At 41.1% G+C, this 144179-nt stretch overlaps 4 protein-coding genes across 8 annotated transcripts in view; 2 read left to right on the forward strand and 2 right to left on the reverse strand.

Annotated features, from left to right (window-relative positions):
• Positions 1 to 5434: 5434 nt before the first annotated feature.
• Positions 5435 to 14126, reverse strand: tmem167a (transmembrane protein 167A). The gene is made up of 4 exons (XM_049019279.1): positions 14040 to 14126; positions 11586 to 11695; positions 7897 to 7931; positions 5435 to 6763 (listed from the first exon to the last, which is right to left on the reverse strand). The coding sequence occupies exons 1-4, from the start codon at positions 14040 to 14042 to the stop codon at positions 6693 to 6695; spliced, it is 219 nt and encodes a 72-aa protein (XP_048875236.1). The 5' UTR covers positions 14043 to 14126; the 3' UTR covers positions 5435 to 6692.
• Positions 14127 to 14170: 44 nt separating this feature from the next.
• On the forward strand, positions 14171 to 82222 carry xrcc4 (X-ray repair complementing defective repair in Chinese hamster cells 4). 2 transcript variants are annotated; one of them, XM_049019273.1, is made up of 8 exons: positions 14182 to 14268; positions 21231 to 21390; positions 23393 to 23580; positions 52357 to 52523; positions 52796 to 52945; positions 56262 to 56407; positions 61505 to 61646; positions 79810 to 82222. In XM_049019273.1, exons 2-8 carry the CDS (start codon positions 21252 to 21254, stop codon positions 79910 to 79912), a joined length of 1035 nt encoding a protein of 344 aa, XP_048875230.1. In that variant the 5' UTR covers positions 14182 to 14268; positions 21231 to 21251; the 3' UTR covers positions 79913 to 82222. The 2 variants fall into 2 exon arrangements, with proteins under 2 accessions (XP_048875231.1, XP_048875230.1); XM_049019274.1 differs by lacking the exon at positions 21231 to 21390 and having other exon boundaries at positions 14171 to 14268.
• A 3083-nt stretch (positions 82223 to 85305) lies between these two features.
• LOC125745934 (versican core protein-like) lies at positions 85306 to 118409 on the forward strand. Its single transcript, XM_049019251.1, has 16 exons — positions 85306 to 85514; positions 87059 to 87254; positions 87779 to 87849; positions 89093 to 89512; positions 91823 to 91997; positions 92337 to 92464; positions 94160 to 94453; positions 98530 to 99603; positions 101892 to 104210; positions 104401 to 104514; positions 104691 to 104804; positions 110594 to 110752; positions 111562 to 111644; positions 114762 to 114906; positions 116117 to 116299; positions 116556 to 118409. The coding sequence occupies exons 3-16, from the start codon at positions 87786 to 87788 to the stop codon at positions 116687 to 116689; spliced, it is 5406 nt and encodes a 1801-aa protein (XP_048875208.1). The 5' UTR covers positions 85306 to 85514; positions 87059 to 87254; positions 87779 to 87785; the 3' UTR covers positions 116690 to 118409.
• A 2156-nt stretch (positions 118410 to 120565) lies between these two features.
• The window catches only part of LOC125745942 (hyaluronan and proteoglycan link protein 1-like), a 25154-nt gene continuing 1540 nt past the window's right edge, over positions 120566 to 144179 (reverse strand). Inside the window, exons 1-5 of one of the 4 annotated variants that reach the window (XM_049019268.1) lie at positions 143728 to 143868; positions 130808 to 130936; positions 125804 to 126166; positions 123928 to 124230; positions 120566 to 123370 (exon numbers count right to left, since the gene is read on the reverse strand). In XM_049019268.1, coding sequence (XP_048875225.1) covers positions 123081 to 123370; positions 123928 to 124230; positions 125804 to 126166; positions 130808 to 130936; positions 143728 to 143776 — 1134 coding nt within the window. In that variant the 5' untranslated portion in view covers positions 143777 to 143868 and the 3' untranslated portion in view covers positions 120566 to 123080. Of the gene's footprint in view, positions 123371 to 123927; positions 124231 to 125803; positions 126167 to 130807; positions 130937 to 131583; positions 131603 to 138882; positions 138908 to 143727; positions 143869 to 144179 lie in introns of those variants that run through there. The other 3 variants (XM_049019270.1, XM_049019272.1, XM_049019271.1) reach the window with 3 other exon arrangements.

A 144179-nucleotide genomic window follows, 5' to 3' on the forward strand; every position in this document is an offset into this window, starting at 1 on the left:
CCACAATTTACCTACTGTCTGTTGGCTACTTCCAGCTTGATAATGTCACAAACGCAAAAGTAATTTTAAACCAGTTTCATGATGGCTTTCAGTGGCCTTCCTAGTCGATCTAAATCCAACAGAATTCCTTTGCGACGTAGTAGAACTGGACATTCGCAGCATGTATTGGCGATCGACAAATCTGCAGAAATTATGTGATACAGTGGTACCTCGGAACATGAACTAAATTTGTTCCAGAAGGCTGATCGAGTTGAAAATTGGTTGGGTTCCAAGTCGAATTTTCCCATAAGAAATAATGTAAATTAATTTAATCCATTCCAGACCCCCAAATGATTGGCTGTTTAAACTAATCTTCCTACGTAATGATAAAAAAGCATTAATGATCAACATACATGATAAAGCACACATAAGAAAGTGATAAACATTAACTAAACGACAATCCCTTGCCCCGAAGTGAGAGTAGACACGCATGATCCACCTTCTTGCTATAATTTCCTTTTTAAGTTCCATAGTTACTCTCACTACTTACCCCTTTTTGGTTTTCTGCGATCACTGTTCATTCTCTTCGGGGCCATGATTACTGTGTCACGTAAAGTACTGTAGATAAACACAAAAAAATTCACACCGAACACAGGAACACAGCTTTCACACGTCAAACTTGGTCAAGAGGTACTGCGAGACTGACAGCAATTCATAGGCATAAACATCCCAGTAGGTCCATTTGCCTTTGTGTCAGACCATCAGAGACGCATCTCGATCCGTACAAGTTTTAGCAGGTCTTTGTTTTATCGTGTTGTGAGTTTTCGGTCGAGTTGCGGTTAGAGTTTTCTCGACCAACCCATTCAAGGTCCGTATTGGTAGAGTTGAATGCATCTCGACAGGTTTTAGCAGGAATGGCCGAGTTCCAAGGTTTAGATCAAGGTGCAAGTAAGAAAAAAAATAATTCAACAGACCCGTTCAATGTCCGAGTTGGTCAAGTTAACAGGCGTTCCAGGGTTCTACTGTATAGTCATGTCAGCATGGACCTGAACCTCAAAGGAATGTGTGCAACATTTTGTAGGATCCGTTCCACAAATTTGAGGCTGTTTTAAGAGCAAAGGGGAGCCCCTATCCAGTATTAGTATAGAGTTCCGAATAATATGCTCAGTGAGTGTATAATATTTTTCCGGTAATAAAAATGTTAAAAAAAATTAATTTGTAGCAATATACACTTACTTATTATATGTACATTATACAGTATTTCCTACTGGTCTGGTGGGCTTGATTAGTGAACAAGACCTTAAAATGCCTCATATTCAGATGAAACCTGCTTCATAATATTATTTGTTCCACAAGCATTCCATCCCAGGATGTATCCCAGCCTGGGATAAGCTCCAGCACCCACCCACCCCCCCCAATCCTGCGCCCCACCCCTGTGTCCCTGCCCAGAATAAGCAGTTAGAAGATGGATGGATGGATTTGTTCCAGAAGCTTAAAAATTCCTGTAACCATGGGAAATGGCACTTTTTTGAATTTTAACTGTGCAAATGCTTTTAACCTCCTGACAAGACGGATTTTCTTATTAGGAGCACAAAGGAAAGTATTAGCATAAAGATTTTACAGTGTATTAAGAAAACATCCACATGTCTCCCTCCGTGACCCCTACTAAGTGCTTACAATCAGATGATACTTAAATGACTGTGACCCTCAGCAGGGGACCTAAATTAGTTTTCGCTTAGCTGATAACTTAGATTTCCCTGTCTGCTGCTTCTTGCACAAACTGATCCCCAGAGAGGGAATGACCAAGAACATTAAAGCAGTTCAGTGACCCACATCTCATCTGAGGGAGAAGCACTTTGAAGTTTGTGGCCTGCAGTTTTATATCTCCCAGACCGTCCTGAGCCTGTCGGTGCTGACTGTAGGTGCTGAACTGAATGCTGCCTGATCTGATTAGCTGTGCCGTTCAGGGGAGTCCTTTACCGCCCATACATTAGTTAGCCATTACGAATTATCCGGGTGCTGAATAAGTACCTTCGGAACGCTCCAAGCAGGTAGTCCGTGAGGAGAATGTTTTATTGGATGGAGGAGAGTTTTCCTATGTCTTAGCACAAGTTATAAGTATGATGAAAAGTAATTACTTCACCTTTTGAGCGTCCAGAAACCTGAACATGTAACAAAACAATTTTTTTTGCATTCATTATACACTTAGAAATACATTTTACAATCTAAAATGCATGCAAATAATTACATAATTATATAAGAACTGCTGTAAATAACACAATAGCATATAGAAATATATGAGTATATACAAATATATTACCATTAGCTTATATTTAAGTGACTGGTCAATAAAAGAATAATTGTTTTAATTAAATTTTAATTAAAATGAGTGAAAAATAGATTCAAAGGAAGTCCTCTGTCCTTGCAAAACTAAGACATGGTGCATGTACATGACTAGGAGAGTGTGACAGACTGTGCCAATGCACTTCAAATGGCAGACAATGAATGCAGTGCATTTTTACAGGTGAATAGTGAAATGCTAATCTTTCTGTGTCAGCTCGGTTTTGAACCACTGTGCTGGACCGTAAAGCCCGGCAGAGGGTGGTAGGTTCAGCTGAATGCATCTGTACGGCTGAACTGCCCTCCCTGCGGGATATTTAACTCAGACGATGCAGGAGCAGAGTTGAGATAATAGTATAAAGGACATGAGGATTAATTAAAGTAGAGTAAGAAAATCCACGGAAGGTTTTACTGAGCATATCTGCAGCTTCTCTGTGGACAATCACACTCAGATCTTAAAATCAGGGGCAGACAGTCACTGACACACATCAATCTTCAAGCAAATGTTTAACAGCAACATAAAGGTTCTTCAAAATAAGTTATAGACATTTTGCTTTTTCTACTGTAGAATTTATTACTCTACGGCAATTCTCACATTTGGTACAATTCAGTGAACATGATCTCCACAGATATCTACATGAAGATCTGAGAATATGAGGAAAGCGACCAGAAAAGAACCCATCCATCCATCCATTTTCCAAACCGCTTATCCTATTGGGTCGCGGGGGGTCCGGAGCCTATCCCGGAATCAATGGGCACGAGGCAGGGAACAACCCAGGATGGGGGGCCAGCCCATCGCAGGGCACACTCACACACCATTCACTCACACATGCACACCTATGGGCAATTTAGCAACTCCAATTAGCCTCAGCATGTCTTTGGACTGTGGGGGGAAACCGGAGTACCCGGAGGAAACCCCACGACGACACGGGGAGAACATGCAAACTCCGCACACATGTGACCCAGGCGGAGACTCGAACCCGGGTCCCAGAGGTGTGGGGCGACAGTGCTAACCACTGCACCACCATGCCGCCCCCCAGAAAAGAACCAGATCTACAAAATGAAAGTCTTCAGCTGGGCCGATGTGACGTCACATGTCAGACAGACGGCATGGTGACAGCATGGCTCCGGCGGGTTTGTTTGTGGGCTAACATTGTGTAGGACTATTCAAACTCCTCCACTTTATGTTCTCCCTCCAAAAGAAACGGCGACCAGGAAAACGTCCACTTCTGGCCTCGACTAGAGAAATATGGCCGTACTTTTAGGCCTTTTGCATAATAAAATCTCACTCACGACCAAAGCCAAAGTACTTAAAAAACACTTGCTCTGTGAGCCCCAGCTGTGTAACTGTGTAAGAATCTGTGACTGCGGATATTTTATTGAATTATTTAAAATATATGCTTAAGAAAACAATTACTCACAGAATTAAAGATAGCTGATTCACTGTTTTATATTCCACAAAAGTGACCTGGATTGAGATATTTAGGACGACTGAAATTTTTGAGTGAGTACTGTGGTTAATGATGGAGAAAAGCTTTCAGAGGTTATGCAGTGTAAATACACCTTGGTTTAATAAGGTTTAAGACTGGTTAGCTGTGCCGTGGTGCCTACACACATCGTTAATTTATTTTCCTCTTATACAGCAATGGAAATTAGTGACAGTACTAAGGTCACACCCACAAAGCCATACTCAGTCTAATTTCAGCTCATTACACTTTGGCATGGTGACATGTAAATCACACCATGCCAGATTAAATATATTACCCAACTCTAGAAGTAACGTATAAGAACAATGGGTATGACTGTGACCTCAAATCTCCAGGGACGAGTTTAGTTCCTGGCCTGACTGTATACGCATACAGTCTCTTAATCACTCGGTGTGACTTTTGCTGCATGATGGACCCTCATCCAGCCCACGATGTCTTACAGAACCAGTCAGTTCTATAGGTGACTGTATCGGAGGGGCGCTGGCTTGCCAGCCAGTTTCACTCTACCTTGGTAGGAGGCGCCGGCAGTGATACTCGCCTAGGGCGTCCCATCGGCAAGGACTGGTATCGGTGTCTCGTGTCGTCTGCTACCTGGGATTGGCTCCAGGCTCATACTGGATAAGCGATACTGGATACCCAGACCGCATACTGGATAAGCGGCTATAAAAACTGAATGGATGGAAGGACGAATGAATAACGGAAACAAGCTTGTTCCAAAAATATATTATTCATTCAGTTTTGTATTGGATAGTGATAGGAGGCTTTTGATTTCATTAAGTCTATGTGGTTAATAAAACATACAGTCCATTAATCACATTTAAATAATACAGCAAAGATTAACTGCATTTCTGGACATTAGTATAAGCAGATTGTTACAAGACTTCCATAAGTGACAAATACAAAGTTTTATATGTTCTCTAGGGCTAGATGTCACCCTTTTCCATTCATGTAAAGAAAATTATATAAAAGGTTTTTACACTGTATGGCATATTGTGTTGTAAATATTCTATATAATATATATATATTTTACAAGTTCCTTTGCGATTTTACAACTTAGTTCAATCTAACAGCAGTAAATTAGACAGATGTGAACTCTGTGAGCTATTATCATTCGTATGTGACAATTCAGGCCCAAACCTCACTCAAAATTTCACACCCAACACTTTGTGGAGAGGGTCCAAGGTCAAGTGTCAAAATGGTTACATTTGTACATACAGATACTTAAACTTAACCTGCGATTGTGCTTGAGTGAAAATCATCCTGAGGCATAATGTATTTGTCCGCTTGATGGGGAAATGTCAGGTCTAGGAAAGGCATTCATTATCATATATAAAAATTACAGATTTGGCCTTGGTTTAAATGGATGGTACACAGTATATTATCGAACCAGTCGGTATGTCCCTAACAGTTCAATACGCACATAATCAGCCATGATCAGATTACTCAGCCATAAGATTTACTTTATTTTTAGATATTCCTTTGTAAAAAACCTATTTAAACTGCAGACCTTTAGGTTAACTACTTTCCTCTGTACCCTTAGTCACAACTGCCAGAATAACACCATGGTAAAATAGTATATTATACAGATTTATGTGAGCATAGCTCTAGCATTTAATAGCCAAGGTAACTGCCAAGGTAAGACTGTTCAGTTTATTAAATATTCAACTGCGCAAACATTCTGGCTATCAAAAACAATCTATCCGAGAAGGATTTCATAATTTACAGATTTATGAGATTGCATATATACATTTATGGCCAAGAGAATACAAAAATTCAATCAGTTAATAGGAGGTTCATGAATGAAACAGTTTAATAGCATCAAAACATTTATCACCCACTGTGCAAATAGCAATGTTATTTTTTTAATTCCACATTTTGGTTTCAAAATGGCTTTTGCACATTAAATACAAAAATCTATAAACAAGGAACTGCCGTTTCCAGCTGAAAAAGGTGAACATCATATAACTCAAAAACTGCCCACGAATTTAGCCAGCTGTACTTGTAAAATGAATTATTACAGCATGACTCTAATACAAATAGCCCAGAAGCACAAAGGACCAAATCCAGTCCAATTTTAATCATCTTGGTTAAGGAAACATCAGATTACACTTTTCAATAAAGCTCGGATCAAGATCAACGCATTGTCAATTGTGAGGTTTCCCAATATCACCTAATGACAACATTAATCAAGACAGTAACCCCATTATCAGCATCTGTTCAGATTCCACATAAATGGCCACATTCACACTGACATTCCTTGCTGAAGAGCGGGAATGAAGTTCTGAAATGTTTGCGCTTGGAAATAATTAAGGGAAACAACACGAACGAACGTTTTCCTTTATGCACAAATGCCATTTTCCAAAGATGGACAATAAACCTAAATGTAATCAAGCTCATGGCCAAACAATCCTTGTGTGGCACTTCTCATTTTTTTGGTGAAATTTGCTTGCCCAAGAACGCGACAGTGATGTCACACGACAGTATGAACGTGACACTTTCACCAGTTTTGCATTTAGTGGCCATATGTTCTTGACAGTCGAGAGGGAATCTGAGCAACGATTTTTGACTGAACGTGAACCTCAGGATCTTGTTATCCCAGGTCAGATGAAAACAAACGTATGAGGAAACTCTGCAGGGGGTAAAGGAATCTGACCCCCCCACAGCCTGAAAGGCTTAGAGGTACCGGAGTTGGATGACATGATGTTTGTGCCTCAGGCTTCTCGGGCCAAATCAGAGTGCGTCAAAGCCAGAGAGGGCTCTGTGTGCCGAGGAAGAGCAGCGGAGCAGCTCGGAAAGGGCGCCATCACTGGGAATCCGGGCCCCCCCTCCGTGGTGCTGCCTTGCCGCCGTTGTCGAGACCCTGGCTGACCCCCTCTGCTGAAGGAGCTACTCTGAGAACAGAATGGTGAAGGCCATAACGACGCAGCAGACTGCCACGTAGGGGCTCTTCCGCTCACCTGTAACACAGGATGGGTGACAACTGTGAGAGGGCGGGCCACTGGACCCCCCCGTCACAACATAGACACACAGAGAACCAAACCGGTCCAGTAAAGTGCCACCTGGATCTGAAAACCACTGCCCTGAAATAGGCACAGCCACTAGTTTATCTCCCATAAAAAAATACCTACTATTACTTTAAAAAGATTAAGTTCATCACAAAATATCCCACTATAACTATATGATTAGGGCTTCATGACATTATCACATGGATAAGATCTATAGGAGTAGGATGACCCTAGATACTGTGCCCCTACTACAGACATATCAGTACACTTCTAGCTGCAATAAGGACACAACATAGCTGATCGCAAAGAGTAAAAATGACGAGCAAAAGCATCCCTGGTCAGAACCTCAGGACAGGGTTACCTACCCACAGACAGGATCAGAAACTAAATTACTACTGCACAGCAAATTCCAGAATACCCTAAATCAAAAGAAAAGGTTTAGCTAATTATAGCGTCTGTATCTTTTGTTTCAGCCATACGGCATTTTCTTTACCCAACACACAAAGACTGTGCTCTTCTCTGAACTGGAGTTTTAACCATGTGATTAAAACATCTGACAATGCGATTATATTGCATGACCACTTGAGTAAGCAGCTAAGACTGGCAAGGAGACGCAATTCCCTGTGCCTCCAGACTGCTGTCTCAGCTGTGTCAGCGCGTGCAAAGCGATCAGCCAGCCCTGCAGGGCTACAACAGTGAAGCTGAACTCCTGTGGCCTGTACTACGAAGCGGGGTTACTGGCTTATCGGGGTACCTTGTCGAATTTAAGGTACCACAGCTTAAATCGGCTTCATATTCGTTCACTTACATTTTGCCCAGACTACCTTAAATCCGACAAGTTACCCCGATAAGCCAGTAACCCTGCTTCATAGTACAGGCCACTGGTTAGGAAGGTATACCAGTGATGGCAGACCAGCCAAGCACTAGGATACTTAACTGGAGCAGACAAGAATGGAGTTACACAGACTAAAAGATGCATTTTGTCTGTATTCCTACAAATCTTAAATACTCACAGATGTGACAATTCAGACTTACCAGGCAAAATGTAATAAAGAGCAGTTTATTATGACATTCATAAAGCTTACCTATCCTTGCACATTTCCAAAATATGCCCAGAATTCTGAAAAAGAGCAGAAGAAATGTTAACATCACGTCAGCAGCATATTCTCAAAGACACCTACCCAAAACACACAGGCACGCATTCACTGGCTGTAACAGCTGCAGCACATCACTCTAATTCTGATGTTAGGATTTCCTGCCTGAAATCTAGTCAAACTAGATTTGATTGTATCATTACAATGGAAGTGTCCTCTAATTAAGCACAATTCCCATAACTTTCACATTTCTAAACAAACATGCTAAAGGCATCTTTTCCTGCTCTATCTGGAGAATTTTTTGATTAAGACATAAAGGAACATTTATCCTCAAATTCTTTTAAAACACTTGTTGATTTCGTCCTCCATTAAGTCCAGGAGACCCTTCTTTATGTCACCTGTTACGTGGGATAGGCTTCTGGCTCATGAGGTTATGAAAAACAGATGAATGAATGGATAGATGGATGGGTAGTCTTCCTGATTTCATGGACATTTTGCCACCACAATAAAGTAGATTTGACTGTATAAGTTGTGTTTGTCTCACCACAAAACAGCAGATTGGTGTCCTTATTACTGCTTACTCCTAGTGACAGCCGTATGCTAATTTAACATTCCAAAAATGTAGCCGGGTCATTACTAGTATATTAAAAAGTAACCTCTCCCGGGAAAACACCCGAAAGAAACTTCTGCAGTGTCTAAGTACAAACATGTAAAAGGGCTTTTGGCTGTAGAGGCTGAATTAAAAAAATTCTACTAAGAAGGCATCAGTCCACAGAAATTCACAATTTAAGGTCTTAACCATGTATACGCCCTTATACTTCCGGAAGCTATTTGGTTCCCATGCCTCAAATTTTTCTTTTTTTTTTAACTTTTAAGATTTCAACAGTGGGCCAGAGAATGTGTGTGTGATAAAGCCAAATTTAACTGCCTCCACATAATGCAAAATCACCACATTATTAGTGCTCGTACATAAACGGTGAGCCTACTCTCTGGAAGACCATGAAGAATCATGGCCACTAGGGGGCAGTGTAGCAGGGCAGCTGATCCATTTTACAGAATTGACACTCTCCTTTCTACAGGCAGACAATGGACCAGCTGCAGCATCTGCCAGCACCGGGGCCTCACTAAGAAACGCCCCATTGATTAGCGCCCCAGCGAACATTAACTGGACACATCCGATAAAACACAAGAGCCTCTGTTCTCCAGCAGTGGGGAAACAATTCCTGATCCAGCAAGTTGGCAGTGAAGCGCAAGAACAGCCAAACGGCACTCTCCTCTAACTTATGGAGGCTCTGGGAGGAGGACCAGAGGGGATTAAAGGGAACCTGACATTAATGCCATAAGAGAAATGCCCTTAACTCACAGTATCCCTCTGAAACCCCCCCCATTTGCTTTTGGCTTTTAAGAGAGGAGATTTTAGCCAAAGAAAACCACAGCTAAAGACACTTCAATCTTAACTATGCACTCATACTACTATCCAAAACTCTAGCTGTGTTCTCAATAAAGCCATTACGGTCTCCATTGTTGCAGGAATAATAAGGTAGGGATATTTATTTGCAGAATCTGTTAATTATATTTGTGCGAGTCATCCGATTAGCAAGAGAAGAACAGCAATGCTTATCATTTCACAAACTGAACCCTGGAAACAGAGTCAAGCAGTAAAGTTTTACAAACTGACAGCTGGAATAGTGGCTGTTACCAATTAGGGACCATAAAAATGTCTGGATGATGTGCAGTACGTGATAAAGCCAGGGGGCAGGAGCTGCACATGCAAACAGACCAATGTATGGGAAGGGGGCGGGGCACCACACCAGGAAGGGGGCGGGGCACCACACCAGGAGCCTTAAATCATCTGAGCGCTGATATACCCCAAGACCAGAAGAAAATGAGGACAGGGCTATATAACAGAATACCAGAGGATGGTCTAGGAATCATTACAATGGAAGTGTCCTCAAATTAAGCCCATTTCCATAACTTTCACATTTCTAAACAAACATACTAAAAGCATCTTTTCCTATTTTAAACCCAACTTTTCCATGTAGTTGATTTACGAAAAAGAAAGAAAAAAAAACCCAAATAATTCTACCCCAGTCTGCTCAAAATAAAAAAACATAAACCACTAATAAATCTGTACTGCTTTACAACATCCATGCCCGCTGGGAACTGGAAAACATTTCTGAGGGTTTGTTACTGCAAGACTTTGGAAGCTATTAAAAACACAGCTTAGGATTTCCTCTATGATCTTTTCAGTCAGAGGGTGTTCGCACTCCATTTTACTAAACTAAACACAATTATATACACTAGCAATTAAGGCAACGGGTATTAGTACTGCCTAGTAATGATCATTTAAGTGGCGTACAGCAGATACATCCTGAACTTAATCAGCTGATTATTAAATAGCCTGGGTTTTTGATCTATTCCCATCTTCTATGGAATCTCCGAGTGACTGTAAATTGCCTTCAGAGAATGACGCAAGAATGAACGTGTCTACATGCAAATTCCTTAAGTACGGATGTTGCATTCAGTGTACGCCAGTCTTATTCTCTATGCTTCCCAAGAATGGCTGTAGACTGATGCAGCATAAACTAAAATTATGGCTGGGGAACAGGGATGGATAATAAAGATTTAATAGCAATGTATTTCTTAGAAACACAGCAGAATATTTGCACATGGCTGAAATCTGTTCTGATAATTTACTATTGGGCAATAAGCACTGTATGTGTGTAGCACATGTGCAAATCTATGTGATTAATTGGTGGATAATAGTGGGGAACTGCAAGTAGTGACATTTTTTGACCATCAGTGTTAATTAACTGCTTCTCTGTTGGTGCTCGTAAACAGTTATTAATGGTTCATTAGGTTTGTGATATGTTAGAGCATCACTGACAGTTCATATTGCTGATGTGTAGCAGAATATGGGAAGAGTTCTGCCCAGCAAAAAAAAAAAGCACTTAAACTAACAAAGACCTCACAGCTATGAGATGCCAAATGTGTTCAAATCTGTGTCTGTTTTCAGAAGGAGGATAACTGCTGGAGAACAAGTCATTTCTGTTCGTTTCCATGTTGTCCGGCTGGATGTCCAAACATGTGGCAACATCCTGTTACCTCAAAGGCCTTTAACAAAAGCTCTATTTTGAAATGGGGAAAAAACGTGATTACAACAGTGACTTGCCAATACGCAAAGCTCTGTAGGAGAATGTTGTTCTAAGCTTCAGAAAAGATGTCATCATCTGCTAATCGCTTAACATAGGTGCTTTACTAAGAAGTGGCAGGATCGTCTTGTGAGACGTCAGACACTAATAAACTGAGGCTGCTCTCAGGTAAATACCAGGAACAGGTGTGGCTCATCAGAAGCCGGGTAGGACAGTAGCTGAATAGTAGCTCTTCAGGGCCGAAGCTGGAGACCCCTGATTTAGAGAATGTATCTCATTATGTTCATTAGCTGATTAACAAGAAGTCCGGGTTCACCGGGTTTTTGATTTCCTCCTGCTACAGACACACTACTTAATTGAAAATGATGACATCAAACCTTGAAAAATGGAAGTGTTCGATAGTCAAAAATCACACAAGTCGCATTTAAATGTAAAGGAGTATTTTTGCATAAAAAGCCCTTGGCTGCAGTGGGGCCCTTAAACCCATGAGTTATAACCATACTTCGGCTCGCCGCTAAACACTCATACCCAGTTTTGTTTTTGTCCAGCAGGTTGGGAGCGAGGGAACGGATGTAAGCACACGTACAAATAAGGAGGAGGATGACTGTCAGCAGACTCTGGAAATTAAAGATGGCAGACTGGAAAAGAACAACAGCAAGAAATCAAGTCAGTACAGTTCGGTTTGTTTTAAACAAATATCACACATTTCCTTGCTAAAGAATGAAAACCAAGAGAGATGCATTTGCTCCACTTTTACGTTTAACGAGCACCTGACTGAACACATCTGCTGTTAACACAAAACAAAGTGGAATGATCCATTAAGCCAACCAGACACAGTTGTTTCCCATCTCCCTATTTAATGTAATACTACAAACAGCAGGAAAACCTGAAACAGTGGCTCATGTTCATAAGACACTACATCCATGTCATCAAAATGCAGTGGCACCTCAGCTCACGAACGTAATTCGTTCGTGACCTGAATCAATTTTTCCCATTTAAAATAATGTAAATACACATAATTCGTCCAAATCTCAGAAACACTGAATTTTTGCATTTTTTAAATGTTTTTCTGTGACCAAGAATATAGACTTAAGTTAAAGCAACCTTAATTATACACAAATAATGCTAAATTAAATAAAACATTACAACTGAGCATACGCTTGCTGGTGGGCTGGTCACTCAAAAGACGCCAAAACACGGAAAAGAACCACAAAACATCCCCCCAAAAAACTAAACAATTAACATTAAAAGACTGAGTAACAGTCAAAAACAATACAGTCATTTTTAAATTGTGATTTTTTAAAAATATTTCGTGATGCCACGCGTTGTATGGCAGTGGACGTCTTTGTTTGTACTGTAAACAAACAATACACAGTCGCCACTATGTGTGAATGGAGAATATAACATTTACCAATTTATGTTATTAATGAAGTACTGTAATTTTATGTAGACATGTGACTGTTAAAAACCATCACAAACATGTTTATCAAGCACTGAAAGGTACTGCTATAACAGAACTTCTCTCTATTTTTTTCACATATTCGACCTCTGAAGAGATATAATAAAGACATACATCTACAACAAGTTTTTCCATACATTTCATAACCATTCTTGGGCATAATGTACACTTCCTGTTTTGGGTAGTTCTTTGGGATGTTTTCAATGGACCCTTTTGGGGGATGTTTGTGTGTTCGCAGCCCGAAACGCGATTCGCGAACCGGCACAAAATTTTTTCGAACATCTGGTTCGTAACCAAATTTGTTTGTGAACAGGACTGTTCGTGGGTCGAGGTACCACTGTATTCAAGTTAGTATCACGCAGTGGTAAAGCTTTCTTCAACCCCAAGCCGAGGTTCTCCTAGTGTTGCAAGGTCACAGCACAAATCTGACAGTCTCTGTACACTGAGATATCAAATATGCATCAGATGCATATCAAAAATTAAACAATTTATGATTACGGATGCACAACATTTTTTAAATATTTAAAATCATTAAACAGCCAAACCACTATATGGTCATTTCTTCAACAGGCTACTGTGAACAGGGCTCTTCCCTGACAACTGGAGACAAATTCCCTGAGTGTGTATGTGCGTGGGTGAACTGATTTGACAAATATTTTTATTCTGATATAAACCTAGCCAGAAGTATATGAATAGTAATTGAATTCAAAGCAGGTACTGAAATAAATATAACAGTCAGCACTTTCGTGTTGCGCTCAGTGATCAGATGCACCAGTAATATAGAGTTCATGGTTTATAACTGTATAAAAAAAGACACGTGTAGGTAAAGAAACAAACCATGGTTACCCTGAGTACGATCAGACAGACTACGTATAACCTGCATTTAGAATGTAAAAAAATATTGAAGATACCAAAAAAATGTAAAGAGTTAAATCTGTAAAAACATATTTGATAAGCAGTCCGCGTAACTGCCAGATTTTGTAGTCTTTATAATATCGCCACTTAATGTCAATGCCACAAACGTTCTGCAACACATGTTTTAACTATAAACGAATACATTTATAGTCGAGACACTGGAAGTAAAATAACCGCCTAAAATGCAATAAAAAATAACTAACACTGCATCTGAAGAATTCGATTGAGATCTTAAATGGTGCTTCTGTGGTACTATGTGCAAAATTCCGTATCACAGTGGAAATGGAGCCATAACATTAATTTTGATCGATATAGGTGACCAGCTACCTATAATTATTAAAGGGTTTAAAAATAAAAGTGCAATATCGAGTAACACTGGTGTTTATTACACGATGAGTAGAATGACAGTCCTTTAGTACATTTTAGTACTGCATTTTAGCAAAGCACATACATTAGCCAAGTGACTGCATCTGCTAATATAGTCGAATATAATGGTAATATCTTGAACTTTACTGCAATGTTAAAGTAAGCTACAAATCAAGTGTTACGCGTTATTCCCGTGGCCATTACTGTCAGCTAATGAAGAGTTACGAACACCTTTCACTTACCATTTTCACAATTTTCTTATAGCCACATCACCCTTCCGTTACAAGAAAGGAAATGACGTATGGGATGAGGTTTACGGAGCGGGCGTGATTGGACCATTCGATTTAGTTGCTGATTAATTTGATAGGACACGGTCCAATCTCGTAGAGGACATTTGATTGGTTAATTTTTCTCCGACGGTCCGTTTGTCTTATGTACTTGTTGGAACAACGCGGAAGCTGAATAGCTGAGGTAGGTTCCCTGCCCATTTAAACCCCTGGTCTGGTGACTGGTAGCTTTTCGCTTATCCCATGTTCCCACACTCGCTTAAAGTCAAGTAGCGGTGTTTAACACATCGGCAGTTTGGTAACTATCTATTTTGGCAAGCGTAGTCCTGTCTAAAGTGAGTCAACGTTCATCTCCATCTGTTTATATAGTTATCGATATTAGTTTAAGTTCAACTAGTTTGCAGAATAAATACATCATTGGCGTTTTATAACAAAAGACAAAAGACTGAACTGTGTATCACTTAAAACCTAAGCTGGGATAGATTCTGCAGTCGTGCTGTGCGGCTTAAGCGTCTTTGTTCTGCAGTTGCAGTAGTTGTATGACATGACACCCGTGGCCTGTATCCACACACAGCTTTGTAATACATAGTAACAGGGTTGCCAACTCTGGTCCGCTGGCTGGAGTGAGATTTTCAACTGGAGACAAGTCTGCAAACACATGCACACTCATTTACACGTATGTAACACTCTTATTACCTTGTAAACAGCCTGTTGGGTTTGCAAACTACTCCAGTGCTTTTGATATAACTAATTTTAGGTTTCCAGTGGAATAATATAGATTTGTCCTTAATTCTTGTGTGAGACAGTGAAAGCATGAGGATCATACCAGAGGCGTGAGAGTTGGGAACCCTGTCCTAATTCAGCCTGTTACAGAGAAGTTACGTTAAATAAACTTAAAGTATATTACTCAGTAGTGAAAAGGTTGTATTTACTGGGTTTACATATGAGCTAATCACTGCACAAACACTAAGTTAGGGCATGCGAATATTACTACTACATTACTAATATTAATGCGCAATACCTCCACAAGGCTGTGTATTGTATTATTAATATTGAATTCTGGTGAATGGCCTAATTATTGCATCCTGAAGAATTGACATACTGTCTGTGTATCAGAAGAAATATGAGACATGGTATCTTGAGCAATGCATTTCCAAAAAGACCGTGGCTGCAAAAGACCATGAATGGTTAGGTTGACATGGACCCTTGCCAAGATTTATGATTATATTCTTTGCTTAACATTAGTTAGTAAAACAATTTTTTCTTTTTTTTTAAATCTAATTCTTTTGTAATTTAGTGTACACCAGGGGTCCCCTACAGGGAGAGTAAAATGTTTGCCACATGCAGCAGTGCGTTTAGGTAAGACAGCATCACCATCAGGCAAAATCCTTAATTTGTCCACTCAGGAAAATAATTGAGGAGTATTGGTTTAGCAAAGGTTAGAATTTTAGCCATTATTCTGTTTTTTTTTTTCAATTTCGAACAACCTTGACTGTTTCGTTATACGGTAGCATATTGACTCTCCAGTTTCCATTGTGGCCTCACAACTGCAAGGTTGGGGGGTTTGAATCTCACTTTGCTGTGTGTGTGGAATTTACGTGCCCCCCTTACGTGCTCCGCCCCCCCCCCCCCCCCCCCCCCCGACTCTGACCAGGATAACTGGGTAGAAGATGGCTGGCTGCTTGGTTCTAAATTGAACTGTCTCTCTGTCCCTGGAAACAAAGGATTAGGTGCACCTTAAAACCTTTTAGTGACATTTGTTCTCAGAACTGAAGATCATCATCCCAAGCCCATCACCCTCAAGAAATTGTTGGGAGTGCCATAAAAGAGATGAACTGTCCACTGTGCCTGACTCGCTTCCATCCTGGTTAGCGATGGGAGGAAGCCAGGAGATGTCTTGCCTAATGAGAATGTGGCGTCCTCTGGTAGATGTGAAAAGATAATTCTTTTTTTTTTGGATTACGGCTTAAATGGCCCTTTTTTTTGCCAATGATCCGTGCCATCATAGCAGCATGAGAGGGAGATGTGTGCCACATGGTTATATGAACAATGAGGAACTGGAAAGCCCTTCTTTAGATACAGAAGCCTGACAGAGGAGCAGTATGAGTGATGGATGTAGACAAACGGAGTGTCATATGGACAGAAGGAAATCACAGCATTTCTCTAGCCAAATGTATTCAGCAGAGCGGTTCATCTGCCAAGGAAAATATCAGACGAACTTTACTAGAAGATGGGGCTGCTTGTCTGTGATGTGTTTGGTGTGAAATGAAAATTATTTGGCATAGGTACTGTTTTCTTAGATAACTAAAATGAATTTGTCTTTGTGAAACAAATCATTCAGAAGTTTAATATACAATTGCATATTTAGCACGTAAACATTTATACTGTGATGGAGTTGACTTGGCATAGGAGCAGCCAGGCTGAGTTTCCAATGAATGCTCAGGTACAAATGTAAGCAGTATTGGAGCAGGAGCTACACGACAACATCTGACAAAGTTAGAACCTAATAAGACTATTCAGGGACCAGAAGGCTAGCTTAAAACATCCAGGGAACATCAAGAGGCATCAGGCATCAAGAACTTATGGGTCTACAGGCATTTCTGGCAGGTGGAGTCTGATGGTAGGATGCGGTTCTGCTGCTCGTTCCACCACCTGGGAACCACACAAGAGACCCTTCTGGAGTGACACTTCTCACGTGATGGACATAGGTCTTGATGAGCCTTTTGATGGACACAGGGGTCTATCCGTAGTGATATGATTTCAAATTTAAATGATCATTAAAACGGTGGCTGATTATCGTGTTCTCCAAAAACACATGAAATACTCGACCAATCAACCAAGTTAGCAACAGTCTTCCAGGTGTGCAGACACAGTATTTAATGTGGGCTTGTTTGGTGTTGGGGTAAACATGGTGGGAGGCAGTGACTGTGCTCTGGAGATTTTTAATGTTAATGCACATTTGATATGGTTTTTATATGTTATTATTTTAAGGTGTTCAACATAAAACCTGGTGAAATGATTTCAGTTTGTGTATCAATAATTTTTGAGCATTTTCAGCACGCGTTAATACTGTGATAATACTGATAACTGATCACTATAATCATAATAAACAATTTTCATACTGTTACATCTCTAGATGACATAAGGCAGTTTAGGTTGGATGAATATCAGATCTGCTGATATGTTTTTTTTTAATCATCCGGAGCGGTCTTGTAGCACCTTGTTGACCTGCTAGTTGAGAGTTGTACTAGTCTAGGTGTGAGGTAGGAAGTGCCTGGACTAGACGCTGAGCTCCATACTCAGACAGAAAAGGCCTTACTGATGTTATACAGGTATACATTTTATTGCTTTGCCTTGCCTGTAGGCTATATTGAACTGTGATTATGTAATAAAAGGATTTCTCTACCAGTCATCTGCTAACCAAAGAAACATTCTTTTTTTTTTATGACTTTCTCTGTAAGTGTTTTAACTGAGAAGGAACATAAAGGTTTAAGCAATGTAAATGAAAGTGATTCTTTAAATCTAGCGCATCTCAACAGATGGCAGAAGACAGAGAGTTTATTCTCTCTCGGTGCGGTCTGTCATAGTTTACGAATGCTGAACATGTGTTAATTTTACTCCGTATTATACGTCCATAGAACAGCAGCTAGGTGTATTATTAGAGAAACCGCTAATTTCAGGGGGCACATTGAGTTAGGGCTTGCCTGCGGTTTATACGAGATGTCCACGTAAAAACTTTACCTTGCCTGCTAACCTCTTATTTATGTGCCATATTTCTAGCAAAGGGAAGCCTGAGTCGAATGAGAGAGGCCCTAAAATCTCATCAATAATCGCATTATAAATCCCATCATTTTTAGATATCCATCACCACAATAGCCTCTCTATTAAAGGCATCTTTTACTCAATGGTCTTTGAGGGAAGTCATGCTTTTAGCCAGTGTAATTCAATGACTATTAGATTTTGTTTCCAAATTTCCTTTCTCTCTCTGCTCATTTTTTTTAACAGGTTGTTTTTTGTGTATTCAAGTATTATGCAGCCATCTTGGTTTGAATTTGGCTGTATTTTTAAGAGTTGATGTGCGAAGAAACTTGCCTTATGAGAGTTGAAGTCATTGTATGCGTTTGAAGTTTTCTGTGTGAGCCAGAGCTAGTGATGGGGGGGGGGAACAGCCTTAAGGCTACCAGCTTATCACTGCTTTGACTTCTTTGTCCCATTATAGAAGGTGACAAGATGTGCCCAGTGAGGCAGGCTCTATACTTATTGGTCCTTTCCCTGTGGGTCTGCCTCCAGTCAGACTTGCAGAGGGCTGAGGATAATCAATCCATTGATGGCTTTGCTATCGTTAAGGGAGGTACTGCTGATGGGTCCTAGGTGATAAGGAGCCCACTGTTCCTGGAGTGACAGGCAGCCCCCCCCAAGAGTGATACAAGAGTATGTGCCCCAGGTGGCTGGACTTGAGGCTTGGGGTGGTGTCTGTGGTTGTGGGGGTGGGTGTGTGTGATCTCAGCTCTGCTAGTGATCCACAGCCAAGCACCCGATGTTGGGCCAGCATCATTGTTCAAAGGCCGGGGGTTTGTGATGGACAGAGACTGAGGGCTGGTCTTGCTACCTGGATGAAGAACAAGCAAAGGTTATAGGGCCTGTAACGCATTTATCAATACATCCATTAGGTGCAGATTAATGGTAAAAGACACCTATCCACTTACTAATGTCATCTAACTTTTTTTTTTTTGCGAAAATGTGTCTTTAAACTCTTCAACACTCTTCTCAGACATCTGATTTTCTTGCTTACCTGGTCTGTGCATCACCCGGCACGGCGATTATGCGATGCCTTCTATGCTTGAAGTCAGTGCTCTCTGTGTATCTGTTAATGCAGTCATAAAGACTCTTTGAACTGACTGTTACAGGTGGTGGATGTCTTTCCACAATCCAGCTGGTAGGTCTACGCAGGCGTGAGCTTAAGATTGCCCTGCGCTGCTCGGGCCTGTGCTGTAGCTGGGAAACAGCTGGGATGCACAGCTGATCTCTCGCGACTCCCTTTGACACGTTAAAGGACAGAGCGGGGCGTTCTTCCGCCCCTTTTGCTGGCAGCCGATCGCTTGTTTAATGTGGGTGTCCGTCTGTCATTAGTGTGTGTCCTGGGGGGGGGCGGGGAGGGGGGTCTTCATACGTCGTGCAGATGTTCAAGTTCCTAATGAATGGCTGCTGTATTTTATGAGGTTAAGGGTTAAATCTCTTTCAGAGCGTGTATGGTTGGTTTTGGCCGCGCTGACATTGTGCTAGCATGACCTTCATTTGCTGTCTGGGTCCTCTGAAATATGCAGTCGAAAGTAAAAGGAAGTGGCTTTTATTTAATGAATCGAACCGGTATAATTCTCCATACTGGCACAGTTGACTCAGTCTTTCACAACATCTTTCTCTACATCTACTGATTATGATGTAGTAGCATGAAACAGTATTTATTTTATAAAAATGATTTTTTATTAAAATAATAATAGCAGTAAGTTTAGTGGCTTTTGTTTTATGACTTTAGTGGCATAAAACATAATTAATCCCATAAATGTTTTTAGAACAGTTTTAGGATAATTTAACAAATAGTGATTCAGCACAATTCCAAAAACCATTTTTACATTACCGTTTTATAATTTTGATGAAATTTAGCATGTGAATTGTGCAAACCTTCTAGAGCTCAGATGTTTACTGTTTATTTAAAAAACAAACAAAAAAAATCTTTTCAAATAGAATGTCTTTATATGGAAGCCCATTATCTCCAACGCGATGAAAAAAAATCCAGAAATAATGACTTAACTCGAAATAATGCACTTGAAATAATGACTAGCTATGTCGAAATAACTTGTCAAGTCAAGTAGGTTTTATTGTCATTTCAACCATACACACAGTATATAGAGAAATGAGATAACGTTCCTCCAGGACCATGGTGCCAGGACTTGTGTCGAAATGAGAAACTTTCTTGAAATGTTGACGTAGTTTCTCATTGTTTTGATATTCTAAGTCAACATTTCAAGAAAGTTTCTCATTTGGAGAAGTTATTTTAACATAACAAATTTTTTCGAGATAGTCGTTATTTTGCTACAGTTTCTCATTATCCTGACTTGCGATATCTTATTTTTCATTACATTGGCAGAACTGGGCTTCCATACCTTTTCTGTACTGTAGGTAGGAGATTTTTGAAGGTTTGTGTAATTCACACATCAAATTTAATCAAAATCTAGAAAATCAATTGGAAGGTAGATCTAGATGCACTGCCCGTACTGGCCATCTTTAATCAATGGGTGAATGGATCAATGCAGGTATGTTTTTTTTAATAGAAACCCTTAGCAGTCCAAAAGTCTACCTGAGTAATGAAAAGTTCTTCACTAAGTGAGATTGCTGCTTGGGTGGTGCAGCCTGTCTCCCGTAGTGGTCTCCCGTAGTGGTCTCCCGTAGTGGTCTCCCGTAGCTCCCTGCTGGTTCTCCCGTGTTGGGCCACTGCAAACACACAGAGAGATTTCCTGGTGATATTAAGAGATTGTGAGCTTCCTTTGCAAGCAAAATTCATTACCTGCCTCATGCTGTGCAGTTATTCACCCAACAGGAATTCTGAGGACTGGGGCTTGAATCACATCCAATGCACACGCAAGGTATACAGTAATGCACACGAAAGCAGAACTTACCGGAATACATAATAATGTGGTATTAATGTAGTATTAATGATTATTGTAGTGTTACTCATTCTGCTTGGATGGAGTGATTACGGTAAGCGCTTGCATTTCCTGCACATCTTGCTAAGAGCAGGGGTCTTTTTCTGCCAGATAACTGTTGTGTTGTGTAATCTGCTTTTATGTTTGCTAGCCAGAGCTGAAATGACTAGATTGTCTTATTCATTGTTCCATTATTTAGAATGCTATTGTTTGCACTAAATGATTTTAAAAGAAAATTTCCATAGTTTTATAGCCGTATAAAATTTATACAATATCTTTGGATCGCTTCGCTTAGTTGTGTCATCATCAGACTCAATTTTGTCTTCGTCATTTGCTGTTCCAATGTAGATAAGCATTCATATTTATTATGCTGTATTTGACATGTTATGGTGCAATGTACTGCAAAATTACATTAGATGTCCTGTAACTTTTTAATGTTCCGCAGATCTCGCATCGGCCATCGGGGATGAGTACCAGCGTGCGTAAGATCAGCATAGCCTCCGAGCCTGACCAGCCCTTTTTTCTGAGGTTAGACTGGGCGGACGACCTTGGCGCAGGATTTGTGGTCGTTCTGTGCGATGGCACGTTTGCTTGGAGCGGAGAAGGTGCGTGTGGAGAGGCCTGGAGTTTTCAGGGAGCCTGGGAACATTTCTACTGTTTTAATTCTTCCTATAATTTTACCCCCTTAAATTGTTAGCATGAAGTTTAGAATGGCAGTAGTATTTGCTCATACTGGCGCTCGTATTACTTGCCTATTTGTATAGTGGTTATTTTTTGCAGATATACAGTACTGTACAAAAGTCCCCCACCGAAAATGATGTTTAAATTATGTTTATATTGGTCTACAAATATGCTTTTTATGTCTGTAGTAGTGTGTCAGCTTACCATTTCAAATCTTCTCCTCAAATCACCACAGTATTTGAAGTTACCATCCAGTATACCCAGATAATTAATTTTGATGTAACTGAGCTGGTTGTGAAATTTACAAATGCATGGAATGGCTCGGTGGTTTGGGGAGATGTTTGGGAACAGGAGCTGTGTTCTTCTAGCCATCCAACTGAAATATCAGTATCAAACATTGTTACAAATATGCACATTCTCAGGTGAATAGCTTTAAAACATATTTTGGTCATCAAAAAATTTAGCACAGTCAGAGTTGGGTAATTCAGGTCCAGAGAGTAAAAGTCCAGACCGGGATTTTGTTTCAACCAACCAGTTGAGTCCTCTGTGACTGTGACTCTTTATGCTCAACTGGTTGGTTGAAACAAAATCTTGGTCTGGACTTTTACTCCCTGGACCTGAATTACCCAACTCTGTGTACAGTACTGCAGTTTGTACAGTAAATAAAGCTTTTGGACACTTAGCAGTAGTTGTGCTTTTCTGCTTTGTGTCTGTAGCTGCTACTAGCTGGTGAATTGCCCATGCTGGTGACTGGCCAGCTTCAGCAGTCCCGATGTGATGGACGACTGTGGGACCGAACACTCGTTCTTCTCCCAGTGACTGTTCACACTGTGAAGTCCAGATACTGTCCATGCTTGAGTGGCATTAAGATGTACAGTACCAGTCCAAAGTTTGGACACGCCAAGCCAGCTACAGGGTGGAGTGATAGTGTGACATCACATGACCTGACCGCCTGACTGATGCAAATGGTTTAGGTGCATCATGACCGGAGAGTGAAGAAGTGGCCCATGAGTGCTCAGTATTTATGTGGGACCTCCTTCAGGACAGTTTGCAAAGCCTCCCAGGGGATCTTTGGATAATTTGGGGTTACATATACAGTATGGGGGCGGCATGGCAGTGCAGTGGTTAGCACTGTTACCTCACACCTCTGGGACCCAGGTTCGAGTCTCCGCCTGGGTCGCGTGTGTGGAGTTTGCATGTTCTCCCCTTGTCGTCATGGGGTTTCCTCCGGGTACTCCGGTTTCCCCCCACAATCCAAAAACATGCTGAGGCTAATTGGAGTTGCTAAATTGCCCGTAGGTGTGCATATGTGAGTGAATGGTGTGTGAGTGTGCCCTGCGATGGGCTGGCCCCCCATCCTGGGTTGTTCCCTGCCTCGTGCCCATTGCTTTCGGGATAGGCTCCGGACCCCCCACGACCCAGTAGGATAAGCGGTTTGGAAAATGGATGGATGGATGGATATACTATGTTATTTTATAGTTTTTATGTCTTCAAAAATAATTCTAAAATGTCGAGAAGTGGGTAGGTGTGTCCAGACTTTTGACTGGTACTCTGGATCTGCTTCTGTGGCACCTTATTGGGAGATTTTGTGCTGCAAAGTTGCTGCCGCTTCTTGGCTGCCTGTGCCTGACCTGTGAAGCTCAGGAGATGCATCAAGCACCAGCTGATGCTGCCAACGTGACTAACAATAACTCTTCCACTCATGTCCAAGTCCTTGCATATGTCTTAGAGTATGTCATAGTGTCTTTCTGCTAATTCAAGTGTCCCTCAGGTGGACCGGCAAAACAGCTTTCAGTCTGCCCGGTACAATGACAGTATTAATAGACTACATTTTTTGACAGATTCTTATGATTTGGATTACATTTGTTAAGCTGTCCTGGTGAAAGATGTAAGGTCCGGAAGTGAACTCGGTGTCTTTGTGCGCAGTGTCTGAAGACGATGTGACCCGGGAGGCCCAGGAGCTGGAGATGCAGAGGGAGAAGTATGTGCAGGACCTCCACCTGGCCTTGGTTGGAGGTGACCAGATAGGGGACTACAGCTTCCACCTGTCCCCCAGCCATGCTCAGGGTGGGGCTGTCCACCTGTCCTACGAGAAAGTGCTGAAAGACTTCTCAGTAAGTAACCTCTGTGTGCTTGTGCTTGATGTGTGGATTGGCGGGGTGGGGGTGCGTTGGGGGGGGGGGGCAAGCGTTGACTGATGGATTGCAGAATAGCCCCGCAGTGCCCTTGTTACCATTAATGGAAATATTGTGCCCTTGAATAGACAAAGGCTGGGAAGCTATTCATGAAAGTCAATGCAAAGAGTGTTGCAACAATCATGGGAGAAAACCACATTGCCAAAGTCATTATTACATCAATTACCAAGGAATATTCACATCACCCATAATTAAATTTTTGAGGATTTATTTTTTTAGTGGATATATTCAGAATCGCCTGATTTCATGTGCATTAAATAAGCAATTTCAAGTTAGTACTTGCTAGGGTTAAAAATGCCAAGTAGTGTTTTATACAGCAGTTCTCCTGCTACCCCGATTTTAATTGGCTCAGGAGGCTGATTGGCGATACTGATCCCCAAGGCTGCAAACATCCTCGCTTCTTCAGTCTCTTGGCCATATTTCATTGATAATTTGGCTGCCAGCTCATTCTGAAGGGTCTTTAAAGGTTACTGTAGCTGTATTTGACTCATGGACGTTGTATGACACTTTTACGTTGCCTTTTATCTGTATGCGTCCCTGTGGATGACTGCCTGTTTTCAGAATGGCTTCATCCCAAATCTGGTTATTTCATTTAGACTGTACTGTGGTATGGCGTTCTTAGGTCACTTGTGCATTTGTGTTTTTTTTTTCCTCCTTTAGTTAAATTTATAATCCTGATTTTTTTTTTTTTTAAATTTAATCCAAGGCACCACTAAGGCATGAGTGTTGCCTAATGACACACCTGGACGCTGCTTTTCATTTTACCCTAATTAATACGATGGTGATTAAAAGCTCAGTTTACTACTTTACTGCAACAGACATCGTGTTATTTGTTGTAATAGTGCACTCCAGGGGATTGGTATGTTTTAGCCTTACTTTAACTCTCTCCAGTTGACGCATGCTGTCCTTAATGTGCGCAGTATAATTTGAGAAGCTCTAAGCTCTTCTCATTCTAAAGGTCTGAATTGTCTCTCAGCACAGGCTGCTGTGAGCTGCCTGGCAGCCCCGGTGCCTGGGTGCCCTGGTCGGCAGGGCCTGCAGAGCGCACGGCCAGCTCTTTCTGCTGCCTTTCAGCATCTGCCTAATCTGGCTCACATTTATAGGGCCCAGTATGGTCGCCTGGCGAATACCTTTCCTAAGACCTTGGGAAACCTTTGGCTTTTTTGCGCAGCATAATGACTTGGAATATTTATGAATTTCCAGTGTGTGCTGTGCACTAAAAAGGTTTTTTTTTGTCATGCTGCTAAGAAAGAGAACAGATGAATGAAATAATGCATTAAATTGCACCAAATTACTTCAGAGTGAATGTCCTCTATTGAAATAAACCCAGATACACAATATGTGTATGTATGTCTTTATGTATTAAATAAGGTATAACTGTATCGAACTGTTCATTATCCATCAGCATGTCATAGGTATTTGATGAACACCCCCAGTCCCAACCCCCCCATGAAGGACAGAATGTTAGGCACACCATCAAGGCCGTGATGCTTTGGTTCATAAGAGATAAGTGCAGATGATCATGGATTATAGAGATATGAAGTAGGTGATGATGTGCGTTAGGCTCCAGCCTCACCTGTCAGACACTGCCCCAGTGTTAGCGCCGGTGGGATGTGTGATTGAATCCTTTACCTGGCCGCCGCATGTGCAGCTTGATAAGCAGCGTCTTGGCGTATTAGGAACTGAAATTCCTTGAATGAGCCTTTTTTCCTGTTCTGCATTGATCGTAATGGGAATATGCACCTGTGCCTCACCTTTAATGGTGCCCATTATGAAGCTTAGATGGAGCTCATATTGCTCCCCTAATTGAAATGTAGTATTTTTAGTGGCACACAGCTGAGATTTATATATATATATATATATGTGTGTGTGTGTGTGTGTGTCTGTGTGTGTATATATATAACTATATATAGGCATACATGTGTTTTGAATGTAATTCAGCTAACATCACTTATTTTAGCTTGTGTATCACTGTTGCCTCATGACTGTAGGGTTGAAGGATTTGAATCCCCCCCCCTCCCCCCCCGCTGTGTGTGTGTGTGGAGTTCACACCGGTTGCTGGGCTTTCTCCAGGTGCTCCAGTTTCCCCTTCCAGTCCAGAGACATGCCATTGTATTTTATTCCTTGTGCTGCCGGAGATCACTGTACCTGTATAGGGTGGGTGGATGGAGGGTGACTGGGTGGATGGAGGGTGACTGGGTGGATGGAGGGTGACTGGGTGGATGGAGGGTGACTGGGTGGATGGAGGGTGACTGGGTGGATGGCGCTAATTTGAATTAACATAAGGATGTACCTCCACCCTTGCCACTTTCATACCTTTAAATAAATAAGTGTATTCTGTGATCGCATCTTGATTGAGTTTACATCCAAGTTTACATTGCTGGTTCCACTCAGAATGTAGTGTGTTTGGATTGCCTTTGTTTGGAATAAAAGAAATTAATGGTCTTAAACCTTGGAGTCCTGTAAAACCTCGCTCAACTCACACTAAAGTAATGCAGTCATCTTTCAAGTGGGGCTGCAAAGAAGTTGCACGCAGTATTCTTACTGGGTTTATTGTGGGTCATTAAGCTAGCAAGCAAACGAGGTAACTCATTGTGCTTATGACAGGCCTTTTCCTGAATTGTACACTATTTATATAGCTGCCCAGTAAACGCATATTATCCTTAATTTGCTGGTGTGGAGATGACAATGAGAGCTACCCCTAACTCACCATTGTGCCTATGGAGGGAGGAACAGCCAAAAAATAAAAAATACGGGCCACCCAGAAAGCCCCCCATGGCCGTCTCCCTGCAGGCTGTCTTCACAGCACCTAAGTAAACAAGAGGCTGGCCCCCGGCCCCCAGCCCCCAGCTGCCTCTCACCTCTCACTCTCACCTCCCATAAGCTGCCCGTCTGACCCTGTGCAGCCCTTTCCCCCTGTTTACACTCTGCTAAAAAAAAAAAAGACTGATCATGATCTGCGGCTTCCGGGTACAACGGTCAAGCAGCCATCTCTAATCACAGAAGGAGAGGTGTCGGCTTCCCTTCCGCGGGTCCCGCCCGGGCGGCTGGGTCACCCTGCAAAGTACAACATCCTGGGGGTTGGGGTGATGTGTGGGTTAGAATGCTGTGCTCATGATCGGAAGGCTGCCAGTTCAAATCCCAGGTTCAGCAGCTTGATTTCATGGTTGGGCCCTTCAGCAAGGCCCTTAATCCTAGTCGCTTAACCCCAATTGCTCCAGAGGCTGGCTGACCCAGCTTTCCTAATTATACGTCACTTTGGATAAAGGTGTCTGTTAATTAAATAAATAGTGATGTTGACATCCTGGTCCTCAACGCCCAGCTTCTGGCAGAAAAGGGTCACACGATGGGGCAGCCCGCTGACCTCCAGCAAGACGTTTCACTGCCATGGTTTCCATCCATTTTCCAGCTGCTTATCCAGCACATCATCATAAAAGATCTGGATCTCATTCATCTCAGTCCATACACACACACTATGGGCAAATTCGAGACACCAGCGTGACTCACTGCGAGTCTGCAGGAGGTAGGGGCTCAGCCTTGATAGGAGGCCAGTCAACCGCAGGGCACATGACATGCATGAAGGCTCGCACGCGGTCACACACTATGGGCAATTTAGAAGCACTATTTACAAAGTTGCATGTCTTTTGGACTGCAGGATACCCTAAGGGTATCGGCCAATGTTTGTTAAAAATCAAGACATCGGCATTAGTCTGATGTGTAATATTTGCCCGATACCGTCAGCTGATATTTAGACTTTTTCAGTATAGTTGCCGACACCAGAGTTGTTAAAACAGCTATGAAAATAATGGAGATGATTGCATTGGATAATCAGCCATTTTCTCTAGTGGTAGACGAGGGATTTCCTCGGCTCATTCACCACTTAAGAGGTCTCGGCCGGTGAGATGGTGTTTATAATTCATCGTTAAATTAGGCCAACAGATCGATCTTTTGTTTACCACAGAATTAAAAACAATGTAATTTTTGCTAGTCTGTGCCAGCAAGGTCAGTAAGTTCCAACCCCACTCCCTCCCACCTTGGCTTGGCAAGTGGCCCCAAATTTAGCGGGTTATCGGTATCGGCAATATTAGACAAAAATATAGTGGTTATCCATATCAGTACTCAGACTGCAAATCTGGAAGTGTGAGACATCAATACTATCTAATGAGCCACCAGGCCATGTCATAGAGACTTAACTGTAAAAGAGAAGTGATTTAAGAATAGTGTTTGGGGTCAACTGTTGTAGAAAATAATACAAGGAGACAAAACTCGGGAATATAAATGAGTGGCAGACGCTCCTTTTGACCCCAAGGAGACATGGAACACCTGGAATTGGTAAAGCCATTTAACGCAGCACTATGACGCCAATGGTGGCCAAGGCGAGACCACCCTGCTTCTGGATGGGGGTTGAAATGGAGACCACTGGCTCCTGGTGACCTGGGGATAAATCAGGCATTGTTGGAGAGCAGCATTAATGCTCACGCTGTATGGCTGGCCAGGGAGGCAGGCTCTGCCGGCTTGGGTTTAACCTCACTCGAGTATCTCCTCTCCATTCCTGCCACCTAAAATGAAGACCAGACCCGGGCCTTTTCTGTTATGAATGAAAGCCTGTAGAAAATGACGATCAGTCACGGCTCCGAAGCTCATATCCTTTGAAAAATAATTCATTCCATTTCATTTGACGTATTCATTAGTGATTAACTGCCAAGGATATGCTTTGAGCTGCAACTTTTGTCTTTTTTTTTCTCAAATGCAAGCATTTGTTGACGAATAATTAATCCGATGAAAGAAAAACAAAATCAGCGTGTGAGTGGCCATGCAGTTATGCTGGGCAATTTTTGGTGACTGAAATTGAGGAACAGTCACATTAAATTCACCACCATTAAGTGCAATGCTAATCATCGTAGTAAATGTGGCGTGTTTTAAGCGCGACTGATCATAGCTGAATGGCACACTAATTAAGGAGTTCTCTTGAAGCATTATTAACTCGCTACCAAAAATTTTTAAGTAAAAACTCGTGTGAAATATGAATAATGTATGCAAGCTTTTAGGTGTACTGATAAAGGATACGCTGTAAACATTATATCCAAATGCTGACATTTATTCATTTGACGAACACTTTTTCCTAGAGCAACATAAAGGTCAATGCAACGATAAGCGCAATGAACAACAAAGAGTATTAACAGAAGGTTTTGCAACGTGTCTGTCCATATTCCAGAATACACAGGCCCAGCTTTTGCAATCTCATTGAAATTATTTAAATACAGCGTGAAGCAAATGTCCTTTAAATGGTGTACAAAGATGTGGGATCTTGAAGTGGTTTCCTTGTACAATCACTGGGGGAAAAAGGCCACAAAACAGTTTACTTTGCAGCCATGATGTTCTTTAATTCACATCAGCAAAGCATCCAAGTCTTCTGTGTAGTTAACGAATCTGATCCCATGCAGACAACCAGGTCATTCAGCGCAGTCGCCACAGAGGATGGTAAAACGCTACAGAACATTTTCAAGTTTTCTTTCCCCTGCTGGATTCCTGGGGCTTTTTCACACTTCACACTTTTTTTTTCTACTTAAAAGGCAGGGCGGTGGGGGGTGTTCAATGTGCTGCTTGACATTTCGTCGTTGCGGGTGCAAATCTGCACTCTTTATAGCCACCTTATTCCTCTTACATAATACTCTTACTTTGCATGTGCCAAGAGCATTTACGTCCTGCATTTTTTAGACATTAATTCATTTCTGTACGAAAGTCTTAGGTGACCATCAGGAACTATGTTTAAAGCTATTTATCTGGGCAGTGAGTGCATATTCGCTGTAACTGATATCTTGTTGGAATGCAAAGACACAGCTTTGGGTCCCAAAACTCTCCTGAAACATGTTGAATGCAAATACTGCTGTGTCTGTGGGAGAGGTTTCCAAGTGGCTTCAGACTTTGATATTCTGTGGCAGCTTCCACTTAAAAAGCTGCAGCTGAAGACTGGGCTAAGAAAATCAGCACAATGATGAACTATGTTATGTTCTCATAGCAACAATTGCTGAATGCTTAATACATAAATAAATAATATTAATTCACAGGTGTTTCTGCAGTATGACGTTGGATTTTCTGCTCTGACATCCTTTTTTTTTTTTTTTTTTTTCCTTTACCCGAATTAATTTTTTTTTTGTGTTTTTCAAGAAGTTGCATCTTCTCCACAAGGACCAAATGTGGTTGTCTGATATTTCACTGGAAGCTTGACTGTGAGGTGCGATCTCTCTGTTCTTGGGGCATGCGGTGCCCCACATATTATAATCACCCTGCAGACGGCAGCATCTCAGCCACACAAACTCTTCGTTCGGTCTGGCCCCACGCCACAAATAGTGATTCTACTTCAGGTTTTTTTCTCTCCCAACATTTTAATATTTTCTACACCAGTCGTATTCCTCAAACCTGCTGTAAATATCGGGCAAATTGAGTACAGAGTGGCTCAGTAGGTAGCATTGTAGCTTTACACCTCCAAGGTTGGGGCTTGACACTCACGCCTGGCTCGGTGTGTGGAATTTCCGGGGGTGACCGCCAGGTACTCTGGTTTCCTCCCACTCCAAGAAAATGTGCTTCATCAAACTGGTGTCTCTGACTTGCCTGCAGCATATGAATGCGTGTGTGGGGCGTGTGGGTGCGCACGCTTGCCCTGTGATGGATTGGCCTCCCATGCAGGGTTTTCCCTGGGCTTGTGCTCTGTGCCACCAGGGATGGTCTCCATGCCCCCCACCCAGATTACCCTGTACTGTACAGAAAAATGAGTCGGACGACGACCTCAGTTTACAGCTTGGTATTTATAGCTGCATGGTTAAAGCACAAAACTTTTGTGTGACCAGCCAGTTGGGAGGTATAGGATGTTATTAGAGAATAGCCTACATGTAAATATTTTGATGTTTAGATATAAACAGTCGGTGCGGGACTGGGACCTTCTTTATGAGTTCTTCTCTTCGTGTCCAACATGTCCATCCAGCAAAGAGGACAATGAAGTACCTCAAAGTCTCTGAAATGCCTGTGACTCACTCTGGCTTATTAGCAGTAATAGACAATATAATTGGTATCTGTGAACTTTAGTCGCCATGAAAGCGGTATGAAGATATGGCTTTAAAGGCACTAGGGGCTTGTGGAGTAGGTTTTATTCCTAACTGTATATGCATATGGTCAGCATAAAACTAACGTAGTTGTAGCTTCTCATGCCTGTACATGTTTGTACTCACTTTCTCGAAGTGTCCCGTGACACAGACAGAGCTTCAAAAAAAAAAAAAAACGACTCGATGGAAACCTATTGGCAGAGGTAGTCTGCTGCATCCGTGCATGCATGCCTGCGTGTGTTGTGCTGAAAACTGAAAGGGCTGTATTTATTTTGATCTTAAGGAATGTGCACTACACAAGGGCTTATTCTCTTAGGATATTTTTTCCCCCCAATGGAACATTTCCTTTTCCAAGTCTCCATACTCTCCACTCTTACGTAGGTCTAAACAAGCTTCACTGTTCTCCTCTGTGGTTGTTGGCTGCTGTCTCTTTCAGGAACTGCTACAGACTCATAAGCATCTTGATCTTGAGCTCCATTTTTGGGGTTTGACAAAGATTCAGGCGGGGCCAAGTACACGTTTGCATATACAGACCTGCATTGATAGACTGACTTATAGATAACAGTGAATAGAATTTAAACTTTGTATCAATCTGTCTTAAAGGTTGTAAGCGGAACAGTTCTACGCCTTGCGATGTTGTCTTTCAGTTACTAGGGAGTTGTAGCTTTAAAGTGTCACAGTAGTCTTGAGGTCAACAGAAAAAGGAGGGAAGTCGTTTCCTGTGTAAATAAACAGCCCTTGCCGTAGCAGTTGTTTCAGGAGGCTAATGCAAACAGACCCCGACGACAGCTTCAGCCTGACTCTTGGCCCACCTGTTCAAAGTCAACGTCACATGGCTTCTAGGAACCAATCAGGATGGAGTGCTCTCCTAGCCACATCTGCTGGCGCTCAGTTAGTGTCATGCTGAGCGAGTGAGATCGTGTGTGCCACCCTTTCTCCCCCCGAGTCTCTGCCATGCCCTCGTCCTAATGAGCAAGTGACGGAGGCCGACTGTCTGGCCTCCTGATGCTCACTGATGCTTGTCAGGCTTTATTGCATGTTTTGCTTACCCAGCTGCCCACTGCATTTACGGACTCCCTCACTCTGCAAACTCTACATCATCCTCATTCCCCAGTCCAGACTTCTTTGCAAACCCCACCTCAAAAAAGGAAACATTCATGGAATTTAGTTTTACTTAAATAAGAAGTAACTTCATGTCACTGCCACCAATATCTTTCCTTGACTTTTCTCTGATGTTTTCGCATGAAAATCATCTATTTCTTCTTAGACTATTTAAAGGACAAAAGCTTCATGTCATTAAAATTTTTATAATAAATATTATAATAAGAATGCAGAATAAGAGCCTGTGTCAATATTCTACAAACGGACACGTTGCAAAACCTTAACTAATGTGTCTATTAATGCTCTTTGTTCTTTATTGCTCTTACTAATTGCACTGACCTTTATGTTACTTATATAACATAAATAGTGTCTGTGTCTGTTGCATAAATAAATGGTTTCGATATAATATTAAAAATGTAGCCTTTATCACTAGCCATAAATGCTTGCATACATTTTTCGTATTCAACATCAGTTTTTACTTAAATATTTTTAGTAGCGAGTTAATAATGCTTCAAGAGAACTCCTTAATTAGGGGGCGGCCAAGTGGCTTTTCAGCCATGATCAGTCATGCTTAAAACACGCCACATTTAGCACGATGATTAGCATCGCACTCCAACATTTCATCATCAGCCACTCTGGACGAGTCAGTTGTGCGGATGGGATAAATCCTTAAAATGCACAGAAGACCTGAATGCTTTGCTGATGTGCATTAAAGAACAGCATGGCTGTAAAGTAAACTGTTTTGTGGCCTTTTCCCCCCAGTGATTTGTACTTAAATTTAAATTCATAGTTTGTTCGGAAGATGGGCCTGTGTCCGTATTCTACAGACACATTGCAAAACCTTTACTCATTATGTGCTTCTATTAATGCTCTTTGTTTGTTTGTCATTGTTTGTATGATTTGCACTGACCTTTACGTTGCAAACAAAAAGCAAAGAGAAGCCACAGCAGCATCTTTTAGGTGTAAGAAGTAGACATTACAGAATAAGTGCACGACTTTATAGAAAGAAGCATTGGCATGTGTGCATGCGGAACGGCACCTTATGACCACTGCCCACGAAGAAATACCTTGTGAAATCCCAGCATGCTTTGTGTTCATATCTTCCTTGGAAGTGACCTGCATGTTATCCGTTTTGGCTTCTAGCATGGGGGTGCCTACCTTGCATTGTTGTCCTGGGGGGGGGGTATTTCTCTTTTGATGCCATGTCAAGTTAGAAGGTGCTCGGGAAATTTACAAAAAACATTTCAAGTTGGTGACATTCACTAAATGCATTAATCCCAAATGACAACTGAGTTTGTGATGATTGTGATGTTTCAAAGGATGATGTTTGGTTGGTCATTTTTATTCCGTGTTTGTGGCAGCAGTCTATAATGATTGATGCATGTTACTTGCCAACGTGTCGTAGTGCAGTTTCTCAGTGGATAGCATGTTACCTCACACCTGCATGGTTGGGGTTCTTCATTCTGCTGTGTGTGTGTGGTTTGCGTCTTCTCTGTGTGTTATTTGGCTGTCCGAAGTGATTAGACTAATTGGAATCTCTAAATTACCCATTGTGTGAATGTTTGCGTGCCATATGAGGAGCTGGCATCCTGTAGAGGGTGTACCCCAGCCTTGTGCCCTGTGCTGCCTGGATAGGGTCCAAGCTCCCCTGCTCTTGACCAGGATAAGCAGCTGGGGGATGGATCAAAGAGTATACAGTGATCCCCCGCTATATCGCAGTTCAGCTATCGCGTCTCCGCTATATCGGGTCTCCGCTATATCGCTATGGCGTCTCCGCTATATCGCTATGGCGTCTCCGCTATATCGCTATCGCGTCCCCCCGACGCATCATAGCTCTCTGCATGTCACGTGCCTTGCTTGTAGTCCGATTTGTTGTGAGCAAACTTTTCGTTTTGTTTTGAAGCTTTGATTTAATGCTTAAACTGTATTTAAAAAATATATATATATATATATATTTATATTGTCTTTCTTTATCGCAGATTTTCACCTATCACTGATGTGTCCGGATTGTAACTTCCGCAATGGGTGGGCGATCACCGTAATGGGTTTCATTATTTTGTATTATTACGTTTAATACGTAATAATATATATTACGTATAATATATGTATTATATCTGTTATATGTTTAATGTCTTTTGTGTTCATGCCGATGCTACCTGTTACGCACATGCAATTGTCATATTGCAAGGACCGGGATAGTCAGCTGAGTTCAAACCAAACACTTATACTCTGTCACAGGCAAGAAAACGTAGTAAGAGCTGCAATTGTAATGATCGGTCATTTTCAAGGTTATGTAGTATATGTAAAGAATTCAGTGCAAAGCTTAATGGCACTGCTTCTGCATGAGGGCTACATGTGCTGTCCGAGCCAATCGCAATCACTTTCGTCCTTGCTGTCGGACATACTCAAAGACAGTGTGGTGCGTTTGTGCGAAATCTAACAGAAATGAGTCAGGAGGAGTGTGAAGTAGTCTGCCTTCAGCCATTAGAAGCCTCTGCATATTATGGGCTAATCTCAGAATTCAGTTGATAGAGTTAAGAGACGTCTGACTTGCCTTTACCACTAAAGACAGACTCTGTTGGTAGATAATAGCAGGTTATATTTGGTTGTAGTTTATTTTGGGTGAAATTTCAAATCCTTTTGTGATAGAAATATTGCAGTATTGCAAAATATTTTTTCCAATGTCACTGTGGTTTTCTGCAGTTATAACCTCATTACAAAAGGACACAAAGCAGCTGTCAGTGGAAGGATAATGACAAAGGTATCGGCCATTGTGGCAAGTCTTGCTTATTTCCTTTGCGATGCTTTATCCATCAGCCAGCTGTGATCGGACAGTTTTCTCTGTAGATACCCATTTAATCAATGGCCATGATATGTAAGAACATGCATACGATTATCAGCAGCCATTTTTCAGCCCAGTCATCCATTCCTCAGTTGTATATGTATGTATGTGTTGATGCATGTTTTTCTTACGTTGAAATGACTGTTTATTGGAATAGGATCATTGCACTGGCTGAGAATCTGAGAATGAGGCTGGGAGATGCGTGTGAGGCTGGGATGGGCGTACTGCCGCACCGTACAGCACTTTCCCAGGGTAGCTATCGTATGGTGCACTAAGTGGCATGGCGTTGTCTGGCATACGGCAGCCTGGAATTAATTTTTGCGTACATTTGTGTGTGCCAGTTGCCGTAAGTCAGTTAAGTCGCGGATGGTCTGTATAAATCATTCAGGATAGCAAGAACTCGGATGTCTCGTGCTCTGGAAGCCACTGGGATTTTAGTTTTCCACATTGTATCTCTGTCTCTTCAATCTAGCTAGACTTTGTGAGGATGCCTTAGAATGGGCAGAAGGCAGAACTGTGTTTTTAGGGAGCCAAAGAAAACCAATTAGATGGCATTTAAAATGCTGTTAAAATAATTTATGTATCTTGTGACATTTTGACTCGCTCGTCGTAAGTGGGCCGCAGTTGGGGGAAATCCAGTGGTGATCCAGTTCTAGGGGCCCTGCGATGCTAGGCAGTGCCACAGAGCCTGAGCGGGGTTTATTTCTGGCAGCTGGAATGACACTGTGGGGGTGGCTGCTGTGATAAGGCTGATTGTGCACTTTCAGACAAGCGCCGCTCAGAGCTCTGCCCGGGACACCAAATGTCACCATGTTCCGGATGTCCTGGGAACAAGGGGGCTTGGATCTGGAAAAAGCCCTATTAGTGAATTCGCTGATGCAAATATGAATATTAATGATATTTCTTGGTTTATTAATAGCAGTGTTATGGTACAGGCTTATCAGAACTGTATAATATAAGCACTTTTTGTTAGAAATGGTGTCTCACTGTCTGGTTTATGATTCTATAAAAAAAAAAAAGTCCACCGCTCATAACCAACGGGTCATATCTAAAGGTGTTTTTATTTACAGTATTTATTTATTCCTTATACTCCCTCATGGGAGTAAAATTAAAGGATAAAACACTCACATTGGTTTCATTTAGGTAAATTAAAGCATTTCTTTGTGATTGTCTAAACCCTGTTGCTGATAAATAATGCTGATAAAGTTACCGCAGCACGAGGTCTCTGCCGGAAAGTGAAACCACCCATGAAGCTGCATGCTGGAAATGAATTGGACTCAGTTGAAGTCCCAGAGCAGAACAATAATCTCAGGTGACATCCCAGAATTGTTTCAGAGCGCTGCTATGACGACGGGTCGGGGTGGTATGCAGGCTTACTTTTTATATTTTACACTGATGTTTTTATGGATTCTTTAAACTAAGTCTGTTCTTTTTTGCTTCAACTAAATTGAAATCCTCCCCATCTTCCTGGATTATTATCTTTTCTTGAAGAAGATGATGATTTTATTTGTCTACTGACCTATTTGGGCACACAAACAGTAATATGTAATAGTTTTAGTGACGTACAGCTCTGTGATTTGCACTTTGTAAGCACATACTTAAATCCTTTCAAGAAACAGATCACTTCTGATTGACAGAATATTAAATCAATTGGAGATCAAGACCTGACCTGCTGTTTAAATATGTTTTTACTGTTAAATTATCAATCAGCCAATCGATCAACCAATCAATCCACAGGTTTTTCAAAATGGTTTGCAGATTTTTTTAAAAGAAGAAAAAGAAAGAGAATAAGCACAGAAATTACAATAAGCAGAAGCATTTAAAAAAAAAAAAAAAAAAATATATATATATATATATATATATATATATATATATATATATATATATATATATATGACAATAATAAAATACCAGCAACCTCACCTCCTTGGGGTCTCTAGCCCCTACCTCACAGAGGACTCTGGAGCCTACCTCCTTGGGGTCTCTAGCCCCTACCTCACAGAGGACTCTGGAGCCTACCATCTTGGGGTCTCTAGCCCCTACCTCACAGAGGACTCTGGAGCCTACCTCCTTGGGGTCTCTAGCCCCTACCTCACAGAGGACTCTGGAGCCTACCTCCTTGGGGTCTCTAGCCCCTACCTCACAGGCCATTGTCGTTCTGTTACTAAGCCTGTACCTTTGTTACTAAGACATAGTTTTAAACTTTGCTTCACCTTGACCTGATGCATTTTTGACCTTTAACCTTGGCTAAATAGCCTTGCAGAATGACAGGAGCTCCAGCCCTCTCCTCAGGCTGGTTTCTGTGCCCATATCATCGATACCCTAATAGCAAATGTATGTGGACACCAGCTTGTCTAATATCGCATTATGAAATCCATTAAGGGTATTAATGAAGTGAAGTTGGTCGTTCATTGTTGCTGTTGTAGGGCAGATTGTTGGAACATTGCTGGATTCAGGCTGGTTATTGATGTTGGGTGATCAGGTCCCTTTCTGTGAGTTTGTGTGGCTGACCGCGTCACAACTGAACTTATTCCCCGATGTTTTGTCGTTCAGAATTACTTCGCTCGTATTTCACCAGGACAGCTCTAGTAGGGCAGAAATGTGATGACGTGACTTGTTGGAAAGATGGCATCCTATGATGGTGCCCAAGTGGAAAGTACAGCACCCACCCATTCTTGTGATAATGATTGTTGCAGGAGATTGCATAGCTGTGTGCGTAATTGTACATCTGTGTCATCAGTGGGTGTGGATTAAAAGGAAAGTCCTCTGATTAATTGGGGTGTCTGCATACTTTTGGCCATATAGTGCATTGCATGTCTACCAGTCCATGCCTCCCAAGCCCCTTGAGAAACGCTCTTCCTGTTTTCCCATAGCCGGGTAGGTACAGGAATGTGTCTTCTGTGTTATCAATGGACTCATATTTGTTCAATGAGCTATTGCTTGCATTGGCACCCAAACCGTCTCGCTGCCCATTGTGGTTTGTGATAAGCCTGATTAATGAAAAGATTGTGTTTTATGTTTGTTTGCTGCTTTCTGTGATGTTTGTTGTCAGTCCATATTAGTGTTTTTCGCAAGGCAGTAAATCGTATCCCGCCCCTCCGTATCGGATGCCCCCTTGCTAGCGCAGCCTAATCCGGTGACCCCTGCATGGCCGGCCTCGTGCCTCCCTTGGCCCCCTCTCCTCCTCCTCTCGGAAATCTTGACGCTCGCTGTGCATTATCGCGGCTGAGCCCACGGCTGTGCCTCCACGTTTCCGCCCTTCTATCACGGACACCTCAGCGTGATGGACTCCCCAGTGGGGGGAGGTCAGGGTGGAAATTTCCTGTTGACGTGTAAACTCCTCCCTCACCCTCCTAGCTGTCCTCGTGTCGGGAGATAGACGTTTATTTTCGGCGGAAAGATGGAGGGCTTCCTGCACAGTATCATTCCCAGCAACGGCAATAAGCCTGTTTAGGAAAAATGAACAATCAAGTTATTCACCTCACATTCCGTCATTGTTTCCTTTTATTCTTCAACTCTCCTATGCCAAAAGCTAATGAATTCCTAAGATGCTGCTTCAGTGCCACTCCTTACCAGTTGACTGAGAGCATAAGAAGCATAAGAGTATAAGAAGAACCTGAGCACTAGACACTTTTCAAATCCAGGGTGGAAAGGTTCCTATTTGACCAGGTTTTCAGCTCAGCTTAGCAGTCTGTTAGTTCTGCTCCTTTTCTGTCCTGTCATGATACCTTATTATCCTAATTTGTTTAATTTGCGTTTTATTTTCATGTTTAATTTTTTTTCTCTCTTAAATCTATTGTTTGTCATGTTCATAATTTCTGCAGTCATATTTTTTTTATTTGAATTAGAATTTTCTTTGTATTCTGTATTTTTCAAAAGTGTGAAGTACTCATAATGACCACAGTGTTCGAAAGGTGCTATATAAATTAACTTTCCTTGCTTTATAAATGTGGCATAAACACACATTCAGAAGATGCTCATAACTGAAGAAGAGCTATGAATATTTAGTGAAATTGTCATAACTCTGACATACATAATATTTAGGTATATATATATCTTCATAAATTTAAAACCAGATTCGCAGTATTGTCACCATGAACAAATATTAACTGCAAAGCAGCAGTTATGTTTCTTTGGCTTACAATAAATTTAGTTTATATACAGTATATTAAGGTTCTATAAAGGTTGAGTGCAGCACTGATTTGACGGACTTTATTCAGTGTGAGGATCTTTTGCAGGAGAAAATTTCCCCAGGCCACAGAGGAAACATGTCCACATCACACCAGTCTAACAGCAGCCTCTATCGTCCCCTTCCTTTTTCACACCGGCGTTTTCCTTACATTAGCAGGGGACCTTAACTTTGTGCCTTGGGTTTGTCCTGAGTTCAGACAAGCCCTGATAAAGACATTTGCCCTGATAAAGTGTCTTTCAATCCCCCACCACCATCCCTAGACGACGTGCAACTCTCTAGACCTGTTGCAAGGAGCTGTGTGATTGGGATTTCCTATATGTTCGGGAATGGGCCTTGATCTCCTGGAGTCAATGACCCGACTTAACAGCTTCTATTTTTGTCTCCATTTACGCTGATTGTCGACTCTGCGTTTAACCGGAGTGTTCTTTCTCTGGGCTTCTATTTTAAATCCCGGTCATTATGAGCTGACTGAAGAAGCCGCATGGCCTCGCCTTCAGAGGCGTGACTCAGGGGAGGTGTGAACTCCAGGGGTCCTGCTCCTGCTAACCTCACCCGAGCTGAGGTTTCCTGTGTGAAAACCACGTGCCGACCTCCAGAAGCGGGAGGAAGTGGCACGAGGAAGCCGAATGCGTGGAGGCAGACCCTTTAGTCAGGAATCGGGATCGTTAACGCAGACTGAAGCGATGTACATCGGGGTTCAGCGCTGGAAGCCTAGCCCTTTGATCATGGAAAAGGCCCCCCTCTCCCCCCGGCTTTCATGTTCACATGACCCATGTGGTTACTGCATCCGAGCTGGGGGGTGCTTTCAGCAGAAAGCCGAAATAGTAGCAAGCTGAAGATAACTGGCTTATTCATACTAAATTTATTCCCTTCTTCCCTACAAAGAGTGATGGATGATCTCCTGCAAACCCCCATTTGTTTTGCTTAGAAAAGTAGTGCGGAGGCTTATCTGTTGCCTCTATAAACTTTGTATGTTTGACACCGGTTTCCTCCCTGTAATAAATATGCACTTAATCGCTTCCTCTAATGAAATAAACGAGGTGAACGGGAACGGAGTACGGCTGTTGTAGCTGCAGTGCCGCTGTCGTGAAATCGTATGTGTAATTGTATTTCTGTCAGCTGCTTTTAGATGTTCGGAAGCATAAATAGAGTTGCTGAGCCCATGTAACATTGTAGCCACCAAAGCATAAACGATGCTGACAGTATCCCAAGTGTATTCTCATGGGAAGTATTTAGTTTGAGAACTTGTGACATACAGTGTAGACTTGTTACTTAAGGCTTCTAATTTGATTGAATAATTAATGGTAGAAGTACTTTTGATGCGGATGCAAAAGCCTCTGAACTCTCTTTAGGCAAGTCTAAGCCCCATAAGTTGCACTCTGAGCATGTTATCTTCCTGGAGCAAATGTAATGGGTGTAGTTTGGCACATGGAACGGTGGGAATGATTTCCGGGTGCGTTAGGCTGCTGTGTGATTGCGTCCGTTCCGAGGGTGATGCAGAAATCAGCTGTTAGCATCAGAGGTACTGACAGGAGTGTTTTGTGGCTTCCTGTAGATTTCCACAGAACCACATTTGCATTGAGGGACTTGTTGGTAGAATTTCAGTCGTGGGAAGAGATGGACCCGCATGTATCAGATATATGTTTAAAATATTATTGGACATTCTTTCATCTACTTACAGAATCCACATTTTTTTATCCCAACTAATATAACAGCTATTAAGAATGAACAGAAATGTATAGTCCACATTGTTGGCTTTTATATGGTATAAAAATCTTTCTCTCAGAAAACTAACAGCTGTTGCTCCATTAACAAACTGCCACTTTTTCTTTGACTGAGTATAACTGTCAACTCTTACACATTGCAACTCTCTAAAGACTTTTGCATGGAGAATAAAATAATTGCAGTTTTCTTGCCTGCAATCTCCACCGTCTTTCATGCATGGGCTGACGCTTATGTGCCCGACAACAAGTTATCCTTTCTCCCCCCATCTGTGACGGATTTCAACTGATGTGGCGTGATTTTCCTGAGCCAGTCTGCCTGGATTTAATCATTTTGGATGCACACTGTCTTGGGCATCTCAGGATCTCTCAGAGAACAGTGTGTTTGCATGTTCGCTTGTTTGTTTGTCTTGAAAGTCTTTCGCTTCTTGGTAAAAGATGACATTTGAAATGGTTTACATGTAACTATACTCACTCAGCCTTGTTCCAAGAGAAATTCTGAATGATGTATTGTATTTGCTGCCTATACATTACTTGTAGTCACTTCAGAATGCTGCATTTTAAATAATCAACTGCTGCGCCCCTTCTTGCCCCAGAATAAGCAAACCATTTAGTGGGTTTTGTCTTATAAACCTCCAAGCCAGCAGATTAATTGTTTCAGGCCAACCAGATGCAGCAGGACCCGTTCAAATGCTTTGTCAGAGGCACACAACTAAGAGTTTGGCCTGAGACCGATTTGCTTCATCTGGATTAGATCTGTGCCGAATCTTATAAAGACAACTTGTGGTGCCGTGGGAATGACCCCAGATGCGATTGTTTGCGTGGTGATAGGATTGTTAATGTTTTCTTTTTTTAAGGAGGCCGAGTAGAGGAATATTAGAAGGCTGCAGGAAGAGCATCCTCGCAGTCGTGTGGGGGTAATAGCTAACGTCAATGCGATGTGATGTCGACTCCTGCGCCTCCTTTGTAGATGAAAAGCTAACATCACGTTTCTATGCTTGAGGTTAACCATGCAGCACCCACAGACCCAACTTGGATGATATGCCAAGTGCTACATGCTAACATGTGCTGTGTTTGGTTCCTGGCTAAACTTCAGAACCTGTAGCTTTTGTTCGCCACCGGTCAATAAAAGTTGTGCTCATTAGCTGTCAAGATATTTTTTAATCTTGAAGATACTTCAAAAATAGTAAGCTCGGGACGTGCCCTGACTCTGTGCCTGTGTCGCAAATCCAGTGGCCTGCAGAGTGTTGTCATCGTTGAACCTTTGAGCAAGACCCTTAAACCCTATTTGCTTCCGGGGTGCTGGACGCTGGTTGACCCTGCACTGTGTCTTATGAAGAGTAAGATGGGGTTGGTGAGAAGAAAATTCCCCTATTTCCCCTCCACTATTTTAATATGAACGAAGAATAAACAGATCATTTGTTGCAAACAGATCATTGTTACAAAAAGCTTATATTTAACTGAATGGCATTAAAACTGAGTAAATTTCATAATTTTGTTTTATGGGTCAGTTTAAAGAAAATGTTTTGCATTTCTTTACCAGCATTTACAGACACTGTCAGAAGTTTGAGTACCTCTGCTTGATACCATAACTGTCTGCGCTATAAAATGCACTTATCTAAACATAGCATGGTCTTATCGACCAATGAGTCAAAATTTGAAGTATTTAGTTCAATTGCCCGTCAGTTTCTCAGACCAGGAAGGTGAGAGCAGGGACTTCGACTGTCTCATGGAGGAAACGGGAGCTACGACTGAGACTGTGACTGTGACTGAGTTGAGATATTTACAAGTCCTTGCTGTTCACGCCATTCCATCGTGATTATGTCTGTCCTTCATTTTTCAGCAAGATGATGACACACCTCAGAGTTGAGAGGAGGAGAGTAACAGCAAAGCTACCACCAGGCAGCCTGCATCCCTGGAAATTGTTGCAGATGAGCTAGGGAAGTGTGCTGTGTGGTCTCTTGCTGGAAGCTGTGGACTGAATAGCTGTTGTTTGCGAAGCTGTTATCAAGGCAAATGGTGGCTATTTTGGGGAATTCTAAATTCAGAGACAGTTTTCATTAGCTAGCGCTGCATTGTTACGACTTCTCATATTCTTGTTTTGTGCATCTTAAAAGGTTTTTTTATTGTCAAATTGGAAAATATCAAAATACTGATACAAGCGTGAAAAAACAGGGTACAGTAGGAAAATCAGTTAAGCAATTTTCTTGATTGACTAAGACTTTACAGTACGGTCATATAAAGCAAGGAGTATGTATACGATATTATTATCATTATTACAATGCTTCAAGGCAGTAGCTGAAGGAAATTTGCTCAAAGAAAAACTGCGTCATGTTCTCAATGCAACAGTTACTGAATGGAAAGCATTTCAGATAACATCTGTTCTAAACTAAAATTCTCGCTTAGACTCTTTCAGAAAGAATGTTTGAGTGAAGGCATGTGAGATCCGCAGTTTTATAGTGCAGTAATCAAGAGTGTCCATCCTTTATGGATCTGAGTATATTATAATTAGTGTAGGTTTTTGGAATTTTTTTTGGAAGCTAGCTAAACATACCTTTGCTCATTGATATACCTGGTCCTATGGGGCAAATTAAGCTGAAGGGATTGTAATATCACCTGGTGCAGAATGCCTGAGAGTCGCACAAAGAGGAGCTAGGATCAGGGAAAAGAGGTTTGCTCTGACCCGATAGGCATGACACCTCTGCAGCTCTCACCCGGAGATGCCATCTGAACGATGGATTGAATCAGTTAATTTGTTCTTGAAGTCTCTGGACAGGTCTTTGCTGTCATGATGAATGTGGAGGTGAACGTTTGAGTACTAAAGTGGCAGCCTCTTCAGCAGGAGTAGCTGGGTCCAGTCCTTCAATGTCTATAGTCTTGAACGTTTGGAGTCTCCTTACAGTTGGTGATTGATATATACTTGAAAGCACCAAGTTGGTTGACTTATTGTCCAATTAATGACTTTAGTAATACCGTGAATCCTGAGATTTGAAGAAAATCAGCCTGAGGCAACTGGAATAATCTACTTAACCACTATTGCATTCAACTTATTAGCAATATGACTAGAGAGTGAGCTCAACAGTCTAAAGGTGTGAACTCTCTGAATAGTGATTTGATTTGAACTGGACAGGTTAGTGTGTGTGAGACCCAGCTGTTTCTCACTTTGAGCTGCGGCATACTCAAGCATGTGGTGGTGGTGGTGGTAGTGGTGGGGGGGGGTGTATTTGGTTCATGTGTGTGTGTCAGGGGGCACACTCTACATGATCTGTACGGTTCCTATTAGCTCCCATTGAACACAGTGCAGGACCCACAGGGTGCTCAGTGATTAGAAGGGTTTTCAGGGCATAAGAGATGTGTGTCTGTGGCAGTGTCCCGCAGCTGCATTCTGCCGTTCCACCAACCCCGAGAGTGGGGGGAGGCTGGCATAGACGCAGTGGCCCTATTTTTTTTGTCTCCCGTTCCTACCCTGCTGTACAGCTATGCATCTCTTTGTTCTGTGTTTTTGGCACCAGTCTCTCTCCAGAGTGCGCTCTGTTTTAATATACTCTACTGCTTTAAGTAATAGAGACAGGCTGAAATAAACAGTTCTGCTTTCTGTAATCATTTGCTTGCCGGAGTCCTCTTTTTATTGACATTTAAGGTTTTTGAGGAAGCTTTAGTTATCTCTCATCTACGAAGATTAGAGCTGACAGGAGTCAGAAATGTTTAATTCTATTTACCTTCTCCTGCCCTGTAGTAGTAGCGGATGTGATGAGTCAGTGTTTGCTTAACATATACCTGAAGCAACATAAATATGGTATGATAGTCTGCATATAATTTAAGCACAAGCTGGAGTTGTGCTATATAGGTTGTTTTTTCGTGGTTTGAAGAGGTGTTGAAATATAGTACGGTTTCTATAAATGATTGAATTTACCTGTTTCTGCGATACACAATGGCACAGACCTCTATGACGTTCTACATTTTGCCAGAGTCCTGCTGGACTGCATAAACAGTGTCTCATAATATAAATAGGCACTCCTCAGTGATTTCTAAACACAGTGATTTTCTAAACCTATAGTCGGTTTATGGCACTTGCTGGTGATTAGCGTGTGGGTAAAACAGATGCTGAGTAACTAAGAAATTCTGCTATTAATTTGCAAATTGAACCATTACCAGACATACAGCTGTGTGTTTTAAAGGTGTAGCACATTTTACGTTGAACCCTGATACCTTTTAGCATTTTTTTTAACCCTAATTTTTAAGCGGGGCCTCATATTTTTTTTTTTATGAATTTTATATTCATTACCTATTATTTACAGTAGATTTTTATAGAGAAAAGCACACTGATCAGCTGGTTACCCAGCTGTTTATAGTCTTATGGGGCACTAGAGACGGGGTACAGACAAAGAGGAACTTGCAAGAATGGTTAACCATGTAATCCGTCTGTGTGTGTATGTCTGTGTCTGTGTGTGTGTGTGTGTGTGTGTGTGTGTGTGTGTGTGTGTGTGTGTGTGGTGGCTGGGACTGTCCTTCCATCTGTCTTCAGACCTGTTGTCCTGGCTTCTCTTGACGCGTGTGTTATAGCCCTTTCTAACAACATGAAATGTTCACCATAAGAATGACAAAAAATAAAAACACACACACACACAGCAGCCGGAAAACGGTGGTATCCAGTGGTATTTACAGTGGTATCCAGTGCTCAATGATGTCCGCGGAAGATCGGTTCCAGAAAACCCCACAAATACCAGAATTCACAGATTCTCAACGTTCTCTATATAATGTGGCATAGTATCTGCAATTCTGCATATACCCTGTGCATATCCTCCCCTACACTCTGTCATTGTTAGATTACTTATGATACCTAATGCAATGTAAATGCTGTGTAAATACCTGTTATTCTGTAATGTAGAGGGAGAAATGATGGGGGAATGTGTTCAGTACAGATGCAAACATCATAGAAAATATGATTATAAAGAAGAGAAAATCACTTTTAGTGACTAAAATTTTTGTTTTAGTGCTCGGCACAAAACGCTTTTTTGAGTGTTTTGTTTGTTTTTCTTTCCCCGTTTTTTCTCTGGTTAGTTGAATCTGCGGATGCGGAACCCAGGGACACGGACGGCTGGCTGTAATCTCATTTCAGAATTGTAATGAGTTTGGCCTTAGGGATAATTAATTGCATTAAAGTGAGACACAAAGGGAAATTCCTACAAGATAAAAATGTCATAGAGTGCATGAGTGTTGTTCCTTTGCGGAAGCAGCCGACGATGTACTTTAAGAAGGCATCACACATGGCTGATATGCATGGACCTGAGAGTTCTGACAGCTGCACACGCAGGACCATGTTATGGTACAGGGGAGGAGTGCTGCTGGTTGAAAAGAGCATCATTTTGATATGAGCAGATCTATGAATGAAGTAAGAGCTTTGGCTTGCCAGCCTCTTCAAACCAGCATAAAATAGTTTAAAGCTGGGCTTTATGGCGACAGAGGCTTGACCTTTCCATGACACTGCAAAGATTTAGGGGGCCACCAGCTCATTACCTGCAGCTGTAACCCCAGAAAATTATGCATGAGGACACACTTTGTGGGGACAGATGTGAAGGAAATACATTTAAGGAAATCTTCAAAAGCATGCAAAATGTTTTAAGGACATCTCCATTGTCTTCCCTGGCAGTTTTCATGAGCTTTTATTAGGAATCTAAAAGTGCCAAACCGTTTCTGCGTTACTGCTTTTCATCTGTTTCGTGGGGGAAATCGCAAATCATTTATTGCATTACATTAAGACTCTAAGGACATTTTACAGAAATGCAATGAAAATCTTTTGTGTGTCAGTCAGTCTATACTAGTCAATCAATATCTGGCCTCTCATGCTATAAAATGAATGAATTGTTTATTGTAAACATACTGTTAGTGTATTGTATGAAGTATTTTGCCATATATGTTAGTTGCTTGGTTTTTGCATTGTACTTTTTTTTTTTTTTTTTTTTTACATACAGTATTGTTCAAAAATTAGCATGGGTCCTGATTATTTACCTTAAGTGATAAAGTTGTCTGTATATCATTGTTTTAAATGTGTTTTTTTCATTACTTCTCATTTTTACTTTATTGTGTTTTTGTCTTTACGATGTCTAATCACTTCCAGATCATGCTGCTCATTGTAAAATCCTGCAATGCAGTAGAGGTGCCCTTTTCCTTCATTCTTTTCCCTTAACATTATTTATTTATCATGATTCCACATCAGCCCCACCATTGTTGGCCTGCATTGGCACAGAACTACACGCTCAGGCTTCGTGAGAGCTCCAATAATACAAGCCGTAACTAACATGAATACTGAATCTCCCAGTATCCAAATTTTGCCCCTATGAAAAAAACATCTCTTTTAGTGAAGTCTTTGGGAAGGAAACGGATTTCAGTTTCAGTACATTTCATTAGATCATGCCTGCGGTGCGTATTTTTGCATTAATTAAGGTAGCATTGATATATCTATGAGAGACACTCAGGAATGGAGGTCATATGATATGATGCATGGCACAGCCTTTCTACCGGGAAACTAAGGTACATTTTCATGTTTCCCTGCTGTTTTATATTTCTTTTGAAGTTGAAAATTACAAGGTCTCCACAGCAGAGCCGATAATTGAAGCCAACATGCAGAAGCAAGTTCTCGGTTGTCCCCCTGACCTACTCTGCTGTGTGGGAAATACCAGGCCCATGAATACGGACTGTTGTCTCCGTGGCAGACATGTTGACTTTGAAATGGTCGCCTTCTCCCACTCACAAGTTTATCAGGAAAAGTTAATCTCCTCATTTAGTTTTATAATGGCTTTGCATGTCTGTTTGTTTATTTTACTTCCAGGGTTAATAATCCTACTCTGAAAATATATGCTGTAAGACTAAAAAATGCCCCTCAGAAACACAACTGCTAAAAGTCGTGAAATTCTAGAAGCATTTCAAGGTGAAAGAATCATTGTCATGTAATAGTCTTAAATTATATTGTAGGTAATGTATCATTTGCATGGTGAAAAGTCGAATTTCAAAATACAGCACATTATTTTTTTCCATATAAATATTGTATCCTTACATGTAAATGCTGAATTGTGATGCTTTGAATTAATTCCTGCAGCCTAGCAGCGGGAAAATTAACTAAATTATGCCGAAAAAATTGTCCATAATGTTATGCGTGATTCAAATTTTGTAGGGTATTTACCTAAAATGCTGTTATTCATCTGTAATGTTCAAAGATTATTGTTGCGTTACAGTGTGTATGAAATGCTGAGGGATCGATAACGTTTTTGGTGTTTCTAATAAGCAACTCCAACCCAGATTTCAACAGCAGTATGAAAACTCCGTCTGTCTCCAAATGGGAGAAAGGAAAAACCACACTCAGTATCAAAAGCCCTAAACTCTGTTCTTCTGTGCAGACCAAGTACTACTTATCCAGGCATTGTTCAGATTAAATTGTCAAGGATATGAAGGGCTAGGTGATGGAGCATGTGCCGTAGGAGGTCTCGAGTGTCAAAACGTGACTTCCATCCAGGGGGCCCACTCATTAATGTTCTGTAAACCTTCTCTGAGGCATTTCCATATGGGGTGGGGGGGATTAGCGAACACTCAGAAGGGATCCCATTACCACTGAATGCTGCCTTGCTCTGGCTGTATCAGAGCAGCCTGAGCTCTCCCAGGATCTCCTTCCTGTGAGGCTTTTGTTTTAGGGCCTTGCTCCCATATGCGCGGCTGGTGCTCTGGACTGCAGGTCTTGTAAAGGAGATCAAATTTTTACGCTTTGCTTTTAAGTCGGGAGCTAAACAAAGACCCTCACATGAACGATACTGATTAGCTAATCATTTAGGTTAGCTGGGTTTGCAGGTTTAGCATTAAGCACTGTCATGTGCCCAAACTAGGATCCTGCATTTGGCAGTCCTTTGCTTCTGTGAACTTCCTCCATGTTTCCTCCCTGGGGTCTGGGCTGATGTGAGAGCTGTTAGTATTAATGTTTGTGAGTATGGGAGTTTTCCCTGTGTTCTCCATGATGTGCTTCTGCTTTACACTGTGTCATTTCCAAGTCGCCTTCATGCTGTAAAAATAGGGACTACAGATTGATTTTTAGTGTCGTTTCTGTATTTTAATGACCGCATTAAGTTTTACGTTAAAGTGCAAACCCTGTTCAGTGTACATATCAATGTACACAATTTACATATTAATTAATAATTCAGACAGTGAGACCCTCCCGTTTAAACACCTTCACTATCCTGTGCCATGTGTGTACGCTGAATGCTCTTAGTGCCGCCCTTTGTCTGCTTATTTGAAAAGTTGTCCTATGGGTTTCTTCTATGCTTTGTTTGAAAGATGTTCTACAGCTAACAGAGCATTCGCTGGAAGCTCAGCCTAGCTGTACTTACGCCTTGGCGACTCCCTGACAGCCGTATGTTAATAATGTGCTATTTGCCTCAGTTATATGTCGGTTTGGACAAAAGTATCTGCTAAATAACGTAAGTGCAATGAAGCAGTCGGTGTCTATAAGTGGTGAGAGGGCTTTCAGCTGGAATCTGTCATCGTGTGCTGATCCCCTCTCTGGCCAAATGTGCAGCATACAATGCGAGGCCTGCATCCATCAGAAAGCAGTCCTGCCGCATTATACTGGGAAACGTCACAGGGGCATTAGGCTGTTTCCTCGTCTCCCCCAGATCATCTGAACACATCACAGGCAAGGTGATTGATTGTGGAAATATCGGAGTCTGCTTTCCAGACCATCTAGAAACAATGTGTCTATTGTACAGTCTTGTTAAGTTATTGTTTTACCACATAGCAACAAGCAATTTTTTTTGTTATTCCACATCTTGGGCTAAGTGCAATACTATTCATGTATTTAAAGTTTGCATTAATTTAGTAGATGCTTTTCCCTGTGCTTATAGAATATATTATTATATTAATTAGCTCTTACCAGTTGATTAGTAAGCATCAAATTGCAGTTTACTCTCAGTGGGTAATATTTGCATTTTTAATAAATGTAGTACATACAAAAAAATTTCTTTTTGGCAATTGCAAAGTGAAAAATACATTAGTAAATACAGATAATAGTTAAATAAACAGTGTTAATTTAATGTTTCTCTTCATTGGCGAATGGCCATGTTTAGAATTGCATCATGAACAGGAGTTCCAGTTGAAGTTGGCTGAATTTAAACATAATCCCAGAAGTCAGGCTCAGTATTTTAAGAGATGGCTGTCTCTCTGCGCTTGGCAGGTCTGTAGCACATCTGGGCCAAATTTTTCTCAGAAGAGTCCCCACCTGCCACAGATACTAGCCAGCAGAACACAGAAGGACTGACCCCTGCTTGCTAATAAGGGCCCATGTCCTATGGATCTGATGTTTTACACAAGACTCACAAAGAGGTAGAATAACTGACATAGAATTTGAAATGAAATTTTGGGGCTCCATTATATGGTACTTAGCAGAGTGTAAATGGGAACCTCAATCATCCCCCAACCTGGGGACCATGCACTGATGTGGACATACAGTATGCCTGCCTTAGCCTCTACTCTTGTCTGGGTTTGTCTTCCTGACCTGCAGGCCAACATTGTACATGAGCTACACGTGCTGTGTTTTCACATGCAGCATGTTAGTATGTTAGTGAAATGGTCTATGTAATATCTTATGAACTGATATTTGAGAACTTTAAAAAATAATATGGCATAACAGGGCTGAAGACTGGGGTGCATCCTAGATGGGATGCCAGTCCATCGTAGGGCACACATGTAGGGTGCTTTTCCACTACACCTGGTACCAAAGTTTTGGCACTAAAAAATCGGTACTGGCTTTCTTCCATTGACTTCCAGTTCAGTACCAGTAACAAACACTTTGAGTACTTTGAGGTGTTTTTTGTTGATTGGTCATGCATATAACCTGCAATGCAAACATAAAATGCAACCAGGATTTAGAAAAAGTGTAGTCATGAACTCAGAAAATGGTTATAGAGGATGAAGGAAAAAAAAGTAATAATAATGGAATTGTGGACAAATGGAGGCCCAATCTTTAATTGTGTTCAGTGGTAAAGCACCCTTATGCATTATTGGCAATGTAGATACTCTTAGAGTTTGCTTAACTGTCAAAACCACAGTACCCAGAGGAAACCCAGCATATACAAGACTCTGTCTCCATAATGTTATATGCAATCCCCCCCACACACACACACATACACACACACACACACACTCAGGATCAGTGCTCTGGAAAGCTTGGCCTTAATATCCATCCATTTTCAGAAGTGCTTGGAAGATAACATGTGTTTATCTCAAGGGTACTGCTGTATGAGCAATTATTCACTGCGGAAGAGCCAATGAGCCAATGCGTTAGTAGAAACTGCATGCAGAAACCAGGATGTGTTCAGGATGTAATAAAAAATTTTTAAAAGTTAACAAAATAGATAAATGAATAAACAGATGCGCTGAAGATGAACCAACATGTGGCAATTTAGAGTTTTGAGCCCAGTATTAACAATATGTTACTATGTCAAAAAATACTCTCACTCTCATATATCACTTTTGTCTCACACCTCCTGTGTTGGGGGTTTGAATCTTAGCTAAAGTCTCATATATTGTTTGGTTACTTATGGTTAAGGTTAGGGGTTGGTTTGGGTTGTGGTGCTATGTTGTAATTATAGTTTTTTCCCCATATAAATCAATGGAGAGTCCCCACAAAGATATAATTACAAGCCTGTGTGTGTGTATGGATGCGCACTATATCTGCGTGGGACGTGTGAAGAAGGCCGCCGTCTTCTTGGGCAAAGCCTGCCCATTTGGTCTGAAGGGCTGGGAAGCACTTATGTAAAAGTGACTTTCCTCGCTCTTAGCTGATTAGAGGTCAACCATTTTGGGTTAAAGGTATGAGAGCAGCCTAAGGACCATTCAGTCACCGTGTGATTAATACTATTGACTCATTCTTATCTCCAGGGAAGCCTTACTCACTTTTACAGTGCACAAACCGAGATGGTATGGTCTAAATAAAGAAGGTGCCTACAGGGCCGTGATGAAGTATTCGGAGATAAGAAACAGTTAAGTGTTATGATTCAAACAAAACAGAGGGAATGAGCAAGGAGGCAAATACCTTGTCATTCCACTGTAGCATTGGCCAGTACAGACACACCTTGCTTTACAATGGTTCAACTTAGGATATTTTGACTTCACAAAGGTGCGACGGTGATGCATATTTAGTAGTCGTCAGGCTTTCAATTTTTATCTTTTTCCGGGCTAGCTATATGTCGTGCAATACATTCTACTAGCACTATACGATGGGAGTATCCAAATAGCTGTGCTTCCAGAATCTGTTCGTGAACGTAAACTCCTCATACAGTGTTTAGTAATATATCATACGTGTTTTTTTTCGGTTTGATTTATCATATTCATATTCGACTTATGATATTTTCAGTTTAGGAACGTAACCCCATCGTAAGTCGAGGAGCGTCTGCATATGATATGTTCTATGGGCACTAACTGTGTATTCACTTAAAGTCTGGGTGATCTGCAGCTATGACGTATAGACTTCAAGGCAGGATGTTAGTTTAGCATGTTAATGTCATTTACAAATGTGTAAGCGTCATGCCTAATGCATTAGCATATTCAAATAGCAGTATGTCGAAGTTCTCAGTATGTCGCCGTGATTCTGGGAAGCTGGTCCACACTGCCAGACAGGACGACTTCGTGTGCGAATATGAGAATGAAATGGTGCTTATTCTGTTTAACTGTATTTTCCCCTTTCTTCCCCCCTTCAAGTTTAAGCTTGGCGTTGTGGAACTGCAGACCGTTCCAGATCCAGTGGACGTAATCAAGGACCTCATCAGCCATGGTCTGGAGAGAAGCACTGAGCTTCAGGCCAGAAACATGCAGCTGCAGGAAGAGAATCAGCGACTGAGACAGGAACAGGAGCACATCACCTCCGAGTACGCGACTGTCCAGCCCCCTGATAGGGAAGGTGGAAGATCTCCATCACCATTAACGGCCATTGGGACTCCATCCCCACTAATTTATATAAACTATGCGTATAATATAGTTTCAGTGCTTTTGTTTTATTTTAAACTATAAGAAGTGTCATTTAACTGTATGGGTGCCCGGTACTTAGTGACTTAGTGCAATTAAAAATACTCTACAAAACAATCAGTTTTGGCACTCTCCGCCATCTTGGTTTACATCGCTGCCTTGTTTTATTTCGCAGGTTAGAGAGGTATGTCCAGGGCAAAGAGGTCCTGGAACGAGAGCTCTACACTCGCTTTGTCTTAGTGCTTAATGAGAAGAAGGCGAAGATCAGAAGCCAAAAGGAGAACATTGAGAAGTTGCTGGAGGAGCTGGAAAAGAATGCGCTGAGGTAGCGCCATGTACCATGTGATATATACCATGTGATATATACCATGTGATATATACCTGTAATATATCGGAAAAATACAGCTACACCAAGTGCAGTATATACTGATATATTGTGTGACATGAACACTTCAGAGACCCCCCCCAACTGTAGTTCACTGTATCTCCCTTTATTATGAAGCACACTATTCAAAACCAGTCCTTACTTTCCGAAGCAAAACCCACCAGCTATGTGTAGGAAATAACTGCATGGCAGTGAGACTTCAGGACCTCAGAAGGGCATGTTATTTTCAGTCAGGAGAGATTTATGAATGTTTTATATTTGTCAGTAACGTATGACAGAAATAGTCTACAAAGAAAGTTCGAGCTGATGGTGCCCCCGTCTATATGTAGATATTGTTCCCAAATAGCAACATAAACACTACAAAGCAACAAAGAAAGACATGCGTGCTATTCAGCAGAAACGCAGGATCATGCAGGCATCAATAGACTGCTAATGTCCGTCTTCAGACATCAGCAATATGGCAGCGGATGAATTGAAGTGACCCTTACGGGAAGACAGTCTGAAGAAACGTTTGTTCTTTTTTGTATTAATCCAAACCCACGTTTAGCTCCCTGCCAGCGGTGTGCTTGCACTGCATTGTCCGCTTCACTTGTATGTCACTTTGGACAAAAAGTCTTTGCTATATTCATTAAATGCAGAAGACCACCTGAATGCAAATTTTCTGATGAATTTTTGGCCACCACTCAAGCACTATATTTTGAGAAAATCTATGACTGCCTGCCACAGAAAGCACATGATTCCGGCGTGGCGTGGTGATGGGTGTGTCTGGTGGTGAGCTACATCACACACCATTAAGGAAACCAGGTATTTATACTTTATACCATGGATTCATGAGTCACACCAAAATATTTTGGGGGAAAATGTCAGACACACAGCCTCTGACTCAAAGTTGTACCAAAAATAGGTACTATAGCATGACAATAATTTTTTTCAGCAAATTTACCAAAGAATGATTTAAGACAAAATGTCTTTGTTTTGTAACAGTTGAATCAGAGTTTAGACTTCAATCCAATTCAAATGCTGGGCAAAGCTTAAAGTGAATCGTTACCATAAATTTAGCACATTTTAAGTTGTTTAGTGTGCAGTGAAGAATGATGTGTAATTAGTAACTATGGGAAACCTTTGACTGCCTTTCTGCCAGATATGCTCCGGCTCTCTGAGTTCAAAAGTGTTTATTTCTTCGTAGAATAAATTTTGTGATTGTCTCTCAAGCTGAATAATGAAAAAGATTGATTTTGTCATTCAGAAATAGCATTTACTTCAATCTGAATGTCCTTGAAATTTCTAAATTTCAAAGATATTATTGGAATGGTAGCATCCTTGTGTAGGACTTTTGGGTATTTTCTCTGGTGAATTAGTTGTTTTTATAGTGTGTGACGTAATGTACTTGCATCCCATCCAGAGTGTCCCCTGCTTTGGAAACTCTGTTTCCAGGATTTACCCTCTACTGGATAAGTTAGATGGATGGATGGATGGATGGATGGATAGATATGAGATTATTGACAGGTTATTGAAACATGTGGGAGTACCATTCTCTGTGCTAGTTTGGTGACATCCATACACACGTGCTGATCTAGTGATATTCTTAGAAATTTCGTAACGGAATGTCTGTAATTTTTTTTCACTCTGTTGTTTTGTAACCTAGTGATACGTTACTAAGTGCTGTGCTTGAATTGTATATCTGTCTTCATAACTTATATTCCTTCAAATGACATGTAACTTATGAAAGTGTGTATTGATTAGTTATTTCAACTGTATATTAATATATATCTATCCATTTGTTACCTGCTTTTTCAGTACAGGTAAGGTAGCAGTCCATCATTGGTCACATACATATGTGTGCTACGGAGAGTTTAGTGATTTACCTAAATGCTTATCTGTGGACTGTAGGAGGAAACTGGAAGTATCCGGAGGAAAACTGTGAAAAGTGGGGTGTGTGGTATATGGTGTGAGGTGTGGGGTATAGGGTGTGGGCTATATACCCCAAAATGTATCATACCACAGTCGGGATATCTTTAGCAGTTCTTTGCTCTCTCCTTTTTCTATCACCATCAGATGTAGCGCCTCTGCTCAGTGTTGGGAATGGGGCAGTAGAACTGCAGTTAGGACAGTGCTCTCCTTGTAACCAACAACCTCACTGCATCCACTGATACTTAGGACCATCTTCTTTTAGTGGTCACCCATAGCTCATGAGCATGGGTGAGGATTGTCTGGCAAACTACCACCTCGTCTTGTGGCTTACCCTAACCCTAACCCTCCTGCCTGCAAAATGGAAGTCATTGAACTGATTTTGCCTGTCAATTTTATGTTCTCTCGCTCCTGAACAAGATCCCAAAGTGCTTAAACTCATCCACTATGGGCACCCCCCCCCCCCACACACACACACACACCCCTGGGAAGAGCTTTTCTGAAGGAGTACTGAGGCTACAGACTTGGAGATGCTCACCTTTGCTCCTCCATGCCTTGGTATCCTACCTGTATGGAGATCACAAACAGAAGTACAGATAGAGGGCAGACACAACTCTTGCATTCATTCTGTGATCATGTAGCAGATGGTTTGTGGCCCTGTAACTTCATATTTAGTCCTGAGGCACATGGTCATTTGCACCTTTTCCAAGTCCACACAGTACATGTAGACTCAGTTGGCATATTCCCACATGCCCTCACTCAACTGTGCCAAGGAGGAGTTTCAGTCGAATGTTCCACCCCTTTGGTCCAAGCAGGGTACTCTGCTTCTCCTTGAGACCTTTCGTCGGGGGTCTTTTTTGGCCCATCGTTTGCCTGGCCCCTCGCCGCTGACCTGTTTAACAAGGGAGGCCCTATCAGGAGTTTCAGCCCCAACATAACTCTGTGGATTGTTAAGGCACGTAAATCCCTCCCCTAGGGTCCTGATCCGCAGAAGGTCCTGCAATACCTCTGTTGTCTTTTTAAAGCTACTGAAAGCAACATCAGAGCAGGAGGTCATATTTTCATGAAATTAAGTCCAGTTTTGGTGTAAGGGGGCATAGTTTTGTTGTGAAATCTGCTGAAGTGAATACAGACCAGTTTAAATTTCTATAATCCCATTTATAAATAACTGTTAAGGTCAGCTGCAAAAAGTGGGTATGTCATGTAAATTGTGTAACGTGTTTTGGATTAAGCACTTGCCCGACAACTGTCAAAGTAGCAACGAGAACAAGAGAAAATAACTACTACTATTACTACTACTAATAATAATAAGTAGGTCTTTTACCTAGTATTCTGTCTGATTTGCTAGGAGGGAGGCTGATCTGGCAAAGGGCAGGGCTCCTTCAGAGAGTGCCGGGAGTCCATCCAGAGTGGGCGACACCTACGAGGGCAGCACAGATGAAGAGCATTCTGGGAGCACCCACTCACCTCCAGCGCCGGAGCGGCCCATGGATGGTAAGATAAGGGCCCTTTGTCTTTCCCCCAGATAATTACCCCCAGATGCTGAAATAAATACCAATAAAAAAAATCTATATCTGCATGTATGGGGGTACACCACAAGAGAGACAAGCTTGCATTAATCATTCCCGTATGAGCCATTCTCGTATTGCTCAACAAAATTGCAAACAGCAGTCAACTGTGGGCACTCTGAGGCCATGATTCAAGCCTCTTATTCACATCTCTTTGAAAAGGCTGAAGGGTTTTGTATTCCCATGCAAACTATTGGGATCCATAATTGAGTTTACAATTAGCATTGCAGGGGGGTTCTGGTGTGCATCCATTGAAAGGTTTTTTAACAATGCGGAGGATGCTAAACGGTTGATTTAGGGTTGGTCTAAATTAGGTTGTTAAATTATGGGCATCCCACAATAATGGACCATTGTGAATGGCCTTGTAAATTGTGAATGATCGCTAAGGGTTAGAACTCATACTGGGGTTAGGGTTTGTAGCTGTTTGCTTAGTGGTTTGTCTTTTCTATTTGACTGATACCACAGGATATGATATTTTCCAGAACACATACTTTTTTACCTATTTGGCAATATTAAAATAGTTGTTTCTACTGACACTGGTACATTGTTCGTACAATTATATAGCCAAGAATCTTCTATTAATTAAAGGCAACGGAAAACGTCATCTGCATATAATTTAACATAAATCAGAAGTAAATAGCTCAGAAACAGAAGGCCAGGTGAGAAGCTTGGTGAGGGGCTTAAACTTGACCCTGGCAGCCTACAGATCTATGCAGGGTGTCACTGTAGTTAAGCACGCCGGCAACTGACTTGTGTAGCTCTTGGTTTGGGCTGGAAATATTCGAAGAGGTATTTGAGCATGGTCAGCTTAGGCCTTCTGAGCCGAAGGTGCCTGCCATTATTCCGTACCTTCAGTCAGTACAGGCAATTCCCAACATGACTCCAGTACATATGGACTTGCACAATGGGAAAAGGTGACATACGCCTGTAAGAAAATGTATGCTTTATCTTTTCATTTATTCAATGCTTGTTCTTTAGTACATATACTAGTAAATCTTTGGCTTATATATTTTTTTTTTTCTAGAACGGGTCTTGAAGGGTATGGAAAAGTAAATCTGACTGACGTAAAATTTGACGTGTCGCAGTTTGAGGAACGGATTACTTGCATCAGTCGAAGTGCCTGTATATCGAAAAATGAGGGGTCACCTGATGCAGGCCCACGTGCAGCTCAGTGAGTAACTATATACATGCTACATTAACAAAGGTGGCCTCTCTCTGTCTTCAGTCATGCTGTGGTTATTTTTGACTTTGGGTGTTCCCCCTCGCTTGCGTCCAGTCAGCTTAGAATATGTAGACGCAAGTCATAAAGAATGACATCAGCTCCACACCGATCATATGATAATTAATTTCTTGGATACTGTTTCCCCCCAAAGAAATATTGGCCCAAAGTAACACCGGGCTGCAGTGTGGAAACCTCCCAGATGTCTTCTTGAGTCATGTCTTGCTGACGTCATGGCAAAAGGAAACGAGAGTATGGAACTGGTGCAATTTCAGGCCATTTAATGTTGCTCAATTTCCCCCTTTCTTCACTGTTGAAGTCAGCAGCACAGGACAAGCTTAATATCACTCTCCCATTACTGTAACACATATAATGAGCGATTCTCTGTCCTTTCTGCACCCTAATAAAAACAAATATCCCCATGAAAATCTGATTGTCTGTGATTCGGTTTCATGAAAATCGTCTGCTTCAGTTTTAACTCATGTAACTCAGAATTAATCCTTAATATCCTACTTTGTGACTTTGTAAGTTTTTCTTACTTTGTTGTTTTCAGAATGTTTTTATAAGCTGAGGATTAAATGAGGTGCCTAAATGAGGGCACCGATGATGATGTTCATGGGAGTTAACAAGTTATCTGACCATTTTGTCATAACTGCTGCATCGCTTATTTTTCTGTATATAATGTTAGCACCCATCCATTCGTCCACCCATCCATCTTCCATGACTGGAACACGCCCTCTACGGCATACCAGTCCATCACAATGGCTTGTTAGCACAATATTGAATCTGAATTTCGGATTTCATGATATGTAATATCTGAAATGTCCTGTTTTGAGTGCGTGGTTAGTGCAACATTATTTTGTGTCATTTTCCACTGGAGTGTGATTTTACGTTACCATGGATTTTGACCTTCAACACAACTTCTGTCAGCCAAAAGCTGAAAGAAAATATCTTACGGAGTCGTCAGACTGCGTTTTTTTAAGGTAAATACATGTGGCACTAAATTAGCCCTCCAGGACTGGAAGTCTTGGAAAAAGAGCCCCGATCCTTCCAGAAACTTGCTGTGATTGATTGCCACCAGGAGGGAAATGCTCACTGTTTCATATGTAGTTTCAAAACCTTGACAATGAGTCAGAATCCCCTGAGTGCTGTAGTATTGGTGCGGAGCCGGGGGGGGGGTTAAGGGTTGGAAGATATGTGCGTGTGTGGGCAGTGGGGGGCTGGACTGCCAGGGGAGTATGAGGTGGCTCGCTTCCAGCACTACCTTGTTAAGAAATAGTAAGGCTGCTTGGGAATACACTTCTCAATGGGTAGGACTTCAGGAGACGTCTTGCTGATGTTGTCCATGGTAGCCAAACGTCCAGCCATCCATTCCATGTGTGGATTTAATGAAAGCTTTATTGATCACTGGACGTGTGCCATTTTCAGCAAATAAGCAAGGAGGGTTTCTCAGGCCAAAACATTATCAGCTTGTTACTTTACAAAGTATATGTGATTGCCTTAATGAGAACACAAATATATTATCACATAACTCCATAAACTGTTTTTCATTGGTAAACGGCCTCCAGCTGCCCCAGTAGGACATAGGAACAACTTTGAAAAAAAGAATCAGACGATTGGACTCACTACAGATGCCTGCAACGCTGTGGCATTTTTACCCATTTGCTCTGGAGGACATTAATACTGACAAGCTGCGTTTTTTTGATGTTGCATTTTTTTTTTTTTTTTTAATATTTTTATGGAGCCAAAGTAACATTCATTTCTCAGAAATAAAGACGGGGCCTACAAAATCACTGACATGTGACCCGCAAGGCTGAAATTACAAGATGGTGGCTGTTTAATGACTTAGCATGATGTAATTATCGCTGTTGTTCATTATGTCATTATGTCGAGGGTCTTAATGATGCTGCATTTGCGTCACAGGTTTGTGGACTGTCAGCTGGCAGTATTGCCATTTGTACTCTATGTTCTTTTCTATCCTGTTGTGCAGTTTGATCTTAAAACCACTGTAAACATTTTTTTTTTTAAATCAGTTTTTTAAGTACAGTATTTGATTTAAATTATACGTTTAACATGCCACTGTCATAAAACTAAATCCAAATTCATAGGGCTGTGTAGTAATAATAATAGTATTCGGATCATTACTGTGTTGTAGTCTGCTGTCCTACAGGACACTGTACCTCTAAACCAGGGGTAGGGAACCTGATTCATGGAGAGCCGGTGCAGGTTTTTGGGATGGCCTCTCAATCAGCCAATAACAGTGGATTCCAAGGACTGGAGTTGAGAATCGCTGCTTTATTATTGGCTGACTGAGAGGCCATCCCAAAAACCCGCACACCGGCTCTCCATGGATCAGGTTCCCTACCCCTGCTCTAAACGATGAGCCCCATCTTCTGTAGCTTTTTAATCTCCTCTTTTATTGGGCAGTCACACTGCCAGTTTGTTTATGCTGCCACAGGATACAAAGGAACAGGCCTGGTTATCAGTAAGTGATGCAAAATTTCTCAATAGACTAAAAGTCCAGCTCACTTTCCCCCCAGGTCTGTAAGGAATAACCGATGTCATGCGGGAAAAATAAACTAAATGTTCTATCTGAAAGCCGACACCCATAACAGAATTTTATGTGTCAAAGTGCTTCTTCCTGGTTTGGGATTTAAAAAACAGGCAACTCTGAGTAACACTGGGTGTATAACAAAAGCCATTATGTTGCCTGTGATACTGCTTAATTAGAGACACTATGGCCAAACATAAAATGTTTGTGGCAGCAGGATTTAAGAGTTTATTACAAAAAGAGTCATTGGAAGCTGTTGAAAGGACTTGGGTGAGAGCAGGGTATGAAAATTAAGTCATATATTCCAGAGTGTCAGATGGTAGATTGACTGATCTCAGCTCAGTGTCGTCCCACAGGATAAGACCAGAGGTGGACCGGCTTTCATGTTTGATAGAACTGAACAAATTAGAAAACACAGGCCTGAATTAAAGATCTTGGAAAAATAAATAATCTGTTTCATCAGAATCGTTTGAAATAGGCTGGTTATTGATTCACGCTTTTATTCTCCTGTGATACTGAAGCGACGAGACAGTCCCATAATGTACAGAACATGTTATTTTTTTTTCAGCACTTGATCATTAAAGATGCTACTGTAATTTAATTTAGTCTTATTTTTTCTGTAGCTTCCACTTTTCCCAAAATAACCCAGTCAGATTACTTGCAAGTTTTGGGGAAGATGTTACTGTTTGGGTGGAGTGGAGGCATCAAGATCATGATAAGATGTGTTAAGTCACGTACGTCAGTAAAATTCAACCCTGTGCCTGTAGTGTATTTTAGAGATTGAAGAATATAAAGGTACTGTGTTTCTTTACATATTAGTTGTTCTTCCATATAAATATGCTTTGAGTAGATTTGGATTCTAGTTGTAGTAGCCCACCAGAAATAATAGGGTGTCTAATGGCCTTAATTTCAGTGCAGCCAATTTAACAACAGATAAACTGTCCTCTTGTAGAAACTGACAGCTAATTAAAGAGGCTGAGTATTTCAAGTAGAACTTCCTGAAGGCCACACTGTCAAATTCTAAGGTGACAACATCCATTTCTAATTAAACAGATTGTATTGAGGTAGAATGCAACTTTAGTTGGTGCATTCTACTGGAATTGAGCTGACTGTCCTAATTGCTGTATGTAGCCCTGTGTGAAAGCAGACTTGTTGGTAAAGTAGTAAACAGAACAGGCGAAATGAGTGACCTAACCACCATGATTACAGCCCTGCCTCCCCCTGGTTTCTCCCTGTGTGTTGTCCTGCTGCAGAAAAACCAGCCTGTACCTCCTTTGATGACAGCCTGACTGACATTATTGATGTCGCACCTTGTCGCAAACGTCGACATCGGCATCTGCAGAATCCCCGGGTAGAAGTCGAGAAGTTATCTGAAGAGAGACGAGAAAGGAAAAGGTACGACCGATCACATATTAATAAATTATTTAAATTATTAAAACATTTACATCTATATGCCCCTTACAATCTAAGGTTCAGATAATTGCTTTTCAGATTTTGAAATTAAATTATAATGCATTAAAACTTAAAAGGAGCATGTCGCGGGCTGCCTTTTGTCTTCTTCCACCTAACATATACAGGCTGTGTTTGATGTGTCCTTGTAGGACACATTTCTCTGAATTTTACATCATCGCTGAAGGCAGCTGACATTAGTGTTGACTGTACATTGAACATTATTAGTCTGTCAAAACAACCCAAAGTTAAAAACAAACCTGTTACACTGCAAACAAACCCAGAACATACATTTCCACATTAAAGATTTTTATTAGGTCTTTGTTACAGTTTTAGAGTGCAGCGACTAACCGCAGTTGTGTTATACACGTCATCTGCCCGTTTATGTTCACGAATATACCTCCCATTCATCTCGTCTTTCCATTTTCCCATGCTAAGTGGGCCTACTTTTTAAAATGTTTTCTTGGGTGTGTACTTTATTGAGGTGGAGAGGTCTGTTTAGTCTGTTCATTTTTAAAAAAAATGTCAGTTCGCGGAGTCTCTGACATATGGAAAACATTATTTGAGGTGAACTTCCAATCTTTTATAATCAATCTTTTCTTTGCTGTGGCCTGCTCATTTTAGCAACTCCCAGTCCACCTGGTAAATCCCCCAGTACAGCATTTCATACCTATGATGTCGCTTCCTTTCCACGCGCAGTGAGCTTTTGGGTGTGTGATTTTGTCTACGAAGAAAAATGGAAAAGATTTGAGCAGTTTGTCAGGATAATGCTGAACATTGTTGTCTGGTAGACATGAACTGGAAGAGAGTCACACAGCCCTAGAAAGACATTCTTGGTGCCCCAGAATGAAAACAATGTACCAACATCATGTAAGATAAAATTAAAACATCCAAGCATCAGTGTAAGCCTTAATTAGGGCTGTTTTTAACCTGTGTTTGTTGACTTCCAGTAGACTAGTCAATGGATGTGTGTAGCCTTCATCCCTTCTGAACTGGTTATTATAAAGGGCGACCTAAAAGTTGGATCTTTGGTTAGTTGGTTAGTAAATGGATGAGTTAAAATGTCTGAGAAAATTGTTTCATATAGTCCCTGAATCTCAGCAAAGGAACTGTTTTACTTTAAATATCATTTACATGTACTTTGTTTAGCTGGCAGTTTTGTTTCATATGATGTACAATTGAGGTAAATAGCACATTACAAGCATACTGCTGTATTTGTAAAATTTGATTAGGCATAAGTACAGCTAGGCTGAGCTCCCAGTGAATGTCCAGGTACAAGGGTATGCAGTATTGGAGCAGAAGCTACACAACGTCTTCCAGACAAAGCAAGAATCTAGTAAGACAGCAATTGAAATCAGCAGACAGAGTGCAACACTATGAGCATTCAGGGAATATGGAGTGGTGTAGGCCAGCAGAGCTAATTGTGGAACCACACGACGATGGGAGGCTCACTTGTTAGAAACAGTTCAGGGGCTGTGGGTTACACACACACATATGATCCAGAACTGCACCTTCAGTCCACCATATGGGAATCGTATGGCAGTCAGATATTATGTAATGCAGTACTTTTGTTTAAATTTTAATTTCAGTATTTAATGAACATAAAACAGTACATTAATAAAAATGTATATTAGCGTCTGTCCATTACATGGTACTGGGTCACGATGAGCCACTAACCTCTTTCAGGAAGCCTGGGGGTTTGGGCAGTGGCACGAGATGCAAGATGATGATATAGTCGATTTTAATGCTGCTTAAATAATAATTCTATGACCTTTTATGTTATCTTATTGGGAAAGGTATAATGTAGATGTACTGGTAATTTGTGTTCTGTAACTTGAATGGTTCTGCAGGCATCCTGTACTGTTGTTTTGCTCCTGTGAGTCTATAGGGAAGAGCGAGCTGCTGGCCGAATGTGTTACCACATTCTGTGTCGAGGACGTTTTATGTAAATGTATTTACAATCTGCTGAATGCATGCAGAGAAGTCATGCGCAGTGAGGTCTCCGAGAGCGAGGGCTCCTCAGCTGACGTCAGTCAGAGACACAAACCCAATAAGCATTTTCACTTTTTAGTCACTTTTTATCGTACTTCATTAACTACATTCTGAAGTCAGTTGTTACTTTCATTTTATGGACCAATTCTCCTGCCATTTTATTTGTCCATTATGAAATAGCAAACACCTTTGTTTCACATTTGAAGAAAAACAGATTTATAGTAAACCCCCCCAGAGAGCATTTAAACCTATTTTCTCTTTTTTTTCTCACCAAAAGAAAAATGGGGGCTTCGTAACATGTCATCTTGAAGGACTTTTTATTGCCTGATTAAAAGCCTTCCAAAAAGTTTCTGTATGGTAGTAATTGTGAAACGTAATGTGTAAACGTGGACAAGATTATGCATGAGGGGAAGTACCCTTACATTTAGTTTTCAAACGTAGTTTTGGTTTGCTGTGTCAGCTGAAAGAACTCAAATTCTGTATTCTATTCCTTCCTTCTGGGAAATGGTGGATTCCGACCTTCAGATCTCCAAAAAATTACCTGAGCTAAATTCACTTCAATATAGTGTAGATTGTACCTTGCTTTTGTCTAATCAGCAAACAGTTCTACCCCCAAAGAATTTGGCTTTCCTGAATTGACCTGTGATGTAACACAATACTCAGTGTCAAACTGCCGCATAAATACAGAGAAATTGAACCAGTTGCCAGTATCGCGGGTACAAATTAAAGAGCGTAGCAATAGTCACAAAGCTAATCTGTCAGTTAAAGACTACCAGCGACAGATCTTCTTCTTTGTTGCCTGGAGACGTTCGGCTGCGTTTGAATGAGTCACTTGGACGCCGTTCCCCAGATCTGAGCCAACAACATGGAAGCGATGCAGGAAACTTCAGCCTCACCCAAAGCGCCAGGCTTCCGTCTATTTTTTTTCCGACGTTTTACAGCGGCATTCTGGGGGATAGTCAGATGCCACCTTCATAGAAGCTAATCACTTGAAGCTCTGATACTGTAATTGCAACCCAAACCATCTCTCCTTCAGCACCTCGTTGGTGCTTTAAGAAGGTCCAACCATCTGCTCCATCAAGAGTCACTGTATTGTCATCTCCGCCAAAAACCTTTGAGAGGTGTCCATGCCCGTGCGTGACGTTTCAGTGTGCCGTGTTGGGGGTCATCTACAGTATGCAGCTACTACTCTTGAACATTCTATTCAAATTGCAGATCTGAGAAATTATGCCATTTAATGCTAAACAGCTTCTGTTCAAATCGACACAAATATTAGGCAGTTACTTTGCATCTTTTCTCTAGTTGCCTCGTCCTTCCTCTTTGGTTGTTGGCCACATTTTAATAGTTTGGCGATTTTGATTGCATTATATCTCTCTGATAGGTATTTTAGTTTTTTTTCTGTGCTCTGTTTAAGTTCCTTTTTTGCCTCATTTTAGTAGTGGTACTGGCGTACCCTGGGTTATGAACTAGATTTGTTCCTAATTCCGTCTTTAAGTCCGAACAATGTTAACAGCAGTGTGATCCGACGTTAAACGGTGGATGCCATTCTCCTTCCTCTAGCCAACAAACTGATGAAGCCTCGCGTGCTTTTCATTTAACTCAGATTTTTAAATGTCATTGGGTTTATGGCAACTTCATTCTTAAGTGCAATTTATCGGTAAGTCGGATGTCGGGAATTGTTGTGATAATAATTAGCCTATTAATTCTGCACAGGCACGATGCTACGGTCTTCTGCTTAACCCCAAACAGAAAGGTGCTCAGACTAAGTAGTGAACGTGCCCTATTTTCAAGCAGTTTGTTCTTTTTTGAAGATTCAAATAAGGACCAAAAATATTTGTCTGAAGAGAAGATGCTAGAAAAATCCGCACTTTCGTAGTAATTCTGCATGCAGCGTACAGCCTATTCCTATCCTTGATGGCGTGGCTTAGACAGATGTTGGGCCGGTCCTCGATGGAGAAAGTTGATCTTGGAGCTGCCCCCTCTCTCACGAGATGCACCCCAGAGCTGTAGCATGACTTGTGAAATGTTTCCACTCGTTTATTATCCACACAGGAGTACAATTCAGTGAAAAGCACTCTGGTAATCACACTTAGCCATGGGAAATGTCACTGCCACCTTCGTCATATTAGAAGCAAGATGCAGCAGGACTGCGAAGACTCGGTGTTCTCTGTTGTTTTGCATGTGGGATCCATATTTTTGGAAAATGTGTTGACTTAATGCTTCTCAAGTAGCTTCATGGTGAGAAGCTTCTGGGAAATTTCAGGTTGTGCCAGATCTGTAGAAAGATCCTTTACCAAAATCATAAAAAAAAAAAAAAAAAAAAAATTGAACGGATCTGCGGTTCAGATAATTCTGAAGATTGTGAAAATTCATTAGTTTTCCCATCTGTAATCCAACAGAACTTCCAGAGCTTTAAAAAATTTATAGCCTCAAATGTCATCCGTTACTTCCTGTAATATACTGTTGTGCATTTCTGTTGTGCTCGTACGATGTTTGATTCTCGCTCTTTTCTATTACCGAAAGAGACGCAGAAGCGCTAAAAACACATTTTTTTCTTTTTTATACTACCATGCTTGCCTTTGCATCAGCTCCACCAATGTACTGCTACTTCCACATAAAAGCCCCTTATTTGTCCCCCTAACTGTCGACTGTCATACCTGGCAGGATGTCTGAGCCTGCCTTCTGATTTTGGTAGTAGCAGTTAATCTTCTGTTAGCCACGGTACAAAAGCCTGGAAGCCCTGTCCAGTTAGAGTCAGGGCCTCTGATTGGCCAGGGTTCCTATGCATGCTGTGTTAACAAGACGATCCCCTGTTTGCCAAGAAGTCTGAATGGCAGCTGAGCACGAGTGAGGAGCGGACTGCAAAGACGTGCTGTAAATACCAGATATTCCCCAGCATTTCTTCAGTGTTTTGGGAGGTAATGCCCAACAAATTCATTGCAGATCTTCACTTGACTGACATTATTTACAAACAACTTTTGTGGTATACAGCTCTATTGTTTTAGTCTGTTTCATAGAGCTGATGTTTAAGTCCAGAGGTTGATGTCGGCTTTGCTGTTCTTTCCTTAGAGAAATCTAAATCCAAAGACCAGAATTTCCTAATAATCATGCCTATAATGATCACTAAAACCCAGTAGCTGGTCCAGTTTCAGTCTGACTACTACAATCGGCTTTGTTGGAGGGGCGTGGAGAAAATACTAATTCACATTTTCATTTTTACTTTTATGAGTAATACTTTGAGCTGGAGTAAACTTTCCAGCATCATGAATCATGAATATACTTCTGCCACTGAATTCATCCAGTAATTCTTCTAAAAGCTAAGCACCAGCTTACACAGAGGACTTCCTGTGATGTAGCTGCAAAATAAATTACTGGTCTAAAGTTACATAGAGTTCCAGGGCAACCCTTGTGAGAAAAGGGAGGAGCAGTGGAAATGCTGAAACACGGGCTTGGAGGAGTTACGACTGGGCTGTTTCAGATCTCGGACTGATGTTGAGGGTCACTTGATCCTTGGCATATTGTTAATTCAGGTTGACTTTTACTGGCTCCAGGGTTGCAATTAAGTTTTTGTGCTTGAATAGGCCAGGGTGATCTTTGACCTCTTCTATATGTAACTGACCATGACCTGTGCTCTGGAACGACCCAGCAGGGGAACAGACTGTTTTCTTGAGTTGAATTAAAGGATATGTCATACAGGGAGATAGGAGACCCATAGGGGCACATTGTGATTGCAAAGCTTGACCTGAAAGATGCTTGTACTCTTGGCTGGAATACTTATGCTATTAAGGGTGACAATTACACAGGTGTGGGAACCAACCGCTGACTATTTGTAGAGCCCACAAATGAGCTAGAAAACTGGAAATGAGGCAATACTAGCTAGGCTTATGGTGAAATTCTATTTGGAAAGGAGAGTTGGTTAATATGTAGGGATGTAACGATACCCAACTCACGATTCGGTACGATTCACAGAACTTCCATCGCTTTCAAAAATTGTTTATAGTCTCAAACGTCGTCCGTTACTTCCTGTAATATACTGTTGTGCATTTCTGTTGTGCTCGTACGATGTTTGATTCTCGCTCTTTTCTATTACCGAAAGAGAGACAGAAACGCCAAAAGCGCATTGTTTTCCTTTTTTATGCTACCATGCTTGCCTTCGCGTCGGCTCCAACGCGCCAGGCAGGAACGCCGGCCACTGCGCCCTCGTGACGTCCTCAATTTCAAATTCGCTCGCCATCTCGCGTTCGGTCAAAACCAAAAAGGTACGATGTCGACGTGAATACGCAGGGGTGTCCGACGTCAAAGTCACGTCATGAAACCAAATGTAAAATTACACAAATAACAATTCTGTTATAGTACAGTGAAGTACTCCTAAAGTAGCGATTAGTTTTCCTAATCAGCCGGTTTAAATCGTCATACATTTACATCGATTTTTAACTGATTCGCGATTCATCGCTACATGCCTATTAATATGTGATTCTTTGCATCTTGTTAACTAGAATATCAGAAATATAGGCTCACTATTAGTATTATAGATGAATCTGACTACTGTTATTCCAAATTTCCCTTAGGCTGCCCAGATTGTAACGGCATTAAGAAGCATTTCACTTTGTTTCGTTGTGTGCAACAGAATTCCTCTACATTACTTAATTTTTGGGAAAGGTTTACACTTGTAAGGAGGCACGATGGCCTCACATTTCCAAGGTTATGGGTTTAATTCCTGTCCACTTCTCTGTATGTTTGGAGTTTGGAGTACGGCTTGCTCACAGTCGTACATATGTGGTTAGGTTAATTTGTGTTTCTATATTGCCCGTACTTTATGAATGTGTGTGTGTGTGTGTGTGTGTGTGTGCTCTCTGATGGACTGGCATCCTGTTTAGGGTGTTTGCTTCTTCGTGCCCTCTCGATTCTGGGATAGCCTCCAAGCTGAGTGTGACCCGGTATCCGGCTAGCAGTTGATGGAAGGAGTTCCATCAATGAAGCTTCTTCAGAACGATGGATTGCCTTTCGTCTCATCAATTGCTGCATCCATACTTTCATCCTTCCGCTATGTATAGGGGGCATGGGCATGTTTTGGAGTTATACTATATTCATATGAGATCTGCATCCACCTACCAATCTCCTTTAAAGTCTGATGACTCTTACAGTGTGTGCATCCAAGTGCATATGCGTGATTGGAACATGTTGGTTGGGAAAAATGGTTTTGGTAACATGAAACCAGAGCAAGAGCAGACATTTTCGGCTCTCACACTGTCTCCAGACGTACTCTTTATCCCTTTGGAGAAAGAAATACTGAGTATGACTGATTGTTGATCTTTTCCCAGTACATTGATTTCAAAAACACGACTTGGCAAGTTTTTGTAGCCTAATCCTCACATCAGCTTTCCATCTCCTTATATGAAATTCTCCTGCTCTTTATGGTGCTTCAGTTTCCTGTCACGCTTAGCATAAAGCCTCCATCCCTTGACGTCTTTTTTTGTATAAGAACACTATTACTAGATGCATGCCTGTAACTTTTGGTTTTGTGATTTTTACACACAAGTCACATCATGCAATCTGTTCATATTTGTAGTGGCAGAAATAACTAATTAGTCTGTCTAGGGAACCATCTGTCAACTGACAAAAAAGCCTTAGACTTTATTCATTTTGCTGTATTTTCAGGGGAAAATATGTGTCTTTAGGATTTTTTTTCTATATTGTCTAATATATAAGGCTTGGTGTTGGCTGATGATCATTGAGCCTCACCGATTTTCTTTGCCAGCACAAAATTATGACAAATTTTATTAATTCAATTCGTTACACTTATACCTACACAGAAGCACCCGGAATACAGTTAATGGAACCTCTTTGCAGAAATACAGCCGTTTTCCTTCATTTTCTCATTATTCATCATTTTAACATTTAACAAAACTCTGTCCACGGGGGGCACACTAATGGAATGGAAAACCACTTTGCAAATGTGTGATTTATTTAAATTTCCTTCCAACCTGAAATAATAAATAATGATAATCGCAGAATTTATCACTCTAAAGATAATATATGATTTGATTTAACCACTGGTCAGAGTTATGTCTTTATAAATAGCAATAACATTCTATCATTTTTTCTTCTCAAAAAATAGAATATTTTATAAGTTTTGACTTCTTGTTCTTTTCTGGTAGTCATATTTATGAACTTTACATTTAGTAGTTGGTACGAATTTATCATATGACTTAATGTACAAAGGAAACCTTTCTTAACAACCTATACGTGAGATTTATGGTACCCTGTTGTGTCATATATACATATATATATATATATATATACACACAGACACACACACAGGTTTGTAGTTATATCTTTGTGGGGACTCTCCATTCGTTTCTAAAGGGAAAACTGTAATCCCAACTAGACGGCCTTAACCCCTACCCAGCCCTAACCTTAACCATAAGTAACCAAACTGAATACAAGACTTTTGGCGTTTTTAGTTTTTTGATTGAATTCACAGATTTTTATGACATTTTGGGGGACATTTGGTCCCCCACAATGTAATATAAAAAAAATAGACACACACACTTTATATACAGCCAAGGGAAAAACTGAGACTACAGCACAATTTTTTGTTTCACTCATTTCTCAATTTACGGGTGTGCATCTGTGAATAACATATATTTTTCTGTAAACTCCAGCCTGGCTCTTCCCTGTTTCGCATTAATGAAGGGCTCCTTCCTTGCTTTATGGGACTTCAGTCCTGCTTCCAGGAGCCTGATACAAACTGTCCTAGCAGTGCACTTCACACCTGCACTTAATGTTTCCCTTCTGAAGGTCACTTGATGTCATCCTACAATTCGTGAGAAACTGTCAGATAAGTTAACGGTCGTCTCTGGCATTAGAAAGTTACTTCTGCCCTTTACCTGGCTGGTATCTGGTCACTCCCAGTGTCTCCTGCTTCACCTTGATCTTGTGCACTGCTGTCTTAGAAATTTTTAACCTGAAAGAAACCTGCTGCTCAGCGTCACCTTCAGCCAGGATTAAACCAGGATTTAAAAATGCGGATTTGTTAAAAAATATAGAGTGGTCTCTTAATTTTTTCCATGGCTGTAAATGAAGAAAACAAAATTAATAAAAAATATGTGTACATATGTATATATATGTGTGTGTGTGTGTGTGTGTGTGTGTATATATATACACACACAGACCTGAGTGCATAGTAACCTTTTCTGATATGTACTTCTCCTACCTATGCTACATGAAACTTATCCTTTGTGAGTTTGGCAGGCTGGCCACATGCAGCTGCTGAAGAACTAAAAAAAAAACTCACTCTCTGAGGATAACTGTTTTCTTAGTCACTGTCCCAAGCAGAAAAGGCATGGAAAGTATTGTAATCTGAGGGAAATGACTAAAAAATGTGTCTGGCCAAGCCTGTAGGGACTCCTCCTAATTTTTTATTTTTTTGGATATTGCTGAAGAACTTGAAGCAGTGCTCCTGACACACATGTGATTGTACTGACTCAGTAAAATACAGCAAGCAGCAGTACATCTCACTTTCTGTCAGTATCACTGGGAATGCAGACCTCACTATCCCTGTATTTGTGTAACTGTAATGCTCCTAAATAGCTTCCAGATGGCAAAGAAGAAAGACCATGCAGTACAAATCAAATCATAAGTGTGCTTTCCCCTACAATACATTATAAACCAACACGAGGCATTCTCTGCCAGCTAGCATATGTGTCCATGCATCTGGAGACATCTGCATACATACAGTCAGTCCTGCTACCATGCAACCTAATGTGTTCCTAAAACACCTTGGATTCACAAAAATCGCATACGAAAACGCAATATCCAATGGGGAAAAATAGGGTTAGGGGAATACGTCGGCAAAGCTTAACTTAAGCTGAATGAAATGAATTGCATAGTAAATCATTGCTACTAGTGGTGTGTAATGTAATTATTTGCATTCAAAATAAATAATAATGATGCGTTAATTAACTATATTATAAACATCTCCTATGGGTCTTATAAGTTTCAGGAGAATTACCTGGTGACCACTCCAACCAAATGTCCTGAACTCGCTATCTTGTCGATTGCCGAGAGTCGGGATTAGTGAGTCACAGCCGTCCGTCAAGTGGCCGGACCTGAGCACAGCACAAATACAATGGATTACGGTCTACGGAGGGGCAATAAAGGCAACATGGCTACCGATTAGTCTACATGAAGCAAATATAAGTAAAGAAAAAAAGGTTAATATTTTTATATGGTGTTTGTCAAATATGTTTCTGATTTTTAAAATCTAAGACTTTGACCTGTGCAATGCATGGATGTGCAAATCGTTTAGATTCACTTGGCACTATCGTTCACCGTTTTTGCGTGTAGTAGTGTTTCTCACTATGACCATATCGCGTTGTACTTCATGTAGTGCTTTTCTCTCCATCTGAAAATTGCGCAAATACAAATGCAATTTGTATTTGGACTTAGATACTAATATGTTACGTACATATCAGATAATACTATGTTACGTACAGTACAGGTATTTCATTCCCTGTGGACTAACAAAATAGGAAATGTTGCCAAATTTTGATAAATGACTCTGCCTTGTTTTTTTTTAAATAGAACTACAGCCCATTAAGTAAGCATTGTGCTGACAGTGATACATGTCTCCAGTTAAGCTTTCAGAATTAAGAATAGGGCTTACTGTGGAATTATTGTCTTTTACCCTTTACTATAGTGTGAAACCTGGCAGGTGGGCTCCGGAGTTTGTTAGGAGACCCCCGCAGTACAAGAAACGTCACTAAGGTTTCTGGGGAACTCATTGATGTAGGACAAGGTTGCTAAGTCGTCATGAGCCTCAAATATTGCTGATTCAATCGCCTTCTGCGAAATCTGTCGCTAAATATGCGAGTGGTATTTCATAGCTAGTTCACATGAGCTTCCAGATTTCTTTATATTACGGACTTAAACCAGGGTGTATATACGTTATCTGATGTCCATCAAATAAAACTGTTCATCACAGGAGGGAGGTCTGTGGTTCTGTGGGTTAGAACTCTGTTCCTTTGATCAGAAGGTCTCTGGTTCAAATCCCGTAAGTAGAGTGATTTCACCGTTGGGCCCTTGAGCCAGCCCCTTAACCCCAAGTACTCCAAGGACTGTCTGACCTTGCTTTCTCAATTGTATTTTGCTTTGGATAGAAGCATCTGCTAAATGTAATTAAACGTCTTTTTCCCACTGCCAAATTTGTGCTATGTGTTGTTACTTCTAACAGGACACTATTGCAGTGCCATCCTGCTCCTCTGTGTGCCACATCCACAATGGAGATGTAGCTCGCTAACAAACATTAGCACATTCCTGTGGGAGCTAATCCAGCGTTCAGCATGTGCCACGGTGTCGTTCACCTCACCCCTCGACAGGCCTACCATGCAGCAGCCTGCTTACTTTTCACATGAGAAACGTCATACAGTTAGCAGTGATAGATGGCGGGGGTTTAACTTACGCCTTTTCCAGCCCAAAATTAATCGATAAGAAGGCAAGCTTTCAAGGGGTCGAGGTGCAGTTTTGAAAACTGCGGGCATCAAACTGACAGTGCCTGAATGAGGCTGGGGTGCGGAGTGGGGGGGGGGCTAATGCGGAACAGGTGATGCTGTTTCTGTTCCAAAGGCCTGGGAGCATTTTCCCCTTCAGTCCCTGCAAAGCAACAAAGCACTTTTTCTGAATTACAAGCTGAGGAATATTGGCCTTAATTGGACATTTATACCCACACGGACCATGTGAAATGAAAACGAAACCCCCCCCCCCATTGAGAACTTGTGAAACCAGTGACAGGCCGAAACGCACCTACCTTTTTGAAGAGCTTTTTAAATGGTTTTGTAGAGGAAGGACTTATTAATGCCAGATGAGCATGAAAACCTCGAGATAAAAAAGCATAAATAGCCATTCTATAAATCCTTTATGTTCATCTGTAATTGCTTCTTTTGGAGTATGCAGTAATGTCTTATTTATTTATTTCACATTTCCAAAATCAGCTTAGTGTAGCGTAATCAGCCAAAATCAGCTTTAAAACATGTGTGTACCCTAAAGCAATTTCAGAGTCACATTAGTGAATGGAGAACATATTCTGAGATCTAACCACGGCAGGTTACATCTTGTCTTATGTTACCTTCTTCCCCACATAGCATCAGTTATTTCATATGAAATTCAGATATTTAACTTCTGAGCCATTCCTGTTGATTGTCCCTTACTGTTATATTTCATGTTTTGTATTGAAAATAGTTGGCCATTAGATTCTTTGACCTGCAGATATATAGCAGCCTGTACTTTGGGGTCACTCCCCCCCCCCCCCCCCCCCACCAAAAAAAAAAAAACCTAATTTACCGTCCAGGAAACCTCTGTTTAATCTGCTATTTTATTTGTTATCCACGCACCAGAGAACAGATTATTGTCCATCAGGACTAACAAGCACAGTATCTCAATAGCTGGTAGTTTTAACCAGCTTCCTGTAGCGTTCCACTGTTGAATATCTTCTAACGTGAGAATTCAGTTTCATCATTTTGGCACATACCTGTCTTAGTGACATCCATCAGATTAGCAAGAAACCTGCGCTTGCTTGAGAAATCTGGCAATTTTCCATGTCCTCTGTCCTATAAATTGGGGCCCCCCATTCTTTCCCAGCGAGCCAAATTCCAGCAGAAATGCAAGGCAAACACCCAGGGCATCAGCTTCATTTGATTTGATTACTCTAGTTGTCGTTGTTTGTTTATCGTACCTGCATAGTTTACTATCATTGGGCAGAGCGCCATCGTCGACAACTGGCATGACTTTAGCCTTGTCCGTGGCATTTTTTAATGGACCTGCCTCGGTTCATTAAAAATTATTCCGACAGTTGTTCTCTCATGCATGGGGGAGCAGATGCAGCAGCTCTTTCGTAAAAAAACCCTCCTATCAAAAACAAATTAAAAAATCTCACAAACACAGGTTGCTGTGCTTTGTTGGTCCTGCCACAAGAAGAGTATATGGCAAATGGCATAAATTTCACTTCATTTCTGTTATTATTTGATACTGGCTCTCGCATCAGCCACATTGCAGCCATTTTTTTGTTCGTTTTTCCATCATAACTTAAACGACCTTCCACCATTTCAATTTCTCATGCGCTCAGCATCTTTAGCAGCGTTTCATGAAACACATACAGGTGCCATATGTAGTTTTGTGTTGCTGGTGATATCAGAAAGATTGTATTCAGCAATGAGATTCACTTTTGCTTGTGACTATGATTTTGCAGGACAGTTGTCACTGAGGTGGATATGGCATGCATGAGAGTAACGCTTTATATGAGCTACTCTGCAGACGACAGCTGTCTGAACGCATAGCAAGCATGTTAGCCTAGCACTGGCATGGTGCAATAAAATCAAGCAAAATCGCTGTTTCCTGTCAGAATTCCGTTATCTATTTGTGCCTTTTCTCCAGTTTTCACACATCCCACCTCACTCTCCTGTCAGGCTGCCCCAGCTTCTCAGATTTTTTCCTTACCTCCATATGCTTAGCCCAGGTATACATGCTGGCTTCGGCATAAAGCCTGGCAGTGCGCCTCAGGCTTGACTCTAGTGGGCATTATTATATTAACAGGTATCCACTGGCGTAGCCACTTGTACAGTATGAAAGGTTCAAGTCCTAAGAGTGTTTATGCTCCACTACCCTGAAGTATTATTACAATAACATTCCTACTGGTATAAATAATCCTTGACTGATCTGTATAAAATAGCATTATTTGCAGTGACAGAAAGTGATGCAGATGATGGTGACAGTAGCAACTGCGATAGCTTTGTTCATAGGACCTTTGCAGTGAAGGTGAATTTAGTCGAGTTTCGCCCTAAAGTGGACTGTGCGCTGCCAACACAACAAATAATGATGCAGTCTCCTCCCAGGTTTCACAGTCCCGCAGACGCCAAACCTTTCATTTTCTCCACTAATGACGAGTCCACCCTGGCTGCAGAATCACTGCTATGAGCCAAACTGTCTGATTGACTTTGGCACAGGCGAGTTGGAAGCAAAGTGTTAAATGCTGGGCTGTCTTACTAGAATGTTCCCGTCCGAGGCTCTCGCTCGGTATTTCGACATGTAACAAATGGATGAAATGTGCTCTCCGATCCATCTGATGTGGAGGGGAGAAAATCTAGCATTTTACATGCCCGTGATGCCTTCAAAACCAAAACTCATGTGGTTGGAGAAAAAAAAATATTCCAAAATTTTTGCCCTAATTGTGTGTAGAGAACAGAGGCATTTATCATTTCTCCCTCAGGTCAGAAGGAATTCGGAGCGCAATGGACAATCTTGCATTCATCTTTTCAGCTTTGGTTTGTTCAATTAATTAGTCATATGACAAAGAGTACTGACTTTGCTTCTAAAACACCACATGATCTTTTTTTTATTTTTATTTCTTTTAGGAATTATTAATTGAAAAAGAAGTTGAGGTGTCAAGCTGTTTAGGGAAGGACCATGAAACACTAGCTGACATAACAAAAGTAGTCAAACATTCCTGTTTGGAAATATCATTTATATAATTTTTCATTTTGTGTTCTTGATTGTACTACAAATTATGGAAGATTATCTGGAAATATGGGGGGAAATCCAGTTTTTGTATTACAGTTGCCTAAACTGTTTGCTGTACCTCTGAAATAATGTGCTTAAGTATATTTGTAAAAGATTATACTGTACATATTTAATAACATTTATTTAGCAAAACCATCTGGAAAGGTTGTGCATGGAAAAATTTGATAGGGAATAATCAGTCTTATTGGGGCCATAGGCTGTTACTGTCTTCCGTGTCTCCCCAGTGCATCTTGGGACAGCAGCCAGTGAATTGCTGTCATAGTGAGATAGACAAGGCAGCCCTCGGGCTCAATCAGCCACCATCAGTCATCAACATAACAGCCCACTCTCTGTGTCTATGCAGACTGCTTCTGTTGAGGAGTAAACCATCTCTCCCATACCTGCAATCACTGACCCTGTATCAACAATGGTAGTTTCTTTATTGTGTATGTAGATATGGAATCTTTTCAATCTTCTTCTCGTTTTGCTTTGCAGACTTTCAGGATATGTAATGTTAAAATCCACTGATATTCCAGCAGCCTATCCTGTTAATTGTTGCAGGGGGTACCGGAGCCTATGCCAGGCAGCATAGGGCATGAGGGAGGGGCACACCCTGGAGGAGATGCCGGTGAACTGTAGGGCACATATGCGCATACATACTCTACGGGCAATTTAGAGATGCCAGTTAACCTAGCTGCATGGCTTTGAGCTGTGGGAGGAAGCCCAATCGACACAGGCACAAAAAGCACCACAGAGAGCTGAGGCAGAATTCGAACCCCAAAACCAGAAGGTGAGAGCGATCATACTGCCCCATTACTACTATATATTTGATGCAACTCGATTTAAAGTACTAACAAAGCTGCTAGTGGAGTTTGTTCGCCTTTTCAGTGGCTGTATCTAATCCCTGCACGCTCCTCTCCGGTGTCAGAGCGAGATCAGTCAGGGATGGGGTCTTGCCTTCTGAGCAGGACAGCACACTTCTGCCTTTGCTGTAGCTCTCGCTTGAGAGTCTGTAGCATCTACAGTATGTATAGGAAAATAGCACAGACTCTGCAATCTTTGTTTGTATAGTTCAAGTACAGCATGTTTTTGAGTTTTGAGTATATTTCCCACCAAATAAGCACAGGCTATGTTTGTGTGTATTTACGTTCTGTGTGGCTCTGTAAGCAGAATCATTATAGCTGCGTGAATGTGAATTGTGTATTTGACATGTTGACTTAAAGATAGTACTTCAAGATACTTCAGTACTTTCCAGTTAAAACGCTCAACCGTTATATATTTTATTTCCCTACTCGGTTAATGGTGAGCAGTTGCGCTAAAAGTGCTTCCTGAAATACATTGTTTGGTTTACAGAAAAGCTTTTCAGGGAGTGTATGAAAGGTTTACCTACATACTATAAACTCCTCTCACGATGTGCAGAATTACTAAATCTCAAATGCAAATTGAAATAAAGAAGACAAATCTTGCCAAATGCCTCCACAGTAAAGTAATTATAGGAACGAACTGCTGGTCATGGTGTAGATCCTAGGAACCATTTATTACCAAAAAGGAAAGTTCCATCACTTCCATCATTAAACTTCGGAACCTCCTATTTGTAGTTTTCGTAACTGCCACTGAACTGTACATTGAAGAGGTTGTTAAACAATATATCATTCATACTACATAGTGGGGCTTACGTAGCTATCGATTTGTACCCTCTAATACTAGCCATATGCTCGTTTTAACAGTTTGACATTTTCCAACTGTTTTTGGAATGCGAAAGCCCCTTTTGAAGTCCTTTAAAGGGTCACATTGACGTGTGTCCCGGTAATGTTGATTAGGTTAATAATCAATTGTTGATTAATAAGCCTCCTGGTCAGGTTTTACCACTTCACAAGGCACCTGGTGCTTGACCCCTTCATTCTCAAAGAAACAGAGGTCACTATGGGGACAAATGAGGTCCCTCATTTGCATTCATGCATTTACCACACATGTATGAGCCCATAAACCTTGAGAAACGTCTTCTCGTCAAACCTGTGCAAATTTGAAAGTTATTAACTCTTGAAATACTAGAAGCATGCATGACGTTTTTAAAATCATGTCATAAAAATACTGGTGACCTCTTCTTCCTCAATACTGCTGATTTAATCCACGGTCAGTCTATAAAGCAACTTTGTTCGTTTAAAGCAGAGTCATATCACTGCTCAAAAGGTTTGGAAGAATCCTCTCTAATGTTCGCAAATGATAGCGTTACCCCCGAATCATCATCTTTGCAGATGGAACTGATTCAGCATTTAAGAGTTGGCCTGGAATCATTTAGCTGCAGACGCCTGTAGCCGAATGAGATGATTGTATTTTGGCCTGTAGGCCAGAAACAAATCCTGCAACCAAATAAGTATCATCAAATAGTTCCGATATATTTCCATTCAGACTGCATATTCTTTAGGATCTGGAGCAATGCTCATATGCCGCTACAAATGAACTTGCATATCTGCACTGATGCTGCTGAGTGTGTCTGCCCTGAATTACATCTGTACATGGCATTTAGTCACTTGTAAACATAGTGTGTTCTGTATAATAGCAGGATATTGTATTTGAGCCATTTTCCCATGACAAGCACATATTGCCTCATACATCTGCTGCCCCTCAATAAAAATATTTAGTAGAATGTAAGGCCTTCCTTTGCAGGCTATAAGATACATGATTTCAGATTTTATGGGCAAACTAAGCAATAAATATGCTTTCTTATTCCTGTACCCAATCTCGTTGACATTACTTGAAATATAGTTGACTCATGTTAATATTCAGCCTGAGTAGTTAATCACTGTGCTTGTCAGTTGGGATGAATACATGTAAATGAGGATTAAGATCATAAAGTATATGTACCAAGACTCCAGAGTTCTTTATTGTCAATACGTCCATGTACACAGTGCATTGAAATATCTTTTCCCGTGTGCCTCTATGGTGCCATAAACACATAAATACAAACAGAAAAACAGTAAACGCACATCATCAACAAGACGACATAATATGATAAGATACAAATGTAAAAAGTGTACAAGTGTTCCATCCTCAGTTGTAATTATTGCACTGGTGATAAGCTTGAGCTCTGAACCCTTCTTATTCTCTTTTCTTAAATTTAAAGTGTTAAATTGAAATTGAAAAAGGGGGAAAACCATATTTGGTTGCTATAAATCGACTCCTGGAAACCTGAGGGTGGTGACTGTGTGCACAATGTACCAACAAAGCGTTTTAGCATCTCCGTCTTTTCATTCCTCGTATATTGGCCTGCTGTGTACCTTGTGAGTATGTGCTGTGTGCACTGCAGTAGAGACGAGAATGACTATTCATCCATCCATCCATTTATTTTGTGAAACCTCTTAAGCTATTCAGGGTAGCGGGGGCTCCGAAGCCAATCCCGGGGGCTACAGGCGTAAGGCAGGGAACAACCCAGGATGGCACAGGAGAATTTAACCTTAATTTGAAAGCGCAGTGTATATTCTCAGCCCAGTGAGTGATTGAACTTCACACCCTTCTGCTTTCATCCACTTTCTCTCTCTCTCTGTGGTTTGTTCACTGTTTCTAGGAAGGAGACAAAACAAGATCCACTTCTTATTCGGGAAGAAGAAAACGCTGCAGCCAAAGCCCGGGTTGATCCTGAGGCAGATGACCTGTTTGATGACTTCTAAGGAATGTTTGTACAAAGGAGATGTGGATTTTGTAACTGTACTTTCTTTGTCTATTGATTATCTGTGTAATCCAGGTTACACCTGATAAAAAAATGAATGCTAAATTTAACAAGTGTGTGTGTGTGTGTGTGTGTGTTTTTTTGTAAAGGAATCATATGTTAATGAATTGTGCTCTATATTGTGTTGATTAATGCTTATTCATCTTCCAGCTGCTTGTCTAGTACAGGGTTGTGGGATTAATTCTTAGTACTGAAGATACTTTCATTGTTTGTTATAATCGTATGTTGCATGTTGCCTCCAAGATTTAACCGATGTGAAATGAAGCATGCAAAATGACATTGGATGATTTAGCTGTTTATTTAATATGTAGTAGGTACAATTTTTTAAAAAGAAGAAAACATGCTGCAATCATACTTACTGTTGGTTGCATAATAAATAATGACTTCATGCCAAGTGACCAAACTTCAATGCCACACAGAAGCCTTTGGTATTCAGTGAGTTCTGCAAGTCCAACATTACTCTGGTTTCCAGGGAACAGGGCTTTAATGAAAATGTATTGCTCATTCTAGATGAGGTTGAAAGGGTCATTTCTTGACCTAAATATCATACTTCCTATTCTGGGATTAGGAACTGATCCTGTTTCATACATCACCGATATACCAGAATTCGTCAGGGAGCAGGCTGTTCTGTGTCTAAAAGTTGCCATTGGAGTTAATTTTGTCTTGGAATTATACAGATACATTGTGGAATTGTGGAAATGTCTGTGCCTATGTGGATTCAGTTCACAAAAATCTAACATCAAATTTTCAAGCACCCAACACCAGCTCTTGACGTGACGAAGACTTATGTTAGACTGCTTAACCAGGGAAAGGACATTGCTAAGTTAAAGATAAAGTTTCTCTCAAATAAATTTACTCTTCTATAACCATTAGCGTGTCAGCACTAATAGCTTTTGTTTTTTAAGAAAATAACTAAATGGCTGGATCGTTATTTACTGAAAACACATTGGCTAATAAATGAGTAATAACATAAAAATTATCATCTGTAACACAGACAGGCCAACATTTAGCAGATTTAACCCACTCTGACTGGATGTGTACATAGTAGATTTATAATACTGGAAGATTCCACAATGACTCAGAGGTAAATGCTGACTATAAATTATATTTTACTGAAGTGGAAGTAGGCCTACGTAGGAACATAGGCCTACGTAAAATCCCCTTACCAGGACCGGTTATGTATGATTTTTGCATGTTTGCCAAGAACAGCATGCACCTCACTAGGTTTCATTTTTTGTCACATAAACTTCCGATTATAACTGTCAAGTAATGCATTCCCTTTTATTCAGAAAAAAACATGCACAGATAGAATGTAATCTTAATATCTTAAGAGAAACGTTGACGGATCTCAATTCAATTCAAAAAAATTTATTTGTCCCTGAGAGGCTATTTAAAAGGCATAGAGATATATTACAACGGAGGATGTATTTCATTGCAGAGCTGATTATAACTAAGCCAAAAGAGCCCTAAATATGTGCTGGTGGCACCATTTCATCCTAAGGCTTATGAAAAACAATAATACAGGGGGATGCATTATATGACAAGCCCAATTTTCTAGTTGCCGAGATTTGCATCATCACCCATTTTTCCAGCCATGATGCCTGAAGCGTATCTGAAATTTTCACTGTTAAGCCAAAACTGCCTAAAACACATGCTGGTAACTCCATTTGATTCAAAAGTGTGTAAAAACAATGGATTGTTTAAGCTGACATCATTGTCAAAGTACGCATAAACGTAAAAGAAGGGGCGTCCATATTACCAGGGAAAGTGTTAGACAATCATGACTATCGACTATCGTGTGTTTGGCTGTAGTAACAACCATAAGAAAAAATCCAAATCTACGCATATTTTTGTAAAAATAGGCAAAGAAACAAGAACTAATAGGAAGATAACAAAGTTTTATTAAAAACCATCGATCGAAAGAACTTGAATGACGATACTGTCAGGAGTGGTAGGATCTGTGTCCTGAACATTTCCTTACAGGCAGGTTAGATCCACACAAATGTACTTTTTTTTTACATAAATATATTTCAAACTACAATTTATCTTTCAGGAATAATATGCGAAGTCAGTCAAAAATATGATGCCGATTATTGACTACATCATAAGCAGTTAAGGTATGTATGTACCGGTGCCTTCCATATTAGGGGTATAGAAGTGTCATAATTGATGATGAAATGTTAAAAACATCCTGTACTCCCTAGTGAGTTTTTATCTGTAATATCTTGAAATAAAATTAATACAATTCTTACAGTGTGTTGTGCTTTATCAAACATATGCCCTTGAGTTATACCTTTTAATTAACTATCAGTACGTAATTAACCCAGTTTGATAGAGGTCTTGCTAATGCTGCAGGTATTTTTCACTTAGTATCTTCATGCTGAAAATTTGCTTTTAAGTGCATATAAATGATTATGACAATTATTCACTTATTGATATTATTCTGTGTACATATAGTCTTTGCATGCATGACAGAGAGCCTTAGACAGAAGGTAACAGAAATGCATAATGCTAGTTCACGTTTTCTTAATATAAAACTCAATTTCATTACGTAAAGTCTTAGGCCGCAGTTTTGATATGAAGTCAATGTCTGCAATTAATACAGGTTTAACTTTACTGGATGGTATCGTCCAGTACACTAGTCCCAGTCACAGTGGTCCTCTCTTTTGCATGTCACGACCTCTACGTAAAAGAGAAGAGACTCACTAGGAAACACATTAATGTTTTTTTTACATCTCATCACCAATTATGTCACTTTTATATCCCTTTCTTAGAAGGCAATGGTATGCATGTATATTAATAGGTAATTAAAAGGTATGTATTAAACCCGATAACAGCTTTTGATGCAATCAGTAATCGCAGTCATATTTTTGAGTTAGCATAGCATTCCCAAAACATAAACTGCAGTTTGAAATATGTTTACTGCATTTAGAAAAGTAAATCTGTGTGTCTCTAACCTGCCTGTAAGGAAATGCTAGGACTACCTAACAGTATCGTTGTTCAAGTCCTTTGGATTCATGCCTTTTGGCTGAGCTTTCCATCGCCCTTCCATTACTTCTTTGGTTTCTGTACCTTGAGTTTTACAAACTGAAGGTATACAAAAGAAACATAGACTGGGTTTTTTCTTTCTGATGTAATTACAGCCAGACACAAAACAGTGCACAGTTACACTCGTCTAACACATTCCCTGGTAAAATGGCTGCCACGTGGTTTTCGTTTAGGCGTGCTGCGACAATGACGTCATCGTAATACAACCCAATCAGCAACGCATGGATTGATAATAAAGGATAAGGAACGCACTATTAATTACTTACATTTGGGGGGGGCGGGGGGTGTTCCCAGTCCCCACCCAGTCCCCACCCCCCATTTTCGACGTACCATACCACGTGGGTATTTTGCACTAGAACATCTAGTTTGTTTTCACCATCTGATTGCATTAAAGATCTATGAATGACAGGCCAGTGTAGCGGGATGCTGCACAGTCGAACCTGTAAGCCAGTGATCACGAACTGGCTGACTGGCGCGATCGCTCCCTCCTCCCCCGCCCCCTAAACGCAGTGAACTCTGGCTTTGTGTTGCTAATGGAATTTGGCCCTCGGGGAAAAATAGTCGCGGACCCCTGGTGTAGCCTTTCAGCTTTTATGTCTAAGAGGCACGTGTTAAAAGCTCTTTTTAAGCGTTTTTACAGTTAGCGGTGTCAGGATTATTTCATTTTAGCGTTGTTAGAGTTTAGAGACGAGGTTGCCAACTTTGGTCAGCTGGCTGGAGTGAGATGTTCAGTTCTAGACAAGTATGCACAAGCATTTACATGTATGTAAGAGTTTTATTACCTTGTAAATAGTCTATTGGGTTTGCAAACTACTCCAGCGCTATAAATGTAGCTAATTTTAGGGTTATAATGGAATAATATAGATTTTCCGTAAGATTTCTTAGCTTGAGTGTCACGCCACATGCGTTAGAGTTGGCAGCCCCGTAGAGATATGAAAGTGTGTGTGTGTGTGTGTGTGTGTACTGTTTCCCCTTACAATTAACACCGAGTAACTTTAAAACGTAATTATTAGTATCAGTAATGGAATTGGATTCTTTGTGATTCTGCAAAGCTGCAATACTGCGGACAACATTCAGTTCTCGAAACAGAAAAAAGACAATTTACTTGAGAAACCGAATGCAATGTTTCCCATTTGTATAACTTCCAAGTCATGTAACTGTAAATCGAATGTTTTCCGAAGAAAAACGAGACTCTGGGACATAAATCAAACCGGAATGAATAAGCAGATGTGGGCTACTATAGAGAAAATGGGACTTTTGTGTCGTTTTAACAATAGAGTAATCCGAAACACACAAATGCCAATAAAATAAATGGTACAGTACGGCGTGGATCTCGCAGATATGGCTCCGAAATGCGAGATTGTGATTCTGCTGATTTTCCGGTCTTTTACTTTATTCTGATCCAAATCCTGCCTCATTGATTTATGCCGTCCGTACGTTTCACTGTGTTACGGTCTCTCCCCCGTGTGGAAAGCACAGGGAACGTGCATGATGCCACATACGACGCTTTGCATGTCATATACAAGCAGCATTTACCTAACAGTGTCTCCAGGAGTAATCAAATATGTGTTTTGTTTATATTCGGTGCATGAATACGCTACTTATGTGCAGATCTTACTTAGGCCTATACAGGTTATGTATGAAGTCGGGGATGACAGGCATAGTGTGTTATTTTATGCAACTGGAACAAGTTTTTACCCCCCTAAAAAATGGAATTAATTTACTGCAAAATAATCTTGGCCTTATACGCCCCCATTGCATCGCCGGTGGATATAATCTTTATGTAGATTATAATTCCAATAGACTCGTCATCTTTAACAGGGCCGGGCTATACATAATTACAAAATTATAGATATAGGCGACAGACATTTCTTTAGATCGACTGAATAATCTAGTAGCAGTGAGTAGAGTCCCTTAAAAGTTGTAGAACATTATACTCAAATGATTTTCTTTAGTGCTTTATACTAAATACATTATATTGTGTCTATGTGTTCTATGTGTCTATATATATATGTTTGGCACTTCAGTATTATCCTTTGAACACAGTCAGAAATCACAGGTTGAACTGAGCAGGTTTATCGGAACGCGGCTGCCGTGTTATAGGTTCGAGCCCCGCGAAACTCGCACTTATAAGATGTATGACTGAGGCTAAATGGACCCTGTAAAGTGCCGATGTATCTTACGGCGATGCTGATTGGACGAGATGCTATTGAAATTCGGGATGCACGAGCGTGGGCCACGCCTACGATGACGAAAGAAGGTTGTAAATAGATTTTGAACTTAGCCGACTGATCTTTGCTCTATTAGGCAGCATCCAAACAGGCTACAATCTGTCCACCTTCAGAAAGAAGAGCTGTGAACAGGAAAAGCGAAGACTGACCCTTTTGTTCTGATCATAGGGAAGAACTACTTTGGACTTAAACTCGCACACTGGAACATACTGGAATTAAGGACACATACTATTCATTCATTTCGGATTTACAAACCTATATGAGGTATTGCCGTTGTTTTACTACATTTGGGTTTACTTCCATAATTAAATTGATTGGGATGACGTGTTTAAAATAGGTTGTATACATGTCCTGTAGTGTTCAGTAAAATTTACAATGTATTTTAGTTGTAGCCTATTATGAAAATTGAATGTTTCTAGCGAAGTATGCAGAAACTTTTCTTAAAGCGAGTTTTTATGTTTGTTTTTTATTAATCGCAGTCGATTTTTGATGCAGGTCCTAGTCAATCCATTCTTTGAAATCATTTATCTTCAAATACTGCCGCAAGGCAGAATAGAGAATCTTTTCTCTGGACCGACAAAGGGATCTAGGATGGATAGAGCCTTTGACATCCTGAGAGAAAACCTTACCTTTTATCCGTGCCGTATCTCTCAGCCATCAGCACCTTTAGTAACAAGCTTTTCAAATGCATTAACTATTGTCTATGGCGCCATAAAGTTTACTTAATATATACGACCTATATGTATAATGTTCAGATCGCACGTGTAACAATTACACTTAGCTACTAAGACAAGTTCATTCATTTATTGTTGATGTCAATAATAGTATTTGAAGCAGGCTAATCAGCAGTCATATAACTTCAACGTATGCAAAATAAGTCTGGGTTGGAGTAGGTGGACCATCGTTACAAAAAAGATATACTTGATCTCATTTCAGGATCTCTCATTTCAGGAACGCCCAAACACAGATGCTATGTTCAATATTGTCATCTGTTGAATGTGCCTTAGCCAATAATAATACGGAATTGATTTATAATTATATTTTTAAATCGTCATAGCCACAACCCAGCTCTTTGGTAAAAGTGTGATTTCCCGTTACTTTTCATTCTGCTTGACCACTGGGGAAAGTTCCACAGGCTGGTGTGTGTTCTCATCCGGAGAAACGGAGGTTTCCACAGACAGCGTGCCCTGATCTCAGCGTTTTGTCATCAATACTTTTGTGTTTTCGATCTGAAGGGCACCATTTAGGTTGTGTAGATGGCGGTAAAACACAGTCATGTTTAAGTGCTGAGACGCAATAAGTGTGTTTCACAGGCGCTGATTCATTGGCTTCCAGGTTTTCAGGGAAGCTGGCCAACTCCGATACACAGAAGTAGAATAAGGGCAATTTAGCCCCTTAGTAAAAGTGACTTTTTATATATCCACATAACAAGCTTCATTTAGACAGAAAATGGAAAATAACCTTTTTTTTCCAACCAGCACGACATTAAGAATTGGATCGAATTACACAGATCTGGACTAGTCATGGAGAATTTCATTAAAAATAATGACATATAAACGGTGAAAAATGTCTCAATTATAAAATATAAATGCATGAATCTACGAACACGGATTCCAATCGATTGTTTCCAAATACGTAAACAATTAGATACAAAATATCACTGAAGGTGATTTATATTACTCTTAAATGTAAACGTCGTCTCACCTCATAGGTTCCTAACCAGATGTCAATGTTCCACTTGCCAAATTTGATGAAATATAACGTAATATGAGGACACCGTGACACTTACATGTGACCCTTTGTTACAGGTACTGGATATTCGCCTTTTTGGTTCTGCCTGGTGAGAGCTGAGGTTATTTAAATATAAAAGAAATCAATCTTGATTCAAAGGTCTGGAGAAGAGGATACTAACTGAAATCTGCAACTGAGCTGCTTCAAAAAAAAAAAAAAAAACAGATCTGCAAAAAGCAATTCCAAAGCTTCTTTTGCTGGGAACGATTGCAGGTTAGTCGAATGTCACAGTTTGCTTAGAAACCTTTCTGGGTTTGCTGTTTCTGTGAAGTCTTGCTTTTGTGATCTTCGGGTTTCCATGGCACTCTCCTCCCAGTTACGTTTGTAGCAGTTAATGAGAAGAGCGGTCTCCCAGTTTCACGACTCACTTAGGACGACGTCTAGAGAGACGGGAGGGGCACTTACCCTGAAACATCACACATCACGCAGGACACCCGCCACCCTCTTATATAAATGAATGTTGAAGACATATGATGTATTTCATGTGTTCGAAAAAGCGCTAACAACAAAGTCATTTTTCATGTATCATTTATCTGAAATGTATTTGGATTCATTTCTACGTTGTCAGGGGGGGGGGGGGGGGGTGGTGATTGACAGGTGATTAATAAAGTCACCCAGTGTGCAATTTAGAGACACCAGTTCAACTAAATTGCATGGGTTTGGACTGGGAGAAGAGGAATCACTCCTGAGTGCAGAGTTATACCACCCTAATGCAATGTTCACTTTCTCTGTTGCAGATTGAAGATGGTATTGGATATAAAGTATTCCCTGTGGATATTCTTATTATTTTGTACATTTGATGTGCTTGGTAAGATCCTATCTGATGCAAAATCCTCACGATATATTTAACAACTACTGGAGAAAAAGAGTAACACTTCATTTGAGGGGGAGCACATAACGTTCTTGTGCACTCCTACTTAAGGCATTCATTTGCCAGTAACTAAATATAAGTTATGTACTGATACAATGCTTGTCCATCAATAATCAATCATAGAAGTTCATGTATTCCATGCAGTTACTATATGTTACTATATATATGATTTGTACTTGAGTAGTAATTGAGCTACTGAGGTATTTGTGCCCCTTAATGTAAAGTGTTACCCAGAAATGTTATTTTGAGGCCGCAGCCCTGGTTAACTATCACAAACAACTACATTTACTCAGAACATACTTATGTTAATATTTGTAATGTCTTCTTGAAATTGATTAACTGTGTGGGGTTTTATCTGTCAATGTCATGGTTACATTTGGGGACTAAAGAGCATTCATTAGATTAACCCTTTACCAGACACTGACAGGACTCTTATATGAATGGTAGTTTTATCAGGTCTGATGTGTAGATTGATTACTTTATTTGACACCTAGCAGCTTTTATAGAATGTTTTTCTTCTGCATTTCAATGGGTAATAATAAAGCGTAATAAGCATAGTCAATGGACTATGGAAAAAATGGCAATTTTCATCTGTCTACAATGTTCCAAAATCAAGTTACTGAGGCATCAACTTTCTATATTTCCATTTCAACGACAGTCTGTCAAATCTGGAACTCATAGTACAATGCAAATTAAAAGGCAAATTGGAACACAATAGCAGGAAATGACTCCCATATAATTTAGCAAGAGAAATTTGCAATTTGCGACATTCCACAACCACTGTAACCGAGTTATGCAGTGATGGGTTCGTTCATTTTAATCAAAGTAACTGTGATTTAAAATGATTGAGCTTGACAGTATATTAAACTGACTTTTGTTGTGCCAGTGTACATCTCGAGGGGCATACCGGAGACATGCACCTTTTCAGACTTCCTGAACTCACGTGATAAAAATCTAGCCTTGCAGTTGTTGCATTTCAGTGTTGCCACTGCATTATTGTTAACATGTTGTTTAAAGCAGAGTTAATAGCGATATTAGCAATTAAGAATTGGATCGAATTACGAATTACATTGTCAGTTCACTGAACATCATAGGGTGTGTCGTCTCTCTGCATAAAAATACCTTCTGAGAGAATAAAATTTATAATTGCGGAATTTTAAGCTGAAATCTTTGCCTGCAGAGACGACGCAGCACTTAAGGGTGGAGAAAAGTGACCCTGTGAGTGGATCTCTGGCGGGGAAGGTGGTCCTGCCCTGTCACTTTTCCACTCTGCCCACCCACCAGCCGGATGCCAGCTCTGATGCTACTTTGATAAACACCACCCCCCCTGCACCCTCAACCAGCCCCCCTGACCACTTTCGGATCAAGTGGACCAAGGTGGTCGGAGAAAGTGAGACTACGGTACTGGTTGCCCAGAGTAGCGTCGTCAAAGTGGGCCCGATCTATAGGGGCCGGGTGTCGGTGCCCAGCCACCCAGAGGACATCGGGGACGCCTCCCTCACGCTCGCCAAGCTGCGAGCCAGCGACGCTGGCATCTACCGCTGCGAAGTTATGTACGGCATCGAGGACACGCAGGACACTGTGTCTCTGGATGTTAGCGGTGAGTCATTACTGTTAGTTTCTTTCTTAACAATATAAATCAATTGAAATACGGTTTCGCTTTCAGTTTTGTTCGGTCTATTTAAAGGCAAAAACGCCAGTCCTTCACAGGGATGCAGAACCAGTCCATGAGGTTCTGAGTCCTTGTTGCTAATGGCTATACTACATACCTCCTGCCTTTTCACTCTCTGTATCTCTCCTCTGGAGTAATAAGGCATGGCTTACTTCCTGTTGTGGCCATGTCGAGGTCTGAGGTCACAGTTTTGAACTGAATCGTTTTCCAGTCTTGGTTTTTGTCAGGTTTTTTTCCCCTCTGTTACCAGGAACACAATAATAACAGTTTGATGTGCCTGGACATCATAAGCGATGGTTTGTAATTTGATTGTGGGACATTGTAGGAGGCCAAACACCATGGTACTTTAAAGTACTCGAGACAGATGTTACCCTGTTTGTGGACAGTGGGCGGGTTCCTGACTGTCACTGACACAGATTTGCCTGGAGACATACCTGCTAGAGAGCAGAATACTTTTTGGCACAAAGCATTGGAACAGTTGAGGTTACATTTCTGGGAAAGAAGACAAAAAGATGAGCAAAGGAAAATATACGTTTTTTTATCATGTAAAACTATTATCTTCTTTGAATTGCAGCAGGAAAATCATTCTTCAAGCTAATGCCAAGATTCACCTTTGGCCCATTGAAGCTCTTTTAGCACTTGACAAGTGCTACAGATATTGGCAGTTAAAAGAGCAAATACACTGCGATTTCTGACCCAGTTTATGGTTTTGACATCAATTCACTGCCGCAGATCAAATCAAATAGGTATATTGGAGATTGTAATAGTGGATCAATGCCAAAGGAGGTTAGATGAATCAGATCTATGAATGAATCAGGGTTGGAGGAATATTGGTTTAAATCAGGGGTGGCCAATCTTATCCGCAAAGGGCCGGTGTGTGTGAGGATTTTCACTGCAAAGAGTCCTCACACATGGGTCTAAACAGCTGACCTACGGGTTATCCCAAAAACCTGCATACACACTGGCCCTTTGTGGATAAGTTTGGCCAACCCTGGTTTAAATAGTCAGGCCTCAGTTTCAAGCTTGAATAATGATTCCGGCAAATAAAAAATGACTGATTCTCTAGTGGCCAAAATTGTGGAAAAATTTCCAATTCTTAGGGATTGCAGAACTTAATTCAACCGTTGCTCCAGTTATTGTCCGGCGTACAATACCTGTAACGTTCTTTGATCGTTTGTAAACATTGCCGCCAATATTCGTACAGTAATTTTTAAAGCATACTGCCAAAAATGCTAGGTGTCCCCACAGTTTTGGCCGCCGGTGTAAAAATGTATCCAGCCACCTGGAGACATGACATGTGCAAACTCCACACAACCACAGAGCAGAGGCAGGATCTGAATGCTTAAACTGGCAGTGCAGGGCAACAGTGCTAAACACAAAAGCACATGTCACCCGTAAAAATCCATATGGATGAATGGTCTGTTTTCCAAAGACATTATGTGGACTCTGTCATTAAGCAGATAAAATCAATTTTTTCCAGTTGTTTTAGTACAGCAATTTATATTAAAACTGGCCATGGAAGAAAGCCTTAATAGACAGAGGGAGTGACTATATGCTGGAGTTGTCTCGTAGGTAAGATGATAAATTTGCTTAGTTTAGATGTATTCCTTCTCTCCTGGACTCTCCTGTTAACAGAGTATAGCTTTAGTGTCCCGGATAGATGAAAATGGACACAGGGGTCCTAGGGCAGTACTATGAAGGACAGAGTATTCTGTGGTTTTCACCAGAGAAAACGTCTCTGCAAGAATAATAGCAGACAGTTATTTGTCGAAATAGATGACAGTGGGTTTGTTCTTTGTCAGTTACCTTTAAAAACCCCCCAGCTGTGACTTTGGCTCCACCCCTTTATATTCTCGCCACAGCAGGTTCTGGAAACAGACATATGTGTGCACCATTGCCGCCTTTGCCAAGCATAGCACTCCATTGTTAGGGTTGATTCATTCACAGAAACTTAAGCAACACTTATCCCCTGGGTTGTAAGTAATGTCTTATTATACCCTAGTAAATTACCGTGTTTTTTATGTTACTTTTTTTCCCCGAGGCTTGTCAGTCACTAAAATGAATCATCTTTTTTTTTTCAAATGTTTTCAGCCATTGAACACTATACCGAGGCTCTAAAGCAGAACGCAGAGTTTTTAGATTATTATCGCACAGCTTACATGCTAAGTAATTATGCTCACAAGTATTTTGTTCAATGGCTTATTGCTTTTAAATAACCTGCTCATTGTGGCCATGCAGGTGTTGTTTTTCATTACCGGGTGAACGCCAGCCGATACGATCTGGACTTCAAGAGAGCCGTGCAGGTCTGCCAGGAAGTGGGGGCCTCCATCGCCAGCCCGGAGCAGCTGATGTCTGCTTACGAAGACGGCTTCGATCAGTGCGATGCTGGCTGGATGTCAGACCAGACAGTCAGGTGAGCCTTTCTTGATTATTTTATTTACTTTTCTTATTTGATTACTTATATTTTTATGATACTAGCTGCCTGCAAAAATAATATGTTTTTGGTCGAGCTACTTGACATCCAGTGCTATGGATTTTAGTCATAATAAAACGAACAAATTTACGAAGTGAAAGAAGACTAACTCTCCTGATCTTGGGCCATATTGAGGGTCTTTTAATAACCTTGAATGCTGAGCCCCTAAACGCTACTAGGCTTATTCCAGAAGTGAAACGCTCAATGATGCTGCCTAATATTGAGAGAGATCCCCACTCTCAAAACCCATTGAGTTCATGCAATGTTTCCTCCACACAGATATCCAATCACCAAACCGAGGGCAGGTTGCTATGGAGACAAATACGGGAAGCCTGGAGTTCGAACATATGGGATCCGAGACCCCACAGAGACCTATGATGTATATTGCTTTGTGGACAAACTGGAGGGTAAGCAAACTTGTGACCCCTCCCAGTGTCACCTGGGACTAGCATGCTTTTTGTGTGATTTTGCTTTCCGGGTGGAAGAGTCATACTTTGCAGTTCTTGTGGTGAGTAATCCCATGCAAAAATCAAGATTGGAAATTCTTATCAGAACATGCAGCATGACAGCTCTGACAATCAAGCTTGAATTAATTATTTTTTTTAATCGTATTTTGTATTTTCTAAAGTTCAAGGTAGTTTCAGTAATGGTAAAACAAATAGTTGATCCTTAATCTTCAAATTAAAATATTGGCAATAGTGTAGGCTTTACCATTGGAGTGGTGAGGCATTTTAATTCGACAACAACCTTGATATTTGTGGGCTGTATATTTGTGTTCTTTAATGCCGGCTTTTTATGACTGCAGCATTCCCTTTTATTGGCACACTGAGTACCGTGTGATATTTTGCCTTTAAAACTTTATTTCAGTAGCTCAGCGGGGTTAACCATGATCCAGACTGAAATTTTGGCCAACATCAGAAAAAAAAACAGTTTACAAGATTCATGTCCCCATGAAATATTATAAAGAACATATGTTCGTGCATTAAACCTAGATTATCTAACAATCAAGGTTTTTGGGTTTGGTTGAGTTACAGCATAAATTACCTTTTTTTGTCTTCTCAGAAAGTAACATTACTTGGCTTTTTCAAGCAAAAAAAATAGAAATAGAGAATTGCATATGGCAGGATTCCTATACTACGCTCTACGCTTTCACACCAACCGGACATATGTAGGTTTCCATTTAGATTAAACCCAAACAGAGATAGCAGAGAGATAATTAAGCAAACGACTGTATTAGAAAGTGGGAAATGTAGTTTGTAGTTTAAAAAGCAGAGGATCAACCTTTAGTGGGTGCTGGGAAACTGGGTAAATGTTTTGCTAAATATGGACTTTCCATGGTTTCAGTTATAGTTTAAAATACAAATACCCTTTGTAAACTTTTGCGCTCACTCTGTCTTGTGTTTATTTTAAAATAAATTTGACAGGATAGACATAATTGTGTTGGACCGAAGTTGAATTGAACAATAGAGTATGGGGGCTATTTTTTAGGTCCCAAAATCGAAATGAAAACAATCGCTAACCAGGTCCCGTAATGTTTAGGGCTATGAACAAAATGTACCTGTTTATAAATATTTAATTTGCAGGACTTTTTAAAGAGTTATGTTCATATTCAATGATGAAGGGTGCTCTATTTGAGCCGTGAATGTATTTTTGTAAAGGGTGGGGGGGGGGGGGGGGGGGGATTTTCGGCTTTGCTACCATGCTGGTCGCCTGCAAGGTCCGACACTGTCCTTCTTTCAGAAACTCTCCTGCTATTAAACTCTAGCTCATCACCCCAGTTTGAATTCCTATCCAGAGATTCACTGGGTGTGGAACTGTCATGGCGAGAAAGTTCTTTGATTCAGAAAACAAGCGTCCACCTCCCAAATTATATGAAAAGGCACTTCTTACACTCCATAATGCATAGAGCTACCATGTAGAATTAAAAGCCAAATGATAAAAAACTTTAAATGGGGACAAAGTTGGCGCCTGCAGCGAACATCTAAATTTTGCGATCAGCAAAAGTACTTCAGGGTGCAGCCTCCTGGGGTCTGAACTACTTCTGAGTCCATTCCCACGTATCACTCACTCTATGTTGATTTATGCATCAACTGTGTCCATAGGGGAAGTATTCTTCGTGCCTGGAAGTGAGAAGCTGACCCTGGGGGAGGCGTGGTCGGCCTGTGAGCGTCTTGATGCCACATTGGCACAACCGGGGCACCTTCATGCCGCCTGGAGGCAGGGCATGGACCGCTGCGACTACGGCTGGCTGGCAGACGGCAGTGCCCGCTACCCCATCTCCATACCCCGCACTCAGTGCGGCGGGGGCCTGTTGGGGGTGCGGACCCTGTACCGCTTCAGAAATCAGACAGGCTTTCCCCACCCCACGATCAGGCTGGGAGCCTACTGCTTCAAAGGTAAGTCAGCCTGTCATCCTCCTGCCTCCTACGAACACTGTAATTATTTACAATAGTTAGCCATTTGCATTACATTTACTTAGCAGAAACTTTTCTTTGAAGAAACCTACAAGTGCAGATCAGACAGTGGGGTTAGACATTGTCCCCCAAGCAACTGGAGTCAAGGGCCCTGTTCAGGGGCCCAAATGTGAAATCACACTGCTGGTCATGGGATTCGAACCAGCGACCTTCCGATCACAGGAATAAAGTCCGAGCTCACTGAGCCACACACTGTCTCCATTAGCCTCTTTTATTAAAGATAAAATTCTGATTCTTTCATTCTGGGTATATAAGGGTGATCAGAGAGAGATGTATGTAAAATTATATAATAATGAGTTTGAGAGAAAAATGGACTTTTTCCTATTACATATGCATGGAGTACAGCCTAAATTCATTAAATTGTTGGCTAGGGTGACAAGAATTTCATATTAAAAATAATTTTTGACTGCACTACTTTCACAAAACTTGTAATGGTTTACATTCTTCTTATGGTTCACGGTCTTCGCTTTTCAGGGCTGTGCTAACTTCGAGAATTTACCAGGGATTTTTAACAACACACACCCACACACACACCCAGTCATGTAATCATATCTTTTTGGGGACCGCTCATTCAATTCTATGGGAAAAATGCTAACGCTAACTATGACAACCCTAACCCCACCCAGCCCTAACTATAACCATAAGTAACCAAACAAAATACAAGAGTTTTTTTTAGTTTTTTCATTGCAGTCATGGAGTTTCATAAAAAACACGTATTCATCACGTTGTGGGGACATTTGGTCTCCATAAGGTAAGATGTAACTGGACACAAACACACACACACACACACACACACACACAGCTGAAGGTTTAGACAGGTTTCGCGTCTGCCTGATTCTCTTAGTCATGACTGTAGAGTGATCTATAGTTTTATATGGATTTCTTTCACCTGAAATATTATTAAATCAACATAATTTCAATAATTAGGTATATTTAAAATTATGAATTAAAATTAAAATGCACATCTGCGTACATCTGCATATTGTGTATGAGGAAGGAATCATCTCATTTATACATTATAGGAAAACAAGCAAGTATAAGGACTGATGGTGTAGTTCAGGCAGAGCAGGGCTGGGACCGAGCTTTGCTTGATGGGGCAGGAGAACATGTGAAGACAAGACCCAGCATGAAGGTGTCAGCAGCATCATGGCCCTCGGTGCTTCTCACCTAGTGAATAATGGTGTGACCTTTCGCTTTCTTCGCTGTTAATGGGCCCTCTGCAGCTTCATGCGAGGGTGCTGCGTTCATTATTCCTTCCTCTTAAGCAAATACCCAGACCGCTCTTCCAATCTGTCTTCTAATTTATTTTCTCCAGATCCTGGATAGCATTATTTTTGTCTTGAGCCATTATCGGTCCTGTATAATATAAGCTTATTATTATGGTCCCCCCCCCTGTTTTTTTTTCCTGTCCTCATTGTAGTTTTTGGGTTTTGTCCAGTTTCTGTCCAGTCAGCAGTGGGCTTGATGAACCGTGAAGATAAAACATCTTGCAAACTCCTGTGCTGTGAAGGTCTCTTTACATCTGTCTGTAAATTTGTCATATAGACTAAATTACTATGTGTTGGGAGCAGCCAGCAGCCATGTGGAGGCTTGGTTACAACTCTCGCTTTAGTTCAGCAGGGCGAAAAAGTTACAAATGATTTGCATCACACTGTCAGGGTCAGATTTCAGTGCTGAGGAGGGAAGAGATCTGGCTTCTCCGGTGTGACATCATTACATGGCTGGAGTAAACAGACAGGTCACATTGCGCTGGCTTTCACATTCCTCTCATCTAGCATTTGACAGGATCAGCTCTGTCTCCCTTTTGAGCCATTATCCTGCACTTGAGAGTCAGAGTTTGAGGTTTGTCTCATACGGGAGTGTCTGTGAGATGAGAAGCGAGGTCCCACATCTCAGGGACTGGTTGTTCATTACGTCAACATTCTTAGGACTTGGACCACCTCCGGTTTCCACACTCGCCAATTTTCGTTCTGTGGAAGCATTTCCTGCATCCAAGAGTGAGCGTTTTATGAACTTTCTGATTCTCAGGGCAAACGTCAGCAATGCTGTCAGAGGTGCCCATGTTGCAAGAATGGAAATTAAGAAGAAGAAGAATCAAGCACAGACAAAAAAAAAAACCTTTTGGACACCATAAACATTATTAAAAACAGCTAATACATACGTTATGGATCACTGTGTTTTATTAGGGAAAATAAACGTTTTACATCAGTGATCGCTGCCGAAATGGGAGGCACGTCTTTAATGTGTAACAGCTGGCTACCTTAACAGGCAACCAGCTGTGTCCCAGTAAGGGGAAGGGGAGTTTCCTTAGCAACCGAGTGGAGTGGAGAGCAGGGTCAGGGTCTGGGGTCCCGTGACAGCATACCATTTCGGGCCCTCAACCCAGGCCAATCTAATTATGTTTGAACACTGTCAGTCCCCCCCCCCCTCCGCCATTGTGGCACCCCTGGACGCAATGTCATCATCCTCTCCTCCAGAACATGCTTTATCTGAAACCCAGCCTCGTGCTCTGCTCACATCAGCGAGCGTCATGGCATTTCTTCAATCCCGTGACATCAGTGTAGCTTAACTGTCCTCTTCCTGCAGACACTTTGCAATCTTTGAAGATTTATTTCAGTTAGGAAGCTGCAGATGACAAATAAAAACGTAATTACATTTTCGTTCTGATCACGTGACTGAATCTGACGCACATTATTTTCTTAGCTTTTCCAAATGGTCTGTAAATGGCCTTAACTTGTTAAGCAGGAGACAATAAGACTGCGATTATAATCCAGAGGGTTCAAAAAGACACCTGTATGGGAAATAAATGTTGAAACAATTAAAACCATCCCTTGTCGCAAAATTGTTGAAAGGAACTTAACTATTTAAAAACTAAACAGTATTAATTGTCATGGATTTTGAAACAGAAGCAGAGCTGCTTCCTTGGATCACTGATTATGCCATTTTAATCAATTAGTCCTTAATTCAATGTTTATTGTTTATTTTCACAAGTAATTAAATTACAGTTAAATTAATCGCGATATTTAGATACTGCATCTGTGTCATCCTGAAAGTGAACCATAGAATAATTATGACTTGGAATAATTCACCCAAAGTCATTTGATTGAACTCTGTCAATAAAAACAATAAAAAATTCACTGCAAATGATTTACAGTTCAGAAAAAAACTAAATAATGGCTTTTAATATATGGACAACTACTGCCAGGAGGACAAAGCCCCAAAACTATTTTGCGCTATGAACAGAATTACCATAGTTGCCACAGTTTAGAAGGCATGAACAGTATTCATATGTAAAATATATGTATATTATAAAAGGAAAAAATGCAATGATGTAACATGAAATCATACCCCACAGGAAACGTTAATATTGAAAGGAGTTATATTAAATGGTACTGAAGTTAATATGCATGCATATCGAAATTCAACCCCGAGAAACTGCCTCAGCTGGCTTTGTTCTGTTTCTGTTTCTATGCCAGTGAAATAAAGATGGGAAAAAGAGGCTTGAAATAGAAGGTAGGAGCCAGGCACAAGGCCGATGAAACATTACAATGTCTAAAAAAGAGAAGCTTTTGGCCAAAAGTGTGTTTTCTTTGCGAATAGCGGCGCGTTTCTCGGACCATTTTAACATCGCTGACAATCAGAATTCCCAGAATAAGCCAGTCTGTGCCTGACGCCAAAGCGAACCCTTTCAAGGTGATTTGCTGTAGATCTACATTCCTGTATTTTTTGAAACGTCAGTGTTCACTTCCTTCATCCCAGGCTTTGCGTTTTATATGGTATTGAGAAACATTAAACAAATAATGTTGGCCTTTTTTGGAGGGAAAAGCAGATTTTTCTCTCCTCAGGCTTAATTTGACATTTATTTCCAGGAGTTTCATTTTGCTATGTGAACTTGACAACTGGCAAACTGTGCGTTTGTGTGTTTCTTTTTATGTGTGGCTCTATTATTATCCCATTTAGCCAGTATAACCAGTAAGTATTTGTGTTCTCTTGCTTAGGTAGAGAGCTAACCACCCCACTGGACACAACCACTGGTCCCACATCAACTGTAACAGTGTCAGAGGGAACCGAAGCACCTGAGAGGCTGCTTGAGGGTGCAGTTCACATTATACCGAGTGAAACAGAGATGGAGATCCGTGAGTCTCCCAGACTGCTGCACGCCTCTGCAACATCACCCCCCCCTGAGTTTGTATCTGTCTCAAGCCAGGAACCTGCAAGCAAACAGCCTGTCAGTGAGGAGCTTGTAGAAGAGCCTTCAGCCATGTTCTCCACCAGCATGGCTCCTGCTGGCCAATCTTTCTCCCCATCTCCATCATCCCTGACCACTTCTCTATTTGACACTGACACTGAGCCAACAGAAATCCCTGAGAGCAACATCGGGCAAGTAGAATCAATACCATGGGCTGATCCTGTCACAGTGGAGAACTTACCGGAGCTGCCCACTCCCAAAAGTGCTACCCCCTACCTCGACTTACCTACCAAGGATGAAACAGAGCAGGGTAGTGCAGTGGAAGACACAACTCAACTCCATGAACAGGGTCTTGTTGAGGCATCAGCCCCAGTTCAACAGAGTGAGCCTGAGATTCTGCCTGTGACTGTCGGAATCACCTCAGAACCGCATTCGACACCAGGCTCGCCCACTGAGCTGCTTACATCCACAGAAGTGGAGGACTCCAATCAGAAAACAGTGGCGCAGGAAGAAGGAAGTGCTTCCAGTGGACTTACCTGGTTAAGTCAACCCACTACTGCATCCTTTTTATCAAAAGAACCTTCTCCTAAAGACCAAGATTTGGGAAAGCCTGCTGTTGTGTACAAGGAAGAGGGTTCCACGGACTTTGATGCCTTGACCAGTCTTTCTAAAGCAACCGCCACAATGCCGTTGATGGAGACAGAGAGAACAGCTGATATCATCAAAACTGAAGAGATGGAAGATACCACCATGGACACGACAATCATTGATGAGTCAGCTACAGGCCAGTGGAATCCCGTGGACATTTCTCAGGCCGACAAAGATGCAAAAACAGCACATGTCCGCGTCATCATTGTCAACATTCTTGATAAGAACAGTTCAGGTGAGTATATTATACTATCCTCTTACACCATTTCACATTACAGTGGCCATTTATAAAATACTAAAATAAAATCTAAAATCCTGCTATGAAAAACAATTTTAACAAATCCTAGAAAATTGGATACATTTCCTATTGAATATTCAACAAGAAATACACACATAAATCAATATTACTTTCTTATTTTACAGTCAATTAGTTTGTAAATAGAAATGACATGACACATTATAGTGTATAGTTTTTGCTGACGGCTTTCAAAGTATATAATTATGCACTTCCACAATTGTCATAATTCATTTTCTGTTTGGTTGGTTTTTGACAGAGCAGTGTTTCCCAGTCCGGTCCTAAGGGGACCCACAGTCGATTCATGGTTTTTGCTCCCTCTGAGCTCTATGCCAGACAGTCCTACGGGACCTGGGAGGGAGCAAAAATGTGGGCCATCTGTGGATTGGAAAACATTGTGATAGAGAATGAGCTCTGCAGCTCTATTTCTTACATACTCTTGCTGTCACTGAATGTGACGCGCGTTTGAGCTGCAGAAGCTGTCCATGGTGCTGAAACCCATCACTTACAGACATACACATGCATTAGTAACAATTCCCAGTGCAGTGATTGTTACAGGAATGAGGCCTGGAGCATAACCTTGCAGTGTAATATACAAAAAACTAATATTGGTGGTGCAATTCACGTAATTACAGGGCAATTCATTGGATTCTTTCTGTGGACAGGAAAAATGCACAAACAGAACAATCTATTTGGGCTCCAAAGAAAATGATGTTTTGAGCTTTTTCTAAGGTATTTATCTTTGCTCTGGTTAGAGTATCACAGCTTAGGTTCCCAAATGTCTGCTAAGTGCACCACGTCCATTCCAGATACTTTGCCAATTTTTACTAGCATCTCACTTAATTAACTTGATTAGTTAATTAACGCTACAAGGTATTGATTAGCACTGGATGCTTTCCTACGTTAATTTTCTTAAGGTGCCTCAGTCAAGGTTTCAAACGCTGGATGAAACCTTTCAGTAAATGTTGGGCAGCAGTGCTTGAAGACTTCTTGCAATTATGTTTATACAGATTATTGTTAATATTCCATGAATATCATTTAATGATGAATAATTGATACAATTTATATGTGTGACTGTAGTGATGCTAATTTAAGCTGATTTTTTGATGACTTTCATTATTACATGGGAAGCAGATATTAGCTATATCCTACATCTTTCCTGGATCTTGAAAAGACTTTTGTTGAAATGGTTATGTGAGAGTTTGAAATTGAAATACGTGATCACATTGTCTCTGAGGAATGAGCAATTCGGTCTTGGGACACTGTAGGTGATAAATGAGGTTACAACTGGGTTTTGTGGGGGGGGAGGGGGGGTGAGGGTTTCTCTCCAGAACCTTCACTGACGGGTTTCCAGTTGCCACTTACTTTCCCAGCAGGTTTTATTGCCCCTTATGATTCCAGCTGCTGTTCTCTTTTCCAGGAGCATAGCCCCTGGCTGATACTCACCACTTAGCCACGCAGGTGTTAGGAGAGGGAGTGGTTACTTATTATTATTAATTTAATTCTGAGTAGCAGCTTGTGGGAAAATGTGCCACAGGGTGTGTGTGTGTGTCTGAGATGAACAGTTGTTTGATAACCGGAATGAAAATGAAAATAAACATCTGTTTATGGAAGATCCGGATAGTCCTGCATGTAAGGGAGGAGAATTTGCAACCATTTGCAACCATTTACGGATGTTTGGACTGAATGTTATTCCCAGTGGTTGGGCCTGCAGCATCCTTCATATCACAAGTACATTGTTTGTCCAGGAAATGAATTAGCGGCTGTTTGTCAATGATTTAACATCTATCAAATCTTGTTAGCTGTTAAATTACATGACAAGGAACTACAGAAATTCAGAATTGATAACCGTAGTATAATAATAATAATAATAATAATAATAATAATAATAAAGATATGGTTAATCTTTCCAGATTATTGCAATACCTTGCCCATACACCAAACGATACACAATCACGTCCATTTGACATATTTCCTTTCCCTGGGTGTCTGGATGGAGGATTTGATAGCTACATAGAAAGAACCCTTAACTAACTCTTAACTAACTCTTAACTAACTCTTAACTAATTTCTGCAATGCTTTCAGTCAAGATTAAAAACAAGCTGAATGAAGTTGTCGTAAGTCTGCCGAGCTACTCGCACAGCTCAAGTCAGACTTTGTTGCTTCCAAAGTCATGTGGGCTTGAATGTGCTCTTTTTGCTGATTGTACCTCCTTCTTACTTTTGCAGTTGACTCAGTTTTGGAATTCCTGCAGCAAAACACCACCTCTCTGGAATCTCCTCTCATCAGCTCAGTTTTACACACTCCTGTTGTAGCACAGGAGGAGCCAATCATTGGTTCTGGAGAGCTGGATCTGATTCCCGCGTCTACTGTCACACTCGCCCCAACTGTAAGTTTTATTAATGGGAAACAAGAACTCACTCATCAAGCATTTTCTGAAGTGCAGGAAGCACGAGGAGACCAATTTGAAACTGCGTCTCCAGGAATGGTGGACTTCACCCAGCTGGGAGACAATGGCGACTATGAGAAATATACTGTGGAAACTGGATCTTTCACACCAGAAGACCCAGCAATAGAAATTATTACGGACACTGATGCCACCCTGACTACAGAAGAAGCTGCTGTGACCACATCACTGAGCGAAAGTTTCCCGACAAAGGAAACGCCACTCTTACCCACTTCGAAAGAAGTGATTCTAGAGCTTATGCCCTCTTCTGAAGCATCAGTGTCACCCAGCACGACAGCATCTGAAGGCACAGAAGGATCAGCAATGCATCCAACAGATGATGGAGCAGAAACCAAACGGGTAGATGTATCTGTAGAGGAGGCTTTGGTGTCTACCACAGCTTCTGATGTCTCTATGGCAGTTGCAACTGATGAGGCAGAAGTCCGAGAAGCAGACAAGACTTTCACAGGCGATTCACTGGGAGTGTTTTCTACTTTATCCCCGTTCCAAACTAGTCCTGGTGTTATAGATGGTCCTGGAACTCCAACTCGGCAAGAAACGATAGAGGACACTGAAGATTCTGCTTCTGCTGACAGTGAGGGCTCAGCAGATGTCTACCCTCCTGGTCTCACATCAGTGCAGCCAAAACGAACCACTTCCCCCTGGTTCACAGTTTCTGAGACTGAGACCTCAACAACCCCCCTTGTCACCGCGAGTAAAGACTTAGAGGAAAATGCACAGTTTACAGCTCAAGTATCATTAGTACATACTGACAGCAAAATCTCACAAGAAACAACCGTGGAGAGCACACACGTACCACAGGTGGAAATAAGTACAGTATTACCTTATGAGTCAAGTTCTGAACTTGGCAGTGGTGCCGTTACACAGGAAAGTGAGGCATCGACGTACGATGAAGAAAATGCAATCCAAGATTCTTCAGGAGAAGTGCCAGCTGTGACGGTCTTAATAAAGGATGTTTCTGAGTCTGTGTTAAGAACCGTTTCTCCGTTACCGGCAGAGACAGAAGGCAGTGCAGAGGGTTACAGTCTAGAAATGCAGAGGACCTCTCAGTCACCCAAGACGGCAGATTCACTGGTGAGTGAAACATCCAGCCAGACCTCTGCCATTTCAGCCACTGGAACTCCAACTGTTCGTCCCCAAGATAACAACACGCAGCAGGTTCTGATGCCAGCACCAACAAGCAGCGATCTTGCCATCTCATCAGTCACAGAGCTCGAGGAGAAGACGACCAATCTGACTGATGAAATGAAAGGTGCGGATGAGCTTTTGTCACCTACTTCAGACAGCCTGGTAGAGGTGCCTATAATCGAAGTGGATACTGAGGCACCCCTTGAATCTTCTTCACGTTTTGTTCCCACCATTGAAACAGAAGAGGCCGCTGGTGAGACACCACTAACGGTCCAGTCCCCACTTTTGACGACTCTAGTACCAGAGGGATCTGGTGAAGAAGTAAATACATCAGCACCTCTTTATCCAGTGGTGCCTGAATTGTCCACGCCAGCCGTATCCACAATCCCATTTTCCCCTGCAAGTGAATTTTCTGGAGATGTTGTCTCTGGCGATGGGTCATCAATGGAAGCTTCATCTTCTGTTACTGAATCCATTGATGTATCAACTGGAATGGACACTGCAGATATTCCGAAGCCTGAGAAAACCACATCTAAGGAGTCCTTTCTGCAGGCCTCTACAGAGATTGCTTCAGTTTGGCAGGACACAGTGCTCAGGGAATCTGCACCAAGAACTATCCAGCCTGAAACTTTGCCTTCTTCTCTTCCAACCCGTGCAATAAGTGTCACTGAGGTGGATGTATTCAGCCCAGAGAGTGTGACAGGGGATGAGAAAGCTGTGGCTGACAAACGCAAGGATGCAACACCTACTGTGGGGACAATAGACACTGAAGTGACTGACTCAAGTACTGCAACGACTTCCACTGTCATTCCTGATGAAGAAAAATCCATTGACTACAATGCTATTTCTGGACCGGAAATTGTTGAAGCGGAACCACCCCGCCCTGGGACAGAAGCAACAGACCAACTTGAGACAAGTTACACAGTTGAGGGCCAGACTGTTGAAATTCCAGGTATCCTCTTATATAACATAATGGAACATGTGTACCTAATATCTTTTGTCACAAGGTTCTTACATATTAACGCATGTTAAGCAAATATATAAACGTTGTAGAATTGTGAAATGCGCAGGTGTGTCTTTCTGTAATACTTCTTCATACTTGCTTTGAATAGCTAAATGTTTAGCAATGGTTATTTTCACAGGAGTCTTTACCTGCACAGACAATGTTTGCCTAAACGGAGGCTCCTGCTTTATCGATGGAAAAGTTCACCATTGTGTATGTCCGCCTGGTTTTAATGGAGAAAAGTGCGAAACAGGTATCCTGGCCTCTTATAATGTTTGCTTCCTGTGACATTACTGACATAATGCACAAGAGTTATTCTCTGAAATCACAAGCTAACATTTCAGTTTTTCATTTTAAAATCATCTAACATCACAATAAGCGTTTTGCTTGTACTCTAACTGCATTTCTTGCTGATTCTCACGCTTGCAGACATAGATGAATGCCAGTCGAACCCCTGCCACAATGGGGCGACATGCATTGATGGTGTAAAGTCCTTTGCCTGCGTCTGTCTGCCCAGCTACACTGGCCCTCTCTGTGAACACGGTGAGTCTTGCAACTTTTCATATTTCACTGACCTGCAGAAACAGATTTAAGATTAATATATACCGGTCTGTATATCAGCTGTTGTATCACACCTCTGGGATTGAAGCTCGAATCTCTGCCATGACTCCATGTGTGTGGAGTTTGCATGTTCTTCCTGTGTCATTGTGAGGTTTCCTTTAGGTTCTCCTCCCACAGTCCAAAAATATGCTGAGGGTAAGTTGAGTTATCGAGCTTTCAGTAGGTACGAGTGTGTGTATGTGCCCTGTGACGGCTTGCAGCCTTTACTGGATTGTTCCCTGCCTTGAATCCATGGCTTCCCATGACGCTGCATATGTGAATAACAGATCGGTTTTTGGAAACGGCGTGAAAAGTTTCATATTAGTTATTACAAAATCGGAGTATTACTCTGAGGAATATAGAATTCCACCGTACATTTGGGTACAAAGATGTACAAAAGTGAATCAAATAAGGTCATTACATTTTTAATAACAGATACTAATTACATTATGAGAAAGCATTTAACATTGTATTATTCAAGTATTTATTTGCATTATCAAATAAAGGAGCCTTCAGGTGATACATTGTCATATCTTAAGTTGCATGAATGAGTGAATGAAAGTCTGTTGAACTATTTTTGGCTGTTTGTTTGATTGTTCTGTTGTTAATGAGTATGACTATTTAGCAGTGCACTGCTACAGGTACCAGACTTTTCTCGACAAGGGTTTTACTTGACAGTTTTAGCAGGTCTCTGCTGGTCTTTTTTCTTCTCTGCGATTCTGTAGAGCTGTAGAGCGTCTTGCACAGGAAGCACAGCTGGAGGTCAGATTTAGGGCAGGCTTTGGAGCCAAGAAAATCAGCTGAACGATCATTTGGGGAGACTTGGCTGCTGTAACTTTAATCCAGCTGCTAAGGAAGCATAATGCTAACCTTCAGCCGAATGAAAGAGCCCATCACCTGGCATGCTTAGTTATCTCTGGGCATTTCGCTAAAATAAGTTTAAGGAGTCACACACTGTTCCAGTCGTTCCAGGTGTCAGGAAACGTGTGAATTCTTTTTTCATACTTTGCATGACTGCAAATATAATAATGCTAATGATGATAATGTTAATAATAATAATAACAGCACATACAGTATACTACAAAAAGCAACAATAATGCAATAAAGCAACACGTGCCACAAAGCTAGAAAATTTATTTCACATTTATAAGCCTGTCATGATGTCTTGACGTCACCTGACATTGGAGATGGCCCCATGGATATACCAAATATCCCCAAATAATTATCATTATTATTATTATTGTTGTTAATAACAATAATTATGATGATGATGATGATGATGATGATGATAATAATAATAATAATAATAATAATAATAAAAGAACTGTCCAGGAAATAGTTTCTGAGTATATTGACACATTTGTGTCAATGTGAAATGAGGTCCTCTTTCATATTTTTGTATGTTGTGACAGTAGCAGAGTGAAGAGTCTTTCCTCTGGCCCAGGGAGTGAGGCCCTTTCTCTGAGCTGACTTGGCTGTTTGTCTAACTGCCTGTGTGGTGTGTTACTCCCAAGCTGAGGCCCTGTTCCTTTTCCTCCCAGAGCACAGCTCTATAAAACCTGTGGCTCTTGCAGGGACACAGCTGACGTTCGCTCACTGGCCGTGTCACATATATCAATATGGCCACACCTTCAGCTACGCCGCCAACAAACCGGAGCAGCAAACTTGTCGTCGGGACTCTTGTTTGAATTTTTGAGTGGCGTTTCTGACTGCAGGAGGACAGTTTATGCTAGTTTGTGTTAGGGTTTGACCAGAAAAAACCAGCGACATGGTGGGGGGAAAACTCGTGGGTCTGTAATTACCCAGTGGCCATTTGCCACTGCACCTCACTGCTAACACACAGCTGCTTTCTCAGGATTTGCTGCCAGAGAATCGGAAGAAAAAAGGAAGAAAAAGTGGGACCATTATTTTTCCAAGTGGTTTTACAGCTGGAGAAAGAATTATAATAGATAAAGGGGTGGTATTAGGTAATTAGATAAAAGACCTTCACATTGTTGTTATTAACAACATAAATTTTTCTTGAATCACAGTTTTATTCCCTTTATTTATGTATTTCGACACAGTTTCACTCATAAACGCTTGCATCTCTATCAGCCTTTTCACAAATCATGGCTGCTTAGTCCTGCCCTCTGTTTGGCTCCTTGCTGGGCTGTTCAGGCTTCCTATGAGGTCAGATCTCCCAAAAAACTGAGTCACTTTCGCCAAAGACACTATACTCTTCAGTTACTCAGTACAGTTCCCACAGCCAGCCATTACGCACCTACTTTTTGTTCTCTTTAACCCCATTTTTGGTGCTTTGAAGAACTAAAGCAGTAATTAATTATAATCTCTGCCTTTTCCCCCATACAAATGAGCAGTAAATGCCACCATGCTAGATAATTCCCTGTTCATATGCAGTTGATATAAGATTCGTAATTCACGATTGCTTATGGAGGAAATGATTTAATTCAGCTAAGCTAAAAGGACTGACGGAGAGTGACCAATCAGTAGAGAATAACTGCTCTACATCATTTTGTGGGATTCCCAGATGTTCCCAAGCCAGCTGGAAGATATAATACTTCCAGGGTGTTGTAGGTCTGCCTTGAGGTCTCTGTGGAGTGGGACGCATCCGGAAGCTGACCAGGTGGCTTCCATATGAGATGCCCAGCTTCCTCGGCCGACTCCTCTCGATCCAAAATAGCAATGGCTCTGTTCTCTATCTCTGTGAGAGCGTCCAGACCTCCAAACTCCTAACCTTCTCATGGAGAGTGACCCCTGGCAGCTGGGTTCGGTCACTTGTACTTGTGAACTTGCGTGTTTTATTCAATCACTACCTACAGTGCATGAGCATGGATAGGGATGTACATCGATCGGTATATCGCCTGGAACAAGTGGTGCCCTCTACAGTTCCTGGTAGGGCTGCTCTTGGTGATAAGCCAGGCAGATAAGCCAGACAAATTACTATCTAGCAAAGACCCTCAAAAAGGGAGTTAAAAAAGGTGTCTCTTGTCTGATATAGGGTTACCAGGACATATTGCTGGAGCCAGGGCTGTGGACGGTAATTACTAATGTGAACCATATGGCCGGTTGACCCACAAACCCCTCTGACCCATTAGGTGAAAGGTGGAGGTCAGATAGCGTGACATTTAGGCAAGACCTCTACACAGGATTGACACTTTAAAGAGTCTCGTTTAACGTTACCTGTATATCTTATCTTAAGATGTGTGACAAACAAAGGTAATGTCAGTTGTTACATCCTTGGTTTACGGATGGCAGAGTTGTAAGCACCCAGTATACTAGTTAGCCAATGGATTTTAATAATAACGAAAGATGTTTATTAAAAAAATATTAAGCAAAGACAAATCACCTCAAGACTGAGGCATTGAAAACTACAAACAGAACTATTTTGTGGTTTTAACCTATCAAACAAAAGCAAATAAACAAAACTCTTACTGCCCTAGTTATAACCAAACAGGAAAAAATACAAACTAAAAATGAGCACCCACTCCCTACCGCTTCCTTACCCTCAGTAACATAAGTAGTTTAAACACCAAAGGAATACACAATTTACAATGTATTCAAAGGTGGATATTTCCAGCACAGGCATAAAGAGAGCGCCAGGCATCCAGAACAGCAACTAATGAGGGTTAGGGGGGCTGATGTGGGGCTTTATTTGGGCACCCATCTATCAGCCGTGGGGGGCAGTTTATCCTACACACACTACACACTACACCACAATCTGAAATTTGCCACTAAAGAGTATTTTGCCTCTTTCTGTAACTAATATAATTGATGGATAGATAATATGTTGAAAATACAGGAATAAAATATGAAATACATGCTGCAATATCTGTTTTAAACTACTCATAGAAACATATTGCGCATAGAAATGTGTGCATAGATCATCCTGTTTCATACTGGTCACTGTTTGCTTTAAGGCAAATCAAAGCACCGACGCTCTTCAGCACATTACACGACAGAATGCCACTGTTTCCACAAAGACACTACATGTGGCTATTTAGAAAACAAGAACATTCATTATGTTCAATGAAATATGTAAGCAACCATATAATTATTTTCCTTTTTCTTGTTTTTCATTATAATGCTCAGATTGCATCCTCTCTTTCAGTTACTGCACAATTTGTTCTTTAAATGCTGCCGCTGTAATGATGGGGAAATGCCTCAGATTGTTACTGTGATGCTGAATGCTCTTTGTCCTATATGACGGATCCTTGTAGAGTTTCTTTATCCACAAAAAGATCATTTTTATTTACCTGCCTGCCACACTCCAGTTTAGTTTTTATTTGCTACGGCTGCTGTTTCAGAAATGCAGTCCTTCTGTGAAGCTTACAGTCCCCTTCACACTTTCATTTTTCACAGAAAGTGCTAACTTGGGATATTTCACATTTGTGCTACCTTCTGTAAAAACGAAATAGGGTCTGTTGTGAATCTGCCTTCACTTGATCAAGGCACCAGTCCTTGTCAATAGAAATTCATACAGTAAATTTAGGAATGCTTTAAATGAATAAACCCCATATTAGGAGTTAATAACTATTGCTGCAAGATTTCAAAGGATATTTATACATTTTATAAGTACATATGTCAGTATGATCATGTTTCTTACATTTAGTTTAATTATGATGAATTAATTTACTTACATATTTTCTGAATGTATATGTATTTTTTTGCATGTTACAAGTTCTTCATTCATTCATTTGTTCATTCAGTTTGGTACTGAATTTTGTGAACTATCAGTGTATAGAAAATTACATTTTCCTTATATATTCTGTATGGCTTTTTATGACTAGTTAATTATTTAGAAGCAACTCTCATTTATGGTCCAACAAACGTTCCCTTGTCGTTTGGGGCACTGTAAAGCCTGATTCAACACAACAGCAGTTAAAGGGGATTTTGTTTGTGAGCCACAGTAAGTCATTTGTGGTTCGGCGAGCTGTAAAGGGCAATGAGATTCATTGTTAACAGAAGTAAATTCACCCACCAACACAGGAATGATGTGCACTGCACGGCCAAAAAATGACAGTATGAGTTTGTGAAGAACTACAAGTAGCTAAACGTGGAACAAACATCTTCTCTGTGCTTGAGTTCATTTGTTAGTTTCTTTCTTTGGAGAGTTGTGGATGTCTTCATTGTTGCCTTGGAAGTCTCGCTATACAAAAAATAAAAGATTCCAGGTGCCTGATTAGAGCCTATAACTTAGCAGTCATTCAGAATAGTGTTCAACTCATCTCTTACACAGAAATGTTTGGATACCTAATGGCTCAAGCAGATGTTTTGCACAAGGAAACCACTGACTGAAATGCTGCTCAAAGTTTAATGTAGCATGTATGTGGGGCAGTGATGTAAAGTGCTTCAACTGGATCAAACCCAATTCAAATACAGGTTTAGATCCATGAAGCATTATTGTTGTAAGTTGATTACAATGCAAAGTATTTTCAAACTTGCTTGAAGTATTGTATGCTATGAAAAATAAAATATACCCCTTGGAGAACATAGGCCTCCACAAAAATTTGATTGCGCATCGGCCTTTAACCAGCATCTCACCTCCTGCCCAGTTAACGAGGGCTCGTCAGCCGAGTCTAGGCCTACATCTTTTAGCTGAACAGCAGGCCAGAGCGCACCTTTGTTTTCTACAGTCTTACAGTACAGCAGCAGATGTGTGTAAGATAGCGCTCCGCATATTCAATTCTGATTGCTTGAATTTGACCGAATACCCTGCCTCTTTCTCTTATCAGACACGGAAACATGTGACTACGGCTGGCACAAGTTCCAGGGCCACTGCTACAAGTACTTCAGCCATCGGCGTACGTGGGACTCGGCGGAGCGTGAGTGCAGACTGCAGGGGGCGCACCTGGTTAGCGTGCTTTCACACGAGGAGCAGCTCTTTGTGAACCGTAAGTGTCACACGGCATAAATTAAAAGCTCAGAGGGTAGAGGGTAAAAGCTCCATTCTCTTCAGTGTCCTGATTTGCAGGCGGGAGATATTGTTAGAGGTCTGCTAGTGACAGAATTGTCAATACGGCTGACGCTTTCCTTTGGATGACACTGATGTAATTTAACACTCTTTCAACACTGAGCGGGGCTTGTCCTCTCCACTTTACCTCAGCCTACATCCATGGTGGTCAAGGAAGTGCGCAGCTGAAGAGCTTTAATTATAATCTCCCAGGACAGCTGACTCTCTCATTGGTGTCCATTTCCAGTTTGTTTTCCCAGACAAAGCTGACGCACTTCACATTCACAAAGTCCTCGTTGAGATGAGACTTCTGTCGATATGTGTCTTCAGTTGTTTTAGGTCACAGACCTTTGGCTGCCTCTTCTGCGGAACCTAGTTTTGGTTCCTGAACTAAGATTCTGACTATCCCACTGCAGACAAATAAGGCTGTTGGATTCCTATAATATCCATAATATATCCCTGGCAGATTGATTATACGTTTGATGCTTATACAGTCCATTCTAATATAATGCCGTAGATGTGTTCCAGATAACCTTGCTCATTTGATACTCAATAACCTATATGATTTTGTGGAATACAGACATTAATATTCAACCATAATCAGTAGCCGGGGAAATACTTCTGATTTCAATTGTAAAGCAGCCATTTGAGAAAGAGGGAATGATTCATGGAAAATGGGTTCATGATACTAATGTGGGATAATATGTTCAAATAATTGATTCCTCGTGTGTTTCATTGTGTCTATCACAGGGTTGGGACACGACTATCAATGGATCGGCTTAAATGACAAGATGTTTGAGAATGACTTCCGCTGGACAGATGGCCGACCCATGGTAAGAAAAGAGTGTCTTTGTTTTTCTGTGATGAGTCATGCACTTTCCAAGTTTTGCACCGTAAGAATAGACCTTTCAATGCTTGTTAAAACTGTGCTAGTCTTGGAGAACACTTTCTGTCTGACAGTGATGTGACTGAAGAGACTAAACGCGGGAGCTAATTCATTTAGAGATATTCGTGTCCCACTCTGTCAGTATGATTGAAGATATTTATCTCGTGCTTTGTGTGTAAGTACTTGGATCTTCCCTAGTAATCAAACAAGTTGTGTTGTGATGGAGACTGTGTTTACGTGTGGGGATTTACAGAAAGACATTCCTTTCAGATTCAGATATGGAGCTGCACAGGAGGATAGAGGAGAGACGACAAGAATAGAGGAGGGTAGCTGTTCATTCGTGTGGATTTTATTCCTAAACAATTGTGCAAAAAGATGGAGGGAGAGCTTTAGAGAGGAGTTGGTGAACAGGTGTAGAAAGACAAAGGTTGCAGGAAGTGGAGGTAGAGGGCGGGGGCGACAGGAATTGGGGAGTGGGCAGATGGGCCACACCTGTCCTCGAAATCATCACTGGGAAGTAATCTAACGAAGGAAGTCTGGGGAAAACCTACCAACCCCAACTTCAAAAGTCTAACTGCGAGCATCTGTGCAGGAGATATTATGCAGTGTTGTTTGCATCACATAATGACAGAGGAGGCAAAACTGTGGACACTTGAGCTACACTGTTGAAAGACCAGAGGCAAGAGGCCAAGATCAGGAAGAGTTTTCATAGCTGTCTGAGGCCGACAGAGAGATAGGCATCCCGCACGTGAAGAAAGGAAGTAGCCGATGATATAAAAGCTTCAAGGTCAAAGAGTACATATAGCAATCCGTGCTACTCATCCACAAAAACAGAAATCATTTTGCTGTGGTGCACTGCATTCTGGGAGTTTTCTTCAGACACTGTCAAAACACACCTATGTCTGTTGAACATATTTTTCAAGTAATACTAACTGTCAGGAAGGTTATCATGCAATGTTGTCATTGTTAGCACATTTACACTTAATTTACTGTTTGTTATCAGTGATACTGCCATTAAGAGCAGATATTACCAACCATGCATCCATCCATGCATCCATGCACCCATCCATGCATCCGTCAACCGCTAAAACAGGGATGAAGAATAGCAGATATTGTAGTAATTAAATAAAGTGGATGCAGCAGTTTTCAGTTTCATATCATGTTGTTTCTTTCGGGTGCTTAATTAACCTTTAACCAAGTTACGACTCAGACTGAATTATACATGTGCAGCTGTATTAAGAAGCAAATATGCCTCCTCTGCATAAAAGCATCCCCTAAGCAAAGGAGAATAACAGTCACAGCAGAATACCGCAGTGATCGCAGGTCAAGTGTAGGGCGTCGGTAAGATGTTGCAGCAGTACACTGCATTATACCAGCAGCCAACTGAGAGATTGCAGCACATCCGAGAGAATCCAGCAAAGTCTGTGGTGACAAAAGGAAAATAAAGAAAAAAACATTCAGGCGCGAGTGGTGGCAGTTTTGTGGTGGGGGGGGGGGGGGGGGATCGTCCCCTTGATCATCAACTAGAGTCCCAGTCTCTGCTCAGCTAGTGGCGGCCCACAGCTGCAACGAGATCTTGACACTTACAGTAAGTGCAGTGTACAGTGGAAGTATTCCAGGTGCTGAATGAGCTATTCCAGTAGACCCCTCACCTATTACTAATAAAATAACCTGAAAGGCTGCAAATCAAGAGCTGTAGAGCAAAATCAAAGCTGTGGCAAAACGTGTTGATTATTGGATTTCGTTAGCGGAGTTTTGCTTCTTAGGTCATAGACATTACATCATTTATGTCTTGCTTCCTAAGACACATCCTTCACAAATATAATATCCCTGTAACTGCACTGATTAAACTTGCAGTTACAAGTAAATGCATAACTGCACTTTTATTGATTTACATTTATATTAGGCCTGTTTTTGTTTCCATTTTTAAGGGTGGGGAGTTTCCCAGAAGAGGGCTGTGTTTGATATCGCTGGGCAGCATGAGTTCAGTGCATTCCTCTAATCAAAGATCAGGGAGGGATATCTGGGTCAAAATGGGGACACTACCTTCTGTGGGCATGTTTGCCGTTCTCTCGCTCGTCCCTCAGGAATGGCGGTGCCAGTTAATGGTGGTGTGACGCCAGTGGGCACAGGCAGACCGTGGCCCGCTCATAGGCCTCCGAGGAGGGGCAATCGGTGCAGGCACTTATTTGCCAGAACTAACTGCAGCTCACTCCGTATCAGCCTGACACAAATTACTTCAGAATGAGCTAGTTTCCTCTGAGCTTTGAGGCAAGACGGAACAATATGAAGCCTTTGGGTGAAGCGATCATTCACTGTTGAACGACTGCGTAGGAATATTCTCCGCCATTTTCCGTGACTTTTAAAATTGCAATTAGGAAAAAACGGGGGGAAAAAAATCAAACCTCCGAAGCATCTGGAGACTTGGTTGTGATCCAAATCTAGCAGCACCAAGAGGATAACCTGTGTCTTTTGAAATGGAGGGTTAGCACACTCTAGTGGTGAGATGAAGCACATGCAGTGCATTTTGGTCAGAAGGCTAATTAATATTATTTAACTGCCATAAATTGTGTGTGAATGTTCCTGTGGAAGAAGGAATTATGTCAAAGCTGTTATACCATCCCACACAGTCGCTGCATTCTTTTTTTTCCAATCAATAATCCTTTATCATTAAATTGGGTCTCGTTATCGTAAGCCTACTTAATTCCCTTTTCTCATACTTCTATTCTTGGCTGGACAGACAGTAACAAAACAAAATTTTCTTCCAGGATTAATAAAAAATTCTGATTCTCGGAGAATCGATATATTAATCATCCATCAGTGTTTTACAACAAAATAATTTAAATTTAATTTCCATACATTTTAATCATATGGTAAACTTGTGTGAATCTGGGGTTACCATAATGGGAACAGCAGTCAGTTTTATGGGTGTCAGGAGTTTGTATGCTTGTCTTATGGAGGGTATTGTAGTTTCAGACAGCAGTAAGCTTTGGGGCATTGATCTGTCATGGTGTTTATTAGTTGTGTGGTTTAATTAATTAATTAATTTATTTTAATTTTTCAGCAATATGAGAACTGGAGACCAAACCAGCCAGACAACTTCTTCTCTGCTGGAGAAGACTGTGTGGTGATGATCTGGCACGAGGATGGACAGTGGAATGACGTGCCATGTAACTACCATCTAACCTTCACCTGCAAGAAGGGGACAGGTGAGGAGCCCAGCGGGAGGGCCCTGCCTCCCATCGGTGTGCTGAACGGGGAGGCGGCCATGCAGTAGGCCTGGGCACGGGTTAGCCTCCGTTTAAACCCTTCCTCTGCATGTATTTGCATTACTGCAACAAAATAATTTGCTAAATATTCGCTTAATAGTTTACGCTCCATTGTACCAATAGAGGTTGGGCTGCATAATGATTATTCTGATATGGCGAAAACAAACGTGAACAGGAAGACAAAATAAGGTGCAGTCTTGATTCAGATTATGAGCTAAAGCTCTAAGCATCAATCGTCATAAGACTGAATACTACACCAGCGAACTTTCATTCTCACTGATTCACATTTCTTATGCATTCACTTATAGTGTTTATAATCGTGTGATTATGCAGCCCCCACTCCCATGGCAATTTGCCCAGTACAGGGATAGTGATCTTGGAATGTGTTGCATAAAGCAAAGGGCTCAATATAGAGGACATCCGGGATGGAAAACACACTCATACACACAGTCACATGAGGATATTTAGAGTATTTTGAGAATTCATCTACTCAACTATGGGTGTGTACTCGGACTGCCAGGAGGATGCAGCACAGGGAAACGCAAGCTCCAGGGGCAGGGAATCAAACCCACAACCTTGAGGGTGTGAGGCTATGGAGCCCCGTCCAATTATGAAAGATATAAAATGCATATGAGTTGTGTCTGTGAGGAAAATTTCAACCATGACTGAGTAGTTTGGATAACTTGACTTTTCTTTTAAACTGAAGCATTTGAATGCAATATCTAAAATAATGAAGGGAATTTTGTTATTTTGGATTTGTGTTTAGTGTTTTGTCAAATCTACAATCAGCGCTCAAGACATCCACCCAGGCAGCATTGGGAATAAGGCTGGGTTACACCCTGGGTGGAGCTACCAAAGTGCAAATAAATCTGATCAGAATTGGGCTTTTCGTCATGAAAGTAGTTACATTTCCCATTGTGAAATTATTTCCCGTCAAATACATTTTAACAGATATATGTTAGTATTAAAGTAATATTTTAGTATGAGAAGTGATCTTTTGGGTTGTAGTGAAATTACCCATAAAATACTGCAGCTAAGATACTACAACACTGCGCTCAGACAGGCTAAGGGATACACTTTGAATCTGGCATATATCTTCTTATTTATCCCGCCTCTTCTGAGCTGATGGCCCCATACGTTATTCCCTCAGTTTCCTGTGGCCAGCCTCCTCTCGTCAAAAATGCTCACACCTTCGGAGTTATGAAGCCCCGCTACGAGATTCACTCCTTGGTGCGATATCACTGCAAAGAGGGCTTCATCCAGAGACACGTGCCGACGATCAAATGCCGCGGAGATGGCCGATGGGACCTTCCCAAAATCAGCTGCTTGAGCCGTAAGTGTCCCACAGGGAAAGGGCTTTTTTGCTATGTAATTATAAAGCAAAAAAAACAGCTTTTAGCAAGTAAAAGAAAGAGTGTTTCAACTGCTATCATTCAGTAACCTTGAAATATGTTGAAATCAATTAAGCAGTTAATACTGGATTGCAATGTATGCCTTGTTGACTGATTTAGCTCAATATAGTCAATATATTTCAATATTGCATTTATACAATGTTGATTTTTGTCGATTTCTCCTTGTTTTCATTTCAGCATCTACCTATCAGAAGACATATTCAAAGAAATACCAGTTTGATAATTTCCTCGATAATGGCAAAAGGCGGTTTGATGAATCGATGCTACATCATCACCGCTGGGCCATGAAAGATGGAAAAACTGGACACTGATTCCCGCATAATAAGTTTTTAGACGCCATCTTGCCGTGAACACCTTACGCGTGCCTTTCAACATTTTATCAGAACCAGCACACCTGAATCAAATGCTTTTCCTATGTGTTTTGCTGTTATCTTTTTGATTTTACCAGACTCTTCAGTTACATTAAGGTAAAATAATAATGATAATAATAACAAGAAAACAGCCACTAAGAAATGGTTTTGTACGTTTCCCCAAATGGGTTTTTGATGAAATCCCTTAGTGGGAGAATATTTGTATACTTTTAGTATACTATTTTCTATTGTGCATCATGTCCTTTAAATCCATTCGTAATAGGTTCTCATTCATGAAATATTCCAGTAATCCAAATGTGTAAATATACACTGACACAAAACTTAGTTCATGTAAATAAACATAATAGGCAGATCACTAAAGCTGGTTCTTTATCCAAATAAAACAATTCGTTAGCTGCTCCATGCTAGTGCTACAATTTCATAGCTTCATCTGCAGAGCATTTATACAAAGTATCAATCAATGAAGATTCATAATTCATTCTGAAATGTCAATTCAAGAAGCAGCAAACGCATTTGATGGCAGAATGTTTTTTTGTCATCTAAGGATGACAAGATTCCCTTTAGGAACAAGCGAAACATCCTTTAAACTATCATGAGGTGTGTTCTGAGGTGTCAGGAAAGGAATGGTAGATGACAAGAAGTGTAAGGACTGCAAAAAAATTGGAAAAAAAACTAACAGAGAACTTCAGAAAGATGCGGGGGGGGGGGGTCACATTAATAACTTGGAGCACTCATAAGAACGCTGGTGGGGGTCTATCTTAAATGAAAACCTTTCTTGTAGGGATTATGGTAAATTAATCAGTAGGCTGTTTGTATATATAACCATCCTAATGCATTTGTTTTCTGTATGGTATTATACAAAAGAATGTCTTGAATGCTTTTGACTGGTTTTAGATGGCATTGTAGGGTATCGGCAAATATAGCCATTTGGGAGAAAAATTATTCAGTATGTTTTTTAGCATTAAAAGTAAAATTGTGGATTTGGAATAAAACAAATTTTTATATAAACATCTAATATTAGCTCTGGAATTTCTTGTGTTTACAAAGATGTTTTTAATATAACTATACTATTTTAATTTGACTTTTTAAAATATTGACTTCACTTCTGCAAGTAATCACAGCGTATGCTTTTTATCGGAATAACTGATGTTAACAGAATGTACTTTGTGAAACACGCAAGTCACTTGAACCTTTGCAATACGTATAATTTATTAAGCACGTCCTCTGATCTTTGCCTAACTACAGCTTAAAAACAAAGTGTGAACCAATGTGAAAAAAGGAGAATCGCTGCAAATTTCCTCTCCACTATATACAGAGGATTTTGAAAGGGACGTGTGTTTGTCAGACCAAATCGCAAGAGTCACCATATCCTCAGCTGAAATGTCTGTTGCCGAAACTGTTATAGAAACCTGTGTTGCACAGTAGATTAATCCTCTAGTGTTTAAATTCCTGTAAGCAATGTCGTTTTGTTATAATTTTAACTTTGTGTTTGATTCCTTTGTTATGTCTGCTGTTATCTTTTTATATTTATATCATAACTTTTTTTTTGTACTATGTGAATGTTCCGGATGTTTGTGAATTATGCTTTTCAAAGCTTGTTTATTTTTTACCTTTTTACACATGCTTTATGTCACCAAAGAAATCCACAAATTTAAATACATCATTTTGAGTCCCTTCTATTTTTAAATAATACTGTACTTAATAAGACTGTTCTTTTCCCTGTGTTTGTACAGGATTCTTTTGGGTATTCCAGTGTCCTAAAAAAAAAAGATGTAACTAGGGGCAGTGATCTCGAAAATGCTCGTAGCGTGCATGCTTATTTCTGTGAGCGTGTGAGCCACCAGGAACTGAGCCGTACTGGAGTCGTACCACGAGCTGAGGGCCGAGGGCTTGACCAAACTGCATGGTTATGTCACCACAATCTGAGTGAGCAAAATTCACAGAGATACTGCTGTTCTTTGCGCGGATCATCTGAAGGACAAAACAGTATATTCTACATATTCATTATTAGTAGTATCACACATCGCCATGTATTGATGCATTCCCAATAACCTCCTACTTAAAAAGTACTAAAGGAAAGGATTTGTAATACAGATTTATGCAAGTGAATGCTAATTCTGCTAGTGTTTGATACTAACAAAGTGGTTCTTACAGATGTGGTAGAAAAGTGGGTGATTAACACGATACATCGTGATGCACACAGTGAACAGCGAAAGTGTCTCTTTAGTTTTACGCTGCTGTTGCTCTCCAGATCTGGCAGTGCCATTACCAAATCAGCCCTTCTGCAGTGGAAAACCAAAGCGAGCTGGAACCGGTGCTATAACTAGTGTCTCTTTGTGGTACAGCTTGGGTACGGGTCGGTTCCTGTCTGCCAGTGGAAGAGCATCATAAAAGTGCTTATCGAAGATGGAGGGAGAGGTTGACTGGAAATGTGAAAGACGGCATTTTCATAATTCACAGTTCAGAATCTGTACGACACAAATTACATTCATCTTAGAAATACTTTACCACTTCAACATAGGGTGCTTCACTTAGATCACAATGCAAATAAAGTCAACTAAATCGGCTAACTACACCAGAACTCTTAATGCCTATAGGACTAAATGCAATATACTATAACTTAGCATCATTTCCATTTACATTTAATTTATTTCTTATTAGAAACTATTAGTTCAAAGATTATCAAGTGTATCAAGTAAAAAGTGCCTTGAAGGAGGAAGAGGACACCCATCCATTCAGTCAGGTGTCTAGGTAGCGCTAATAGACAGGAAATGCCTGTGTTGGCTTTTGTTCGACCATGTTTGTCAGGTCATATTATACAGAAAAGACGGGCTTCACTCTCTATCTTTTTGAATTCTCAGAATGCTGGACTATAATTCTGGATCATTTGAATAAACAAACAAGAAAATATCACACTTTGAATAATCGGGTTGATATTTTATTTCTTCCAAAACATCTTTTTGTAGATGCGTTTTGTGCATTTTCACTACTTGGTATTTGATTTTCAGAATCTAGCTTAACCTGTTTGTTTCACTTCTTTTATGGAGGATGAGATAAAACTTGTTATGCTTTGCTTTGGTCTTACTAAGGGGTAGGAGTGTCCTAAAGTAAGAAATGCAAAACATAATTGAAGAGTGACTATCCACACACATTTACATCATACAACATAACTGAGCAGAAATACAATGTAAAATATGAAGATTCCAGGATTACAATAGAAATGGCAAAAAAAAATAAATCACTGGCTGTTCCAGGCATTTTACCAAGAAATTCTACCTGTCACATTTTTCTATAGTTTACACAGGTAGCATGGAAAGACCATGATGAATGTATTACTGACCAAATTTCTAGCCATCTGAGAGACAACAAGCATAACTTAGTTATCCCATTGTTACAATGGCTTGTTAGTTTTCAGCTCCATGCATTTGATAAAAAAAATAACCTGAAAATTCCGTAACCCCAGATCCCCAATGATTGGTTCTGGGGTAAATCTGTTACACAGAATTGATGTTGAAGCCAGTAACACATCAGCCGTATTGTACACAGCAGGTTTATGTACCTGGTTATCCAGAACTCTACAAAATCAAACTGACATTTCTATTTTTGGGTAAGTGAACAATGCTTGTAGCACATTTCTCAATGGATTGTCGAGTTCCTGCACTGGCTAACAATCCAGACAGGTGCTCGGCTACGTGCATCACCTCCTCAGTCATTCTGCATTGGTCAGCTTGTGCATGAGCTGCAGGGAACCAAAGGCGGGAAAATTACAGCGTAAAAACATTTGTTTTCCAAGACGACTAATGAAAAACCAGTTGCTCTTTTCCAATTGTTTTATTTTAATCTTGGCTTTGGGTCATAAACATTTTTACATAAATACAAACAGTATTTCTGTTGAGTATGTTTTATGTATATAAACTTAGGGGGGAGGGGTGTTAATACTTTGCATCATTGTGGCATTATGCCGTCGGTTTTTTTGGGATATGTCACAAAATCAAGTGAACAAGTCATTTGAACTCTGCTTACATAATTACCAAATGCAGAAAAAAAAGAAAAATGTAACAACATGGATTGTCTTTAGTGTTTAATGCCTCTGACATTCATCCAATTCTAATGGTTCGATACAGAGCAAACACTGATCTATTCTGTCTGCGTTTGTAGTGACTAAATAAAAAATAATAAGAGGGAAATGTTAATTTATCAGACTGAAACTGTGTAATTCACAGTATTTTGAAGCACAGATAACATTTAAAAAGTTCAATAAAGTATTGATTGGATTATAACATTTTCCAGGCTAACTTTATATAACACTGTCTCTGTCCAGCAGTTGTTTGTGGTAACTGCCCTGAGTAAATTTACAATTTGTAAGAATTTTGCACTATAATTGTTACTCCCTTCATAGAAATTAAAAATATATAGCTATATATTACAGGAAAGCTACTCAGAGTTAACTTGATACTTTTAAGGGGGCAAGTGCTCCTCTGTTTTTGTGTACAGAAATAAAGGAGGAATGCTTTGCTATATATATTCTCATTGTCTTTTTCATTACTTTTAAAGCTGATGAATGACCATTGACAAAACCGCTGAGAGGAATGCTAAACTGGCCCTTGAACTGTTCCCTGCAGTACTCCTGTCGCTTACGGTCTGAACATGAAACATTTTAAATCCTCAAATGAAGGGCAAATTTCAAAAACTCACGTCGCGTGAATTGTGAATCTTGGTAATTTAGCATAAGTTCCTTGTTGGATTACGTGAGGACTGAGTAAGTTTTTTTTCCCCAGTACTGCAACGAGGAAGCCTTCTTTAGGTCGTTGGTATCTCATCTCAAAAACATGGAGTGAGTTTTGGACATTGGCTCTTCAGCTGATTTTATCTGATCTCGAGTGAAACGGAGAAGCCCATTCCTATGTTCTTGTGCCAGTTTCCCTGCCAGCACGAAAAGGCCGCGGTTGTACTTGGCAGTCATTGGGTCGTGTAAGATCACTCGTTAGCAACAGGTTGCTCGTGAATACAGCACTGTGCAGAGGTCTAGAGTTAGAGGCAGGCGTTTATGTGTTTACACGTCGGACGCAAAGTTCTGACTGGCAGGGAAACTTTGGCCAGCAACTATGAACATGGCTATTGAATGCTAAGTAGTAATTCTTCTTTATTACTGTTTTAGTGACCATTTAGTGCATCTTAACTATACTGGGAGTCAAACAGCCCTGGAAAAACTTAAAAAATATATATCATTTGAGGAAAGTAAGAAGTTACGAACTGCCTGTATCTAATAGTTTAACTACTTAAAACATATAAGAAATATGGTAGTATTGTGTTATCCTATTTAAAAAATGCACGTAGCTAATCAACATTGTTTACGGCTTGTTGTATGATCACCCAAAGGTTAAAGAAAAATGGCAGTTTGGTCCACATACATAATTCCATATTTCTGACAAAATACTCAAATATACGATAAAAGTACATTATACCATGTAGCACCCTGCAAAGATGATGGGTCAAAGAGAGCAAATGTGTCTGGTATTTATTGTACTTGGTTTACAAACAAGTCCAAAGACCTAACAGTAAAAATTAATGTTGCACTCTGGAATAACTGCACATTCAATCTGATGACTGATCCTTAATCAGGCCATAGTTTACATCCATACATTGATTTTTTTTTTTTGTAAAAGCTTGTCATATTCAGGGTGGCGGGGGGGGGGGGGGGGGGGTCCAGAGCCGATCCCGGAGGCTCTGGGCGCAAGGCAGGGAACAACCGAGGGTGGGGCGCCAACCCATCGCATGGTGCTATAGTATATATTTGTGCAAAAAGAATCAACACTGGGCATTTTATTTACCATTTCTAGCCTTTCTTTTCCAAAACAAAAGACTACGCTAAAAGTATCAGATCAGACTTTGAGAAGCTTTACTGTTTTGTTTTTTTATATCAGTCCCAACAATCTTTTCAAGCTATCGCATGCCAAACCAATTAACGGTAAAGTATTGTAATAGCAATGAGGCGGCAATAATTTTCCCTTTTGCCCACCCACCTCTGCTAACAAGCTATTTTATAGACTCCCACATAAAATTACATTTAAAATATTTGTGAATGATTAACAATGAGATAACATTTGTTTCAACTTACAAAAAAACGTTTGTTATTGTATGAAAGTGATCCTTTTGTAATTTGTTTTGTCTAGCACAATAAAAAAAAAATCACAGTTTGAATGTGTTTGTACTACTTAAGAGTAACTCCCACATATTTATTATTTTTGTCTTTTGTTTTAATAAGGTGAAAACCGTTCTCGATTGTGTGTGTGTGTATATATGTGTGTGTGTGTGTGTCTTCTCTCCCAACTCAGTTGGATGCCTTGAAGCAATAGACGCCATACAGCTTCTGCTTCTTGTCAGGGAAGCCGACGTAGCGCACCGCGGCCTCTGTGGGACTGCAACGCCTCCGCGGGCGAGAGATGGGATAGCGCACACTCCCATCAGCCAGCCAGCCTGCGTCGCAGCGGTCATAGCCCAGCAGCTTCCATGCCGAGTACATCTGTCCCACCTTGGCGATCTCGGCGCCGTCCTTCCGGCACGCCTGCACAGCTTCGCTGTATGTCAGCTTGGTGGGGTGTATCAAGTAGTAGAAGCGCCCTAAAGGAGGAAGAGGACAAGCACATTCATTCGGGTGCCTAGCGAACGCTAACGAACAGGAAATCACACGAGTGCGGTCGTTCGGCCATGTTTGTTTGGTCATATAAACCATTTTCACGATCTGGTATTTCATTTTCAGAATCTAGCATAATTTTGAAGTTTCACTTCTTTATAAAAGATGAGAAGAAAAACTTCTTATGCTTTGCTTGGGTTGTACTAAGGGGTAGGAGTGTCTAAGGAAGAAACACAAAAAAAACTGTCAGCCTGAGTGTCGGCATTAGGCAGGGCAAGACATGAGTGAACAGTGTCTGTCCGTATGCATATATACCATACAATCCGCTCTGGGTACTTTATCCAGCCAATTTGTTAATTAAAAATTACTTAAACGAGGACAAACAGCAAGGATCACGGACACACGACCACGAGCATGTCATTGGGACTCCTGAAGACCCAAACAGCATACTGACTTCTACTTCATGGCACTAAAGAATTATAATACAACTACTTTGACAAAGTGACTCCCTTTGTGTATAAGACTAGGACAATAAAAGAGTCACCTTTGAAATTGGACGTGAAGCAGAAGACGTCATAGTGACTCTTCTCCTTGTCCCGCAGGCCGTAGTTACGCACTCCCGGAACGGTGTCTTTGCCTCCGCAGGGTTCTCGGGGTTGGGTGATGGGGTACTGTACAGAACCGTCGTTTAGCCAGCCCGCGTTGCACCAATCCAGACCCCCTCTCCAGGCGTCATACAGCTGATCGAAAGAGGCCACTGCGGCATCCTGCTCCCGGCAGGCTTTCTCGGCGTCGTGGAAGTTCAGGTTGTAGCGGCCCAAGCGTGGAAAGTAAGGGAAAACAATCCCTGAAAGAAATGCAAAAGTTGCTCCAATATCCAGAATTTATATTGTCGCGGACATGTACTTCTGTTAACTTCTGTGTACGTGTAATAATCATGTCAGTGGGATTACGCTCTCTTGCGCTAAATAAATATATTTCCGACAAAATTACAAAATGCTTTGTTTACCAGCGGAAACAAAAGGTGCATAAATAGTAGATGGTGGTACAGGCAGCAGAAACTTCATACATATATACATATTCAATGGGGGATTGTTTCTAATATTTAATGTCAATAAAAATAATGAAATTTAATTTACTGCAGTTTGACATTTGTAAGTTTGACATTTATTAAATCTAATTATAGATCCTTAACCCTGTAACCCCGACCAGCATAAGCAGTTGAAATATGGATGCAGATGTTTAATGCATTTTATGTTCATTAAAATTATATTAGGAGTGCTGACTGTTTCAGTCGTCTGTACATTACACCGAAGGTAGCTAAAGCGGGCAGTGAATGAAACGAACAAAAGGATTGTTAATTTAAAAGATTTGTTCAAAAAGAACAAATTGTTCATAACTGACACAAGTAAATCTATAAATCCAGAGAGAGAGCATGTACCACAGACACAGAGTCTAGGCAGAATGTGAGCTGCCGTCTCTGAAAATGTGGGCTGTACACGGCACACATATGTTTGTTATGTGCCGGTATGATGATATTTGTTAATTATGCACTAAATAAAAGTACACTGTAGCAATTGAAAGCTTGTTAAAGTGGGGACTTTTTGCCAAGGGGGCTCAGGTCATCATCGAAGACGACTGACAAACAGAGAGACGGGAGGGACCTTGATGGTATGTTTGGTAAATCAAGCTGGTGGTTTTTACCGGCTCACTGCGAGTGTGTGTCCATCACAGCTTCCCACGGGAGGCCTTATCATACTCAGAAGCACGTTTTTAACAAATCAGAAACATAAGCTGTATTTAATATTTGTTTCCCCCCCCACCCCACACCGTAGAATTGATTCTTCTGACTGGAAATGAGCCAAGGTTTGCAGTGTAATGAAGTTCACTGGCCTGTCAGGCGGCAAACCCATGTCTCTGCAGTAAGTCAGAGCCCATGCCGCAATCAAGAATAACAACGAATTGACGAGAATCACATTTAGACAGTGAAAATCCCGTCTTTAAACTGACTGCCAGTGCTTGAGAAACGCCAAATTGCAGCAGTGTGACAGATGAGATATTAATATTATAAAAATAAATAAGACTGCTGGAATTTGCCTTAGCTTGGCGTCTGTCAGAACACCGACGTCACTCATACTCTGGGCTAACAACAGCGGTCCTGCCAGCCAGAGAAAGAAACCTCAAGTATTATTATTGGCTTTTTAACATTTAGTCTCAAACAACCCAGCTTTAAATCACCCTGCTTTAGGTGTCTGGTTATACATATACAGCACATATATATCTACAAAACTGGTCAAAATGATGCGATATGGCTTTCAGAAAGAATATTAAATACTATATACGAAGTACATATAAAGTAAAACATTACACCAAAACAGTGTCTATAGTGTGTGAGATATTAATAACTAGAGGGTAAGTACCTTGCAAATCCAGTGTCACGACTCCGGTATTGTCTTCCAGTCCATCGATGACCTCGCACTTGTATTTTCCATAGTCCTCCAGCGTGATCTCAGTGATGACCAGTGAGGCGTCGCCCTCTGCTGCCCCCTGCAGGTGGACGCGGCCGTGGAAGCTTCCGTAGCTCTTCTTGTGGTAGCCCATGGCCACGAAGACGTCGATCTCTTTCAGGTAGTCCGAGGTCAGCTTAGTCCACTTAACCCGCAGCTTGGGGTTGGGGGGCAGGGCAGGGTCTCGCATGAATTTGCACGGCAGTGTGGCGTTGCTGCCGCGATGGGAGACCACTCTGGCCTGCTCCGTCACTACAGACAGACGAGGCCCATTTTCTGGAAATGTAATACGCGAGGATTATGGTCGATTTACGTATATGTACAGAATGCTCCTTACAAAAGCCAAGAACGCACAGCTATAAACCCTCTGATTGGGATTATTAGTGGCTTATTCATTTTTTAAGATGCTGTATACAATTATAATCCTATGGTTTTTATATGGCTTTTTATTTGATGCATAAACTTTGATTACCTTGTTTAAAGGTACAATAGCATTTTCTTACAGGGATTTCAACAAACAACTATGCAGTTGGTTCTAATGTATAACAGCAGGAGATCAATCATGTGTATGCACAGTCTGAATGTTATTTGAATACAGGCGGTCCCCAGGTTACAAATGAGATCCGTTCCCTGTGTCCATCTTTAAGTTGATTTTGTAGGCAAGTCATAAAAACAACATTTCAGTACATAATAATAATTATACATTAATGATCAAAGTAACTACGTACTGTTCTGCCCCTAGAGCCTATGGACCGCTGAAGCCGCGCAATGTCTTCACGAGCGTCACAAAATAGTGCGTGCTTTCGTTATTAGGAACCATTGTATTTAACCCGAATTATTAATATAATAGGCTTCATGGCAGTCCGATCATAAGTAACAGTTGTCATATGTCTGACGGTCTTAACTGCATTACTGTCTGTACATGATTTGGAGAAAATATATGAAATGTGAAAAATGCTGACTAAACAAAAAAACTCCACATATTCTAGTAGCAACCTGGTAGCTTTAAAGAGGCTCATTCCAGGCTCGTCATAATTCCCTGGTTTTCTTCCTCACCGATAACTGTCTAGTCTGGAGTTGGATCCCTGTGCTGACCACCGGAAGGTTGCAGCTTTACTATCTGTAAACTATAATATTGCCACATTTTAAAGGCACTTTTCTTTCCCTAGGACAGTGCAATAAAGTACATCCATTTAAATTTAATACCCAAAATGCAAGCCAAAATATTTTATTTTTATTTTTTTTACATCACAGTTTAAATATTCCTTTGGGAACTATCACTGACACTTCAGTGCTGATTAAATTTAGCTTCTCCAGTGATTTATTTCTGGTATAAATGTAAGTCAGCTGGCCTCTTTTGTAAATTATTTAATCGCAGCTGAAAACTGTTGAAAAGTGGATGACTCACACGCAGAGGACTTATTTTTAAACTTGTGTAGTTTCTGTCGGACATTTACTTTCTGACTGATCTTTACTTACAGATTTGTACAGGATGTTGCGTTTTCGTATTTAATATGTAATTGTACTTGCATGAAGTACAACTACTTCGTGTCAACACCTCAAGGAGCTTAAAACAGACCCAGCTACTGTTTATGAACTGTATACAGGTTCTAAATCATCTTTTATTTTATTGCCAGCAAGTAAAAATAAGCAGCGAAGGAGTATAAACCACATAAAGCGTTCAAGCTCTCTGAGAGCTTTAGCCAAACTCCTGACATGTTAATTTGGTGCATCGAGAGCATAATCTTTGACATTGTATCATAATCTTCCTGAGTTATGACTCTGCCTTCAGCGAGTGGAACACATAGTGAGCATTTACATTTATGGAAAAACACACCTCCAACCATTCAGCCGAGCATGTGGCTGTCAAACAGCTGGCCTGTTCTCACAGCATTGCTATCATTCTCCGCAGATCTCAGCTCAGTCCACGAGCAACTGTGACCCCCATGTCAAACGTGCTTCCAGTAACCGTTCTGGGGGGGTTTTGTACTTAAGCGCTGTATTGCAAACCCCACTTGGGAAAAAAATAATAAAGCAAAATATGCATCAGGAGACGTTATGAACTCGGTGGCTCCATAGAACTTTGCTTCCATCCTCCTCAGCTTCTACAAGCACTTGGGTCTCCACAATGATTAAAACGTACGATTTCTTAGGCTTCTCCGGCTTATTTTAAATAAACTCTGCTTTGTTAACTTAAATTACACATCTGTTCTTGGAATGTTTAACGCAACGTTGCCAGTTATTTCCAAAATTACAATGCTAACTCCAGCTTGCGAGACGTGACGTTTACTTGGACGCTTATCAAGTAAAGCACCTTTAAATTTCCCCAGCTGGATGCTCTTTTTTTGTTTTTTTACAGAGGCCAACAAAAAGTCTGGTATAAAACCAACAGGCGGCTCCTTCAACATCTGACCTCTTACTTAAAAGCCCTCATAGAGCTTTATTTAAAACTTAAGACCCTTAATGTTAATTTCAATCATTTGCAGCACAAAACCTACAGGCCCATCATAAAGAACCGCAGTAAAGAACAGGAAAGGTTCAAAGAGCTCCACACAGCGTGTTAATTCTTCTGCAAGATTCGCAAGCCTCAGCAGTTTGGGTGGATTTTTCCCCCCCAAGCAGTTTACAGTGGTTCTCCTGCTACTTCGCCAGAGCAATTGTGTGCAGTCACACAAAGCACCTGACCGACGCTTTCCCCTCCGCATGCAGCTATTTCATGTGTCCAGCATTCAGAGAGAGCAGCAGCAGAGCTACAGCTGACTTAAAGCGATGCGATGCAGAGAGGCTTCGTCTCCGAGTGGGGATTCACTAAACCGTTTAAGCTGCCACCACGTGTACTGTTACGATTCTATATCTCGTGCTGCGGATGACAGTCACAATCACTGCCGTTTACCTTTTAGAATAACCCGCATGTGACGTTTCCTTTTCATGTGGCAGAAAAGAAAAATATAACTCAAGCTGCTTTTTAATCATCACATACACCGCAAGAAATCTGAATACTAAAGAGTAAGGCTCCTGGCTTGCCACCGTCTCCTGGGCATGCTCAGTTGTGCTGCCATTTCTCAGACTGCACAATGTCAGTCAAGAATCACACAGCATGGAATCCACAGTATTATGAAGTGCGGTGTTGAATACCGCGGCCCGTCTTTCTCTTAGAGATCCTTAACTATCCTAACGACTACATTTGAGCGAATAATGAAACGTCTTAAATGTGTTTCCTGTGCTTGCGTGATGGAACTGAATGCGCCGCAGAGGCATGCAGGCAGCTGACAGGGTGAGCCACTCACTGCACCTGTACCCCATCACCCCTCCCCACAAGTCTGAATACTGCTCAGCTCTTGGATCTAGAACATTCTCTAGAACCTCTCTGACTTAGTTTTCTCCCTCTTTCATTAAACCTTCTCCTAGGCAGGTCCCTGCACCTGTTAATTGTCTTAATCAAATCACGAGCTATCATGTTTTTTTTCCCCACATATTTACATTCCTCATATTTTTACCAGTTCATCCCCAAACACTCCAGACATGATTACTGCCTTTGCAGCAAATCCTCAAGGTCAAATATTAGTATTATTTGTTTTTGAGCTGGTTTGATTCATACTACATCACATAATAATGTCTGACATGATATTATCATTCTTCTAATGAACAATGTAAGTATAACCAAATACATTTCTATTGTGATGTTATCGTAATTTTTTTTTCCACAAAATATAATTTCGGACCTTGTTTTTAGCTGTCTAATTTTATCAATAATATTATGGTGCGATAAACTGCTTGTCAGTGACCTTCCATCTCAAATTGGTAACTAGATACATTAAGTGTGACCTGTCCATTTATGTCTCATTGTTTTATATGGCTTGATATCTTATTGTTTTCATCTATGTAACTTAGACACCTAAATACTGGTACCTAACCAATATACCTCCTGCATCCATTTATCTTTCTACTAAATCAAATAATAGATATACTGTATACACATAAGTGACTGATGTTATTCAAGGACCAAATCTGGACTTTAGTGACATTTGCTACTGAAATATGTAATTTTATAATTTAGTGAGAAACCACAGACATTGAGCTATTTTGACGTTTTATTTTTGTTTTTCAAGCATTTTCAAAACAAGAAGAGGAGACGAGAGAAGGTTTGCCCAAAAGGTCCTTCACTTAATCAATTATTTGGTTTGTTGGGAAAACCTTGTGTCACTTGGAAAGTTAAAACCACATTGGAGTGCAGCCCACTGGGATATCAGATGCATGATGTAAAGCTGAGTTCTTGGGAAGAAAATGCACCTATAGATTCAAATAGGACTCAAAGCTTGATATATCAAGGTTCTAAAAATGCAGAATGGACACAAGCACACATACTGCCAGACTAACATTACATTTTCTCTCTCAAAGAAAGCACGTCAGTCAAGAATGACACACATACACAAATGAAGTCCATCAGGGCATGGAACAGAACCATGTGATCATTACTGGATTCACCTTGTCGTTCAAAATCTCCCTCGATGACGTATGACACTGCTTGTGAGTAGCAATGTAAACGCTTTTCTTAGGCCAGGAAGATTAAGGCGGCAGATAAATTGCTAAATTTAACAATTAAGTCTCAGGCCATGCATGTGATGACCACAGATGTGCGAGACTCATGAATTATTCAAGTTGTGGTTTTATTACTTAACACTAATCTGCTAAACACGTGGCCCATAGGACACCTTACATGCAAATGGAGAGTCTTGCCTTTTAACAAGATGAAAGCCAAACAGATTACACAGGGCCAAGGAATCGTGACCCAAATCTTATCAGCCCAGAACTGTAGTCGAGTGGCAAGATGACATGAAGCAGGGAGACGCGGAGTGACACATGCCACAGAGGGGCTCCACCAGCGGCAGGAGCCTGCCGCTCTCCACCTTCTCCTACCTGAGATGTAGATGGGCTTGTAGTGCTCGCTGTCGCCGTTTGTGTGGTCGACGCTTTCGGCCAGGCCCAGGGAAATGAAGGCGAAGAGCAGCAATGGGTTCATTGTTATAGCACCAGGGGACCTGTTCACTAAAAAAAAAAAAGAGGGGGTGTTGATAAAAGAATTCTGACTGCGTCGTTTTGGCTCCAAGGAATGCCCTCATTAAAAGTATAAAGCCCCCCGGGGGACGAGACCATGTCGTCTATGATGTCCATATGGGGCACAATTTACTACAGCAACACCTACGCGCTCCCCCCCCCCCCCAAATGAACCCCCCACCTCCGCACATCCTGACATTTATAATCTGCGGCAGCCTCCTTGAACCAACTGGAAACTGATGCAGTTCCGTCAGTGCCCTTCAGTGTCGGTGCGACACTTCAACACAGACAGGAAAAACCTGGAGAAACGGCTGGAGAAATGGCCCAGAAAGCAGAACGCTGCTGAAAATAGCGGCGTGGTACTTATCAGAGACATCGCGCCGTTTGGCGGATATCTGAACTGACGTGCTTATGGCCCAGATACAGCCTTGGGGCCAGACGCTCTGAAACCCTAAATGATGATAATCACACTGATAAAGTAACGACATGCTCCTTGAGCCACTTTTAAAAGCCAGGCAAACTTTGCACACTACACCTCGCAGCACGCCGTGTCCCAAATAAGGCACCATCCCTCCCGCCCCCCCCCCCCCCCCCTTTTCAAACCAGCATCCATTTACGGGCAAAAACGAGTGACTTACCATCTTAAGAAGTGTTCGCGCCGGGTTCGAGAGTTGTGTGGAGAGCCATGCACAAACTAGGTTGGATTTGGATTTGGGGGCTTAACGCTGCAGTCGCCCTGATTGATTTTTCATTCATTTCTGAGCAGAATGCTGACGCACTGGCACAGTCTGCCAGGTAATGCTTCTGCAGTCAGCACATTGGCGGGCGCTGCAGAGTATCCCTTGTCCTGCCTCCCTCTCTCTCTCTCTCTCTCTCTCTCTCCCCCTCCCCCTCAAGCCTACAAATGCTAATTACGTGAACAGGGAGATCCCAACTCCCAGTAAGACAAGGTGAGGTGCCCTTCCCTCTTGAGAGAGATTCGGCACACGCTGACAGAATCTCCCCAAAAACTGATGCAGCAAGTCCAGGGTGGAAGGGGGGGGGGGGTTTACTGGGGGTGGGGGTTGCTGCATCCTGGTCACCATGCAGTTGGAACGATGCAGTCTCAGCCCTTTTATCAACACACTGACATGCAACATTAGGCAGAGGGACTAGGAGGTGACTGCACAGATTAGCAGTATTAAAAATCAGTCTCCCCCAGGGTTACTTTATGGCAGCTGTTACTGCTGTAGGAGTTTATAATCTGTCCCCCCTGCCCAATGGCGGCAGCTTTAACAAGTCTTTGTCAAACAGGAGTCCTCCATCGAGTTAGACGCTCAGGGAATAAGGCACTATAGTTCACTGGCATTTCTCAAATGGTGTAAACTATTAGGACATAAAATGGCTGTGCAGTATAAGTGCAGTGTTATCACCTTAAGGACTTAAGGGGTTAACGGCAGGGCTGCTGTTTAAAACGTGCTGCAGAGATAGGCTGTTTTCTCTCCGTCTTCGCACGCTACAGTTGCTCACACACACCTGAAAAGCCAAGCTTCCTGCAGCCCGAACTTCCTGCGGAGGGAAATAGGTAAAAGACGGAAGTGAACGTATTCACACGTCCTGTGTTTTTTAAGCACAGGAGCAGCTGCAGCTCCTTGAATATCTGCTGAGGGAAATGTCACTCCTCAACGGGTCCCAAACAGCTGCCAGATGCTCTTAGCGACAAAACATGCTGTAAACAATTCCCAAATTGCCGTGTCAGGTCAACAGGCCACTCCCACTGACACCTGGGGGGACGCAATCCACCTGGGACACAAAACGCTGACTTTGCACGTTTTGTTCCAGAGATATTTTTTTCTATTTCAAAAAAGTGAGAAGGACAAGTTTTATTGGAACTAATGAAAAAATCAGTTTGCAAGCAAACATGTTCATAGATAGTGGCTTGTGGACTTCAGGAGGTACAGCGAATGTAAAAACAACTAATAGGGGCACATATGTTTAGCAGACCCATCCAAAGTGGCATGCAGTTGAGAAAGCAGAATTAGTCAGTCCCTGGAGAAACCAGGGTTAAGGGCCTGGCTCAAGAGCCCAATGGTGAAATCACTTTGTAGAGTGTGGGATTTGCCCCAGCGACCTTCTGATCAAAGGAACAGTATCCGATCCCACAGAGAAACACACACATCAGATCTTTAGGAGTCACAGCGGAGAAGATTGAGCAAGTTGGCTGTCTGTGATTTTGTCAGTCATTCCAATATTATGACAAAACGTTGTTTGCTTAACACAAATAATTCTCGTTAAATTAGGTCAGAACTTCAGAGGTGGCTAAAGTAAACAGTCAATGAATTTGCTTAAACAGGCTATCGATGAGTCTGGCGGGATGCACGCATCGACCGTTTGACAGAGAGGTCGCCTGACACATAAGCACGGTGTAATAACTGAGATCTGCACTTATTACGGATCAGTCACAAGCACAGCTATTCACTGTCGCTATCAACATGCTGAGACTGTACCCAAAAGTCAGCCTAGCTAGACACAGAAAAGCCCTGAATGGGACTTAAACCTGCAGCATTCAGGTAACACGCAAGCTGCACATCGAGGCTTTAAACCTTTTTATTTATTTTTTTGAAAGCCTGTAAGTATTTAAAATCAGCTCTGCTCTTAAAATGCTACAGCCCAGTACCAATAAAATAAATAAATAAATGTGCTTCATGACAACATATAGTTGGAACAGATTCCAATGTCTTTAGTATAATTGCTTCAAAACTACATAGTTGAAAAGTAACCTCACTGGTGTTTTCATTACAATGCATAATAATGTTAGGAATATTATCAGCCTGCACTTGGGTCCTTCTCCCCAAAGCCATGTATTGCAGCAAAGCTTACAGTACTGTGGTTCTTTTAAGAAAATCTGTCCTGGAAATCAGCTCATATTAGCCATGCTTACTGTGAGAAGGCACAGAATTCACTGCAACCCCAGGCAGCTCTGCTGTTCCGAAAGGTCATACGGACTCTTGTGTAAGGAAAGAGCAGGACAAAAAAAACGAACAAAAAAAGTCTGGTACCATCCCTTACTAACACTGACAGACTCCATGATCATTTTGACCTCTGACCTCGTATTTGCTGAACTCCCATCATTCTCCAATAAAGCGCGGCAGTGCTAAAGCAACACAGACGGTCACAGAGTAACAAAAACAGGTAGATGGGTCATTCGGCTTGCATTGCTTCATGCGTGATAGCAGCATTCTGTGAGAAAACGACACATCGCCTCCTTCGGATCTGGCCCGAGTTCTCGATTCTTTGGCATCAAAGCCACTGAACTCAGCCCTAATTTCACAAGAGGCTGCGTTGCTTTGTCACTCCTGGCAAGTCTGTTGTTCTGAATCTGCAACTGTGGGAATGAATACAATCAATTTGTTTCCCCCCCTTCTTACTGTCATCCCCTCTCACTTCAGTTTGACTCGTGTAAATCTTTATTCTTTGTTACGGAAGAAGTGAGCATTTAACTATCATTTCCTGCTCAATCTTCAGAGACAAAGCAATTGAGGTTGTGAAGATGCTCTAGCTGGAGCCAGGCTAGATTTGTCAAGCAGATGTCCAAGGTCCCAGCTTGGAGAAAAAACCCCATTAAAGACCTTGTAAGGGTTGTAAAAATGAACATAGGAGGCCTGAAAATACCTTTTTGTCTTCCATTTTGAGTAAACATGGTGTATTTTATGTGTAAACAAGATCCGTATGTATTAAAGGTAGATGTTCTGTAGATTTAAATGATTATGTGAAACATTTGGAAACAGGAATCTCGGAATTATAAATGCTTAATAAAATGATTGCTTAATGCTGTGCCCCACAAATACTTCCAAGAAGTAATATTGTTAGTATTTTTCCACTTTTCTATGATCCAAATAAAAAATAGTACATCTAAATTTAAGGCATTATAAATCCAAAACAGGCACGTTAAAACTGAATGCAGTGCAACTGTATTTCTTAAAATCCCTGCTTAATAATTAGGCACACTAAGAAATACCTAAATTAGAAACAGCTGTTTTATCAAGCCAAGATTTTCCATAACAGGATGTAAAACCGTATTAAATGTCATGTACCTGCGTCTTTTTGGGGGAACAATGGATTCAGTTGTTTAAGGTATTTTGTATCTTGAGTTGACCTGCCCTACTTGTTGTGGGTTAGGGTTCGGATCTGTGCAGATATTCCAAAGGCAGCAAAGTTAAAATTCTTATTTTTAAAACCTCTACCTATGACATGGGGTTATGCAAGAGGTAAGCCACTGCAATGTGTGGGGTTTATGAAAATAATCAACGACAACTTGATGTAAAGCAGCCCAAATTGGTTCATCCCACTTATAACACGGCTAACGAACAAAAAAAAAAAAATAGAATAAATGGTCACGGTTAATTTTTTCCAGAAGAAAATCATTTCAATTGGCATTGAATAACGTTCCAATGTGCTGTTAAAACGTCCTAAAAGCACAGAATGTCTGGACACTGGAAGCAGTAGGTCTGTCAAATTATGATAGAAAGCATCAACAAACTTGCGTTTTGAAAACCATGGAAAATTATGCTGATAGGAATGACTACTTATTTATGAGTAAAAACAGGTTTTTATATCAACATGTTTAACAAAACATTAGAATACATTAATACATAACTGTTTTTAGGCTGATGGAAGCATCTGTGCAGTGATATGAAAATAATCAGCATCCACGTCACCCTCCACAGTACAACAAAGAGCGAGGCACTAGCTTCAAACTAGCTAGTTTTTACATGCACTTGACTCCCAACCTTATGATCGAACAATAAGTTGGTGCAACCCGCTGCTGGACCAATAAGAGAATAGTATTTACTAAAGCTGTGGTATAAGGACAAGTAATCTTGTGAGGTTTGATATTGACGTGGGACTATTCTTACTAACAGTTTTACAAACAGTTGTACACTGATATTTCAGTAGCATTATTACTGCTGCAGAAGTGACCTGACATTCACAGGGTGGTGGATGAGAACCCGGTTGCCCGATATAAGACTCATGTGATCTGACAGTATTTCCGCAGGCTGCCTCCCTCAGGTCAAAAAACATGCTGTCAGGTGAAATGGGATCTTTAGATTTCCCTTAGTGTGTACGGGTGTGTCTGCGATGTAACAGACCGGCGTTCCAGTCAGTTTCCTTCTTTGTTTCCAGTACTTCCTTGGTTAGATGGCAGCCTCACCAAAACCCAACCCCGGATAAGTTGCTATGGACAACGGAAAGATAGTGCCTACGTTTTAGGCAATAAATCAGATCTTGAAAGCAAACCTGCTATTTTATATGTTACAGTAAAGGAAAACGTCAAACATAACCATCCCTACTGCTTCATGGGAATCATTCAGTGGGGATGATGATTAAGTGCCTGAGTTAGACATATTCTTAAGAATGTCCAACTCCACATCAGGTGGCATGGCGGTTAGGTGGGGAGCACTGTTGTCTCGGACCTCCAGGGTAGGGGGTCTTATCCAGAAAGGGCCGGTCTGTGTGCGGATTGTGTGCATGCTCTCCCTGTGTTGGGCTGGTTTCTTCTGGTTACAATGGTTTGCAGACATGCAGTTAGTGCATCTGGTGTCTCTGATCTGCCTGTAAATTATGACTGCTGGGGGGCATGTGTGCCCTGTGACAGTCTGCCATCCATCCCATCCAGCGTGTCCCCCAGCAGTGTGTCCTAAGCCCACTGACATCCTGACCAGGTAAAGATAGTTACAAGATGGATAGATGAGTAAAAAATCTACATCTGACATGCAACCATTTCCATTTAATTATCCATAATGCAATACTCAACTTTTTTTCATTGTTAAAATCCACATTAAGTATTCACCTACAGTAGCACATTGCAGTTTACAGGTAGGTATATATGGCAACGCTGCCCAGCCCTGCCCCTAGACATCTACCACCCAACAGAGTTTGGGTACAACCCTAATTTGACACACCTGATACTAATAATCAGGCTCTTCAGTAGCATCTCAGTATTAGACTCAGCTATGTTGAAGCTAAGTTAACTCTAATACTGAGATATTACTGAAGGGACTGATTGTCTGTATCAGGTGTGTTAAATTATGGGCAGCCCCAAAGCTCTGTAGGGTGAGGCAAACCTGATGTACAGATATACATTTTGTATTGATATATTTGACAAACATCAACTTTTTTCTGTAATGGCTCACTATAGTGTTTCTCTGTGTTACAATTTGTCCGAGAATTTGGTCTCTTTCACTCCCACAGTTTAGTCCAGTCCTCTGAGACACACAGGATCCTATGACACTTTGTCTCTAGTGCTTGGTTACAGAGTAACTCCAATGGTTCACTGAAGAAAATAAGACTCCTCCCATAAAAAAATGCATCCCATATTTGTGTTTCAAATTCTTGTGTGAATGTTCTAGTGCAGTTACCGTAACTGTATATCCATCCATCCATCCATCCATTTTCCAAACCGCTTATCCTACTGGGTCGCGGGGGGTCCGGAAACAACCCAGGATGCGGGACCAGCCCATCGCAGTAACTGTATATCAGCCTAAGAAATCACTGAGGAAGATGTGAGCAAAAATCTGTTTCCAGATTATTTCTGTCAGCTAGAAGATCTCTTACCTGTAGGCCAACAACACTTTTACAGAAGTTCACTCCTTAGTGAACAAATCCCAGTTCATTTCTGCAGAACTGGTAAACAATCACAAGTCAAAAAGTAATGATGCAAGCTCCGAAACTCAAGGCTCCAGAAACTCCACCTCCCACTTTCGCTGCTGCAAAATTTCAGCGAGTCTCAGTCATCACCCTTGGACCACCAAGAGGGGAAATCGATACAGATATTAAATTCCAATGTAAAAGCTTGTATTTTGCATCAATCAGACACATGGGCACCAGCCAAAAGAGCCCAGAAGACGACAGGCGCTTATTAGTCACTGCTTAAGCTGACAGAAATACCAGCTGCAATGCACAGGAACATAAGCTGGTAACAGCTTGCAGGGAATTACAGAAGTAAGAAGAGATTTCTGATGAGCAGAGGAATGGGGATGCGCTGGGCAGACATTAGGCAGGTTAAACTGCAATGCAGCTGAGCAGGCGCTGGCCTGAAGCCTAAACCTGGAAGAGAGAAAAACTCAGTAACAGCATACAGCTCAGGCTGTTGTTGAATATGAATCTAAGGATGTCGCAGCTATGTGATTGGTTAATAAAGGGGGCGGTGTGCGTTAAGTCTGTGGTGTGCCCATGGTGGAAAGATGCCAGTTCAGAGCCCCTCCGCTTATCTTGAGTAAGGCCCATAATTCCTGATTGCTCTGGGGATCCCGGCTGACCTACGTACTGCGACCCTCTCACTTGTGTGTCTGCATGTCCCACAGAGAGAAAGATGGGGTAGGTGAAACAGACACTCCCCATTTCCCCATGGGTATGAATGAAGTATCACCATTCCATTACATAGTATACTCGTGTAGAAAGGAGTATTTCTCATGAAGTACTAATCATTTAATCATGCATCCACCTTAGGGGGATAATCCCAGGCAGCACAGGGCAGGTGTGCGGGAGCAGTGCCGTCCGCATACTGCTCCCCATCGAAACATACAAAACGCACTTTAAACAGCCTCCGTTGCCATCGCCTTCATCACACCTGAAACAAAAAGCATCGCAGAGAACAATGCCTTTCACAAGGAGTAAGTGTTCACACTTGTGCTAAAGGCTGGAGAGGATTCAAAATGGGCTCAGCCGAGCCAAACAGATACGACATTGTTTTTCACTGCGCACGCCTGACAGTTTTCTGGCTGCCCGTGTACCCCGAGAAACGAACAATCGCGGCTCGCTCTTTAAAAGGAGCTGGACTCTAGCTGGACTTCAGGATGATTAACAATGCGGTCGTGTTCATTTCTCGCCGATTAATGCCTATCATCATTTACACCCAGCAGAGCACAGTGTGTTGCATTCAGCCGCCGTAAGCGTACCTCGATTCATACCTCGATTCGTACCTCGGTTCGTGCCTCGATTCGTGCCACCGGTACCCTGTTTACATCGCCACGCCAAGGCAGCGCAGAGACACACAGCACACAGCTATAGTCCGTCATGCTTTGGCATCTGTGGTCCATCCATGTGTTTATAGGCTGACATCACCAGCGTGCACATTAGCACACGGTCCCTTGGCAGTGCAAACTGAGGCCCCAGAACAGCACATCTCCGTCATTAAGGTGGGGCTACTCCAAGGATCCAGTTACGCGCGTGTCTTGCTTAACATGTGCGCTGCACGTGTGCCAGGAGAAAAAAAAAGATAACAGATAACAGCACGTTGCATTCTTGCATGAGGTATTTACACTTAACAATATAAAATTAGCTGTGAAATTCCCTTGCTTTCCATGCACCCCTGTGTTCCATACAGTAGAGATTTATTAACCCCGTCTAACACTAGTCCCACTCTATTTTACATTTTTCATTATCACAATTAAACATTAGACCATTAAAATACTATTGGATTTACTTTCTAAGTAATTTAATTCATTCTGATGCATTCAAAAATGCAATGCAGTACATGTTTAGTATACCATAAAAGGAAATTCTGGTGTCGGGACTTAATTTAATTAATTAATTTAATAGCTAAATGCACTGCATTGCATGTGCCTAAAATGACGTGCTGTCAGTTGTAATCTGGTTGTAATGTGACAGACATTATTAATTAGCCTAACGACAATAAGGCCTCCCTGCAGCCTATTTCCATAGAGCATCTTTTGTCCTGAGCTGTTTTGTCCTACTTTGTCCTGTCCTACCCTGTTCTGCCATCCTGCCCAGTCCTGTCCTACCCTACCCAGTCCCATCTTGCCCTATCCTACCCTTTCCATTAAAGCGCACATTCCAGAGAGAAGACTTAGCCAGTATCCCTGGAGCAATTGTGGTTAAGGGCCTTGCTAAAGGGCTCAATTGTGACATCACTCTGCCAGCGATGGGATTTGAACCAGCAACCTTACAATCACATGCATGAGTCTTAACCTGCCTCCTTAGAAAAAATGTTATAAAATTAATTATAAATTGATATAAATGTCTTTGCTTTTTTCAGTCGCACTAAAAAACCTTGGTTTTGTGATTAATCGTAAAAAATACGAATAAAGAAAGCTCATTGCCTGATGAAATACCTGGAACACAAGGATGTTTTATGACTGAAACAGAGAGCAGGGGGACTGCCACATCATGGAGCAGGCTTACATTTGTTTAGACAAGCAGTAAGCATGGAAACGTAGCGGTGGATTTACGCGACTTGTATGAGGGTGGTACCCATTCTGAAGCTCTACCGCTTTCACGTTCCGATTCATAGCTTAACACATTAGACTGCATCCTGCGGCTGAAATGATGCGACACTGATTTGGAAATGGCAGCTGGAAGCAAACAGGGTGCCACTTGCTTTCAATCAAGACAAGGTATTCATTGGAGCCCAGTTTGAAAGCTTTTTAGCTTGGCATTTGAAGGCCGAGTTGGAGATATTTTCCCACTGGTGCAAGAAGTGGGTTCACTCCAGTCCATCCACACAGTGCTCATTGAAGCCAGCTCTCGGCGTTTCATCGTCACCCTCACACCACCTTGGCACTCACAAAGAGGTCTCAGTGTGTCCGTGCGTGGTGAACTCACCGCTCTGTAATTGGGCAGTTTTGACTGGCTAACCGCCTGGTTCCTAATCATAGAACGGACCATACCATCCCCTGAGCTTTCTCTTACACCGCCTCCATCGCTGGCCCCCTTGCCGCCGACCAATGGTAACGTCAGACTTTCTGCCTTGAAGCTGGTTTTCAATTCCATTTCAACTAACTGAATAGCCCTTGAACACTACAGTCATCATGGGCAGTATCTTGACAATAATCGGGCTCCTGATATTAGTTAAACATGATGAAAATTCAAACATAATTTCATAAGGGTCCATTACATTCAGTTGTTGTCCAAACAGATTGATTAAAACAGCCAAAAAGTGAACTGGATTGCTTTGTCCAAAGGCACATTTAGAGTGATCTTCATAGTGAACTGCTACAAAACTGCAGAAATATCCGTTACGCACCTTAAAGAATAAGCAATTTTGCCATGCAGTAACAAGTCGATCAATGGAAGAAGGTGTTTAGATTCCATTATATTCCTCAGCCACTGCACCAAAGCCCTTCCACCATGAAGAACTGCCATCAAGAAGAAAAATAATACCATCCCAGTTATCATTGTGGTTCAATAATGAAATCTCACAGGTAGAGGACAACAGGGTCTGATAACTAAAGGAATGTAAATGCTGCCCTGATTTGTCAACAAATTAAATAACACTCAAGATTAGGTTGTACACTATAGCCCTGTAGAATCATACAAAGCAAAGAAATCCCTCACACTCACACTAGTGGGTTCCTGGTTATAATTTCAGTTCGGCAGAACAGCTAGGCATTAACAGCATAATCCAAGCTCCTTTACTGAAATAAACCTTGGGACAAAGCATCTTAGAAAGCACCAGGAGATGTTTCCAGGCGGTGATATCCTCTTACGCGTAGGATGTGTTCCTCCCCCATCATATGGTTAGCCCTTCTCCTGCCCATTCCCCTATCCTGAGGAAGGCCTGAGGCCTGTCCACGGCAGCACGTGGTACTCAGTGCTGGCAAATAGGCCTTGGTCTAGTGACAGATACTATCTTTTTACAGCTGTTGACTTTCAGTATGCTTTCTATTCCCTTTAAGCATTATGTTCCACTCATCCATATGGCACTGCAAGGAAATTACATCTTCAGTAATTGGGCTCACGATCATCTACAATGTATCCCCCCCCCCCCACCTCCAAAAAAAAGACAACAAAGTGGGCAGGGTGCCATTTTGTTGGAGGGTGCTAAAATTACCTGAAACATTCACTCACTATGGGCAATTTAAAGTTACACAACCCAGAGGCAGCACTTAGAGCAAAGGAAGAGGTACACAGAGCAGAACACACGGACTCTGCATTACAAAGAGAATGAAAAAACCTACTGTATATACATAATTCAGGAACTGCACACAAATTCCAGAAAGTTATCACTTCGTCATCCATCCCCCAGTGTCGGTATATAACAAACCTGAAGACCATCCCAGAAATCACATGACATGACAACAACCCTGAGGGAACACCTGCATCCTTCAAAGGGCACCGTAGAGAATTTCCAAAGGAAATTCATGCCAACTTAGGACGTACAAACGGCAACCATTCAGAGCTGTGGCTGGTATCCAACCCACCACACTGAAGATATTACACACGATTCTACAGTGGAAATGAAAAAAAAAAATGTATTAAAATAAGCGTGTACAATAAAAAAAATAATAATAAATGTATGAAATACCGGAGTTATTTTATTATTGGCATCACGGAAAACTAATAAAGTTAGTTGGCTTACAAAGAATATATACTATATATGTAAAACAACAGACCAGGCACATATTTATGTGGATTATAGGATGGGACACAACCGAGGAGACCAACCCAAGTAATAAACACCCATTTATACAGAGTACTTGCACAAATTCCCCCTGATTCACAGTATATAAATTGTTTAATGATTCATACGGGACTGAATGTACCGTTACATTTCTCAATGCCCTACATTCACAGATCTCAAAGATGGAACCCTTAAATTACATTCAGAAGAGCACCAGATTTGTCAACCACATATAACCCTTCCACTTTACGTCAGATTTGGCATAACTGAGGTCACAAATCGGCATCCCAGTCAGATTTTTAACGGCAGACTTCATAAGTATTTTTAGGTCCTGCTTCAAGCCAGTAGATGGCAAACTTAACTCACTTAAGTCCACAAAACGGTTCATTCATGAGATAAATAAAGAAGTGCATTATTAATTTATGCCATAACACAAGCTCTACCGCCAATATTTATTTAGCCAGCTGTTTCCTCCTGTGCCCTTTCAACTGTATAGAAGCGGGCCTTATGTTAGCGCTCACCAAGCCCATTTGCCCAAGACCTAAGGAACATTTTGTCACCATGTAGGTATTACAAGCAACCTTTTCACTCAGCTGTTCTGCGAGCTACACTTTCGGGCTCCTGTGCCGCTAGACAGTCCCATAATTCATGGAATATCCACACAAACACACTGCAGAAACAAGTGGTAAGTTATACTAATAGTGAATAATGATTAGTTTACAAAAAACGACCAGATAAAACATCGGATCCTTTTTCATTGCACCGTAGTAGACTATGCTGCAGTAAACAGACAAATAAAGTATACATTTTATTGGAATCGCAATGACAACATTCTTTTTGATTTATGTTATGTGTATGGAAGTATATGTTAATTACAAAGAGCCACACAACTCCCGCCCCCCAAAAAAAAGAAAGAAAATCAAATTAAATGGGTCCCAGCGGCGATATTTCTTTAAAATACCTAAACTTCACCTATTCAAGAAAAAGGCTGAGTCTACAGCCAGTTGTACTATATCAGACACGCATCTAACATAAACACATGTATTTAACATAAACATCATTTAAAACGTAGTAGTATGTAATAGCCTTAGAAATTATGTCCCAAGTCATGTTTAATAAAGGCTGATGGAAAACAAATACAGTATGATTTTTTTTTCTAAATTGTGATTTTCAAATGAATATTGAGTCGTGAACAACACTGTTCAGTTAGTTATTTGGCATTTAAAACCTTTAGGATATTAGCTACGCCGTATCCAAACACATTAACACATTACAGCAAAAAAATAAAAATAAATGCAATGTACAGTTTTGTCTTTAAAGATATCCTCCTTTAACCCGAAATGAGATCGCTAAGTTTATTATAAGGAGTCGCAGTGCTCACCTTGTGAAAGTTGCGCGTTGAGGGTCAGACTGATCCCAAAAGAAGGCATTGAGTAAGAGGAGAGGTCCTCCTTCCCCACAAACTCGGGGGGGAGGGACCACGTCAGGAGTCAAGCATCAAGAAATTATTATATATATATATATATAAAGAACTGCTCTAACTCATCCCAAACCAGCGGTCCCATTAGGCTCCCAGTAAATTTCACACGCAGATCAATGGCTAACGCATTTTACGATTTCTGTTGCCGTTTCCGACAAGCACATGCCGCTCTAGCGAAATACTACTAAACAGTACGATCTCTCATTAGTCTAATGAAAGGCTGCACTGGGCTATGCGGCCACCGCTATATAGCTGCGGGTGGCGTCTCCACATTATAAGCCCCGATGACAAAATAATGACAAATAAAACCAAACGGTAACTTAATAAAAGGTAAATCGACTTATAATCGGTGA

Source organism: Brienomyrus brachyistius, chromosome 7 (genome assembly GCF_023856365.1).
Source record: "Brienomyrus brachyistius isolate T26 chromosome 7, BBRACH_0.4, whole genome shotgun sequence".
Taxonomy (NCBI): domain Eukaryota; kingdom Metazoa; phylum Chordata; class Actinopteri; order Osteoglossiformes; family Mormyridae; genus Brienomyrus; species Brienomyrus brachyistius.

Excerpts from the sequence above, each read along its gene's own strand:
- LOC125745934 (XM_049019251.1), top strand. The coding sequence starts at position 87,786 with ATGGTATTGGATATAAAGTATTCCCTGTGGATATTCTTATTATTTTGT. Across the intron at positions 104,211-104,400 it reads CCAGACTGTTGAAATTCCAG|GAGTCTTTACCTGCACAGAC; the intron begins GTATCCTCTTAT and ends TTATTTTCACAG. Across the intron at positions 114,907-116,116 it reads CACCTGCAAGAAGGGGACAG|TTTCCTGTGGCCAGCCTCCT; the intron begins GTGAGGAGCCCA and ends TTATTCCCTCAG.
- tmem167a (XM_049019279.1), bottom strand. Across the intron at positions 7,932-11,585 it reads CTGGACAAAAACAAAACTGG|AATTCTGGGCATATTTTGGA; the intron begins GTATGAGTGTTT and ends GCTCTTTTTCAG. Across the intron at positions 6,764-7,896 it reads TTGGAAATGTGCAAGGATAG|GTGAGCGGAAGAGCCCCTAC; the intron begins GTAAGCTTTATG and ends CCTGTGTTACAG.
- xrcc4 (XM_049019273.1), top strand. The coding sequence starts at position 21,252 with ATGAGTACCAGCGTGCGTAAGATCAGCATAGCCTCCGAGCCTGACCAG. Across the intron at positions 21,391-23,392 it reads GTTTGCTTGGAGCGGAGAAG|TGTCTGAAGACGATGTGACC; the intron begins GTGCGTGTGGAG and ends CTTTGTGCGCAG. Across the intron at positions 52,524-52,795 it reads CAGGAGCACATCACCTCCGA|GTTAGAGAGGTATGTCCAGG; the intron begins GTACGCGACTGT and ends TTTATTTCGCAG.